Source organism: the organism of the source record quoted next, unplaced genomic scaffold (genome assembly GCF_019419815.1).
Source record: "Pyrus x bretschneideri cultivar Hongxiangsu unplaced genomic scaffold, Pyrus_bretschneideri_v1 Contig7, whole genome shotgun sequence".
Classification (NCBI taxonomy): Eukaryota; Viridiplantae; Streptophyta; class Magnoliopsida; order Rosales; family Rosaceae; genus Pyrus; species Pyrus x bretschneideri.
In genome coordinates this window covers 4,356,324-4,499,097 of record NW_025999809.1, presented here as the reverse complement: position 1 = coordinate 4,499,097, position 142,774 = coordinate 4,356,324, and the positions used below count along the sequence as shown (strand labels likewise).

Sequence of the window (142,774 nt, the reverse complement as noted above, 5' to 3'; positions counted from 1 at the left end):
CCTAACAAAAACAAGACGCTCAATAAAACACATCGATAAAAAATAGAAAAGGACAATCAACAAAACACATACGCACTAAATTATAAAATTAAAAATAATGCTAAGGTTACTCTTTATCAATTTGTTTGTGATGGTTAGTCTCTTGATTATGCAATGTTAGTGTGAATGAATTTCACATTGCATAACTAATTTGTAATCATGTCATTTTTGCTAATTATTTCAGTCATCATTAAAAATAACTTTAACAATTAATTAGATACGTATGTATTATTATCAATAATTTCACTTTAAAGAGCAGTAAAACACGTACAACAATGAAAATCAAATGCCCATAAGCACCATGCAGTACCGACCTATAACAAGTCAAAGCTATATACTCTTTTTTAGAATTTATGCATAAACGACTGTCGTTAACACAATGTAAAATCGCTTCAAACTGATAAAGAAATGCCAAATTCCAGTTAAAAAGTTCACAATTAATCATGCATGTATGAACCACTCTCACTAGCACAGCTTGAACGAGAGAACAGTAAAACATATGCCACTATCAAAATTTGATGAGTGAAAACTGTAGCAATATATAATTTGAATTATACAGGGAATAATAAAAAAGAGCATATATTATAAACCAATAGCATTTCACGTAAAATTGAAGAAATGGCAACTAGAGACGGAGTCTTAACTCGCTGAGAGAGATGTTTGAACTTTGAACAGAGAAGAAGCAGAGACTTTCACACAGAGAGAATGGTCAAACATGACGGGTAGCGTCCGTCAATGGTTGATAAAACCCTCTAGAAATATTTCCTTTCTCTTTCTACACCCTCATCCTCTCTCTCTGTCTCTCAAATAATTCCTCTCTCTCTTGGTGCTTCGTTGAAGGGTTTCGGGGAGGAGCTTTTGGGGTTGCCATATTCGTGGAGGGTTTTGGTCCAGGAGTTCTACCCTGACATTAATTTCCTGGGGTTTTTCTAAATCTGGTGGACAGAGAAATGGCAGTAAGTTCCCAATCTTTTTGGTTTTTTGTGCTTTATTTTTTTGAATTCCAGAAAAATATGAGCTTTATCTGATTTTTTATTCTAATTTTGGAAAATTTCTACTATGTAGGGAATTGGAATGGAAAAATATGAATTGGGATTGAAAGTTTACTAATTTAATTTCTGATGAGCAATAACGTTTGATTTGAAAGCTTGTTGAAATGTAAAGTTGCATACTTTATGTGATATTGATCTGGGTTCTGTTATTGGGGAGTTTAGGGTGCTTAATCAGAGTGCTTTTTATCATTCCTATTAATCTACATTTCAGCTTGTGTATATGATATATGTTCGATAATTACATCGAACAAGAAAGAAGAATTCTTGCATTTTTTTTGCTGATATGGTTGAATTAACATTGAAAAGAATTGTGCTTGGGTGAACTGGAGTCCTAGATTTTGTTATTTTGCGTAATAGTTGTACTGAGTTTGTGTTGCCGAGTTCTTGTTTGGGGGTCACGAAGCAGAAGATTGTAATGGGGATGAGCGGTCTAGTGTAGTCCAGTTGATGTTGCACTATGCTTAAACAATGATGCACACGGCTCCGATGTTTTGATTCTTGGAAGTTGAAACTTCTGATGTTTTATGGTATCTTTATTGAAATTTTTAGTGCTAGGAGGTAATTGAAAACTTGTGTGTGTTATATGTTTGATAACATGTTCTTGGATAAAATTTTTCTCGCCTTACTTCTTGTTTGCATAATCGCATTTGAAATTCTCTGGCTTCTGAGTCTTCATTGTTTATTATGTGGGTAGAGAAATTCATTTGTTTCGATGAATTTTATAGTGTTGAGTTACAACATGACTAGGTTGGATAAGCTATCCTTCATTTGTTGCGTTTAAAGAGAATTGAAACTATTGGCTTGATCTTGGTTGTGCCAAGATAGTCTATAATACCATTGAATTTAAAGGAATTCGGGTTTGATGTTGCTTTGGGTTGATGTAATTTTTGTTAGAAACTAGAAAGGCATATTTATGCAGTCTAAACCAAACAATCTTGTGGCAGTTGGACAATCGTAGAGGTGGTATATTTGTACGTGTCATTTGGTATATCATTTGGCATATGTTCATTTGAATAATTTCCATGGGCAGTTAATCGTCCAGCCATTTCCTGCCCTCGCTTTTTTAGGATGCTTATGATAGAAATAGAAGCATGTTCAGGGAAGATGTCCAAAGCATGCCTTCAAGAAAATGCATAACTGTCTCACCTGACAAAAGAGTGGTCACCATCTGTTACCTCATTCTTTGAATGCAAGCAAAGCTTGTTGAAGAAGTATCTCTTTTGCGTTGCTCTGAGAAGGTTTAGGGAGTTGCAATAGATTTTGAATGTCCTTTTCTTCCCTGATCTGTTCTAACTGTGCGTATTTGAAAGTTTGTTGTAATGTAGTTAAGCAAGGTCAAGTTGTGGTCACATAGAACAGCCTGTCATGCTTGTCCAATTCATGTTTGAAATTTTGGTCCTCGTTTCTGTTCAATGGTTCCGTCTGCTTACTTTAACTTACCCATTCAATGACCCTGTTTATAGAAGAGGTCTTATATAAATCATATAATGCTACTTGATGTACTGAAATGTATTGATTGATGGAAATAGTAGGCACTAGCATGACAATATTTTCTTATTGTGGCAGCAACGTTCACATGTACCAAAGTTTGGCAATTGGGAAAGCCAAGAAAGTGTTCCTTACACTGCCTATTTTGATAAGGCCCGTAAGGGTCGAACTGGTGTTGGGGGAAAGATGATTAATCCAAATGACCCCGAAGAGAATCCAGACATCCTCTCTGACACATCTGCATCATCTCCTCCAAAAGTTAGACCGGAACAGGAAAAACCAATACATGAACGGAGAAGAAGCAGGGAGGATAATGACCTAAGATTTGCCAACTCCCCAGCCCAGCGCAGAACTTCTGGTGAATCAGCACATCAACCTAACAGAGGCCGTGGGGTTAGTTCTGGTGAAACCCATCGAAGACCTGCACGACCAAGTGGTGGGTCTGAGAACAGCGTTGAACGTTCACCTCTCCATCGCAATGCAAGGGTCTCAGGAAGAGATTCACCCTCCTGGGAAGGAAAGGCGCCAAATGAAAGTAGCCATGGCACTCCTGCAAGATCCCGCCTCAAACCTCGCGATGAAAGCGTAAATTTTCTTCCTCATATCCATATAAACTTGTCAAGCTGTTGTGTGTTTTTCCATAGTTATTCGTAATTACAGTAAAAAGTTATGGTCCCAAAAACTTGTTTTGACTGATGATCAAGCATCATTCGAAAAAGTTTTGCTGCGGTAAGAACCCATTGTTTTTGAAATGATTGTTCCTGTAGTTAACTTTTTATACTGATGCAATATCTTTGTCAAGTCTTGGTCTTGAGTATGTTTTCTGTTTTTATGTGGCAGCCTGAGAAAGGTGCTGCTGTTCCCAAATTTGGCGAGTGGGATGAGAACGACCCGGCATCAGCTGATGGTTTCACTCATATATTCAACAAAGTGCGGGAGGAGAGGGCGGGAAAAGTACCAGGGACTCCTTCTCAGCCGTCTTACCAAGATGCAAGGAAGCAGGGTTCCAATGACAGGGCCAAGGTATGTCACTAGTCACCATTTTACTCACATTTTCATACATACACTGGTTTTTATGTCTCATTTCGTTTTCTTTTTCGGACTGAAATTTTGCAGAGTTGCTGCTTTCCATGGGGCAGAAAATGAGATTGAATCGTATCTCCGAATTTGTGGGGTGAATTATAAGGTGTTTGGACCTGTAAATATCTTAAGGGCTCTGAGTACCTTCTAGAAAGTGCATCCATTTTTAGCTATCAGAGCTTGTGTGTTATTTTTGTATTAATAAAGATTTAATCTTTTTGGGGTTTTGGTCATCTGTTTTAGGTGTGTTATTGTGCGATTGAATTACCAATTGAACTTTAGTATATATGCCTGGAAAAGACCAGATTCTTTGATTCTATTTCAATATATACCATCCAGCAATATTTGTCTTGCTTTCTTGGGATGCATTCTCTTGTGGACATATGTATGCTGCGTTTTATTGCGAAATGATTGATTATAGGCTTTGCTGCAGATCACCATTTAAAAAACACCTCTACCAAAATTTTAATCAAATCATTTTAGTTTTTTTTTTTTTTTTTTTTTGCGCCCAAGCGTGAATGTGAGATCTCGCACTCAAAAAGGTAACACTAATCTCCGGTGAAGCTTCTTAAAGGCTAAACACATTTCAATCCACTCTTTTGACGACAGTTAAATTATATACGTTTTTTCAGAACTCCCAACAAAAAATATAACTTTCATATCATAAAATGCTTCTATTTTTTTTTAATGTAAAACAAATCTATTCTATTAAGAGAACCCTCATTGTCAACTTTTTGTCCTATTTTTTCTTATTTTACCCTCACTTTTGAAAAATATATACTCTCTACTAATCATAAATAGTTTAAGCGTGCAACTAACATTCGATTTTGAATTAAGTAATTATTATGCAAACATGATTTTAAAGATAGAGAATGATAAAGAGAGCCGAAAAGCCAAAAGATAACATCTAAATAAAAAAGATGTTATGATTACATTATTGAATTTGTAGAGAGCAAAAACCTCGCATGTGCCGTGGGGCACAGGCATGATTGTTTCCAACTAATTTCTTTTTATTACATAATAATTTGCATTAGAGTCCGAGCCGCCGACAAGAAAAAAGACAAAACAGTCAATACTCAATCCTGACCGTTCAATCAGACAACCACCATGAGGGCGCTCGCATGCAATCCTCGCGCCACAGACCAAACCAGAAAACCCAATCGAGCGCCAAAATTTCGCCGCGCGTTTCAAACTTCAAATTTCGCTGAAAAAGTTACGTTAAAGAAACTCAGACGAAAATGTTAGATTACATTTTTCATTTTTGAAAATTGAAACCTGAAAAGCTCTCTCTCTCTCTCTCTCTCTCTCTCTCGATTTCGGATTGGCAGTCCGCCGTAGCTGAATCGAATACAGGGAACCGATTGCTGTGTTCGAAACCGTACAAATCTCAGGTATTTCACTTCGATTTACAACTTCCATTTCTTTCCACGCAGAAAACCCCTTTCATTTTTCACTTCTATTTCTAGATTTACACATTCCTACGCCCCCTCCAATCTTTGAACCCAATTGAGAAATTGTATTAAAATAGCTGAAATTAGGGTTTCGCTGAATTGGGATTTATAAGAAAGCTTCGATTTTTGCTTTGAAATATTGATAATCTCTATGCCCAATTGAGATTAAACTCTTCAAACTCATGGTGAGAGAGACAACTGTGGAGTCCTTCTACCGGAGGCTCCGTGAGTCCGCAACGGCGTCGTCTCAATCTCCTCTTCTGATATTTCCATCGACTTCAGATGTGGACTCGCTCTGCGCCCTCAAAATCATCTTCCATGTCCTCGAATCCGATTCGGTTCGATACGCTTGCTACCCTGTTTCTTCGTTTCAGGAGATTCACAAGTACGCAGGGCCGGATCTGTGTTCTTCGTCGGAAAACCCGGTTTCGATACTTTTGATCAATTGGGGCTGCCACCGGGACCTGAAGAAGCTCCTCAATTTGTCTCCCAAGGCTCGTGTTTTCGTGGTTGACAGCCACCGTCCGATTCATTTGCATAATCTGAGCGACCAGAATGATCGTGTGGTTGTGCTTTATACTTTGGATGATGAGGGGCAGGCTGATTTGGCGTATGACATTGAGGATGTGTCCGCTTTGGCGAATGCGAGTGATTTGAATAGTGATGATGAGTTTGATCCCGAATCGGATAGCGACAGTGATGGTGATGACAGCCAGAGTGGGGAGGAAGAAGAAGAAAATGGTGACGGGTCGAGAAAGCGAAGAAGGGTGGATCGGGAGAGCGACCCAGTTAAGCTTTTCCGGGACCTGAAGAGGAAATATTATCATTTGGGTACTTTTCATGGTAAGCCTTCAGGGTGTTTGATGTATGATTTATCACATTCTTTGAGGAAGAACACAAATGAGTTGCTTTGGTTGGCTTGCGTTTCGTTAACGGATCAGTTTTTGCACGAGAGGTTAACGGATGAGAGGTACCAAGCTGCGGTGATGGAGCTTGAGCAGTACATTAACAGTTCCGGGAATTTGGAGGCAGTGACTAATGTGACTCTCAAAGACGGCACGAAGATTCGCGTGCCCCAGGCTTCTAGAATTACATACGAAGATGAGCCTAGGCTAATGTTGTTGCAGGAGTGGAATTTATTTGATTCGATGCTTTGTTCTTCGTACATTGCTACTAAATTGAAGACGTGGAGTGACAATGGGATAAAGAAGCTCAAGCTTCTTCTTGCAAGGATGGGATTTTCGCTTGTGGATTGCCAGCAAAAATATAGGTACATGGATACGGAAGTGAAACAGCTGATGAAAGAGGAGTTTGAACGGTTTTTACCCGAATATGGACTCACTGATTTCTACTACAGGAGCTTTTTGCGGCTCCATGGTTACAGATCAAGGGTATCTGCAGCAGATGTGGTGTATGGAGTTACAGCACTGCTTGAATCGTATGTGACATCAGATGGTTCTTGTGCTTCCAAAGAGTTTGGGATGGCTTATGATGCATTGTCAATGAACAATCTCGATAAGCTGAAAGGAGGAATGCAACAAGCAATAAAGATCCAGAGGGCAATTCTAAGGCAAGGAAGCATGGCAATAACCAAGAGAGGCTGCATAAGAAGTGGAAGGAAATTTCGGTGGGTGAAACTCGAAGACTCGTTGGATGCAAAATTATTGGGGTACCCTCAGGCATTGACAAAATTCTGCTATTTCCTGATGGACGGTCTGAGAGAGAAGGGAGCTCGAATGAAGCCTCTGGTTTGTGCTTGCTTGGCACAAGAGCCTAAAAAGGTGTTGATAGTTGGCGTTTGTGGGAAGCCTAGACTTGGAGCGGTTCAAGGAAATGCGTTTGGAATCGCATTCAGAAATGCAGCTCAGGAGATCGGTGCAGAGTTCTTCCATGAGTTGTTTGAGTCGTCGTGGATTGTTCTGGAGGCGGCTAAGATGAATCGCTTCATGGTGAGGCTGACAGAAGCTGTGATGTAGAACTTTGTAAGGAAAATCGCCTAACTCAATACACTTTTAGCTACTTTTTCATTCTTTGAGCAAAAATTTGGGTCATGTTTTAGGTGAATGATATTTAGTATGCTTTTAGTTGATCTGTATCAAGAGATGTGTAATTTGCTTTTTTTTTTTCCGCTTTTCTTGAATAAATCTTCTTGATTTACTGTTGTTGTAACAATGTTCTTTTTTTTTTTTTTTTTTTTTTTCCATATATAAACTGAACTTGATTTTTTTCCTGTAAGTAATCAATTTCTTGGGCGCCTGTTCTCAACTTGTAACCTATATGAGCTCGAGGTTTCCTTTGAAACCCTACAACTTCTTCATATGGTTCATACCTAATTTTATTGGCAGGGATTATAGGGTAGTCGTACAACCCAGGGTATATCACACGAAGTGAGAGATACTAATAGGCGATATATCCTTGGTTATGTGTTATAATTTTCGTAGCAACGCTCGCCTTTGTATAATTGTCAAAATGAATGATAACTCTTAAATTGTAAAAGTTCGACTTTTTATTATATTTTCAATTGCATCCAATTTGGTCCATCCAACTTGAAACCGTCACAATCTGTCAATGCCCATTAATTACTTGGACAAATTTTCCGTTGTAGGCTAAGTCTGTTGACGAGTAGTCGTACAGTCTCATATAAATTCAAAATCTCATTCTCATGAAGTATAACAAATTAAATTCTCTTTTTCAAGCATACGTAAGTTTAGAGCACTTCCAGTGTAGGAGCCCTTCCCCCTGGCTATTCACTATTTAATTCACCTCATGAACAGTAATTACCGTTAATAAACAGTAATCATCTTTTGTATCTCCACCGTTGCACTTGAATAACCCCGGTAATTGGTAATAAAATATTAATATTTTATTTATTTATAAAATAATTTTATTTGCAATCCAATCCCAATTGGCAGCTCCTCTCTCGTCCCTCCCTCCCTCTATCTCATTCACTTTCCCAAATCCAATCCCAATTCGTTTTCTCAAGAATACAAAGAGGAGATTTTCTCTGCAAATTTGTGTGAGCTTTGAGAGGATGAAGGCTATGGAGGAAGTTGTGGAGGAAAAAGAAGTTAAGCCTTTGACCGCCGAGCAATTGGAGTTGTACGAGTCGCAGTCCGAGTCCGAGTCCAAATCCGACGACAGCGTAGACGAAGAAGAGGAGGACGCCGACGAGGACGACGACGCGGATGAGGGCGAAGAGGACGACGATGACGAAGAAGAGGACGACGACGTCAGCCCACGTCAGACAGCCCTCGGGCGCTCGGGCTAGCAGGAATCCACCGGCCTGGAGCTCGGGCCTGCTCGGGCTCGCTCGCCAGCCAACGCTGGACTTCCTCCCTTTGGCAATCAGACACTGTTCCGCAGCCTGTCCCTCGAGCAGTTGCTCCCGCTGGAGCTGCTCTTAGATACCCTTTTAGAAATACATTTAAATAATAAAAAACACTATTAGATCACATCAAGTACTTCTTTTAGTGTTTTAAAAAAAAAAGAAGCTAAAAGTACTTTAGAGTGGAAAAAACACCTGCAATACTTTTTGAATTGTGTGCTTTCTTCAAGAAGTGCAAATGTTTTTTTTTTTAAGAAGAATTTGCATTTTTCTAAATAATTATAATGTACTCTTTAGAATGGCTTCTACTTAACATAAAAGTTTTCTAAAAATGTATTTCCAAATGGATCCTTGGTTAATTAGCTAAGATGTTTGAAAAAAAAGAAGAAGATAAAAGTACTTTTGAGTTGAAAAAACACCTGAAGTGTTTTATGGATTATATGCTTCCTTTAAGAACCATTGCAAGTGTTTTTTTTTTTTTTTTAGAAGAATTTGCATTTTTCTAAATGATTATAATGTACTCTAAATAGAATGGCTTCTACTTAGCATAAAAGTTTTCTAAAAATGTATTCCAAATTGGTCCTTGGTTAATTAGCTAAGATAGCATGCACACCTGATTGCACGAAAATTCGAATGACCAACCCCATAGATTAAAAGTCACGTGCGAGCCACAAGAGGCCACAGTGGTTAGTTATGTAGGGGGAGAGAATTTTTTTTTTTTTTTTTGAACAAGCGATATTATCTACATTAAGAGACTGGGAGTGTAGGTTAAGTTTCACAATGAATGAACTATAATAATATAGTTCAAATTCCATTTTGGTAAGAATCAAACATAAGACGTCTTATTTACAAGTGAGTAAGGGGAAGAGGTTATTTCATCATTTGAATATTTATCGAAAAGTAAATTACTTGGCATATGTTTTGACAGATATTTACAATAACCTAATAAGCAACGTTTTGTGAAGACACGATATGAAATAGAGCTCATTCATTCACTACAATGGGTTTTATTTCAAGGTGGAAAGGATTTTTCAGCAGCGGAACAATTTCTATGCACAAATAGGATAAATTGGCCAGTTAAGGGCAATGTACAGCGCTCATTCAAATTTAAATTTCGTCTTTGTAAGTTATAATAATTTAGAATGCATATTGTCATGTAAAAATAACAGTTAAAGAACAATGGCCTAAAACATAAACGAGAGAGAGAGAGAGAGAGAGAGAGAGAGAGAGAGAGAGAGAGAGAGAGCGCAGTGATACTCGAAGCACATTTATTTAAAAACTAAGACCATTGCATATAAATTGAGATAATAACTCAAAGGCTAAAGTTCTTAGGCTCATGATTATTTCTATAGTTAATACGGCCTCAGTTCAGTTGAGCCTTTCAAAGCCTGATGTGATCGGGTGTGTGACTATGGATAGCCACTACCGCCAGCTCCACCATCGCCTTTAGGATTATATCCTTTCCCGCCATCATCATATTTTGGATTGCCTCCTTTCCTACCATAATCATAATTAGGGCTGTCTCTTTTCCCACCTTGATCATCTTTAGAACGATCTTCCTTTCCATCTCGATCATCTTTAAAACGATCTCCTCTTCCATGATCATACCCTCCATACCCTCCCTTACCCCCATATCCTCCATACCCTCCCTTACCCCCAAATCCTCCATACCCCCAATAACCCCCTTTAGGCCCTCCATATCCACCGTATCCATCGTCTCCTCCATAACCTCCTTTAGGCCCTCTATATCCACCGTCTCCATTGTATCCGCCATAACCTCCTTTCCCTCCATATCCACCGTCTCCATCATATCCTCCGTAACCTCCTTTCCCTCCATATCCACCGTATCCGCCATAACCTCCTTTCCCTCCACATCCACCGTCTCCATCGTATCCATCATAACCTCCTTTCCCCCCGTATCCACCATATCCCCCATAATTTTTGGCATCATAGACCTCCTTTTTCTTTTCCTTCTCACTACTACTGGTCACTTCTTTAGAACCCACCCCTTCAGAACCCACAAGAAACCCTACAAAGACAATGAAAACAAGCAACACCCTTGTTTCCTCCACAGTTATTTTCATGGCTCTCTCTCTCTCTCTCTCTACTAGCTAGGGTTGTGATGAGAAGTTTGCATAGAGCTCACCCCTATTAATAGTGGCATTCTGCGAGAGGGAGTGAGAGAGTGAGAGTGTGAGAGCATATTTTTATTAATTCGTGTACTCAGTTTTTGGAATGGCATTGAGTAGCGTCTGCATGGAGATTTTGGTCGTTATGGAATGAGTTACTTGAGTGGGAGTGGGACTGTTAGAAGAATATCAAGTTTGGTGAGGGTTTCTATTGTTGGTATGAAATTAGGTTGATCTGTTGGTAATGGTTAGGAACAAATGGTAACATCATTGATAAGCTTTAATGGCCATGAAAATTTCTGAAGCAGTATTTAAGTTTGATGTTTGATGGTTTGAAATTGATACAACTCTAACTATATTAAAAAGAGGAGTAGCATTTTGTGCATTTGAAATTTGAATTCCTGAGCATTTGGAATGAGTCTTTGGGAATGGACTTTCCATCAATATTTCTACGGATTGGGACAATTGGGTATAAGATAATGTACTATGTCATGTTTGGTTTGCTTCAACATTTGAGATTTAATTTCTAATCATTTTGTGTTAGTTCCTAATTGCTATGTTGTCGATATTTGATTTTAGATGAGTTTAAAAATTGAGATTTGATTTATGATCACTTTATTTCCAACTTATATCAAATGTCATCATCTTTTATCACTATGTCATTGATATTTAATCTTTATGTCATCCATGTTTCATTTTGATCCCTCAGAAAAATTGAGATTTCACTTATGGTCTTTGCCATTTTCCAATGTATCTTTCAAAACAAGTAATGGTGATTGTGGGCCGTTGGATTTTTATCCAACAGCTACAAATAGGGGGCCCTTTAAAGTTATAATAATTATAGCCGTTGGATGAAAATCCAACGGCCCACAGTTCTTGGTCAGGAGGATCCTCTCCTTGGGCTTAGGAAAGGATCCAAATCCTCCCCCCCACCACCCACTCCCTATCCTCTCTCTCTCTCTCGCCTCTCTCTTTTCTCTCTCCCTGCAACCTGCATTCCTAAAATCCCAAAATCCAGAAACCCTTCCCACCTGTCCCCCCCAACCTTCCTCCACCACCCACCCTCTCTTTTTCCTCTCGCTCTCTCGCCTCTCTCTTTTCTTTCTTTGGGCAACATGCATTCCCAAAATCCCAAAACCCATTACAAATCTCAAAACCCAAAATCTCATCAAACCTCCCAAATCTGGAGAAGGCGGTCCTGTTCAACTTCGACTTCACCCTTCCTATCCAGATGGTGCAAGGATTAGAGAGAGATGAAGTGTCTCTGATTTCGTGCTAGGGATTAGAGAGAGAGAGAAGAGTTTCTCTGGGGGTGGGCTCGGGTGGGGAGAATGGGTGTGTTTGATTTGGGAGAGGGCTTGGGTGGGGAAGACGAATTGATTTTTTTTTTTTTTTTTTTGTACATGAAGAGGAGCTGTGGGTGAAGCCATCGTCGGCCTCCTTAGGATCAAAGAGGGTGCGTGGTGGAGGAAGGTTGGGGTGGGGGACGGGTGGGAAGGGTTTCTGGGTTTTGAGATTTTAGGGATGCAGGTTGCAGGGAGAGAGAGGTGAGAGAGAGAGAGAGAGAGAGTGTGTGTGTGTGTGTGTGTGGGTGGTGGGGGGTGGGGACGGGTGAGAAGGATTTTATATAAAAATAATAATTTATTTTTAATTTTTAATATTTAATTATTAAAAATATATTTAATTATATTTTAATCCAGTGGGATTAGTGAGTGGCCCCCGTCTCTAGCCACGTCAGCACTCAACAGATAAATTAACAGAAAAAATGACGGATGTATGACTTTGTCACAAATTTGTAAGATGAGGTATGATATTGTCACTTTTAAAAGATGAGGTATGAAAGTATCGTCAGACCAATAGTTGAGATAGTTTTTTGTCATTTACCCTTGAAAAAAAGAATAAGCTAAAAGTACTTCAGAATTGAAAAAACACCTGAAGTACTTTTTGGATTGTGTGCTTCCTTCAAGAAGAACTTCAAATGTTTTTTTTAAGAAGAATTTGCATTTTTCTAAATAATTATAATGTACTCTAAATAGAATGGCTTCTACTTAGCATAAAAGTTTTCTAAAAATGTATTTCCAAATGGGCCCTTGGTTAATTAGCTAAGATGTTTGGAAAAAGAAGAAGATAAAAGTACTTCTGAGTTGAAAAAAACACCTGAAGTGTTTTATGGATTGTATTGTCACACCCTGGGCCCGAAAATATTAATTTCGGGAAATGATAATGGTGACGGCCCAAAAACTTTGCTTTATTTCGCATAATTTTAAATCACGATTCTTTATTTAAATTCCTTATCTCCCTCTCAATAAACATAAACATAAACATAATTAATTTATAAGGCATGTGCCTAGGCTTTCTATTAAGTCAAAATTTACTTCTAATAACTCAACGTCTTAACAGAAATTAATTCTTGATTGTTTAATCTTACTTGTTTTATGGCTGCATCTAACATCTCGTTAGACTGCCTACGTACCCTAAACAGGGATCAAGTCATTCGTAGTTCACAATTCATTATTTACCAATTTCCAAACATATTCTAGTAACCACCATATTCGACACTAACCTTCATAATCCAATTCATATTAAATGGTTACCCATTATAGATTAAGAATATCGAAATTTACATGAAAAATGGCAACGTCGGCTCCCTGGCCGTGCACCACCGCACCTGCTGCTGCCAATGGCAACCAGCCGCCCCGGCTCGCCGGAAGATTCAATTATTTCTAAAAATTCTCAAAACTTACAGAATGAAGATCTCAAAGAGTAGAGTAAGCTTTATACTTGTGGCGAAGTCCAATTTGGCCTGGAAAGGCTCCAATTTCTCTCGAACTCACCGGAAACCCTAGAAATGGGTGTTCTTGATTCGACTCCAAACAAGCTTCGTCGTCCCAACCATTTCTTGGGCTTTGTTCCTGGGGTTAAGGGAAGTCTATTAGCAGTGCTGGTTGACATGATAACATTCAGAAATGATGGAATTTTCCGTTGTACTCCTCGCGAACTCGTGGTGGGTTATCTCGAAATTAAACCATTTAACTCGGTTTTTTTGATGAAATTGGGAGAGGATTGGATGCTAGGTCAATTTCAGGTGGTGTGTGGCTTCTAATCACCTGAGAAATCGCCTGAAAATGGCGTTGGAGATCATCAATTCCGCCAGATCGAGCCGCGGGTCATGGGATGACCTGGTTTAGTTGGTGAATTCCCTTTGTTCCTCTCCTTTCTCTCCTTTCCCTTGGCCCTCCTTGGTCCGTCCTCTTCTTCCCATTTTCCCCTCCTTTTCTTTTCCAACCGACTTCCTCCCTCCTTTTTTGTTAGCCACTCCCGTGGCATATTTCCACCACAACAACCCAAAATCTAGAATTTTCCAAATCATGGTTAAATGACTATTTTGCCCTTACTTTCGTTCGCTTCCATTTTATTCGTTATAATTTCGTTTGACGAACGGTTTTCGCCTGCACACTCATAGAATTGAATTCTATCAAATTGTGCTAAGAAATACGAAAAGATGTATGAGAATAAAATACGTCCTCGTATATCTACATTATACCACTAGGGCATTTTTTCCTTTTCCCGCGTATTGATAAAATTTACAACGTAAATTATTTTTCAGAAATAAAACTTTAAAATTCCCAATTCTATTTTCATAACCATAAATCGATTTATTTTCAATTTTCTCCACATATTCAGAACTATATTATCTAATTCATATCTTTAAAATTTTCAGGGTATTACATGTATGCTTCCTTTAAGAACCACTGCAAGTGTTTTTTTTAAGAAGAATTTGCATTTTTCTAAATAATTATAATGTACTCTAAATAGAATGGCTTCTACTTGGCATAAAAGTTTTCTAAAAATGCATTTCCAAATTGGTCCTTGGTTAATTAACTAAGATAGCATGCACACCCGATTGCACGAATATTCAAATGACGAACCCCATAGATTAAAAGTCACGTGCGAGCCACAAGAGGCCACAGTGGTTAGTTATGTAGGGGGAGAGATTTTTTTTTTTTTTTTTTTGAACAAGCGATATTATCTACATTAAAAGGGTGAGAGTGTGGGTTAAACCTCACAATGAGTGAGCCATAATAATGTAGTTCAAAATCCCTTTTGCCAAGAATCAAACATAAAATGTCTCATTTATAAGTGAGTAAGGGGTAGAGGTTATTTCATCATTTGAATATTTATTGAAAAGTAAATTAATTGGCATATGTTTTGACAGATATTTACAATAACCTAATAAGTAACGTTTTGTGAAGACAATATACGAAATAGAGCTCATTCATTCACTATAATGGCTTTTATTTCAAGGTGGAGAGGATTTTTGGACCAGCAGCGGAACAATTTCTATGCACATATAGGATAAATTGGCCGGTTAAGGGCAATGTACGCGCTCATTCAAATTCAAATTTCGTCTTTGCAAGTTATAATAATTTAGAATGCATATCGTCATGTAAAAATAACAGTTAAAGAACAATGGCCTAAAACATAAACAAAATAGAGAGAGAGAGAGAGCAGTGATACTTGAAGCACATTTATTTAAAAACTAAGACCATTACATATAAATTGAGTTAACAACTCAAAGGCTAAAGTTCTTGGGCTCATGATTATTTCTATAGTTAATACGGCCTCAGTTCAGTTGAGCCTTTCAAAGCCTGGTGTGGTCGGGTGTGTGACTATGGATAGCCATTACCGCCAGCTCCACCATCGCCTTTAGGCATATATCCTTTCCCACCATCATCATATTTTGGGTCGCCTCCTTTCCTACCATAATCATACTTAGGGCTGTCTCTTTTCCCACCGTGATCATCTTCAGAACGGTCTCCCTTTCCATCTCGATCATCTTTAAAACGATCTCCTCTTCCTTGATCATATCCCCCATACCCTCCAAACCCTCCCTTACCCCCATATGCTCCATACCCTCTCTTACCCCCATATCCTCCATACCCCCAATAACCTCCTTTAGGCCCTCCATATCCACCGTATCCATCGTCTCCTCCATAACCTCCTTTAGGCCCTCTATATCCACCATCTCCGTCGTATCCGCCATAACCTCCTTTCCCTCCGTATCCCCCGTCTCCATCATATCCGCCGTAACCTCCTTTCCCTCCATATCCACCGTATCCGCCATAACCTCCTTTCCCTCCGTATCCCCCGTCTCCACCGTATCCACCATAACCTCCTTTCCCTCCGTATCCCCCGTCTCCACCGTATCCGCCATAACCTCCTTTCCCTCCATATCCACCGTATCCGCCATAACCTCCTTTCCCTCCATAACCTCCTTTCCCTCCATATCCACCGTATCCCCCAAAATTTTTGGCATCATAGACCTCCTTTTTCTTTTCCTTCTCACTACTACTGGTCACTCCTTCAGAACCCACAAGAAACCCTACAAAGACAATGAAAACAAGCGACACCCTTGTTTCCTCCATAGTTATTTTCATGGCTCTCTCTCTCTCTCTCTCTCTCTTTCTACTAGCTAGGGTTGTGCTGAGAAGTTTGCATAGAGCTCATCCCTATTAATAGTGGCATTCTGCGAGAGGGAGTGAGAGTGTGAGAGCATCTTTTTATTAATTTGTGTACTCAGTTTTTGGAATGGTATTGAGTAGCGTCTGCATGGAGATTTTGGTCGTTATGGAATGAGTTACTTGAGTGGGAGTGGGACTGTTAGAAGAATATCAAGTTTGGTGAGGGTTTCTATTGTTGGTATGAAATCAGGTTGATCTGTTGGTAATAGGTAGGAACAAATGGTAACATAATTGATAAGCTTTAATGGCCATGAAAATTTCTGAAGCGGTATTTAAGTTTGATGTTTCATGGTTTGAAATTGATACTACTTTAACTATATTAAGAAGAGGAGTAGCATTTTGTGCATTTGAAATTTGAATTCCTAAGCATTTGGAATGAGTCTTTGGCAATGGACTTTCCATCAATATTTCTACAGATTGGGACCATTGGGTATAAGATGATATGCTATTTCATGTTTGGTTTGTGTATCTTTCATATTTCATTTTGATAAGTTCAACATTTGAGATTTAATTTCTAATCATTTTGTGTCAGTTACTAATCGCTATGTCGTCGATATTTGATTTTAGATGAGTTCATCGATTGAGATTTGATTGATGATCACTTTATTTCTAACCAATATCAGATATCATCATCTTTTCTCGCTATGTCATTGATATTTAATCTTTATGTCATCCATGTTTCATTTGATCCCTCAAAAGAATTGAGATTTGACTTATGCTCTTTGCCATTTTCCAATGAATCTTTCAAAACAAGTAATAGTAAGTGATGAGGGTCATTTTAGCCATATACATAATTAACTTTCCGAATAATGCACTTGTCAAACATGAAAGTAGAGTTTCATACCAATTCTCAAGTTCCTAATCTGCGAACCAAACGGGCAACTGGATGGGTTAACCCAAATGGCAATGAGGAAGAGTAGGTCAAAGATTTTTTGGCTGAAACGATGGGTCTATGAGTTATTCAAATCCCTTCAATGTAACAGGTGAAAAAATGAATTCAATTGTACGTCATAATTTCGATTAGTTTGCTTTTGGTCGTAGATTTCCAGTTAAGTTTTCATTTTTCTTAGGATTTTTTATAGGGAACTTTTATTAGTAATCGAAAAGAAAGTCATCGTATATGCATTGAAATAAAAGTATATATGAGAAGATGCACTCAAAAGAGAGAAAAATGACTTTCTTGAAGTCCCAATAACATCTTCCCTTTAGTATTGAACTTGTCAATTCACTGAAGTTATTGGCCAAAGATGAAAACCGAAACAAAACCTCTCATACAAGGGACAGAAATATAGGGAGACAGAAACAAAAATCAACCCTAAAACCGGCGAAACCAAGAGATAAGATCATTTCCTCATCTTGCAGGTTTTTCTCTCCAGATGGTTCTCCCGGGTTTATTTTGGAACCGTCGCCTGCTAATCTTAGTAGATGCAAATACTGACGGTAGTCCTTATCATCTTCTGTTGCAGCAGGGGATCAGTTTGTTCCGTTACCAGAAAGAGCTGGAGCATCGTCTAAAGGTTCAACGTTAGTAAGGGAATCGACTATATGTCATCTGTTGACACTCCCCCCTGTAATCTAAGGTGATTGTTTGCAGTTCATGGCTATCGATGAGTTCTTGAGGCATGTTCTGAAAAAGACATTATTAACATATATACCAACCTATAGAACCCATCCGACGTAAGAGAGCTCTCCTCGGCTGCGAAATTGAATTAAGCATACCGAGAATACTGAATAAATATGAGAACTTAAAATGAATTGAAGAAACACTAACCACAAGTGTGCAGGATCTTCCAGTTTGGCAATTTTCCTCAAGATACTGTTGTTAGGCTCTGGAAATGCTAATCTATCGATGTCAAGAGAAGAAACCAATGAGAAGATTGGCCAAGAGGGATAACCTTAGCGCATATATATATATACACACACAGACACGATGAAGTCATATGCAAAAAGAAAAAAAAAAAGGGTCTTTACCTCAGTTGTCGTCGAGCAAAAATGAAGTGCTCTTCCGGTCTTCCATAAACATCATCGGTGACTTTCTGAAGTCGCCTAGTGTCTTGGTTCATCATCACCCACTTGCTGAAACCATGCATCACATATGTGATAGGAGAGTTTCTCGGTGACTTTCTCCCAAATCTTTTAGAGTTTTTTTTAGAGGTGGGCACAGGTTGGGCTGGGCCCAAATTTAAAGGAACTAGACTGGACTCGTTAAAAAATGCAACGGGATGGGACAGGCCGGGTATATGAATTTTGAGATTGAAACTGAACCTAACCCGATCTGTTTGAAACGGACTGATTCAGGCCAGGATCCACAGGTCCAATTACATTTTTTTTTAAGAACAAATCACAAAGGGTGAATACATCTTTCACAACCGACCACCAAAAAAAAAAAAAAGAACACATGTTTCTTAAATTCCCATCTTTCCCTACCAATATCAACAAATAAGAGCTTACAAAGATGAGTTTACATTCAAATCCAATTAGTGTACATTCAAATCCAATTTGCATGAAACCTTCCACTAATCAACCAAACACAACCTAATTAAAATTAACCAAGTTTGAAGCAGAACATTCAAATATATACAAGCCTGAAACTATCATAGGACATACATATATTCAAATATACATAAATTAAGAACCCAGAAACAGAAGATTCAAATATGATATTCAATTTTGTGTTCAACCTTTTACCATTTTCCAGCCAAGATACTGCTAAATCTAGAGGATTAGTACCTTTTGAAAAAGCTCATTCGACCTACTGTGGAAATGTGTTTCCTAAGCAAGGTTTTCTTTGACTAACTTTAGTTTCATATAAGCACCCACCTTTTGCATAAAGAACTCCATCAAGAATTTGTTGACTGGAAGATAACCAAATTTGGAAATTTGGAAGTTAGGAATAGACGATGTCTTTCCAGATGCAGCTAATACAGTGACAGCAGCTGCAGCAATAGCAACCATACCTGCACTAACAGCTGAACCACCGGTGGTGAATCGGTGAAGGTCTGGGGTGATGAAGGTGAATCGGTGATAGTCTGAGTTCGGTGACGTCGTTGAGGAGAGATAGGAAATTAAGAAACAGGATAGGAGTCGGAAAAGATGAGTCGGCGACGGTGATGGGGTGGTGATGGTCGCGACAACAGTGATGGGTGACGATGGTGGTGAATCGGTGGTGGTCTGCGTTCGATGATGTTGGCAAGGAGAGATAGGAGTGCAAAAAGATGAGTTGACTAGGAAAGGAGGCTACGTCACTCGGAGAAACAAATCTCATCCATTCATTCCATTTTAGAAACGGGCCAGCCCAGGGCCCTGTGCTTCCATAGATTTGGACTCGCCTCACCCCGTAAATACCACCGCTCCATCCTGCCCTGCCCCATTTCTTCTCTAAAAAAATTAGACCCGGCCCGTACTAGCTCATAATCACGATTACCTGCCCCGACCTGCAGTTCCTAGACCCCTTTGCCCACCCCTAGTTTTTCTAGTATATATAAATAAGGCACCCTAAGCTCTCTCTACATAATCCCCCATCACTACACCCTTCACCTTGCCATAAATTATCTTCTTTTTTTGTTTTTGTTTTTATTTTTATTTTTGTTCCATATGTAACTAAGTTATTTTCGAAGGTTTATGATGAAGCCACGACATGAATATTTGCGAAGTAGTTTGTTAATTTTCATCCGATTTTATGCCATATATATATATTCTTAATCTTAGTGCGTATTTTATTCTAGATTCAGATTTCTTATGATTGATCACCTTTAGGAATTTTGCGTCTAGATATTTAGATATGTTTATGAGGATGACCAATCAATTCAGTTTATTGGAATTAAGATTAAGAAGATTAGGCAATCTAATGAGGATGACCAATATCAAGCTAATCCTGCTTGGTTGACATGATTCTTCTACGCTTAATGAGTTTTTATGTGTTTAATTGTATGTCTCACCAATAGGATATAATTATCCTATAAAGGTACAAAAGTTGATGTCTGACCACGAATTAATTCATACCTTAGAAAGAATAACCTTTTAACATTGGCAAGGTAATTGGATAGTAGTTGGTTCTAGAAAAAGTAAGTAAGATTGTTATTGGTGAATTCATAACCTTAGGTCTTCTTGTGTCGTGTTTATTTTAATTAATTAATCTTTTATTTTTCTTGTTAATTTTAGTCTTGATCAATTACTTAATTACTCAATTCAATCTATCATTTCTTTGTTTAATCAACTCAAGTGTAATTAATCGGTTAAATTGGTATTAAAGTAATTCTTGTGGAATCGACCTCATATATATAATTGATTCCGTGTGCTTGTGAGTTTAATTTGATTTAAATTATTTTATTATTTAGGTTAGTTTAAATACATATCAATATACCTTTAAAATATCTCTAAATAGGTTCACATAACTTTAAAATTGCTAGAACAATCTGACAAAAATGAATCACAATTGCAGAAAACATTCAACAACTTCTTCAATGCGATCTTCAAAATGGATGATCGCCTTATCGATAAAGAGAGTAAAAAATGCAAAAGAAATATGAGCAAAGATTGCTGTGGTGACAGTCACATGACCTAAACTGCAATGTCATCATGCCCAAGTGGCATTAGTGAAAAACTGAAAGTGGGGTTCCTTTCAAAGTACCAAATAATAACTTTACAGCTCAAAAACCTGCAGCATGCACATGCTTACTGGTTCTTAGATGTCAGAATGGTTTTTTTTTTTTTTTTTTTTTTTTATTTTATTTTCTTTTAAATTTTTTTACTATTATTAGAGAAAAATGAACAGTTACGAAACTTTTTCTACCAGACTCAGAACGAAATATCAATGAGAATAAGAAAGTTGATTCAGTGCAATAACATGTTTCTCCAACGTAAATTCCAATGTTGCATGAAAAAGAATAGTACTTTCCATAGTATCAGATTTTCGTAAAGTGTCTTAATTAAAAGAGCTCAGAATAACAAAATTCAGAAATAATATGCACCTTGTTGCTCTTCCAACGACTTAACCAGTGGCACAGTCGTTGAGTATCCAATCATGTCTTAGTGCCAATTTTTCTTTCTTTTTGGTAGTATTGTGGAGCAAAAAATAATTCTAACAATTATGGAGCTGTCACATGAATATTTTGTCAAAGAACACAAGAATGTCCTCATTAAATTGACAAGGTTCGCATTTAATCCACGCACATTTTGACCACTCTGAAGACATGAGCGAGTACGACGTCATCAAGCTCTCCTGCCCATAGCTAGAAGAAAAGTCAAAGATAGTAAAGATAATAATTTGGTAATTAAGTCTATATTTAATACTCTCTTAATTAAGATAAACTCAAACAGGTAAGGAATTTCAATCATATCCAATCAGGATATTTCCAAGATAATCCTAGGATATTATCTCATAATTAATTTCTTTGGGATTAGTCTATCCTCAATCATCCTAGTATTCTAGGGATGACTCACCTAGGTCACTCGGATGACATCGTGTATAGGGCAAAACCCTAGCTCCATAAATACCTCATCTCCATCATTTTCTTGTAAGGCATCGAAGATCTATTGGCTAAACCTCTTCGCTCCCACCTCGTGAGAGCTTGTGGCTTTGGCCTTGGTCGAATGTGTTTATTTGTTTTGTAGATATAATTTCGTCAAAACTAAAAACAACGAAATTTTGCTACCACAACTATGTTTCTATTTCAACGACGTCACTCTTGTACCACATACCCGCATTTTAAGTTTCACTTTCCATATTAGAAATCAAATCTCAAACAAAGAACACCCATTTGTAGATTTTAATATGCATACGGGCAGTAACCATATGAGATGCATTTTCCTCATGGTGGTGGTGGTCGAAAATCCAATCTGTCGAAAACCCAGCAACTTGAGCTTGGTTACATCCTACCTCCTGGCATCACAAATGTTCACGGAAAACGAAAATATAACAAAGATCACAAGCTTATGGTTGTGGTTTTGTAGGGTTTTATATTGTTGTCAGTTTCTTATAGGCAATACTTCCTTATAAAAATCATAACAAAGATCACAAGCTTATGACTTAATATGCACACATACTACTCGTTTACTCTCTATTTTTCTCCCGTACCAGTGCTTCTCTCTCAAAAATTGGTCCTTGGATCCGAAGCTTGTGTCCCTTCAATTCTCTTTTGAACACTACTCGACATATCAATCTCATCCAACATTGACCGAAATAAAGATACAAAAAAAAAAAATAATATTCATCACATACACTCAAGCATATGAAGAGTTAATTAGTAATGAGCTGCTAATCCGTTTTCAGATTTTCGTTCGCTCAACTACTATGCTTGCCAACTAATGGTTAATTATTATGTTGATTAACAAGCGAACAGGGTTATATTACTTTAGATTAATTTAACTATAAGTGGGGGGCTTATCTGTATTGCACTTTTTATAAAAATTTAATTGTTTTTAATCAAAGACGTGTACGGTGACGAGATAGATGCGAACTGATCAAATCGATATCACATGTTCGTTTCAGTATGCATGGATTTTGTAAAGAGAGTTTTAACGAAAATCCTTACAGTATTGTTTACTTTAACTAAAAAATTATATTTTTATACTAAAAAGTCAATTATGGTATTATTTACTTTACCTTTTATTTTGTCCTTATCATTAAAACTCAAAGTTTTCAAACCACTAGCTATAAATTATAATTCTGTGAAGATGCAGCAGAACGTACTAAAATGTGTTTCGCATTAATCTGACTGTTAGATGGAAAACGCTAGGTAAGAAATAAGGAGAGACGACATTATTGTGGGACACAATCATTAAATTGTTCTCTACCTTAGGAATCACTAAGGACATTATTGGAAAGTAATCATCTCCGAATCCATTTCTCTTAATTCATCAAATTAGAAAATCTGTACCGTTGAAATTTGATCCAACAACTACAAACAGGGGCTCACTTTAAAAGTTATAATAACTTCAACCGTTGGATCAAATTTCAACAACATGAATTTTCTGATTTGGTGGATTAGAAGGAAGAGATCTGGAGAGCATCATTTTCCAACATTATCTACCGTAAAAACAAAAAATAAAAGGTAAAGAAAAAGTACAAAAGTCAAATTGGGTGGATTTTTCTATCTGTTAGGCCATTTTCAACTGACCCGGCCAAATGACCATAGGGCTAAAAATAGCTTGAAATGACAAGAAAATCGTTTCCAACCGAGGGTTAGGCCAAATGGCTTGTGGGCCCCACCAGCCAAAACCACCAAATCAGGCCAGCAGGCTGGCCATTTCCAGCCAGCCCCGATGAGCCCAGGCCACCTTTTTATTTTTTATTTTAGGACGAATATTTTTTTTAAAATATTTCTAATTTTTTTCATACACCATTTCTCATATACTTTTCACTATTCCATATTATCTTACCTTATTTTATTTTAATTATCCACATTCTATTCTCTTCCAATAATCTTTCCTTTAATTTTTTCAATAATTTTCAAATAGCCACCTCTTTCAATAATCTTCCAATATGCCCGAAAATCTTATTTTAATATGGTGGTTTAATTTAATTAACTATATTAATTCAATAAAAATAATAAATTATGTTTGACCTATGGCCCTTTGGCCCCCTCGGTTGGAGATGATTTTTTGTCAAATGGCTATGTTTGGCCTATAACCATTTGATCCCCCTTCGGTTGGAGATGGTATAAAATATGGTATGCCATTGTTCATTAAAATATAATTTCTTGCAGGACTATGGGGCTAAACATAGCCCTTTGGCCCTTATTCGGTTGAAGATGGCCTTAGGTTTTTCACAGCAGGTCGAAAAAATGAGTGTGTGTACACTATACTTGATCAATCCCGAAACTACCAAGTACCGATCAATTTCACACCTTCAAGGACCCACTGAGGGGTTCATACTGAGACACTCATACCGAAGCACAAGAGTTTCCCTCTAACCAAGAGGCCAATCACAGCACGTCATACGTTAACGTCAGAATAAAACTCATAGAGTTCTACGTTGACCACAGACGAAAGTTGGAGACTCTCCTCACCTACAAAAGAAGACCATTCTCCTAAAATTAATCCGGAATGTCATTATTGTACTTAAACTAGTCATTAGAGCATCCCCAATGAGGGCTCTATCCTCAATGAGCCGGAAAATGGGGTTAGATCCACCACTAGGGCTAGCAACTTTCTTTCTTGGGTAGCCTAAAATTGGGCTATGTATAGCTCCAAAAAATAGTGGGTCCTACAAAAAAAGTAGTAATCTATGTGAGCAAAATTCTATCACTCTCTCTCCACTTCCGAATACACTTATACTCTCCTTTTATTCTTTTTTTTTTTAATTCTTTTTTCTTACTTATTTTTCTTGCAATTTGGCTAATTAATGATTGTTTTAAATTCCATAAGAATTAAAATTTCAAATTGATTTATCGTTCATGAGTATTGGTGGGTGAAATTTTCAAATAATTTTTTTTCAAAATTATATGATACTAATTTCTGTGACAACCCATCCCTAATTTTACGATTTTATTAATTTTAAAAGAGTGAATTGACGACAATGCCCTAGAGGCAAGGATTTTGACTTCCGTTGACCGTATTTTCATGACGCATACAAGTTACTATTTTGTCATATTCTCGAAGTACTCGACAGTACGAACGTATAGGCGCAATCAGAATAGAAATTGGAGTTACGGTTAAAATTTTACAAAACATCGAATACCGAAGGTAAATTAGTAATTTCATGTTTAGGGATATTTTGTATTGTTTGTGAGATATGTGGGGCCCACGCCCCATTCCTTCACCACTCCCGTAACTCCCTATCTCTCGGGACACCTATCCTTCATTTTCAAATCTCCCCATATCATTTCCTCCACTAGATGGCTGCCACATCATTTTCTGCCTCTAGCTTTCTCTCTTTCTCTCTTTTCTTCTCATTCTCTCCTTTTTGCCGTGTCATTTCTCTCTCGTATTTCCCTCATCCTTTCTCCCTTTTTCCTCCGTTTTACAGAGACTAGCAAACCCAGCTGCTTCGGCGAGACCCCTTGTCACAGTGCCACCACTCACCACGACAGCGAGATGACACCCTCACCGTGTCTCATTCTCTGCCACTTGCTCCACCTCTCTCACCTCTTCTCGCCCATCTCTGCAAGTGCAGAGAAACTACATCACCATCATCCATGCCATTTTGACGAGTGCATCACTGTGAACTTGGACCTGTCGTGACCATTAACCAAGGATCAACACCATCGAGCATGGAATCTCCACTACACGGTGGCCATTACCACTATTCATCATCTTCTCTGATGAGTTCTCGTCGATTCTGACCAAGGGTTGATGTTGAAATAACTTGGTAGAAGAAAATTGTATAGTTTTTTTAGCAAAGGTTCGTGACAAATTGACCATCTTTAGGCCATTTTTCTGGCCAGCATCATCCATAACTTGGCTCCACTTTGGTATGTTTTTGTTCCCTACATTTCTAACTTCAAAATGGCTTTTGAATCATCAAGTTTGGTTAAGTATAAAACTAGAAATTTGCTCTGAAAGTTAGGATGAAATCCTGTAGTTTTTCCAGCAAGGATCCGTGGCCATTTGGCCGTTTTCAATCCAATTTCCTAATCAAAGTCGACCACGACTCGGCCTAACTTTGGTATGAATTTGTTCCTCCCGTGCTAAGCGTCATTTCCATATAAATTATGTTGTTTTTGGTGGAGAATCAAGCTTGAAATAAGCTCCTAAATTTGGGGGAAAAACACGAAAAATTCTGTAAAACTCACGATGAAGGCGTGTGAGTTGCCACTCTCTCTCGCGTGTGCAGCGCGTGGCTACCAGTGTAGCCACTTATGGTGGCACGTGGAGGAACTCGAGGTCCCTCTTTAGATTTCTTGACGTGCTGTACGCGAATCGGCTGTCCGTTTTCCGAAATTCAATTGTTTTAAAATAGTTTCGTTATTAGCCATACTTTGTATGAAAACGCATTTATACGTTAGTACGTTACGTATTTAGATAAATGGTTTCATTTCTAAGCGAAACGCATCGCAATGACTCTCGATGCTACGAGGTGGGTTCGACTTGACAACATGATTTATGAGTGGGTTTTTTCTTTGATATATATATATATATATATATCAGTATAGTTTCCATATATACACATCTAATAATGAATTTCCTATATGAATGCCGTAGTTAAATTAATATTTATCGAAAATGACGTAACAAAGAGAATTAGGAAATCATTATGAATCTTACGGGATGCCTTAGCTAAATTTACGGATATGAATAATATTATGATGACCAGAATTATCGAATCATTATGGCATGACTACATTTATGTCATTTGCTCATTGTTTACTGTACCGATGTTAGTACTCACCCGGGCTAGGGTCAGGCTTTCACGTGTATGTGCACATTGCACCGTACGCTCACTTTGGATCCATTGTATGTGCCAGCCTTATCGTAAGGGTTGTAATAGGCAACTTTGACTCGTATGTGCTGCGCATAGCGCCAGTCTTCACGTGATTGTAGTACTAGAGCGTATACCATTGTTACACTTAATCATGTTCATGTCAGAATACCTCTACATGAACTCATGTGTCAACATGTGTCAATGAGCACTTGATATGAGATGTTTGCTTATGCGAGATTATGTTGATTACAGACGTCATGCATTTATTTATGAAATATTGTGCCGTATTTAATTCTTGAGTTATTGCAGGTTACAGTAAATACTTTCTTACTATACGTGGTATGTATATTTTGGAAACTATACTTATTTTACGGCTAGGGGTTATTATGTTTTCGAAAAGGTTTTTACAAAACTTTATTTTTAGGCTCACTCACCCTTATTTTTCGTCTCTTTAGGTTTTTAGTAGCTAAGCTTTCGTATCAACGAGGATTTTTGGCAAATCTTGGTATTGGAGATTACCTTCAATGGTATAATTCGCATCCTACCTTATTGTACTTTACTTATGCTCTGACATCACATGTGAAATGGGTTTATTTCCGCTCACAGCACACTCTTAAAATTAGGCACTTTTAGGTTTAAATTTATTCACTTTTTCCACATCACTACACCTTATGGCTTCGTCATCCTCCTGGTGTCGGACAGCACAGCTCGATTCGGAGTCATAGTGGACACTCCGGGTTGGGGTGTGTCAATTTACCAATTGGTGCTAGGTAAATTCTTGTGTTGTACGTGAAAATCAAATTATTTCAGAGGGCAAACTGGGGATTTGCTTCTTTCAACGGATGAGATTGAGATAAGAAAATCTAATCTAATGAACGATTCATAAGTGATGAAATTTAACTTTGTCACAGTTTGAACTTTTTAGGTTGAAAGGTTCATAAAAAAAAAAAAAATTTAAGATATCATGTCCAAAAATTAACTTAAGAAAAGCTAACACAACAAAAAAATTATCGATTAATCTAATTACTACATATATATATATGTATATATAGCCCGAAAGAAATAGCCCCTCATTGGGAGATATTATTTAATAAAGCCCAAAGATTCCTCAGAGTTTTAAAATGGGCTATATCCATCACTTTTCTAGCCCTATATAGAGCCCTTCACTAGGAATGCTCTTAAAACCCACTAATGATGATTATGCTTGAACCTGTGTATTTGTGTAATACCTTCACTATTAATGAGAACTCCTCTACTCTATGGACATAGCCAAACTTAGGGTAAACCACGTACATCTTGTGTTTGCTTTCTTATCTTTATCTCTTTACACATCATCATTACTAAGTGACCGGAGCAACCAAATGAAGGTCATTAACTTGACACTTTACGTTGTTCCAAAATTTTCACTGATTTTGTGCATCAACTGTCACATCCCTGCCAGGGCCCCCGCCACATCCTGGGCTCAACTCCACCGTAGCACTATATTGTCCGTTTTGGGCCCCCGATCATGCCCTCATGGTTTTATTTCTGGGAACTCATGAGCAACTTCCCAATGGGTCACCCATCTTGGGATTGCTCCAGCCCAATCTCGCTTAACTTGTGAGTTCTTATGAAATCCGAAGCCAATGAGCTCCTAAAAGGCCTCGTGCTAGGTGGAGATGAGAATATACATATAAGGCTTACATGATCCTCACCCCTGGGCGATGTGGGATCTTACAATCCACCACCCTTAGGGGCCCGATGTCCTTGTCAGCACACATCCGGCCAGGGATTGGCTTTGATACCAAATTGTCACATCTCAGCCCGGGCCCCCACCACATCCCGGGCTCGACTCCACCGTAGCATGATATTATTCGCTTTGGGCCCTGACCACGCCCTCACGGTTTTGTTTATGGGAACTCACGAGCAACTTCCCAATGGGTCACCCATCTTGGGATTGCTTTAATCCAATCTCGCTTAACTTCAAAGTTCCTATGGAATCCGAAGCCAGTGAACTCCCAAAAGGTCTCGTGCTAAGTAGAGATGAGAATATACATATAAGGCTTACAGGATTCTCACCCTTGGGCGATGTGGGATCTTACATTAACAGAGAGTTATACTAATATATTAAGATTATATGTGAACTCAATATATTAAACTCATGAGTTTAATATATCAAACTCATGAATGTGATATATTTATAAAGTAGTAGGTTCTAAAGTATGACTCTCACAATTATTAGACTAGAACGTCACCTAATATAGCTTTCCATTTTTGTAAGATACAAATAAATGTTTAATCCCAAGGCCGGACCTTAGGGTAGCAGAAATAGGCGCCCGCCTAAGGCCCCCACTTTCCGGTGGGGGTGGGGGCTAACTTTTTTAAATATGTATAGATAAATTTTACAATTAAAATTCAATAAAAATATCAAAAAAATAAAATCATAGCAATTGAAAAATAAGTGGTTGAACAATTTGATTATGTAAACTTAATTAGTACATTTGTGTCTAAAAACACAAAAATTGTAATATTTAATTAATGTTTGCATATGCTACTTAGTACTATGGTCTAGCGGTATTCCTCTTCACTTGTAAGTGAGAGGTCATAGGTTCAATTCTCGCCAAAGGTGAATTTGAATAACATTATTGCTAGCCGATTGTGAGGCTAAGACCATTCCCCTCCCCCTTACTGTAGATAATATCATTTGTTAAAAAAAAAATTGATTAATGTTTGTATATGTTTCTTCTTTTGATATTAGTTTTAATGATATTTGATGTAGAAATAGATTTTTTTTTATTTAGCGATTTTTCTTACACATAACAATATACAGAAGATTGAGGGCCAGAGAACTCTAGGGCCCCACTTCGAAGGCTCGCCTACGGCCCCCAAATTCTTAGGATCGACCCTGTTTAATCCTTAATCCCAATCACCTATTATTATGAATTTTTTCTTCCATTACGAAAAGTTTATATTGGATTAATTTGGATAAGTTAATTTTAGACAAATCTTGAAATTTAAACTAATTTAATGGCTATCAGTTGGGGGTGGGCATTATCATTACTTTAGGGAGGTGAGCAACATGCATTAAAAAATAAATGCAAAAATTAAGTTTAATTAAATAATGATTATATTAAATACATGTAAGTATTGTAAATAATCCCTTGATGGGAAACCACGTAAATGTTAGGTTAAACCACAATATACTGGGCCTCAACCCAAAGGACTCTTGTTTTTAACCTTCTTCTTTAGGTCTAGAAGAAAGACTTATACGGCATGAATACACTGTTATAGTGTTGTCTCGTGTAATGAAATAAAGACGTATAAATTTTTTATCCTTATTTCACTGTTAGAAGACGTCTTGTAGTGATATGTTCGTGACACGTAAATTACTCAAATCCGAATTCTCATCGGATCCTCTTTGTAAGGATTATGGAAATCTATAAATCATATCTATTCATCGTATATCGTGCGATCAAAAATCATTTTAAATATTTTTATTTAAAATTAAATACAAACAGTACCTGACAAAAACTTATCGCACGATGTACGATGAATGAACACGATTTATAAATCTCCAGAATCCTCACCAAAAGGATTCGGAGAATATTCTATTGGAAATTACTCTGCTAGGTCTAAAGCGTTCATATGGTATGTGTGCTGACTTTGGCATGTGAATCATGTAAAAGAATCCGGATCCTCTTTATAAGGATTCTAGAGATCTGTGAATCATGTTCATTCATCGTATATCGTGTAGTCAGTTTTTATCAAATGTTATTTGTGTTCAATTTTAAATAATAAAATTTAAAATAATTTCTAACCACATAATGTAAAATGAAGGAACGAGATAGGTGGATCTCTGGATGCCATCTAAAATCACGCTTTCCCATGATGCAATATCTCGGCATTTTTTAATAACAATTGACTTTTCTCTCAATTATGTATATGTCTGTCTGTATACAGACAAAATCGCCCATAACACGTAAAACACAATTATTTAGCGAGTTACACGCTGCTAACTACTCGTTTGAGTGAAATGAACTCTACTTATTTTTCATGGTTTAATTGATCTAATGATAATAATTAGGGTTATGAGCAAAAATATAAAAGATTTTTTAATGTAATCAGAATAAAGGATACATGTCATATTATTATACAAGTGGAAAAACATTAAAAAAAAACAAACTTTTCTTTTACTTATATAATAACATACGACGTATTGATTCGTGTTCCAAACACATTAAAAAATTTAAAAAACTAACAAAAATGGATTGAAAATTTTGAGTTTTAATCAAAAGGATAAAAAAGTGTTGTAATCATGGCATTGTCAAAAAAGACTCAAACTTTTTAATTTTTTTTTTATTAATTAATTAGCATCACCCAACGACATACTGACTTCATCTAGAAACCCAAATCAAAATCTCTGAATTCTAGCACATTACAGCATGCCTAACCTACAATGACATAACTTCACACTTTTCCGGTGATAATATATAATACTGATCACACTCAGCCACAGAGCTTCCTTTAGAGCAAGGCAATTGGTTGCAAAAATGGAGGCAATGAACAAGTGGGAGGAGGAGACAGAGGAAGCAGCAGCTGAAGGCATGGCTCTGAGAAGAAAGCTGCCTCGCCAGCACAGCAACACAGCAAATCTCACCACCACTGTCTCCAACGGTGACTTTATCTTTTCTTCCTCTGAGAGTTCATTAGCTTCTACTGAAGCTGACGAGGCTGAGGAAGTTAAGGAAACCCCAAGAAATGGAACTTCCATCTCTCTTAAAAATGGAGGTAAGGAAAGTAAGAACACTTCTTGGTATTAAAGTTTTTTCTTTTTGCTATTGGGTTTTGTGATTTCAGATCTTTGTTTGATTTTTATCAGCTTTTGAATTGAACCCAGATCGGGTTTTTTGTTACTTCATTAGTTTGTGCATCAAGAACTACATTTAATTATGTATCATGATTAAAGTTCTGGTTTTTGGAGGTTTTTTTATTGCAGTTTCAGTAGTAATTACTTGTTGTTTTGTTTGTTTTACACCCCTTTTTTAATGTTTCATTAGCTGGGAAGAATCAGATGGGTTCAAGGTAATTGACTAATTAATTTACTAAGAGTAATTTTCAACTGGGACTTTAATCTAGCTGTTGGTGGACATGGAAATTCATGCCAAATAGGGTATGTATATCTGCATTATTGTGTTTGGCCAAGCTCAATGGTTTTGTGATGATATGTTTCAATTCTCTGCATTGTTTCAGGTACTGAATCCCCATACGAGATCTCTGGTTTCAACGGCGGACATGTCGATTTTTCTTTCAGGAAAAACCCTGGAGATGAAATACTGGATGTCAAGCTAACCTTTGATAAGAGTGCTGTTGGTGTTACTAATCGCGAAGATGGTGGTGATATAAAGATTGAGGAAGAGTTCAATGGTTTTGGTACTTTATCCTCCAAGAAGTCAGTTGGGCAGAAGGGTGAAGAGTTGAATGGTTTTGCTTCTATCAACAGTGGGACGAACGAAAATAGGAGAGTTAAGCTAAGAGAAATCAGTGAACAAGAAGCGTCTGAATTGTATCTAGAAGGGTATATCAGAAGCCGGCCGCGCATGATTTCTATTGTCCTAATTGCAATTCTTGCATCACAAAGGTTATCATTCGTGGTAGAGAGCCGGAAAATACACTACTTCCAGCTGCACCACCTCCTCCGCCAGTTGATCCAATTCGATGCACTTCGTGCTTCAGTTTCCTTATTCCTGCAGGTACTTTTGCATCCTTACTGTATTAACAACTTTTCTTTTTATTGCATTTGATGCTAGAACAGATTTGACAGAATTTAGGGCAAGGAATTCAATTGCCTATAACTATTGCCAGTAAATGAAAGAAGAATATCTTTGATGTGAAGGAATATAAAAATTGTAATATATCTAGAACATGGTATTGCTATTAAAATTCCAGAACCTGAATCTTTCCTCTTGTGATGTTTTTGTTTGCCAATTAGGCATTTTGTGGTGTGACATTTTCTGTTTTGAATCCTTGGCTGATAGTTTAACCATTCTTTCAATGTAACAGGCAGCTGGTTCTTTCCCAAATTGGTACATAAAGATGAGGACGATCATACAGAACGAGGTAAACTTCTCCTACTGGTGTTTTGATAAATTTAGGCGTACTTTGCATACACAAAACAGAGATGCTATTTTCTCCCACAGTTTTACACGATAAAACTTTTGAGCTGTCATTAAAATATGAATCAGCAGATTTCAAGTTTCTTGTTATCAAGTAGCCTAACCTCTTACTTGATTTGCTGATGCAGAAACCAATACTGGAAACAATGTTGAAGTTGGAGAGTTGGTTCCAATTCCATCACATGACTCGGCTGGAACACCACAAGATCAAAATATACAAACTGCACCAGTAAGTAAAGGTCCAGCGCCTAAAGATCCTGTTGGAGCTACTATACCTGCAATAGTTGAACCCTCAAAAGATAATATTCAGATCAGTGTTGGAGTCGAAGTTCCAGTTCCATCATACAGCTTGAATGAAACGCAATATGATAAAAGTCCCACAATGCCTGCTCAGCCAAATGGAGTTAGTGATGCTGCCTCGATGGATAAACCTGCAGTAACCGGTGAGTCTGTTGAAGCTAGTGTTGGAGTTGCTGCAACAACTAAACCCTCCAAAAATAATTTTGAGAGCAGTGTCGAAGTTGGCGAATCAGTTACTTCACATGAGTGGAATGGAACAGTACATAATAAAAAACCTTCAGTTCCTGTTCTGCCAATTGGAGTTGGTGTACTTGTGACCACCAAGCCCCCACCATCTGAAATAGATGTTGCAGCCATTCCGCGAGACCCCACACAAATTCAAGCAAATGATGCAGGTATGTACAAGACAGTGTCATACATGAGAAATTATTAACATGAAATCACTTTTAGAAAGTGGAAGTATCGAGTGCTATAGCAATGCAAAACCTTCTAATGCAAATTTACATGTGTTGATGCAGGGCCAACTACATCTGAGCTTCCTGAGAGTACGATGGTCGTTATTTGTCCAGAACCACCATTGATACCTGAAACAGGGGAAACAGGTGATACCAAAACGTTAGAAATCATCAAAAGCATTGTATACGGTGGTTTAACTGAAGCAATTACAAGCTTAGGCATCGTGACATCTGCAGCCAGTGCTGATACTGCAACACGTATGTTGCTTCTATTTTAGTTGATTTAATTTTGAACTGCCTGAGAGTCTTTATATACGAGCTAATTGGATCTAGTTTTTGTATCTTATTACATTTTCATTCCTGTAGTTGAAACTAACAGATTTAATTTTTCACTTGCGCCCCTTGATCATCATCATGTTTAGGTTTGTAACTATCTTCTTTTTGCAGTGAACATTCTAGCTTTGGCATTGGCAAACTTACTTGGCGGACTTTTCATCGTTGGTCATAATGTGAGTAAAAGACTCGGAGCTTCAGTTTAAAAATTCACTCACTCTTCCCCTCATTTGCACTGTATTTTGTTTCTTGATGTTTTCTGATCCGCAACAAATATTACAGCTGTGGGAACTGAAAGATGATCATTCAAAAGTCCCCTCCGGTCAGACAGATGAGCAAGTGGAGAGATACCAAAAAGTACTAGGGAAAAGAGAGAATTTCCCTCTTCATGCCTCTGTTGCTGTATTATCATTCATCGTTTTCGGGTTAATACCTCCTGTGGTTTATGGCTTCTCATTCCGCCAGAGCAACAACAGGGACCTAAAGGTTGCAGCAGTTGCAGTAGCTTCTTTTCTATGCATCATAGTTCTCGCAATTGGAAAGGCTTACATCCAGAGGCCACCAAAGTACATCAAAACTTTACTCTACTATTTTACTATTGCGATTGCGGTGGGAGGTGTTTCTTACTTAGCAGGTGACCTGATTAACAAACTCGTAGAGAAGCTTGGCTGGTTCTCCTCAACTGTATCCGGCTCTCTGCCGCTTCCTCAGATGAGTATAGCGAAGCCTGCACTGGAATCCTATTGATACAATGCGGCCTCAACAAGAGATTTTTTGTAGTTTTTCCTTGGAGCATTGTCCTAGCGCGGCAACAATTATCATCGGCATTTAGTTTTCTAAATAAATTGGTTGAATTTTTTCCCCCAGCTGTTCTTTAGCAATATTGCTTATAGCTTGGGGAGTCCTAATTTCTGATCAAAGCCAATGTACTGAATAAAATCGTTAACGTTACGCAGTTTCTTTCTGAGTTATGTATGCCATTGTCCAGGCTCATTCGCAATACTGATCATCTTGTTAATTCCCTTTCCGAGTTTGTGATCTGAGTCTCAACGTCAATCCCATGGCCGAAAATGGCAGAACTCGACCAAGTTCAATAATTATCCTTTTGTTATATGCAACTCGAACGCTGTCCATTCTCTAACCAGGCAGTTATCAGCAAAACGTGCCATTAAATTCACGATGGATTAAACATGGAGACAGTTTAACCTAGTAAAATTTCCCAGAACTAAACATCTATCTACCTGCCACTGGGAGTTTACTACCCTCAAAGAATAACTTTATAGATGATATGGAACCAGTAACACAAGACTCACTAGGAGCAAAATTACAACTTTGCTGAATTTTCTTATTCACCTGATATCTGTCTCTCTGCACATTCACAACAAATTTGTTACACTATACCATAGTGGAAATTAAATGGGCGTTTTAACTCAAAACACTATACGTTCTTCATGCTAATCATTTTCCGGTGGCACATTTGATATGAATCAACTCAGAAGTTCCATTTTGGGGAGGAATGAACAGCAATTTGCCGGGGTCTGACAGGCTGCTCTGAGTTCCGCTTCTTCATGATTGAGGAGACAGTTGGGCTGTAGTAGTCATTGCTCCTTTGAGAAGTTGCTGCTTGCGAATGCATCTTCCTTCCATGGATAAAGCTCCTCTGCTTTTCTAGCAACGCCCTGCGCTGCACTGGGTTACTTTGGGTGGCTCCCCATCTATTATAGTTCACACAACTCTGGCTCCTTCCCACTTGTTGAAACTTTCCATCTGCAGGAGTAGTATAATTTCGACTCTCAGCAGTTTCAGCAGAGTACATAGTCTCTCCCTCACTACTATACCCATTCTGCCTATCTGCAGCATCCACTGGTAATGAACTAGACTCAACCTCACTTTGGGCCCCATTAAAAGAACCCGTCGAGGCAATTTCAGCATTTGCATCAGGACTGGCTGGTCCTCTATCCTCAACTCTGTTTCCTTCTCTTACTGGGATATGCTCAGGAGGCTCCCTGACAAAATTCTCACCAGAATTCGGGAGTAACATTTTGGTTGACTGTGGTAGAACTGCTGGTTTTGCAACCCTTGGAGGAAAATTAATGTCCAAAAGCTGAACTGGGGAGCCTTCTCTTCTCCGAAGAGGGATAGCTGTTAACTTCGGTGATTCATAAATTTCCGGAGTAGGAATACCTTGTAAATGTGCAGCATGAGGATCACCTGTTAGGGCCTCTTCTTCAACAGTGTTTGCGGCAGCAGAGCAGCTTGATCCATGCTGGTCCCTAGGTTTTGAGATTGTATTTGATGAAGAAGTTGTTCCATCATTATCACCTTCAGTTGACTTAAAAACTTGCCGCTGTGTGAAGGAAGCACAAGAGTGTTCGCTTTTCTGGGCAGAAGACATTAACCGAATGAGCGGTAGCTTAGGCTTGTTAAGATCATCGAGACTGCCCTCCCAATGCTGATTTAACCAATCACAAATGATTGGAATGGGGATACCAAATTGCATCGGGTGATCCTTCTTCCATGACGAGGAGGATGATGAGGAAGTTGATGAGATTTGGTGTTTGGAGATGTTGCTAGTTTCATCGGATCACATATCATAAATGCAAGATTCCCTTGTGCGTCAAATCCGGCTGAACCCGGGCTCAATGTTACTCCATCAGTTGACAATTTTATGAGATTGTCTGTGGCAATCACTACCTTACCTTCGCCAACTGTCAAATCCTTCTTCTCCATGTAGCCTAGAAGGTAAACTACACTGCCGAGATCCAGGCTTGGTTTAGAGCAGGTCTTCAAGTGGTGGAGGTGGCCTTGGGCATTTGAATCTCCATCCACCGCATCCAGACCTACTATTGTGAGATCTAAAATGGAGCTGGTGATGAAAAATCTGCAATCCAATGAAAGAGTGAGAAAAGTTACTTCAAAAGCCTGATAATGTAAAGGCAACATGATGCGTTGGTGCTTTATGAGAACAATGTCACCAAGTCGTCCTTTCCCCATCAGTCTAAACTAGAGAACGGAACTTCTATTAGATCCAACGGAATTTGTATTCAATAACTATATCAACTACAATAAAATTAAAAAAATAAATAAATAAATAAATAAGAAACCGAATCATCACGGTCATGATCCTACGTACTCCAATTTTCAATTACATTTCCATTTCGTAATCATTTCCCATAGGAGGCAACCCACAAGATAGCTACCTAATTATAAACGTGTCTCACAATTAAGCCTTAGGAACCCAACTCAAAAGTAAAACAACAAAATTTTCATGACTCAGGGAGGACTTGCCAGATCAATTCTGGAGCAATTTCCATCTCCAAAATAAACGAACAAGCAGTTTCTTCCATTTTTCAGTCACTGGAATCTCTTATTGCCTAAAATTCTTGCCTTTTTAGCTCTATCATGCCATCCATCCACCATTACCTCCAGTTTTAGTTCATTTAACATACTGCATTATCGGTACTACCCCTGAACTCCCCAGTCTCCATCCCCTACATTAAAGACTTCCACCTTTAACTAATCTGAATGGTTACCAGGTACCACGGACGTGGGATTTGGGCAGTTGGTTAGGGCAGCGTACCCACCATGTTGCACTCAAGTTTGAATCCCTCTCTCTTAAATTAGAATATATCTTGTCAGTGAAAAAATGGTTACCAGCTGATACTCTTTCTCCTAACCACTAGTTTACTTGTAGACAATGAATGAGTATGACCCAATCAGATCCAACAACATAATCACCAGAAGTTGCATACAAAACACTCCAACTTCTTAGCAGCACCCATAACTCTTTTCACATTACAACTTTTGACCAAGTCAAATCTCACCAATGAAAACACAAATGTCACAACACAACCAAATATTCAATACAAAACTAATCAATTCCCCATCGATAGCAACAAAATGGGTCGAAACATCATACAATCAAACTGTTCAAAAATGTCAATTTCTATCGTTTGGGACCCACTAATACTCAGCCAAAAACTCAAGGCCAGGTCCTAATCACATGCCACTTTTTACTTCCCACAAACTCTTATTAATTTTTGTCCATGGATAGTCGTCAAATCATGCAATCTGATGGCCGGAAATTGAAAGAGTTCGAAAGAAGTAAAAATGGAAATGTGGACAGGTCTCATGTTTTCCACTATTTCAACAACAAACCACTAGTAAACACTAACCCCAGTATTTACTTTCAATTAAATTTCCACATAACCAAAGAAAATCAAAACTTTATTAAGAAATAAAAAAATTTAACCAAAGCTAGTATTGAGTCACCTTTGGGGAACGAGACTTGCAGCGACACCGTTTTGCAGCCGGATCTCGGAGCTCTCGGCGGCCGCCACAGACGGAAGGTTGACGTGGGTGGTCAATAGTAGACTACGGTGGATCAGGAATCCCGTACCGGAGATCCCATTTGCGGCGCCGGAAATTATGGCCATGGCCGGAGCCTTGCCGGAGAAAATGGCGGCCTTCATCTTCTCAGACTTGCTGACTCCTTTGCAGAAGCACCACGACTCCCTCAGACCACCCATTTCAACGGAGGGTCGACAAAGTTGGACGATTTAATCAAATGGGTTATCTTTATTCGATTGAAAAGCTTCAAAATTTGGATCTACGGCGAGCTAAAGTGGCATTTTTATACATGGGTCTGCATTGTTTGATGCCATGATTGTGAAGGAAAAGGAAAAGAGAGAGAGAAGGAGAAGGACAACACCGACGAGTTAAAGGGGGGAGTTTGGGTTAATACTGTGAGCTGGAAATTGGGCCAAAAGAAAATGGTTTGTCTGAGTCTGAGACTCTGAGCGAGGAGAAGGAGAGTTGAACGTGTGATTGTGAGTAGGAAAATAGTAAAGGGAGTGAAAAATGGAGTGGACCAATTTTTGGAGATTACAAGTGAAGTGATATTATGGAATTGGAATATTCATGTGAACATCATCAAGTCTCTTCTTTTATTATTATTATTATTAATTTTTGGATCATTAATTTTTTTTATTACTTATATACTCTGATTCAGTTATAGAACAAATGAAATATACGAATACATGATGACTTGTGTGTTGATATTAGCATTGTAACAAACGAAATATACGAATGTGTTGTTGATATATTATCGATAATATCAATGCTATGTTACACAAAGAATTAGTAATCACATACTAACAAAAAATCTCTATACAAGCGTTCCTTTTTGTAAACGTGCATCTACATTGTATTAATATTAGTTATTTATGACATATAAACATTTTGTAACTATTTGGTAGTAAAAAAGGGACGTTTGTTTCATACTGAGACTCTGCATTCTAACTTGCAAGAAAAGTTTATGAATTTTAATTAGTACTAATCAAACATTTATTTGGGTCGCTTTTTCTTTATGTAATTTTAAAATGATTTTGACATTATAAAAAAAGTAATATTTCATAGGAAGTTACAGTCAAAGTGAAGTGATGGGTTTCATCTGTGAGGTCACCACCCTGGGCCCATCTGATCATGTGAAGATGTCGCATTACATAATAATTAATCATATGATATATTATTTTGACGATGACTTATATTTTAATTCAAAACTGCTCGTCGTTAATGGATAGAACTTCATGTTTATGATCATAATCATTCATATTATAAATAATTCTATAAATATAGTTTTAGCAAAAATTAATTAAAATTAAGATCGTTTAGTCATCGAACTGTATAAAAACAGATGAACAAAATTAGTAAAAGCCATTACGTAACGTCTATGTATTTGCTAAAATAGATTGACTGAACAACTTTAGTTTTAATTCATTTTATGCAGAATGATTTATAATATGAACGGTTCTGATCATAAGCACAAACATTTGTAATTCAAACATGAAGAGTTTTGAATAAAAGGTCTTACTCATTCTTGCTTAAGTGATTTTTTGTTAGAAATGATTTCACTAGAAATTCAAACTGAATTTTATTGTACTACTAGACTAATGTTTAGTAGACATCTAGAAGGTTAAAAGGAAAAGAAAAAGGAGAAAGAAGAGCAACTTTGAACTTTATTCTTCATACAATGTGATGAATTTGGTGATGAATGCATGGCAAAAGAACAGAGAAAAACTACTTTGACCTTTATTCTTCTTGTAAATCACTAGTACCAACATCAAGCGCATGCAACGTGAAGCCCCACAGTCACAAAATCTGTTAGAAATGCTTTTACTAGAAATCCGTAGAAATTCTCCAGCTTTATATCCATTAAATTGACAAGTCAATTCCATATTTGACCCTTGATTTTCCGAATATTGAGTCGTCTGAAATATCGAAGAAAAATTGGACTTGCTGGGTTTAATTTCCGCTCGTCAAATATAAACGAGGAGGAAAAGAAAGGAAAATAGAAGTCAACTTCCAAACATTGTCCCACTCGACAAAAAACTTCTATATTTGTACTGAAGAACAAAAATAAACATTTCATCCCAGACACAAACAGACAGGAACTGATCAACGGTGAGATGTACACTTTCCAAAAGTTCTCTCTACTTCCCACAATTCAATGGCTTTTTCTTTGAAGCTATAAGTTAGAAACTCCCAAGGCGTTGTTCATTGCTTTAACCCAGTAAAACCTGGCAAGTTAAAAACTCTAATTTTCCGTAAGTCGGAAACAATAAGGTGTGTCATGAAGTCATCCACCATATCTCTGCAAGAACGAGCGGAGTTCAAAGGATTCTAAACTAAATTTGGTCTTTTCTTCGTATCCAAACACAGAAGAGGGAGTACTCCGAGTGCAGAATCAATCACAGCCACCCACATCGACCCCTTTCTGCTTTAAAAAATCCTTGGCCTCAGCTATGTCCTAATGGATATAACATCGGTTAGAAATAAGAGTTTAGAACATGTTTTAGTTCAAAGTTTTTTTTTTTCTAAAGACAAACATATATAAATGTAAAAGGTGAGAGGTGTGTAATAAATAGCACAGAGAGAAAGAGAGAGCGATTAACCAAAGTATCATTTAGCGAAGTAAACTGAGCAGAAAATAAATAGAAAATGTAATCTACCTGCTGCAACAGTACTGCTTCTTGAGGACAAGTCGGAAATTGCATGAGACCAACTCCGACCATTAGCAGGCCATAGCATCCTAGAGACACAATGAAATATATTGGTAGCTGGGAAGAGGATAAAACAGAGTATAGTAAGCATAATATAACATGAAAAGTATAAACAGTAACGTAAACCTGACCTGAAATAAACAGATAAAATAACTCACCAACCAAGTATGACTACGTGGGATAATAGACGTCTGTAAGAGACCAATCCACAAGGCAGAGATGGCCACCACCAATGTCAGAATTTTCACAATATGCTTCATTGATTTATATAAAATAGTTCCCACTCCTCTGCAAGTTACAAATAACATAAGTGAAAAGAAACAAAGGAAAATTAATGAAAAGGGAGCCAAGCCCTGTGATGTGCTTACTTGACATATTATAATGTCTTTCAAATTCATGCATGAAAACAACAAATTCATGACCAAGCACACAAGGCAATGCACATCTGCGAGTTGATTCGTAGGTGTAATGTATTAACGGTGAAACCATATGCTTTACATGAGCAATCAATTGAAGAGAAATTGGTAGCTACTTTAACCGTAAATGAAAATGCAGAGCAAAAGAAAAATATAACGTAAGCCATTCTATTTGATTTTTGCTACAGGCTGCCTCAAAAGAAGGACAAGAAAAAACGATGTTACATGAAAGCAACAAATCAAACAATAGTAACTTAAGAAAATAAACCACCGTGAGCAAAACTTAGATCATGCTGCATCTTCTAATTAGACCTCAGAGCAAACTACCTGATTCAATCATGCTCGTCCAGGTATTTTCTACTAGTAAATGCTCAAAAAACATAATTCCTTTAAACCTACGTCTTTACTTTTCCTTATCCAGTAGCCCTCCCCTCCCCCATCACCACACTCAGGAGATTTATCTACTACAACTAGTAGTCGATCCCATGACCTATTAGGTAGAAAAAGCAAAAAGTTCAAGGCAGAACGAGAATCGTTCAATAACTTCCTCACTCCCACTGAAGCACAAATTTAATTGAAAATCTGAAACAGTTCAATCTCTCCCATGTTCAACAGTCAAGCCAGAACGAGACGGGTGACGAAAACACATAAATTTATGCAGGGAAAACTAATGAAAATAAATTAAAAACTTTAAGTTTTAACGATAAGATCAAAATAAATGGTAAAATTAATAGTATCAATATTGATTTTTTAGTGTAAAAATATGATATTTCGTTAAAGTAAACAAGGGAGCTTTTCGTAAAAGTTCCCGTTTATGTATGCATATGGGCAGTAAAAATGTAAACTTTGAGCCATCAGAAGGGATAGATCATAGTTATCTTTTCACTGTTCCAGTCCATGTAAATGGTTATAACCTGGATCTCAAAGCCCTTGCGCAATTTCCCAACATCATCAGGCAACTTACTACAAATTCTATCAACAATCAAGAGCGGACCCTAAATCAAACATTTGTGTCAAGCCATGGATCATATGAGATCCCAAACAAAAAGCTAAGAGCATCTGCTGCACCAAAATCTGATAAATGATCCCTTTAGTCCCCCTACCCCCAAAAAAAAAAGTACAAATTCTCACTTCAGATTACAAAGTAATTGAACAGAAAAAGCTGACAAATATGTGAAAGAAAGAAATTTCGCATCAAAATTGACAGAAAATTGAAAGAAAGCAAGGATTTTTAGCAAAAAATTGAATTAATTCGAGATGGGCAGAAAGAATTACAGTGAATTTTGTGACAGAGACGAAGCAGAAGAGCGACTGAGACCAAGGTGTTCGTTTAGGGCAGGCGGGGAGCAGAGAAAATTGAGAGGGTAAACCCTAAAAGGACTCCAAAGGGGCATATTATGAGGATAACGAAAAATTGACATTTGGGGTGAAAGAAGTGAATAGGGAATACTTTGTCTTTATTTCTATTTTGGCCCCTGAACTTAATAAAATTCCACAGTTTGCCCCATAGACCGAACCCAATTGGGATTTGGGGTAATTATATCAGTTTCTTCTCCGATCCGCAATTTGTAAAAATTTCAATGGCGGCGGGCAGCACTGATGTGGAGGCGGGGTTCGCGAAGCTTCAAGGCGAAGACTTCGAGTACTACATGCAGACCTACTCCATAATCCTGGGCCGGAACTCCAAGAAATCGACGGTGGACGTCGACCTCTCCAGCCTCGGCGGCGGCATGAACATTTCGCGCCACCATGCCCGAATTTTCTACGACTTCACGCGGCGTCGATTCGCGCTCGAGGTCCTCGGCAAGAACGGCTGCCTCGTGGAGGGTGTGCTCCACCTACCCGGGAACCCGCCGGTCAAGCTGGACTCGCAGGATCTTCTTCAGATCGGAGATAAGGAGTTTTACTTTCTGTTGCCGGTGAGGAGCATTCTCGGTGGTCCTGTGGGTCCCAGGCATTACCCCGCCTCGGTGCCAGTGGTGCCGAGCTCCGTGGGCCCGGCTCATTACGGGTACCATTCGGGTTCGGGTGCTGGGCCGATTGGGAAGAAGGGGAGGGGGAGGGAGTTGTATGAGGAGGAGTATGATGACGAGGAGGATGTTGGTGGGGGCAGTGGGAGTGGGAAGAAGATGAGGAGAGAAGGGTATGAGGGTTTTGGGTATGGTGGCGGGTCGGGTTCTGGTTCAGGCAAGGCTGGAGCTTTGGGTTAGTTTTTTTTCCCTGTTCTAGCTTCTCTCTCTTACCTAGAAATTATTAAATGATGGACATTGATGTTGATATTGCAATTGGAAAATGAAAGTTGTGTTTTTTGAATTATGTGAATAATGGCATTGTCAAGTGTTTCGAATCACATATTTAGGTTTAGTGTTGAGTTCGAATTTCAGCTTGAATTTCGACGGATCTATCCGCCTTTCTGTAGAAAAGGATTACGAGGTGCATTTATTCTGTTTGTTTTACAGCTTTAGGAGATTGTTTTGAAAGCATTCAAATTGTTTTTCTTTGGGAACTGCACTAATCCTGAATACTATCCTGTATTATTGAGATTATTTGAACTTTTGTGGCACTACTGGTTTCATTGGTTCCTTATCAGAGTAGTTTTTGTCTTAATTATTTTTGGTTTTCGGGGAATGGATTGTGTGTAGTTGTGGTTGGATGTGGTTTATGTTAGATAATCAGCCAACTTATTTCTCTGATGATCAAGAACTGGTGTATTCCATTTCTTCAGAGGAATCAAGCCAAGCCATAGATTCAAAGACATTTCTTCAGCTCGATCTCCATCTGTGACCCATACATTCTATGGCGGCTTTTTTTATGTCAGTGTTAGCGTTGTCTTTCTAGGTTGCGCTATTGGTACTTCACCAGGAATAGGATTACGTGGGCATTAGTGATGGGGTTGATGTTTGCTGCTTAGGATGATACTGAAGATATTTCTTTCCTCCCTAATTTTGGCATGCGTTGACAATTGTTCTCTTATTCCTTTTAAGATGTTTAATTAGGAAACTCCCTGCAAATACATTTTAAATTATAAACTGAAACTATTGTTATGTTCTATCTATGCCATAATTTTGTCTTTGATTTCTGCAGAGAAGAAAGGAGATGGAAGGTCCAGGGTTGATCGAGACACTGACAATCAGCAACTTCTGCATTTGGAGGAAAAGGATGTTGTGTCATCTGTTGCTACTGTGCTCTCCGATCTTTGCGGTCCAGGAGAATGGATGCCTATGGAGAAACTTCATAATGAGGTTAGTATTGACATATTCTAATGAGCAAATTATTTGGTAATAACCTTTGACACTATCCTTAGTTATTGTCCAATCTTCAACTGCACTTTTGCTTGATTTTTGTTATTGTGCTCAGATCAAAAACAAAAATGTGGGTTCAACTTCAAAGCCATATGCTCCAACTTAAAAGCTCATAGAGCATTGTCTAATCCACTATTTAGTCTCATCTGTGATGGATGCTACAGTTATCTGTAGTCATCGGCAACATAGAAACACATCCCTAGTTATTCGTGTTCAGCATAATTTAGTTTCGCTTTGCATGATTATGCATATGTGTAGCTTATTCCAGTTTTATTTATTGTAGTTCTGTGATGTTGGAACCTTGGTTTTCTCTGCCTTACTCCGTATCATTTTTGTTCAGTTGGTGGAGCAGTATAGCAGCATCTGGCATCACACTCGAGTGAGGAGGTATCTCACTTCTGAGGAATGGCCTGGTCCAGAGTCAAAAGGGAAACCATGGTACGGCTTGCTTATGCTGCTAAGAAAATACCCCGAACACTTTGTCATCAACACAAGGTCCAAGGGCCGGGTAACACTGGAGTTTGTTTCTCTCGTCTCTCTGCTTTCATAAAATTATAAGACATGAGATGGACCTTCCTTGATGCTGATTGTTTACAATGTAGTTTATCAGGCAAGTGAGTTTCCGGTTGCCAAAATTTGTACAATTGTTGTGAGTTTCGAGCAGCAATATGAGCTTTTAGACCCCTGCTAGGTAAGAGATGTAAAACGATTAGCAATGATATGGGCTGTTTTGCAATGACATTTTCTGTACATGATTGGTAGCAACAATACTATTTATCCCTAGATAATTTTTTTTTTTTTTTTTCTTCCATTAATGAATGCCGAATGCAACATCAGCCATTCACTTTATATCATTTTGCTTTATATAACATCAACAAAATTGCTTCAATCTAGGGATACATTCATGCCAAGCTATAGCGAGTTACGTCTGTGTTAAACTTGGAGATGTAAGTCTTCTTTTGTTTCTTCACGGTGAAGTAAGACTAAGTTCATGAGCTTATTATCGTAGGTTGGAACAATTTGGTAGGATCCCCTTTCTTACCTCCCCGCGTCCCTTTTCCTGTGGTGATGGGGTGCAAAAACAGAAACAGAGGGATAGCGTTTCTCTCGCTTTTGGCCAAGAGGCCCCTCAGCGGGAGACCCAAAATGTTGCAATTTGTAAAGTGGTGTGGTATGTGGGTGTTCCGTTTCGGGGTCTGATTAAACAGAAGAAAATGGTGAGCCGAGTGATCATTAGTGGTTGGGAGGGGCCAGACGCAAACCTGCAAAAGTAAAATCTCACTGAAGTTCTGTATTTGCCAAAAGTTTCCTTTATTTGATGAGAAAACAAAGGAGCAGAAACATTGCCTTGGACAACAGAACTTGCATGGAAGAGATTCATCATTCTAGTCCAAAATGCATTACAATGCAATGTTTTAAAAGGTAAAAGTGTAGACGAGGTGTTTCATGGATAGCCTACCCTAAGCGAAAGCCTTTAAGCGTGAGACTGCCTAACAAGACCCACATAGTCTTAAAAGAGAAAAACAAGAATAATATGATGTTTTTTTTTAAGTAAAGAATAATAACGTTACAAAAAAATTAATAAAAACAAGCCAATCACATTTTTTAAGAAAAGAATATATAAGATGCTTTCATAGAAATATCTTATTTTCAGTTTTTGAGATATATAAAATAATATTAAAAATAAAAAGTCTAACATAAAGGAATATGGTCGAGCAACAAATATCAGCAAAAGTGGGTTAGTTTAAAAAGAAAAAGAAGTATAAACAAAATGAAAAGTCAACCAAAAAAAAAAAACACCACTCGAAACGGTGCCCTCTTTTTCATCTTCTTTGAAGTGCAGCTGGCTCTGCAACTAAAAAAAAAATTTAGACTTCGGCAACTTGAAAAAAGGAGCCCCAGTCGAACGCCTCAAGCATGCCTCGACCACATCTAGCCATCTAGGCGAGTTTAATCCTACTCCTGTTGGGTAGAGACGTTTTCATGGTCGCCCTGCCACCAAAGCCGCCTAGGCACGTTTTTTAAAACATTTTTACAATGTGTAAGTTTTCCTTCATATGCATCATAGTGGACCGGAACACAATTCATTAGTAATCTGTTCATTGTAAGTTGTTTGCCTTGGAAGCCAAGAGTTGCAAAAACATTACTGCTATCACTTTAGGGTAACGAATAGACGGCATCCATGGTAGAGAGTGCAAACACTTGGCCAAGAAATGTGAATGTTTGATTCCGAAAGTCAATAATCTCCTTTCCTATTTCTATCTTCTACATACAAGTAGAAATTGAAAATTCATCCCTAAAGCGGGAGATACAATGGCAAACACAAAGGCAACTAAAACTCAAGGAAGCATGCCCCGAAACCTTATTATTGACATATATGAAAGTTCAAGATACATGCCACAAAATTTTAGGACTCTTCTTTGGTTAGGTTACCAAGTGCTACCCTCTGTGCATGCAACTTTTGTTCACGAGCCTGTTTTGCAGCAAGGGCTTCCTCATCAAGTACTTTGATAGGAGACCAGTCAGGCATTTTCAGCCAACCGTCATTCTTCTGTGAACCGTCATTACTCCCAAGCATAGATTCCTTGTAGCTCTTTAACACAGGTCTTAGTCTAATTGTAGCATAATCCACAGTTGTCCCAACAACGGTAAAGATGATTGAGTAGCGGACAGCACCAATTTGACCACCTATAAACCAATGAACAAAACAGTTCAACCACATATGGCAAGAGGGATGATTTCAAAGTAGTATGAACAATAAGGCAGACAATTAACAAATATGCTAGCAACTACAAGTTCAGCAATGCAGCTTGTGAGTTGAGACGTTTGTGCTGATGATTCAGGAGGTTTGAGAGACTTAGTAGATTTGGGATTTTCAGATTTAAAGGATGCCCAACGCTTGGGAGGGGAAATCCGAGAGTAAAGCTACTGTGAGTATACTGTAATTGCTCGACATACAGCAAGCCCCGCCCAATAACTCAAGACCTTAAACGAACATGTCTCTCTCTCGATTATTGATGTCCTGCTTAAAGCTGGCAGTGGATGGATTCTCTACTTCTGGAAATAAGTCCAGAGTCCTGGTTAAGCAATATCCGAGCTTCATTCAAATCAGAAAATTTCCAGTTCTTCTAAGCAGACTACATAACTTATAGCTCTGCAATTGAGCTCGCATCAGTAAACCGAACTCATGAAATCTTCCAAGCCAAAGTAAATCCTAATAGCCAAAACATATTACGTGCTCCCAGATTAGCCCAGGTTAGACATATAGACCCCCAACCCACTACAAATGAATGACACAAGTCCAAGCCACGAGCCGAGAGGTCGAAAGGCATTGGAAATTTCAGCTATTACCCATGACATTGCTTCGATCACAAACAATAAAAGTGTACACAATCTGATTACACCAAAGTCATTCTTCCTCAAACATACAGAAGATACAGATTGAAGGAATCTCACCCTGAAGACGCCCGAGAATGGCACCAGTACCAAACCCAGCAATTGCAGAGTTCACCAGATCATCAGGTCCAGTTTTTCGAGTTACTCCCACATATTCACGAGCCCCTGCCAAATCCAAACAAACCCATTACATTTCCGCCACTGCCTCTCCATCCAGCTTCCCTCTCAGACATTTTAACAAACACGAACCAATAAAACCAAATGGGTACATAAATCAGAAGCCAGAGAACAAAATTTCAGAACAAAGCAATGAAATTTACCGCAGTAACAAGCGGTAACTATGGCGAAATTGGCAGCATAGGTAGCGCAACTGGTCGGGAGACCCATGACTTTTCGATGCTTGGAGACCAACCCAGCTCCTCCGCCGAGAATCCCAGCTAGGAGAGTGGGGAAGACGATGCGCTCCTTCCAAGACGACGGCGGTGGCTCTGCTTCTACTGCTTTGGGATCGTCGGAAGCCATGATTGTAATGAAATCCGTGAAATTTGCTTTTGTTCTTGTTCGTGCTTCGCCTGAGCTCTCTTCAGCCTTCAACGCGAGAATTTCGGAGTCGTTCTGTTACGGGAGGCGGTGTTTCGGTGCAAATCTTTGTTGCGCCTCATTCGGATCGGGTTGTAGGTCGGGTATTCGGATGGTAACCATATCTTAAACTGGACTCGGGATGTCTAATTCTTCTTCATATTTGGGGCTTTTTTTATGAAAAAGAAGAAAGCTTTTCTTAAAATAATTGTTATTAGCACTTCAAATTTTTCATTCTATATTCTAAATTTTTTATTTATATGAAAAAAATACACTTGTGTGAGAAGTATAAAATAAGATTTTTAGAGTGCCAATAATACTTCTCCTTCTTAAATGGAGAAGAGAATTTAGGAAATTGATTCAAGTGCTCATGCATTTCTTATTATTATTATTATTTTTTTTATTATAAATGGTTTTTGAAATTGATCTCATTCCTCATTTTAGTTCTTGAATTAAAAATCGATCAATGTTATTTCTGAAATTTGGTACCATAAATAAATGCTGTCCCTATGTCGCATTCTGTTAATTTTTCAGTAACTTTGATGATGTATCACCCATGAAACCCATACGACCAGTGATATGGTGCCACGTAGAACAGTTTTAAAAAAAAATTGATCTAAGATTTAAAAACTCATTAATAAAACTAAAAAAAAAGTAAGATAAATGAACGCAACGCCTCCATCTCAAATCGGATTGCCGAAAATTAAAATCAAAATCAATTTGCGAAAAAGGAAATCCCAAAATGAAATCAAAACACGTATTAGGGATTCATAGGAAAGAGAGGGAGAGTTTGTGAGTCATCTCCCCCACCCCAAGCCCAACCGAACCTCTCCCGTAACCTCGCTGCTAGACTCTGGTGCTTTGGAGAAGAACCTGAAATTAAATTTGAAGAGGTTATGGAGATGATAGTTGGAGATGAGGGAGGTGACTTGGTTAGTTTTTTCATCTATGCTTTAAAAACCCAGAAAATGAGAGTCTCTTCTAGATTTGAGGAAGTTTTCTTTTCTGTCGGTATTATGAACTTTTGAAGGAGCTGGGTTGGTCGTGTGTTTTTTTTTTTTTTTTTTTTTTTTTTTGAGTTTTGTTAATGATTTTAAATCTTCTCTCTTTTTAGAAAAGTTTAGTCCATGCGGCACCACACTATTGGTTGTATGGATCCCAGGTCTGACATGTCATCAAAGTAACAGAAAAATCAACGGAATGCAACGGTAGGGACGACATTGATTTGTGATACTAAATTTCAGAGACGACGTTAATCGATTTTCAATTTCAAGAATTAAAGTGAGGAGTGAGATCAATTTAAAAAACTATTTGTGATAAAAACCTTTTTTTTTTTCTTTTCATATTTTGATAGGGTGTAAATAACAACTCCTATAGTAGGATCGTAATATTGGCCATAGCACCAGATTCGAGGGTCAAGAATGTGTTTTCCGATCAACACTCATTTGTTCGAAGCAAGGGATTACCAAAATTCGCTCAATTAAAAATATGTGATAATAGTTTAAACAAGGAGTTAGATATGTATATCAATTGCCTCACTTTTAACTATGTGGTATTCAAGCTATTTAGTACTACGATCTGGTGGTATTCTTCTTCATTTGTAAGTGAGAGGTCTTTCGTTCGATTCTCACCAAAGGCGAAGTTGACCTACATTATTATGACAAGTCCATTATAAGGTTTAGCCTACTCTCACATCTCTTTTGTGTAGATACTATCGTTTGTTAAAAAAAAAGAAAAAAAAAAAAAAAGAACTATGTGATATTCAAAACATTACGCTCAAACAAAAATAGAGGTGAATTAACCTATTTTGTTGCCATTCTTAATGAGGCTGACAAAGTAGAACTTACATACATGAATTATTGTGATAAAGTTACGCACGAAAGAAGTCCATGCATTGGTGTTCAAAAAAAAAAAAAAAAAGAAGTCCATGCATTGCATCATAAAGTAGTTTTGGCTTTAATAATATTCCATGTACTAGTATTATCTTAAAGTCATCATAGTAGGTTCATTATATTGGGAATCTTTATAGGTTCTTTGTCATCTTACAATTTAACGTTAATTCTATTGCCAACATTATAAAACAATGTGCGAAAAATATGAGTTGACAGAAAGTCTATAGAAATTTTCACTATTGAGAGAGTTTTAAGCCTAGATTTGTTGGGGAAATTTTTTATTGTTAAAGTAAAAGTAAGATTTTATTCTCTTCCATTCTATTAACTCGAGGATTACGTAGGAATCAACAAGGAATAGATTTCCTTTTTTTTTTATTGGTTATTCTCATCTGTGAGAATCAAGAAGAATTAAGGGCTTATAGTGTTCTAGAGTTTGTTCGCTTTTTCCTATATTATCCTCTGCATCACCTAATATGGAAGCGATTTCCACACACTTCTTTTTCTTACGTACTCCATTGTTTATTCCTAACCTTTTGAATTGTTTAAATTAAGAAAGTACCGAATAACGAAAATAAATAAGGGTGCATGTAAGGAAAAAAAGAAAAAGAAGTGGACGAAAATCAATTCCCTTCCTAATAAAAAGGAGGTTCAAGAAGCATTAGTTCTTATTTATGTTTTCACCAATGTGAAGTACCAAAACAAATTTTGTTCAACTTAGAGCCACTGTTATTTGATAGCAGTATCTCATTCAAACTTGGCATATGATCACATTCATCAGCTAATGAAAAATTATAAATAGGTTACGGAGAATACATCTTGGAGCTGAAGTTTCCCATGCATTAATAAGTTTAAAAGGTTTTAATTTCCACTGCAAATCATCGCTTCGAAGCAGTTTATCTGATCGAAGCGATTAGCGACTAAGACGCTCCTAATATGGAACTAATGATTATTGGGGGCGTTTACCTTATTAAACGACCATGAAATTCACAATTTGCCCTAATATGGACCTTTATACACCAAAAAATGGGAGGTCTGTCAGCTGAGCACTTAACTGTTAGAAAGCAGGAAATTAAGCATTGCCCTTGAACGTTTGTGTTCAAGAGTCCAACATGTCTTGCTCTGCACCTTCTGAAGCTGAAAGGCCATTCACTTCTTCTTTGTCATCCTCCCAGTCGCCGTCTTCCAATTGAGGACTCTCGGACCTCTTCTCTGACTCTACCCCTTGCCTTCTCCTCCTGTGTTCTGAAATATTTCACGAAAGCAAACAATTAAAGACCGGGGGCATGTAAAGTCTGGGATAATGTGAGGCAAGAGAAGAGGAAACTTACTTTTATTAGTAATTGCATGACGAGTCATGACCAAGAATTCATCCCACTTGAATTTCTTGAGTTCTTGCTTCTCCCCCTCAGAAAGCTCGAAATTTGGTTCCCTCCCACACATGAAAGCAGCCCTGAACACAAATAACAAAACTAACAAAGTTTATGGCTATAATTTATTGCATTTGACACACATAGGTTACCACCCATTTTCCCATTTGGCTTATCAAGTTTCATGTTTTTGAACTTCGGGGAATTGACATGAACTACTATATCATGTTGGTAATGCAGACACAACAGACCTTCAGATTTTCAAAAATAAAAAACCAGAAGTAACATAAAAAAGGACACAGGTAACCACTAAACTAGTTGTAATATACATTTAGGACGGCATGTCCTATCTGATGCCCCTGTCTGAAGAACGTGAACGGAAAAAAAACCAGTGTAGCAACAGTAAAACTAAGATTGTTTTATTTGAAGGTGTATCTAACACCACGATGACTAACCGCTAAAAAGAGAAGGCATTTGGTAGTCGGTAGACAAAAGAAGACTGCAATGGTTTATGATTTTCATAATTAAGCACAATTGAAAGATCTTGTACATGCTGATTTTTCCTTAAAGTGCTCACCCAATATATATTGTTCGTAGTGAAAAAAAATGTGACTGTACCTGTCATACAAATGAGCAGCCTCTTCTTGGGAACCAACAGTGCCTAAGTGGATTTGTTTCTTGTCAACTTTAATTGCTGCCTGCCACTTCATATTCTTAAAATAGACACCTCTCATTAGACATGGTTCCTGGTTTTGAGCATGCTTTCTGCGATGTCGCTTTCTGCGTTTGATTGTTGGCCCTGCAAATAGCATGTTATGTTTTAGAAACGATCAACCTGTGGCACTGGCATAACCTCTCAAGTTAATTGTACTGGATAAACGTATACTTTATCTTTAATACTTCCATTATCAAGATTCAAGACTCAAGAATACGTGTGCAGGAGGTAAATATACAGAATAACTGCAAAATCAAGAATATGCTCTGTGCCAAAATACTTATATAGGCAAACATAGCAAAAGTTGAAAATAACTGCAAACTCACAAACTCGCATCTTCTCAAGACTACCACTAAGTTCTCATAATGTAAAGACAGAAAATAAAAGTTTCAAAAGGACGACTTTGCAAATTTGTACGTCCAATAGTCCAAGACATCCAGCATTCTAATCTATAATATATAATTAGAAATGACAGAAAATTTAATTTAAACAACAGACCTGCCACATCGTGCTGCTCTTTGGATAAGCTAGAACCAGATGCAGTTAAGGATCGAGGTTTTGCTTTCACAATGGTATTCTGGTAATAAGTAAAGCATCAGATAGAATGAAACCAAGAAGCTGAGAAATGATTGAAATGAATCCAGAGCTAGTGAATATCCAAAATAGAGCTTTCGATTTCCTATTTATGGTATAGATTTTTTCTTTTTTGGCTGAACGAAATCATTATATAAGTATTTTACAAGAAAACGCTTTTAGCCTTCTTGATCAAGCAACTACGAACTAAGAGCAAACTTGATCACAAAACCAGGTCTAGGGGCACCAACATCTCAAAGGGTTTACTGCTTACAGAAATCCTATTCTTACATTGAAAGAGATATTGTTATTGTGAAAACGGTATTCAGGTTTTATATGGTGATCATTCCATCTTACCATTTTTCTCTAGGTACCCTGCCAAGCTTACTTTACGTGAAAAACCAATATTACATCATCGAGACATCCAGCCGATGGATTTTTGTCCTAAGTATATAAATGGAATTTTTCTCTTACCATATTTACATATAGGTTAACAAAAAAACATAGTAATCCTGCCTGACAGGTGTCCTAAACAAGCTAATAAAACCTTCAAAGAAAACGGTAATAAATTTAATGTATGTAATTTAATGATTGACCGATCAATAATCTTTTCTTACCCCATCTGGTTGATTTGCACCATTTGAAGGCATGGGATGCACACTGACAGGATTTGTACGGGTGAAATTTTGAGGAGTGGTTCCATTGTTGACAACCCTAGGAAGTGGATCTAGAACAGGAGGTATCTCTGCAGAGACAAAATTCAGTGAATAATTCATTTAAGCATTAAAAAAAAACTATTGAAGTAGATTCTTAGTCATCAACTGAAAATTTATCTCAAAGCGGTGACAGATTACGACACAACTTAAAATCAAAGAGGATTAGCAGCGGATTGCTAAGAGTAGAACAATGCATACTATTCAATAAAAGCAATCAATCATATGTTGTATAGCACATTTCCACTAATTATTACCACAGCATAGTCCCAATCCCAGTAGTCTGCGCCTTCGTAAGCTCACCATGGTTGATTTCAACTTGATTATTGAAGCACAACACTCACTTGGCAGCCTTTTTCATGCATCCCCTGTTCCTTGGACAAATCAAGTAGACCAATTATAATTAAAAGTAAATTAATATTACAATTTCAAACGGGGTACGACTTAACAATTAAAATGTCAACAAAAGGATTATATCTGTTACATTGCACAAACACCACATATACATGTGAGAACAAGTAAATGAAAACACAATGGCAGTAACAGCATTGAAGGGCAAAGAATTTCAGAACAGAATATTTAACAGACACCATCGAAATTTCTTAAGCTATGTGACTGAAGATTAAGGCACTTCTGAAGAAACTGCTACAATACCATTTATAAGTTATAAAGGATAAAAACCACCAAGTCATTATACGATCTAAGATTATATTTTTCCGATTTCTATTCGCTGCAACAGAAAATTATTCCAACAAAGCCATAAGGAACTCATAACTCTAACCATAACAGGTACACATGAACTTCCCCTGATATTTACTTAAACACCTTGTGTAACTTTGATAAAATTGAGCACCGAGCAGAGAAACAGTGCTGTTGTTGCTTGTACACCCGAAAACAGTCTCGAGTCGGATTAGAACACATCGAAATCAATAGAGGCAAGCAAAGTTCATCCATTACATGACTACAACATCTCTCTTTCAGGCATCCTTTTGTTCAGAATTGCAGTAATTGGTGCAAGGTGACAACAACAGACTCAGTCCTATTTAAGTTGCAAACAGAAAACCAAATCATCCATCATGCAGGACGAATTAAAATCGAAAGAAAACCAAGAAAATCACCAAAAAATGGATAGAAATTCCCAATGTCTGATCTTTGAAAGCTAAGTCAACACACCAACCTACCACCTTTCATGAAAATTTCATCACCAAAAAAACAAAACCCAAAAACCAAAATTCAAAAACAAACACAAAACATACGCTCACACACCAAAATCAGGAACAACCCAAAAACCCCAAACGAAAAAAATAGCCTCCTTTGGCTCCAAGCTCATCAACCCAACACGCCCATGACCATTAACTCAGTCAAGAAGCCATGAAAACACAACCCATTAGGCAAAAAGACGAAAGTGGCCATTGGGAATGAGAAAGGCAGCTCCTTTTTACCTGAGGAGGCAGAAGAGGTGGCGGTTCTTGGAGCTGTAAGAGAGGCAGCGGAGAATCAGAGGCAGCAGTAAATTTAATTAAATTCCCCCGATAAGGAAAAGAAAAAGGATTGGGGTTTTAAAGGAAGGGAAGGTGGTGAGCGAAGAAAGAGAGATTTTGTGTGTGTAATTGTGTATAATTGTATTTGTGTCTCATGCATCTACCGCCTTTTGTTTTTATATCCCCGATTTTTTTGTTTTTTTTAACACTTATTCATTACTATGGTAAATAGTCAGTTGTCCATTATTTTTGTTTTTTGATTGTTTTTAAGAGGAGAGGGTAGTGGTGAGACTGGTGGCCGTATTTAGGTGTAAGACTGAAGTAGTAGTAGTCGTAGCAATATTTGTGTATACTTTAATTTAGGGTCATAATTCCACTTTTGCCCCCTTTGACATTGATTGGTACGATGGTTGGGTACTTTGGTTGGTTAACAGTAATATTAGAGATGCTATGAGTTGACCATTATACCCATTAATAATTTCTGGTTTGGGGTCATGGGTTGATGAATCCCAATCAAGCTTACGCTTGTTGTGGTTATAAGCTGAAAAAGGGTTTTCTTCTACATTTTTTCTTCTTTTGGGTAATATTTGTTCTAAAAGTTGTTGAAACCTATGTAGTAGATAACAAAGTGAGAACTATATCATATGTATTTGGTTAATTAAGGTAAGGTAAGGCAAGGTAAGAATGGTGCTATCCACATATATTTTCTTACTTTTTTCACATTTCTCTCAGTTTTCAGACGTCGGACCAAATAAACTGTAGGTATGAGAGGATTACTGTCCGATCCACATGGACAAATGATTGATTTATGTATTTAAAATAATTTACGTGAAAGACTGTCTTTAACAGAATATATTATTTCTTGTTATGGAACTTGAAAAGGACATTATATGGACTGGATTAAAGGGGTTGGTCATCCTAAAATTAGAATTCATTTCTTGTCGCAAATATTCACCTGTAGCATATCATATCTCAATATATTGGCGTAATTTTTCTACCGCGTGTACATTTCCATATTCGATCTAAATAAGATAAAGAACATAAATTAACAAGAGTATGTAGTAGGTAAAAGGAGGTGTGTGGATAACATCACTCTTAAAATAAAAACCCTTAATATGAAGGGTAAAGCCTTCCTTTTAACTTTGACCAATAAACATATATTCTTTTTTGTCCTTTTGTATGACTCGGGGTTTTTCTTTCTTTGTCGAAACAATTAGGACATAACAAGGTGATATATAATCGACAATCATGTTATCCATTTCAAGTGACAACATAATGTTTACTAACATGAAATACAAATGAAAGAATTGAATTTCATCCCATTTTTAGGCGATCTCATTGTTTATTGACACGTTGAGGAATTAGAACAAAAATGGGGCCCACACGAAATCAAGAATCCGACGCTTAATTAATTGGATCATGAGAGTCCTGTATAGGGTTGGTATTGTGACTCATAACTTTATTGAATAACTTGTACATGTTTCTTGCTTTATTAGGAGTATTGTAAGACATGAATTAATACAGAAAATTGTGATCCCCAAATCCCAACCTCATTAGATCAATGTTGAAAAATATCTCAAGATCGAACCTCTTATGATTTGTGATGAAAAAGTTGAAAGACCCTATGTCACTGAGGTCACTTATCTAATACATTATGCCTTGTTTGTTGTTTAGGGCTGGATTGAATTGATTAACTCACTAAACACAATACATGTTGATGTAATAGATGGATGTTGACATTCAAATACTGTCCAAATTGACGATACAAGATGGATTCATTTTAATCCCATCAAAGTAGAGTGATAAGCTTTCTTTGTGATCACAAACACCAAACAAGTCCTTAGTATGGAGAATAGAAGGGGATCCACCCCAACAACAACCATATATTCTTAAAAAAGAGACGATGATTGGTGACGTTTGCAATCTTATGCCATTCATTTTTCTCTCATAAACCTTGCCCAAGAGCGTCGAAGTAAAAACTGAACAATAAAGGGTAATCCCGTCATCCCAACAGAAATTCCGAGTGCCGTGCTCAAGAGATAACGCAACAGTGCGAGGGGCAAAGGGGTAAATCAGTAATAAGGGAGAGCGAAGGGCGGACAAAGGTGGGGTTAGAAAATTACTGTTAGTGTTGGGTTGGTTGGCTGGCAGCTAGCGATGGCCACCGACGAAACGGTGATTGGGGGGGACGGCCTGCCAAATGAGAAGGTAGATAATGTCCTGCCAACCGCACCCCTAATTCCAAACTTCTACAAATCAAATTTTTTTAAGAACCAAAAAGTTATACTGTAAAATCTCTCTGAAGTCATAAAAAATTTCAATTCCAACTTGTACTAGTTATTATATTGCAATAAATTTTATATTGTAATAAGTTATTTTTCTTGATTTTGTCTGAAGAAAACACGTTTCAACATAGTTAAAATTGTCAATGAATATGAAGATATGAAAAAAAAAAATTTTTGATGCTCAAGGAATCCTATTTAGAAAATAAAACATTCATTAAGGATAAATAAGTCAATAAATAATGATTTATAACTAGAACTCCATTAAGTAATAACTTCCCTAAAATTATAACGGTATAATTTTTTTACTATATTTTATGCCTAATTATTGCCGTAATGTGTAATCAATGTGTTTAATCAAACCAACATATTGTTGCACACGACTGGGTCCTCCCTTGAACTTTGTAGCGATCATCAACATTATTAATGGAGGAAGGACTTACATGAAACATGAGCGTTAAAGTGGTACTATCTCGAATTAATTATGAGACAATTTTTAGAAAAAAAATAAAACACATCACGACAAGTGATAGATTTGGAACACCATCTCATGTAATCTCTAAAAGTGACATTACTGAGATAATTCGTGGAAGAGTTGATAAATGTATTTGGCATATTACAATTTCTTCCCATAATAATGCTCTTGGAGTCGGAGAAACAAAGTTTTCCGTTGAAGTTAGATAGAATACTAAAGAAAAATTTATACAGCATGTATGAGGACACCACCATGATATTTTGTGTCATGAATAGAGATGCGTAAATTTTATTTTCAAATTTCTTTATTTTATTAGCACGGAATACCACATAGTGGTATACTTGTATTATGTAAGTTGTGACTTGATTTAGCATGTACTTGACGTCCTTTTTAAGGCATTTTTAGAAGGTCAAAATGAAGCATTTGGGCCCAATATACCTAGTTGTCCTTTATTACTTCTTTGAGGTATTTCATCAAACATCGTGCTCCAATATTAACATGCTCATTAATAACTTTATATTTGAGCATGTGCAATTGCATAGACCAACTCTATGGTGACTCCGTTAGTGATTCCGACCAACTTTCACTAAATAACCAACTAGGGACTCGATTACACATGTTAGTCAACTACTTATTAGTCTCAAATTAAAAGGATTAAGATAAAAATTAGGCCAAACTACACTAATTCAAATGTTGCACACAATGTACTAAAAAAATATGAATGAGGATCCTCTTCGGATCCTTTTTGTAAGGATCTCGGGAATCCTCGAATCGTATCTGTTCATTGTACATCGTAAGGTCAGAAATTATTTTAAATATTTTTATTTAAAATTAAATATGAATATCACCTGACGAAAACTGATCACGAAAATCCTTAAAATCCTTACAAAAAGTATTCAAAGAGAATCCTCATTCAAAAAATATCGGTTGAGTCACTCTAGTAGTTGAGCATTTTCTACTTTACATTGTTCATAGATGCCCTGGTGGCGAATTTTGGTCCTTTGCGTTATGTGGCCCACTCTATCTCGGACGCATGAAATCACATGCCACATATAACATGATAGCCACATATTGGCCGTCCGATAGCATGGCTGCGTATTAGAGTCTAGTAAAATCATATGCATGTTTTCAGCAAACAAAACAAGATCTCCGATCGTCTGAATATTTCATGATGTGATGATCATAAAGGCAAGCTAGCATTGGAAAGTAGGTGTAGTCGGCACTTTACATACAAGGTTTTGATATGAAAAAGTAATAGATTGCATACACTCTTATGTACGTTTATTTTGTTAGGTAAGACATATCCAACAACATAAAAAACATAAACTGTTACAAGTACTAGCAAGATAATCAATTATTTGTGACAAATATTTACGTTCAAACTATAAGAAATTGACCACAATGTGTTTAGGATTGGTGTATATGAATTGGATCACTAGTTTTAATGTACGTGGAGCAAGAATGAACAACTTCCAAATCATGTTCCAAGTTGAAGTTAGAAGATGAACAATTTACTTAAGTGTATTTATGTGTGGAAAAAGGACTCTTAGTAGGGAAGTAATTTATACACTCTTTTTCACCTTTTGTACACTCCCTCTTATTTTGGTTCTTAATTTTTATTGTTATACGACTCAATTCCCACATTTGATATAGCTGGCTAACTTCGTTAATGCTTTTTATCGAGCATAATGATGCAAATTGGGTTTTAATGACTTCTAATGTGCAACGTTAAACAATTTTGCTTTCTCAATCTAAATAGTGTATTGTTGGAAGAAGTTGATCTGTATCATCTTGAATTTGTTGCTTTGTTGAATCCCATCGCTAAAAAGAAGAGAGTAGAACAAGTGAAAATGTGTGTGCATAAATAATTTCTCTTTAAGAAACACCTGCCAAGCAAGAAATTGGGCTTCTCTTTATTATCCAAAAGTAGTTGGGCTTTTCTCTTTATGTCAGATAATTGGTCCATTGATAATACAATGTTGATGCGGGTACCCGATTAACAAAGTCAGCCCACCAACTTTCACACTATAAAAAACCGCCATACCGCAGTCTAATCGAAGGTTGTAGAAGCCAAACGACTTAGAGAGGAAATTAGGGTTAGGGTTTTTTCAATCGTCAGTACCTAATCAGCTAAGCAGAGTAATCGCGACAATGATTTACGACGTCAACTCACCACTCTTCCGATCCTTCCTCAGCCAGAAGGGCGGCTCCTCCGATAAGAGGTTTCCCTTTTCCTCAATCTCTCTCTCTCTGTCTCTCTATGCTTTTCGGGTTTATCTTTATTGTTCCTTTCGTGAGAAATTGGGGTTTTTGTTTTGATTTTGGCATTCTTATTTTGTTGAAGTCAAATTGATGAAAAGACTACAATTTGTTGGGGTTTCAATCAACCCAAGGAATAAGAAATTTTGTTCAATTTCATGCATTCTGTTCCTTCTTCTGTGGGTGCTTCTTTTTAGCTATCCCAGCTGAGTTTGTGCTCGACTTTGTATGTCAATTGTGTGTTCTATAAAAAAAAATTTGTTTTTGTGTTATATCTGTGGATGGGGAGTTGATGCTTCATTCATGGGTTTTCCTTAGCAGTCTTGTTTCGTCGAACTTTAGCATCGGCTGGCATTACTAAACTCAATTTCACATTTGGGTTAATTATAACACTTGGTTTTATTCATAAAGTATACACATAATCTGTCGAGTGCAAGGTTTTGTGTATATAAGGAGCATTTACGCTACATGTGATGGTTACATGTCTAATGGGTTGCTAGTTGTTAAGGTGCAGCTCTCCTTTGTTCTTTTCGCTCATATAGTCGCCCAACATTACCTGTTGAGAGTCAAGTGTCAACTATGCCATTAGCTTTGACACAAACTTGTTCGTTAACTGCACTAGTGTATCTCATTTTACTTAATTGGAGCTGTCTTGAATAATCCCCTTTGGATACTATTAAACGTTTATTATGTTAATTTTTGGAAAGGTGTATTATCTAATAAGAAAGAAGGGGGTGGAAATTTCTTGATGAATGCTTCTGAAGGGTGTAACAGCTTTCAGTAACGTGCCTCCCATTTATATAGTTATTTTTTGTGTTCCTTCAGTTCTTGCTGTGCTCCTTGAAACTTTAATATGTAGAATTGCATACGCTATTATGCTCTGTCAGTTTTTTTCTATTCGGTGCACTACCTTTTACCATGTTTCTTTTTTCCTTTCCTGTTGTGGCAATGGGTTTGTTTTCTTGAGATGCGGCCTAACTATTGTTTTTATTTTGTTGGAACTACAGGAAGTTGGAAGAGCAGAAGCCCAAGGAGCATCGACCAAAGGCCAGTGAGAATAAGCCTGTTATGAATGAGTGACAACAGATTGACATGTTAAGCCATGGATTGGTTTAGGATCCTTTGTGTTGTTAAGTAGATGAGTACTATGTGTTTAAGACAAGCTTATCGCTATGCATTGGCTTTTCAGTAACTTTGTGAGCTACGATTTCCAGTTATAATTTACACTCGTTTGTTTAGAATTGATGTTTTCGAGCTTTATGTTGACTGCCTTGTCCTGCATTTGTGCTTTTGTTATCCTGGTTGAGAATGTGACTGGATTTAGAAAGGATGAAGGTCTTAACTACACCGGTTGTTGTGGTATCTGAAACCAATAACGTGATTAATTTGAAATACTGCCACAATGGTGTACACCATTGGTTTGAGAACATAAGTTTATAAGAATTGAATGGTCTATGGTTATTTTTTCCCTGATATACCTTGTTAATGTGCTTTGCTATAATTTGATTGATGCTTATACAATGTTCAACAATCACGATTAGAAATCTGTGGAGAGAAGCAAATGCTTTTCGTCACATGGATTCAATCTCCGTCATTTGAGATGCATACGGATCACCCAGACCCAGAGAGAGATGACCGGAAAACTCAGTAAAACAAGCTAGGAATGGGATTCCTGGACCGCCCGTTAAGAAAAATAAGAACAAAACAAGCCATCGAGTGGAGAAAGTTAGTACCTTTGCTATTGAGGAGGCAGAGTTAGGGAATGGGCATGTGATGAGCCTTGAGAATTTAGTATAGACCATCACTTGTATGAAAGTATCAGAAAGTTTTGTCACGTTGGATCTTGCGAGGCTACAATTGCGAATCAAACGTACGTACGGTTGTCACTTCAGAGCATAGTGACACAACACATATACTGATAACATACAAGAAGTTATCAAACAATCTCATATTAAATGCACATGCATTAGTTTCATAAAATCTTTATAAACACAAAACTAGTTCTGCCCATGCAGAACACTTCCGTAAAACCCAATTAATCCCAAAGAATCCAACCCATTGACATCCATACAGTCCGAATTATTAATGTATCCGTTAGCACCTTCATCTATCGTGCCCCGATCTTCCCCGTCTATCACCACGAGTCATGCTCTTTCTTTATTTATTTAGGGTCATTTGATAACCATTTCATTATTAGTGAAAATTGAAAACGGCAGTCAAATGGAGGCGTGAAAGCAAGATGCCAATGGAATGGTCAGCCGGACAGAGGCTGGGGTTGCTTCCTCCCCACCTTGTCCTTCCTTGTGTGTTGGAGATATAAAGCGAGTGCACTAGGAAAGAATGGGAACTGGGTCGATCTATTCTATGACGAAGCATCCAAAGCATAATTGCACACTCGCACGATCTTTGTTGAGAGATAGGAGCATTCAATGGAACCATTGAACGTAAATACTTTCAATTTTCAATTTTCAAAAATTGAAAACTGAAAAAAATAAAAAAAATAAAAAAAGAGTGAAAACTAAACCGAAAGTAAATACCAACCAACCAAAAAATCAAAACGAAATGGTTAAACGACCCTTATTAATTGAAAACTAAAAACTGAAAATAGTTCCGAAACAACCAAAAACTCAAAACGAAATGGTTAAACGCCCTTATTGTTAATCAAATTTTTTTGATCAAACGATAGATTTTGTTAGATTAGATGTTAGATTAGCCACCAACGAGGTTCGAACCTACGTCGTTATGCAAGGGTTGAACTCATTTTCACCACTGTGGTAAAGGACCACTTGCCTTATTGTTAATCACTTTGATTTCTCCCTTAATTGTATGAGTCGACCTTTCTTAGTCACATTGTCTCTGTATAAGCATTGGGTTTAGTCATATGTTTAGCTATTTGCGTTTGAAACGTCTTTCATGAAATCATGGGAAAGTTGATTTTTGTTTTCTCTGGACAAAGTCACAATCTAGCAATGGACCATTATATCGAAACTGATGTTACAGAAAGATTAATATACACAGTACAAGAAAACGGGGCTTCAGCGACGATGGCAAAGCGTCATTGAATACTACAAATTCGTCACATAATAGTTTATGTGACGAATTTCGGTCGTCACAAGGCTCATCACCTATGTGACGTCACCGATAATATATGTGACGAATTAGTGATTCGTCACCTATTCTTAGTATACATGATGCCCGATTCTTCACATATTTTCAAGCCCAAATATGTGATGAATAGGTATATCATCACATGCTCCTCTAAATTATTTATATTATATTTTAATCGATTTATTCTTTTACATTTTATCATTTTAGAAATTAAACTAGCATTTCAGCTTAATGTAATTCTGTAAATGGCAAGTACATACTATGAAACCCAATGAAAAAAAATTCTTATAATTCAAATATGGGTAGTTTTTACATTAACATGTCCACAATAACCTACAATACATCCCAATTGTAGCTTGAAAAAGATAATATCATAACTAAAAATATTGAATTGGAGTTGTCTGCTACAAAATAGGTATCATCAATAATAGGCAACGTAGAAGAAACTAGCCCTTTGAATAGGTTCAATCTTTAAAGCTCCAGCTACATCACCACTTTTCATTTTGTAATCCATTCCAGTAGACATATCAAGAACTGTTTCACTCAAACAAAACCGTTAGGTAACCCACATGTTGTTCAAACGCATAACTTAAAGAAAACATTATAGCAAGAAAAAAAGTGTTGATACACAAGATATATCCCTTCTACAGTACACTTGACCAAAAGGTATACATATTAACACCTATTTATGTTATTAAACCACTTTACCGGTATATATTTGTAACCAGTGGCGGATCCAGGATTTTAACATAGGATGGTTCTAATATAAAAGTTCCAGAAAAAAAAAATGAAAATAACATTGAAAAATAAATGGCAAACTACAACTTCGACAAAAAAAAAAAAAAAAAAAACACTGTAACACAGTTCAAGTAATATCAGAAAATCCTAACGAATGAACAATAAATATGTATGAACTAACACTAAAATAGATATGAAAAAATCCTAAGAAATTAACAATGAATAAGGCTGAACTTAGTTTAAAACTCATTAGTGTGTGATTGTTTGATTTTTTTTATCAAAAATCCTTACCAAAAACCATTATCAAAGACCTTTACATATATGTATTCACTGTTCAGCCTTTTGTTTTTAATTAGTGTTCTTAAAAAATAAAATAAAAAACTAAAACTAAAAATCCTAACAAATTAACAATAAATATGGATGAACTAACACTAAACTAGAAAACTTACAAAAATTCTGAAATTGCTGTTGATGGCCTTCGTTGACTTGGGTGGCGTGAGGAATAAGAGCGGCAGGCAATTAGGTATATTATATTTGATAAAGTTGAATTTGATATAAGATGTTTGGGTGGCGTGGGGAATAGAAAGCAGACTAATGAAAAGCCATGGCTTTTATTAAATTTCAAATTGTTTGATTTTTTAATAAAAGATGGTGAGTTGAGTGCTATCACGTGGGTTTTAAATTTTTTTTAATGACTTGGCTCAAAACGACATTGTTTTGGCCTCATTTAAAAAAAAAACCTTTCTTCTTCCTTCTTCATTTTTGCATAGTGCCTGCTGCTCTTCTCTACCACCGCCCAGACTTGGGCGGTCCTAGGAGGCTCTCATAGCCATTTATCCGAGCTTTCAGGTGGTCCCAAGACCACCATGGTCCTTTAGTAAATCCGCCCCTATTTGTAACAACACCTTGAAATACCCTGATTGACCCGGCAAAAGATAGAAATGGATTCACACAAGTTATTTGTTGGCCAAGCTAGTTGGACCTTTTTTTCCATATTAGTGGACCTAACCAAACACAAAGAAACCATTCTTGAAAAACAGTGAGACCCAAATATTCAAATTCCAAATGACGACTAATTTATATATAAAGCAAAGCAAATAGACATAGTAAGAAACAAGAATCCCAACTAAAATCTCAAACAAAAATCCATCACAACAAAAGAGAATACAACACGCACACAATTACTCATATGAGCTAACAAAAGGGTTAGAAGTCAAGCAACCAAGTACCAACCTGTAATTGAAAATTAATATAAAAAAATGAGTTAACCAAACATCCGAAATGATCCAAATGTAGATTCCCAAAAAACACAAGAAATAAAAATATTGAAGTATATTACAAAACTCTACTAATCTACACTAGTGAAGGGAGAAGGGTTTGAACTTGAGATGCAGTTGGTTGACTAAGAATGTCAGGGCAATCCATCACTCATTATTGCCTCTTTGTTTCTTTTTTCTTTCTCTTACATGAAGAAAGTTGAAGTTGCACTCCAAAACTAATTGAAAATAGACCAAACTTTTCTCATAAAACAAGATTTAACTTTCCAATGTTAGATAGCACCACACAACATTGATTTAACTTTCCAATGTTAGATAGCACCACACAACATTTTTCCCTTTCTAAATCACGACCTAAAAAAAACTTACCTCACATGCATTCTATCATGTCCTTTTTAAAAAAGAAAAAAATTACTATTATTAAGGAGTGAGGGAAGAATTCGAAACTATTACATTAATTGAGAGAAAGGGAGAGTTTCGAACCGAGACACATAAGTAGAAATTCAACACCCAATCCAATAGGAATTAATAATTTAGAATTGAGGTTAGGTATCGAATAGCGAGTTGAATTAAGTTAGGACAAGTCAGATTCAACCTACTAAAATTGAACCATATACCACTAGTATTGTAGGATAAGTGTTAGGTTATATGGTCATCTTTTCCGATGGACCCTTTGCCTATGAATTATTCTCAAATGTCACATTTCACCGTATATATTGTTATCTTTCTTTTTCATAGCACGTCAAAATTGATAATTAAAAAAATCTACCTTAACGGCCAAATTTGTGACACATGAACAATTATGCACAAAAAACAAGAAAAAAAAAAAGAAAAAAAATATACGAGACAAAAGGGACTGGACAAAATAAGAACACATATATATTAGGGAGACTTTAGATGCAGTCTTTGACTATCAATATTCTTTGATTGAAACCTTATTGGTTTTCAATTTTTGATCGAAGTCTCTGAAATGACATGGTTTTCAATTTTTGATCGAAGTCTTTGAAATGACATGGTTTTCAATTTTTGATTGAAGTCCCTGAAATTAATGTGATAATTTATTTCTTTGTATGTTACTATATTTTTTAAATAGAAAATTGAAATTTATAGTTGTTTATATTAATGAGATTTTAAATAAAAACCCATAATTTGTAGGATTAAAAATATTAAAATATAAAAAATTATTGTACCAAAACATGCGTACATTCTTCAAAACAACAAAAAAGGAAGAAGATATTAACCTTAATAACATAAGTAAATTTCTTCGATTAAACTTGACATGGATACTTTCTCAAATCAAAGAAAAAGAATGTACTCATACAAGTTTAAAAATGGATTAGAAAAAAATTAAATAGATTTTATATTAAAAAAAGGGTACATTTTACATATAACAAATTGATATATTTAAGAATGGGTACATTTTTAAGATAAAAAAATTTGAAAAATTACATGAATGGGTACATATAAGAAATTGAAAACATTTCTACAAAAAAAATAATGGTACAAACTTATTCTAATTTTTTATTTATTATGGAAATGTTTTGAATTGAAAATTAGTTAGGAGTTTAATAAAGGTGTGAGTATTTAAATCCTAAATCAATTATTAATTTTATTTTAAAAAATTATGTAACTGACATGGAAATTCATTATTACATTAATGCTAGGGATTTGGATCAAAATCTGAAAACTAATAAGGTTTCAATCAATAAACATTAGTAACTAGGGACTAGATACTAATTTTTCCTATATATTATTTATAAAAGAAAAGCAACTATCAGCTCAACCCCGTTATATTTATGTGGTCCCTTCAAATATAATATCCTCTCATGTCAAAGCTATGACTTTGTCATGCGTGTTTTACAAGGAAACTCGTAGGTAATAGAGAGACTTTTCAGTATGACCGGAACAGGGGATGGTACACCACATGTAACTATACAAATTGTGAGATATGTGTATTATTAAAATTTTCTATCACTTATATAAAAACACGTGATGTAACATTTGTATTCCAATCACAATAAAAAATTTCTCTTGGTAATAGATGGTGACGGAGCTAACAACATTTTTTTGCAGACCAAGATATGAAGCTTGAGTACCACTTTGGCTAGCTGTTTTTTGGCTATCTACTCTGATCGAGCCATTTTGGCTAGTTGTTTTTGGTTATCTACTCTCATCGAGATGCTTTGAGTCACTTTTTGTTAAGTATCTTGCCATATATATACCAGTAGACGTAGTTGACGATAGACGGATAGAGCATACACACGAATATGCTTTTGCGGTCAGTTGCTTCTGGCTTTTCAAATTCCAACTAACACAACTTTGTCTCCATTGGCACTGGCGATCCACATATGTATGGATTAAATAGTGATCTAAAAAAAAAACCGAATATAAAGCACAAGTTCCATCATTAGTAGATATCGATCAATTCTTGACTCTCGTATGAGTGATACAAGTATTACACAAGCTACATGAGGAGATAAGCATCCATGATGCGTAGTATGACAAGGTAGAACAACATAAAGATAAACATTACAGTTGAGAGCATTTATATCCTAATAGCTGATAATTCCACAATAGTCCCAATCTTAATCAACAGTCGATTATGCTTTAAATTTCAAAATTTGTCAGATGTTCTTAAGTTAATACTACTCAAGAACAAAGCACTTATTGCTCTGGATTCCAATAGAACCTCACATAATAAAATTACTTCTCCAGAAAACATAAATGATAGCTCTAGCAACTTAAACAATTATGTATGTTTTCATCCTACATGAAAAACAGAAGCATTCTACAAAATAATTTCATCCTGCAAGAAAAATAGAAGCATTCCAGAAAAATAATTTCATCCTACAATTCACAGTAAAAAGAAAAATATGGAAAAGTAAAAAGCAAATAGAAAAATTGATTAAAAATCCTCCATATATAATAATAAATCTAGTTAAAAATCCTCAATCATAGAATTAAACAGCTAGGCACAAATACATATAGATGTAGAAAAATCAAAACCAAAAGTTACCCAAATTAGAGGCTGCAAAGTGCGGATATGCAGGCAAAGGGCTGCTGGAGGCAAGTACCTGCAACTTCAAAACCAAATTTAGAAAAAAAATGATAGAAAAAACTTGAAAAGAAACTTCAATCCTATCAGATTGGGTTGAGCGTATGAAGGTGATCATACACTCTTAACATTCATCTAGAAAGTTCTGTACTTCCCATGTCCATCTGCTCATTGCTTTTTTTGGTCGCCACTAGTAGTGACAAAAATCGAAGGCAATGAAATAGTAGGAAATTAAAATTAAAGTTTCACATTCTGTGGATCTGGTTAAAACGGTACTGTTTCACCAATTATTCATTGATTTTCAAAAGAGAAAGGAAATTGATAACTGAGTGTCTAAGCTTGGCAACCAAATAACGGATTGAAGAAGAAAATCCAAAAGACAATTAAAGAAATGTAGGGAAACAAATAAGTACCTTGTTGTCGCTTGAAGAATTCGATAGAAAACCAAATCTCTCTTTCCCCAATTTGGGTCCTGTTATGTCACAGAGAGGAGAGAGTTAGAGAACGAGCAGCAGACGATACTGAGAGAGTGGCTGAGAAAGGAAGATGAAGGAGAGTGGTTGTCGCCGTCGCTGGCAACCACCAGTGGTTGGTCGTCGGAGTTGGGGTGAGAGAGTAAGCAAAGAGGAGTTGAAGATGGTCGGAATGGGTGAGAATAGAGAATTGAGTGAAATAGGTTTTACACTCTGGGGTTTTGATATTATTTCTTAGGTATATTTTTATTTTTAATTTTAATACTATATGTGACGAATGGCATAACATGGCCTTCTTTTTTGTTATGTGATGAATTTTAAAGATTCGTCACATATTAACATTTCATTCGGCGGTAAAATTTCCTGCCCAATAGTTTGTGGCGAATTCAAAAGTTTATGTCACGCAAAGTATTTTGGTGTCCAGTGAAAATTATTATGTGACGGTTTCTAAAAAAGCGTCACTTATTTTACCCAAATGTGATAAATTTTTGCGTGCCACAAAAAATTCCGTCACCTAATCCATGTTTTCTTGTAGTGACATGGAGTTCTACAAGAATTACAGATCATTGGAGGCGTATCCTATTTGAAATGGGATTGAGCAGCAGTCTGCAGATGTGTTTTAGACAAGGAAGAGGCAACAGACATTTGTTGGACGACCTGAGTTTATCAGCGTGGACTTAGAAAAAAAGCACATAACCTGAGTTTAACAACCTGGACGTGGACTTAGAAAAAAGCACAAGACCAAATACTTCGAAATTATCATGAAAGACACAGCCTAACCATCCTAATCTGGATTAAATGAAGAATTCAAAGAAAAGTATGAACTTAAAGTAGTGTGGGAAGATGAACGATAGAAGTTTTCTTTCGCGAGCAAAAATAAAGGTTTGTGGTGCATGTGTAGATACAAGTTGTCTTTTCATACACTTGAAAATGTAAACAAAGTAAATTTAAATAGCGAGGTGAACTTAGATGAGAGGTGGTGTTTAACTCTTTTTGAACTCAACACCTAATTAAGAAAGCTATTGCCTGTGACCAACCAAGAACATGAAAGTCATCATCGAGTTTTCTAATTGCATGGTATACTATAGTAAGATATATAATCTAGCCCATGTACCCCTGTTCATTTTTAAATCCTAGCTCTGTTGCTTTCAACACCTCATTCTCGTACTGGTATAGAAGTAATATTACTAGACTGATAATTAAAAAGCTTGGCTCTTTAGGAGTCAATCTTCAAGATACTTTGTGATTGTGACCGATTTGCGGAACTTCATGTTTATTATCTGAATCGTTCATATTATAAGTCACTCTATAAAGATTAGTTTTGCAAAAAATCAATTAAAAATATGTCGTTTAGTAATTCAACAATAGTAAATAGATAGACGGTTTATAATTCTTTTACTGATACCAACCATTTGTCTTTATATAGTTTGATGGCCAAATGATCTCATATTTTTTCAATTTTTTGGAGAGGTAATCTTTACGTATGATTCATAATATAAACGATTTCGATCATAAACATGAAGTTCTATGAATTGACTACGAGGTGTCTTGGGGAGAAGTTCTTCGATCAATCTTTAAGGAGCCAAGTATTTTTCTTGATAATTTGCTTGCCTAAGAACATTGATGATCGTAAGGCCTGAACTATATTTGAGTTTGAATCATGGAGCAAGCAGTTGTCCCATATATTAATAAGTTAGTGGGTCTCCTCGCCTAGAAGGAGACTAGTATATGGCACTGGTTCATTGTTCCGACAGCCTCCCATGCCAATAACACAAAAATATGTGAAAAAAATTAACACATGTTCTTGTATTATTGACACAGAACGCCGCATGAAATAGTACGAAAAAAAAAACTAGCACATGTCCTTATATTGCATGGGACCCCACGTAACAATGTATCCATTCCATACAAGTCCTTTAAATCATTCAAGAAGGAACCCAATCATCAACCTTCACATTATGTAATCTCTAAAATATGGTCTTCCTAACATTTTTCATTGACTTGATATTGGAAGGTTAATTTTAATTAATCCTCTTTAATTTTTGATTAATTACTCTCTATATTGACTTGTTATTGAGAGGTTAATATCAACTTGAAAAAAAACATTTAGTGCCTCAAAAATTTATTTAGCTCACAACTTCTACTCTTGTAAATACTATCTATTTATTTTTTATTTTTATTTTTAAATTTATGTGAGGCCTATCCTCATGTAAAATTATGACTCCGCCAATGTTTTGATTGATTTGCGGAACTTTGTGTTCTTTATCGGAATTGTTCATATTATAAGTCACTATGTAAAGCTCAATTATGCAAAAAATTAATTAAAATTGTATCGTTTAGTCATTCAACAATAGTACATAGATAGACGGTTCGTGATACTTTTAATGATACTGACCATTTGTTTTTATGTAGTTCGATGACCATATAATCTCATATTTTTTCAATTTTTTAGAAAGATGATCTTTACACAGTGATATATACTATAAATGATTTTGATTATAAGCATAAAGATTTATAAATTGGCTACAAGGTGTCTTGTGGAGGAGTCCTTCCTCAATCCTTAAGCAGCCAAGTCATTTTCTTGATAATTTTGCTTGCCTAAAAACATTAATGATCGTAAGGTTTTACTACATGAACTACATTTGAGTTTGAATCATGGAGCAAACAGGTTGTCCCATATATTAATTAGTAAGTGGGTCTCGTCGCCTAATATATATATATGGCATTGATTGATTTGTATATGGCATTGGTTTGTTGTTATCATGGCGTTCCGTGCTAATAACATAAAAACATGTGAAAAAAAACTAATACAAGTCCTTGTGCTATTGGTACAGGACGCCACGTGGAAGAGTACTTGTGACGTATAAGTCCTTCTCCTTGCTTGGTCAGTATAGTGTGAAAAAAAAAACTAACACATATATTGCACGAGATCCCATGTAACGATGTATCCATTCCATACAAGTCATTCTTTAATGCTTTAAAGAAGAAATCCAATCATCAACTGCTGCATCATGTAATCTCCAAATATAGTTTATAAACATGGTCTCCCTACCATTTTTTATTGAGTTGATATTGGAGTTTAATTTCTCTTAATCCTCTTTAATTTTTGATTAATTACTCTCAATATCGACTTGATATTGGAAGGTTAATTCAGCATGAAAACAAACATGTAGCGCTAAAATATTTATTTAGCTCACAACTTCTACTCTCTTATAACTATTTATTTTATTTTTTAAACATTTATGTGAGGCATATTCTCAAGTAAAATTTTGGCTCCGCCACGGTTTGTGACTAATTTGCAAAACTTTGTGCATGTTTATTATCAAAATCATTCATATTATAAGTCATTATGTAAAGATTAGTTCTGTAAAAAATCAATTAAAACCATTGTCATTTAGTCATTCATAATAGTAAATAGATAGAAAGTTCATAATACTTTTACTGATGCAGACCATTTGTTTTTATACAGTTCGATTACCAAATGATCACATATTTTTTAATTTTTTGCAAGGATAACCTTTAAATAATGACTTATAATATAAACGGTTTCGATTATCAGCATAAAGTTTCATGAATTAGCTACAAGGTGTCTTCAGGAGGAGTAGTGCTTCCTCAATCCTTAAGGAGCCAATTCTTTTTCTTGAAAATTTTGCTTGCTCAAAAACATTAATGATCGTAAGTTTTACTATCGGAACTATATTTGAGCTTGAATCATGGAGCAATATTTCTTGAAACAAACAAAAAGGTAACCAACTAAGCCCTCTCGGGGACTTGTTTAAGAATAAGAAAGAAGGTTAAATTATAAAAAACTACCTCAACTATGGGTCGAACGACAATCTAATACCTCATGTTTGAAAAAATGACAACGTCATACCTCATCTTACGAATTCGTTTCAATGTCATACCTCCGTTAGTTTTTTTTTGTTAAGTTTGACTGTTAAATTGTGAGCTGGCAGGCGTGGGACCCACATCCTTACCCAACTAAATTAAAAAATTAATTAAATACTAATAAATATATTACAACAAAAAAAATATATATATAGAAAATCATTTAAAAAATTATTAAGAAATTGTGGGACCCATCTTCATCCCCTACCTTTTCCCTCCCCCTCCCTTTTTTTCCTCTGCAATTCTCCCTCGCAGCCCCCGACAACAAAACCTAACCCTAATTCCCCAATTTCAAATAGAAAATTCCAATTCCCCCCAAACCCTAACCCTAAATTTCAAATCTCCATGCCAATTTCAAACAGAAACCCCATTCCCCCCTAAACCTTAACCCTAAATTTCAAATTGTTAGTCCCAATCACCCCCACAACAATGTCTACACCACCACTACTGTTGCCCACAACCTTCGCTAAGAAGCTCCAGCCACTGCTGTGGACCCAAGAAGAGATGGTGCAACTAAGGAGGGTCCAGCAGAACTCGAGTCAATGGGAAGATTTGATGGTGACCGTGGCAACCAGATGCAGCTACGACCTCGCTTCCCACATCGCATTTGTCACCGTCGACTGGTACATTCTCGGCCAGAGGTTAATAGGCATTCGGGTAGAACTGTTGGGCCCATCTTGTGCCGTCGGCGGGTTTTCAAAAAGGGAAGAAAGAGTGGCGACGACGGGAATGGTAGTGGGTGAATTGGGAGTTCCACGGACCAGGAGAGGAAGAGAGTTTTCTCGAGGACCAAGAAGAGACAATGATGGTGGGTTTTGTTGTTGGTGGCTGCGGGGAGAATTACTGAGGAAAAAAAGGGAGGGGTAGGGAAAAGGTAGGGGATGTGGGTGGGTCCCACAATTTGTTAATAAAATTTTAAAATGATTTTCTATATTTTTTTTTGTTGAAATATATTTATTAGTATTTAATTAATTATTTAATTTAGTTGGGTAAGGATGCGGGTCCTAGGCCTGTCAGCTCATAATTTAACGGTCAAACTTAACAGAGAAATTGAAGGAGGTATGACATTGAAATGAATTCGTAAGATGAGGGACATTGTCATTTTTCAAACATGAGATATGAGAATGTTGTTCGACCTATAGTTGAGGTAGTTTTTGTAATTTATCCAAGAAAGAAAAATCTTAATGTAAATACCATGGAATAAGGTTTGATCCTATTCATGGGGATTCCAAACAGGTTGTCCCATGTGTTAATTAATTAGTGGGCCGCCTTGCCTAAGAGAAGACTTGTATATGACACTGGTTCATTGTATGGTGGCGTCTCGTGCTAATAACATAAACGTATGTGGAAAAAACAAACACACATTCTTGTATTATTGGTACAGGATGCCAGGTGTACCCGTGCCATACAAGTCTTTCTCCTTGCGTGGTCAGTATAATATTGTGAAAAAAGGTAATACAAGAGAGACTAAATTTGTAGACAAAATATAGTAAATTAAATGACATGGAAGTTGATAATTGAATTATTACTTGAGTGTTGATAAACGTGTTCATTCTTATTGGTGACACATAATTTAGTTTGCAAATTTTGTCTACAAATTTAGTCTTCCTAACATTACTCGAAAAAAGAAAAAAAACCATCACATGGTCTTATAATGCACGAAACATCATGTAACGATGTATCTGTTTCATATAAGTCTTTCTCATTAGCTGGGCAATAGAGTACTCGACGTGTGAGAACATAAAAATGCATAGCAAATTTTTAGTAATTAAAACATTTTAAACATTTCGACCAAAAAAAACAAAAAACCATCTTAAACATTGACCACCAACTACATACCTTGCGTTCTTAATTTCTTAGAGGGTTATAAAGCGACTAGACTAACAAAATGGGTCCCTTTGCTTGATATTTTATCGTTTTTCGTAACTTAATTGAATCAAATGACCATTTTACTTGAGATGCACGCAGCAACTCCAAATGAACTAAACCACTACAAGTTGTTGTCAACGTAGACAGAGAGAAAAAAGATGGAGTTTATTAAGGTTGATGATGGAGATTATTACAATGAGCCGGTGAGTCCTACCGGGCAATGCCTCAACACCTCGGTGTTATCCATGTCAGTTCTTGGTGTTTTGGAATCTGAGGTTCCAATCGATGAATCAAAGATCATGTCATTCCTTCAGGATGTCTTCCTCCACATCAACCCACGCTTCTGCTCCATCATGGTACTCTCTCTCACTCAGTTTTGTTCATATGCTTTTATTGAAGACGTTGAAATTTAGTCATAAACATCTCGATTATCTTTTTTTTTTTTTGAATTTATTCTTATTAAGGGAGGGAGAAGGGAAGTTTTTCGAACTCGGGACGTATGAGTAGAAACACAAAATAAAGACATAGAGTCTTTACACCAAATAATTAATCAAATTGAATTAAAAGTCTGTTTGGATTGCTTATCTAAAAGACACTTCTAACATATGTATAAAGGAGGCAGATTCTCTGTCCTCCCACTTTCCGTGCCCTCCTGTTTGTGTGGTCACGGTTAAGTCATGTCAACATTTTATATTACTATTTATTTTTGTCTTATTATCTTTATAAAAAACAATATAAAATATTAACGTAACTTAACCGCGATCCCACAAAACAAGAGGGTACGGAAAATGGGAGGGCAGAGAATATGCCTCCATGTATAAATGCTTTTATTAGAAATGTACGGTCGAACTTTTATTAAAAATTTAAGTGCTTTGAAGTTCTTTTCGCCAAAAATAGTTATAATTGGTTTTGAATGTTAGAAAACACTTTTTCCTATCATGTAATGATTATAATTAGGAAACTAATTTAATATTAAATTTGAAAAATCCTCCGCAGGTTGACGTCGACGGAGAGAAACAATGGAAGAAGGTTGAGGTGAAGCCCACAGATCATGTTCACATCCCTATTTTTCCCTCTGAAGTATTGTCACCTGAGTCTTACGACCTTTATCTCGGTGACTACATATCAGAAGTTGTACTGGAAAAATACCCAGAAGACAAACCACTGTGGGAAGTTCACATGGTCAAATATCCAACTTCCACTGACGCTGGTAACCTAATATTCAAGCTTCACCATGCACTTGGCGATGGCTACTCCTTCATGAGTGCTCTTCTTTCTTGTCTGCAAAGAGCTGACGATCCTTCTCTTCCTCTAACTTTTCCGTCTCTACTTGTAAGTTAACACATCTTATTAAACGTTTTGAGATTAGGATGGTTTTGCACGACCTTATCATAACAATAATCAGTTATATGGGAGACTTGAGGATTTCCTTTGGAACTCAGAAGGGATTTATTGATCCTCAAAAGTTCAAGTCATGCTTGAAAAATGCGTTTGAGATGATACTAAACAAAATTCCTATGCACAAAAATTAAGAGGGGTTATATATATGTACGTGTGCACACAAAGAAGAAGGCGTCTCGTTTAATCGTCTGAACTGTGTGGTTAATGAAATAAAAACCAGAGAGTGTGCTATTCTAATATCGTTGTATAATATTAATACAATAAAATTCTCTATGTATGTAGGTTTGTTTTGAAATACGTACAACCCTAATGATAATTTAGTGGGGGATATGATCAAGTCATGTTTATAATCATCTCTTTTCTTTAGTAGGCTTGTTGTAATCCATATGGTATCAATTTATTATATATATGGTTTAAATTTTAATTGTTAAAATATTTCTTTTTATTATACGAATTATTTTACCCTAATAATTTCTTCCCTGCAATTTTTTTTGTTCACAAGTTAAATCTCAACCGTTCACACGCTTTTTTAGTTAAATATCAATAAGTGAAAAAAATAAATAAAATTAAAAAAAAAAATGTGCAAGTGAGCAAAACAAACTCTAAATTGGATGACGTGAAACATGTGTAGCTAGCTATTGAGCTTTGACAAGTAAACTAACTTGCTCTGAGAGCAGTTCCACCGGAGGTGGACTTGCCCAGCACCCAGTCCAAAACACAGCCTGGCACCCTGTCCAAAACCTCTAGCCCGCAAAACAGCCTAGCACCCAGCCCAAGCTAGGCAACAGCCCAGCCCATTTCGGACAGACCCAGAAGTCGGCCTATTGGGCTAGCGCGTGCACAACACTCGCGACTGGGCGCAAGTAGGAGACAAGGTTGCAGGCGGCGGGGCCCGCGTCTCAGGCCCACTTGCGTTCCAACAACTGAAGGCTACGTGGCCCTCCTCAGAGTCGTTAGATTTCCAACGGTAAAAAAAATTTAAATTTGACTTTTAAAATGGACCGTCCGATCACAGATCAACGGTCCACGTTTTTTTCACCAAAAATAAAATTAAAAAAAAAAAAAAGGCCCGCCCAACGGACAGAATTTTGGCCGTTGGCCACGTGGCAACTGGTTGGCTGTTGGATTTGATTATTTTTCAAATCCAACGGTCCAGATTAATTACAACATTAAAATTTATTAAAAATTAATTAAAAATTGTGAATTTTTTTTAAAAAATACAGAAAAATTTTAAAAAATTATTATTATTTTTTTTTTATAAATACCTAACCCTCATCTTCCACCTTACACCACATTTCAATATTTTCTACACTTTCTACATTTGAATATTTTGTACACTTTGAGAGAAAAAAATGACTTCGTGGAAGCTCATTGAAGATGTTACGTTGTGTGAATGTTGGGTTTACACTACTCATGACCCGATTACGGGTAATGAGATGGATAAGCGAGAAATGTGGAGTAAAATTACGAAATCGTTTTGCGATGTACATGGAAAAGATGCCAGATCTAGTCAAGGTCTTCAAGGTCGTTGGAAAAAACTCAACGCATCCTTTACTTGTTGGAAAAACGCCATCTCTCATGCTTCTGGTAATTTGCGTAGTGGGACAAGTTTAGCGGATCAGGTAACAATATTTTTATTTATTTATATGCATTCCACCCACATCAATATTTTAATTTATTTAATTTCTTATGTAATTTCTTATGTAATTTATATGCATTCCACGCCCATCAATATTTTAATTTATATATTTGTGTTACACCCATATTTTTTAATACTATCTTATCCCACATTTTTATAGACACTACAAGCACAAGCATTCTACAATGCAAAGAACCGTAACAAATCATTCAAGAAATGGGAATATTGGCAAATTGTCAAAGATTGCCCTAGATACAAAATTGTGGCAACCTGTCCAGAAGTTGTCATGCACGGTATGGGTCTACACAGTTCGCCAGAAGCAGACACAGCCGAACAAGAAGCCAGCACATTTGAAGACACAGAAGGGACGCCTGAAGAAGTGCCGGAGACCCAACTGACTCGTCAGTTCCTCAGGCCTCAAGGTAAAAAGGCATCAAAGAAAAAAGGTAGTTCTTCCAAAAATGACTACACTAAATATATGGAGGAACTTGCTTGCCAAGGTGAACTGAACATGGCATGGGAAAAGGCTAGAGATGAGGAAAAAGCTACTGCTATGGCAGCAATAATAGCAGCTACTGAGGCTCATGATGCGGCGGCTGAGAGACAAAGAGAAATAGTTAATCAAGAGCACGAGATGATTAGAGAAGCACTTCATCGAGAGAATGAGATGCTTAGAGAAGAAAGGATGGCTCAAGCAGATCGTGACACTATGAACAAGTCTCTAGTAGGACTGTCTCCGAATTCAAAATATTTTTGGACATCAGAAAAAAGAGATGTCGTGCGAAGGAGGCGTGCAAGAGATGCCGAAACAAGTCAAGGGGGTTCCAGCTACAGAAATCCTAGCAACCAAGATCCTAGCACCACATATCCTAACTCCACAGACTTTGTATAATTTCGTATTTATTTGTACTACTTTATTTAATTTGTTATGTAATTTCCTAACATTTTTAGAACTTTATTTAATTTCTTATTTATTTTTAGAACTTTATTTAATTTCTTATGTAATTTTTGTACTTTATTTAAATATTTGAATAAGATTACATAAACTCACCAAATAAACATTTAAAAAAAAAACACCAAATAAAATTACATAACCTCACCATATAAACTTAAAAAAAAAAAAAAACACACTAAATAAGATTACTTAAAAAACAATACATTTTATTCTTCAACCACAAGCCTTATTTTAATTATCTTCGCCTTTGTGCAATCCCCACTAGTGGTCAATCAAGTCATTCTGGCGGGTTATGTGCCAGTAAGGCTCTTGCAATGAAGTGTACCGCTGAACGATCAATTCATTGTAACGTCCATTCCGTTCCAACGGCTCGTGTTGCACGGGATCTTCGGTCCGGTCATGAGCATAGTAGATTTGTGTTCTTGAGTTGTTCATCGGATCCGGCTCGTATTCATCGACGTCATCATAATCATACTCGGCTTCAACAATCATGTTGTGGAGAATAATACACGTCATCATGATGGATCGAAGAGCCTCGACATCAAACATTCTAGCTGCAGCCCTGACAATCGCCCAACGAGTTTGCAGGATACCAAAACAACGCTCGACATCATTCCTACACCCTTCTTGACACTTTGCGAAGTGTTTCTCTTTTTCACTCTGCAGATGTGGCACTGTTTTGACAAATGTTGACCACCTTGGGTAAATACCATCTGCAAGGTAGTATGGTCCCTCGTATTTATTACCATTAACCCAATATGTGCATCTCGGGCCATTTCCTTGTAGCAGTTCGTTAAACACTGGAGATTGGGCAAGGACAATTAGGGCATTCTGAGCTCCTGGAACACCAAAAAAAGCATGCCAAATCCATGTATCAAAAGAAGCCACCGCTTCCAAAATGATGCTTTTGGCTCATTTTCTGTCGCCATAAGCTCCTTGCCACGCACTTGGACAGTTTTTCCATGTCCAGTGCATACAGTCGATGCTTCCAATCATACCAGGGAAGCTTCGCATCTCACCCTTCCTTAGAAGCCTTCGCATGTCCCTTGGCGTGGGTTTCCGAAGGTACTCATTGGTGTAGAGGGCTTCAATTGCAGAGCAAAACCGCATCAGGACTCCAGAACTGTTGTTTTTCCCATCCTTGCTATCTCATCCACTTAATTTGCAAATGCTCCATATGCAAGCATTCGCAAGGCAGCCGTAATTTTTTGCTCAGGAAGAAGACCTAGAACATGAAAAACATCATCTTTTTGCACAAAATATGGATCATGGTTGCAAACAGCACTCATGATTTTATCGAACAAACTTCATTGCATTCTAAAACGACGTCTAAAAACATGATCAGGGAAAACGCTGTTGGGAATAAAATAATCTTCCAAGAGATCTTTACCTCGTCTTTCCCTTCTTCTATCGATGTTTCCCGCACGTCTGGGTTTGGCTATCTGACCCACAGCTTCCATGATACGGCGGGAATGTGAGGCCCTCCGCCTTCTATGGTGATCATCCTCATCCTCCTCCATTGCGAAGGCCTCATCTCCACCTCCACATTGGTCAAGATTGACCAATTCTTCCTTTGTGCCAACAACCTTTTCTGCTGCTCTTGCAACTGTTTATACACTCTCCTTGAAGAAGACATTGTAAGAACTCAAGATTTGAAAACGATAAAGAAGAATTCTGAGCTAAAAAAAAGGATTGAGTTTAGTGTGAAGATGGATGTAGGGATGTAGGGTTTATATGAACAAAAAAAGAGAAGATGAGGTTCTAGACAATGCCACGTGGCACTACGTGATTGGTTGAAAATCTTATCGAAATCTTGGCTAAATTATTATAAACAGGAAGTGACACGTGGCGTGTCGGGATTGGTTGAAAATCTTATCAGAAATCTATCTACAAAATAGTACGTTCGGATAATGACACTTGGCGTGACAAGATTGGTTGAAAATCTTATCAAAATCTTGCCTAAATTATTGTAAACAGGAAGTGACACGTGGGTTGTCGGGATTGGTTGAAAATCTTAGCGGAAATCTATTCACAAAATAGTACGTTCGGATAATGACACGTGGCGTGATGAGATTGATTAAAAATCCTATCCGAAATTAAAATTATTTTTTTAATTTATTATTTTATAAAAAAATTATTTAATATTTTAAATGGACTGGGTGCCAGCGCATTTTGTAGGGGTGGATATCGTTTGTGCCAGCGCATTTTTAGACTGGATGCCAGCACATTTTTTTTGGGGTGGAGATGCTTTGGCCTATTACTGTTCATTAGGGTCTATTACTGTTCACTGAAGTGGATAAATGGGCTGGGTGCTAGCGCAAAGTCTTTAGGGGTGGAGTTGCTCTGATAGAGCGAAGAAAGTTGAGATTTCACCATAAAACCAATTGGTAATATGATGAGTAAACCAACTCTTTATAAGCACATGCCTCTCATTTTCTTAATGTGAGATTCATACTCTCAACAAAGATAGAGTCGTCTCAATGCAAATCGAGGCATACGACAACAATATCCAATGAGGCCTTCCCAATTATTTGGACACTTATTATAGTTTTTATCTTATAAATTAGCAAATAGAAACTCGTTGCTTTTTTTTTTTGTCTCTATTTTGTCGAGAATAAAATGAATGAAGAAATATCGAAGATATAAAATAAGAGTACGAAAGAAAAAATAGGCATGATTTGAAGTGAGGTTCAAGGATCACACCTTGCCTATTCTGATATGAGAAGTAAGAAGTAAAAAGGGGTGTGTGGATATCTTCTTCCATACACTCCTTGTTAATTTCTGTCATTTGATATTCTTCAATTCATCTGATCCGCCGATTGAAAATTAAAAGGATATATAAGAAGTAAAAAAAGGTGTGTGGATATCTCCCTCTATCTGCAAAATATGCATATGTATATGTATATATATATATATATACACACACTATATATCCATAACTTAACTACAGACCACTTTTATGACCCTTGGGATTGTATGATTCTTACCCATATTTCAAACATGTTTATCTTTTCTCCCCAACAGCTCGAATTCTGTCTCCGAATGCGCAAAATATATACCAATAATCTGTATCAGGATACTCATACTTCACATCCTCCTCTTAAGCAATGTTTCTTACCCATATCTCAAACATGTCCATCCCAAGCGATGAGGCGTCCTCCTCACGCAATATCCATATCCCCACCAATAATGGTAATCTTCAGCGTCTTTTAACTTGGTCTGGTAGATTTCCTTGAGGTACTCCTTCAACTTCTTGAGCTGTTTACTCCTTTCAGCCCTCTCGGCCTTCAACTCAGACAACGTATCAGCACGATCCTGCAAGGCACATTGACGGTCCTTTTTGCACTGATCAGTTTCATCCTTAGCCTCCTTCAGGGCTATCTTGTCTAGAACTGTTTGGTTAAGGGCCCATTCGATCTGGGTAGCATGCTCCGTATGCAGTGACTCCTGGTAATAATACGAAAAAGACGATTAGAGAGATCTAGAGGGAGAGCAGGCAGAGAGAAAAAGGGTAATTGTATTACTATAGGCATATATGTTATAGGATAATTGTATTACTATACGTTTATACGTTATAACAATTTTTTTTCCCATTTAACTTATTTATATATTGGCTAAGAGTCTTTTAACTTCCTCTTGAATCTGCCTTTTCTAGGGCAGCAGAGCCTCCGGCTGTCTCCGTGGTGACCTGTGGGTCTATGCTGCTCTTTTATGCCATGACTACTGTAATACCTTGAAAATTTAAATATATGAATATGCAGAAAAAAATCGAAAATAAATCGATTTATGGGTATGAAAAATTGAATTGAGAACTTTTAAAGTCATGTTTCAGGAAATTATTATAAATTATGATGTGAAATTTATCGTTAAGTTTAAAAGATTAACGTAATTATTTGAGGACATATTTTATCCTCATATATTTTATCGGATTTCTTGATATTTGGATAGAGGATGATCCTACGAGCGCGTAGGCGAAAACCGTTCGTGAGACGGAGTAATAACGAATAAGTTATTAACGATAGAAGTTTAGGGTAAAATGGTCATTTGACCAATATCTGGAAGGCTCCAGATTTGCTGGAGCAAGGATCTGAGAAGACACGTGTGTGGCTATGATGGAAAGGGAAGGAGAAAGGGAGAGACACGGATCAATGAGGTTGAGGGGAAAGGAGGGGAAGGAGAGAAGAGGGAAAATGAGGGAAAAAAGAGAATAAGAGAGATGAGGGAACCATACATTCCCTCAACCTGCCGACCCGACCCGACCATTGTTTCCGATTTCGGACACCGTTGATGATGGGAACAGTGCCAAAATAACCCTCCCTTCAACACCATTCGATCCCTTCACCAATTCCATTTCAAGTTCGACGGAAATATGCTTTAATTTGGTGAAACCTGCACTGGTGGGTTTGTGTCTGCGATCTCCCGTCTGTGAAACCACCACCGTCGACCACCACCCCCAGGAACATGTCTGAAGCCTTGGTTGGGGCAGCGGGGCACCGGAGGTGACGAATTGAGGACACCCAAATTCTAGGGTTCTGACGGAATTGGACTTCGACCCATGTATGAAAGTTGTTCCTCTCCTTTAACTCTACAACCCTGTACAATTTGGTAATTTTTAGAGTCCGTAGGAAATTGGGGTTTCCAATTGTCGGAAACCGCCACCCGTGGCGGCGCGTTGTCAGTGGGCCAACTTTGTCTTTTATGTAGATTTTGATATGTTAAATCCGTAATTGGTACCCAATTGATGTAATTCGATTGTGAAAGCTAATGTTGAATATTTCAGTTACTAGAATATTTTTGAAAATGGATAAAAGAATAAACTGTGAACTAAGAAAGGCTTGATCTCATTCAAGGGTACGTTGTCAGTCTAATGGGAGTTAGATGCAGCCTTAAAATAACCGAAATTAATCTTTCGTTGAAATTTGTTTAAGAAGAGGAATTGGGTGATTAATTTACAAAATTTACCTTATGTTTTTGGGAAATGAGTTGGGTTATAGAATTTGTGAGTAACTCATAATTGGATAATCAAGAATTAACCTTTTGTTAATAAGTTGATTTAATAGAAGAAATTTGGAGATTCAATTGGTAATTTAAACATAGGTTTTGGGTAATTAAAACATGATTATAGTTTTATGAGAAATTAAGGAATTTAAGCAAAGAATTGTGATTATTGGTAGTTAAATAAAAGTTTAGTTTGGGCCTATCACTGAGATTATTTCCCGAAAATAAATATTTTGGGACGAGGCATTACAACTATGGTGCACGATGTTCGTCTATGGTGCCAAGCGAGCTGCTCGCGGTGGTGCTTGGCTTATGTTGTCAGTTGAACTCAAGTTGGATTGTGCTTGTGCTTGTTTTCATCCCCCATGATGCGTACTCCTGTGCTTGGTAGGGAAACTCCTTGCGAGCTAGGCCGAGAATGGATGATTCGCCTAGAATGTTTGGAATGCTCATCGAAGTGTGGCTTCAGCCCTGAATGCACACTGGCTCGCTAATCGAGTCAGGAGTGAACACTCCTCTGTGTGCTAAGGTGGGATAATACGTTTTCCCAAGGGCCGAGACGAGAGTGTATACTACCATAACGCTCTGTTCATGGCTGGTTGAGTGGCTGCTTACTAGGACGACGCTATAAAGAATCACAATCATCTGCCCTTATTCTGCTTTTGGATACCTTGTCAGGGGCGCACTGTGTCTAGATGTGCTCCAGGAGCTAACTCAGCAAGGTCGTTTGCTGCTCGAGGATGTTTGTTATATCTGCATCCTCTTGGGAATTTGGGTGCAAAATTCGAGCCTGGACAGGCCAAACTTGTAGAAAAACGGGGTGAAAGTACCCTGGTTAAGTTACTGGTTTGGCTGAACCGATCTGGGATCGGTTTGGAGTGAGAGTCAGAAAGTGGGTAGGACACGCGGGCACGGAGTTAGGTTTGCTTGGCCCACTTGTTCATGGGCTGGAGTGCGTTGGGCTTTCGGGAGATGGGTCTACTGTGCTGCTTAGGCCTGGGCGTTCCAAGCTGCTTAGCTTACAACAACTGTTGCGTTGGTCTGGCCTCATGCCCTGGGCTTGTTATTCCTGCAAGGGCTGTTAGACAACGCATTGGATTGTCGTTTGGTGGCCTTGCAATGGCTGCTGGGCAGTGGCCATGGTGATGGTTGTGCTTCGTGGCAGTATGGCTTATATTGCCGCTGCATTAAGTCACAAGAAGTGACGACAACGGGCCATGTCTTGGTCAACATCCTTCGGTCCATATCCTTGAACGTAGGTTATTCCGTTCATGGTGGTTTCAGAATTTTCTACCATTATATCCTTTCTCCAGGGACTGATCAAGGAATATTTCTAAGGGAAATTCAATGACACACTGCATGTGAGAAATTCAACGTAACAAAAAATTCTGAAAGTGAATGCGAGAGCCTTTTTCGAGAATATTAAATATGGGTTCTCAATGAAAACACCAATTTGTGGTAGCAAAATTCCGCAGTCTTCAGTTTTGACAAAATAGTACCCACAAAACAAATAACACATTTGATCAAAGGCAAAGCCTCACGCGCCCACAAGGTTCTCGGGGGAGGGGGTATTTATAGGGAGGTGGTCAGCCACAGGGATAGGCTTTTGCCCTACACGTGGCGGCTTTCCATTGACTAGGGTGTGTCATTTGTAGGATGAAGAGTAATCTCAAAGATATTAATTATGAGATAATATCTTGGGATGTTGATGGAAATATCCTTGATTGATTAGGATAAAGATTCCTTATTTGCTTGAGTTGATCTTCAATCAGAAATGCATTAAAGATATGATTTTAATAATCAATCATATTTTTAATGCATTTGACTTTTCTCATTGCCATGGCCTGGATAGCTTGGCATTATCGTAGTTTGTTGATCTCGTAGTATGTTGCTCAAGCCTCTACAGATGGTAGGCTGTGCGTGAGAATATTTATGGGTTATGCCCAATTAATGAGGGCATTTTTGTCTTCTTCAAGAAAAAGTCCATGTGTCGTTTGTAGAATTTTTGGAATTACTTTTGGCTCTACACATTTTATTTTCAATGAAAATTAAAAAATAAAAAATAAAAAAAACAGATGGTAAATAAATACTTTCAGTTTTCAATTTAAAAAAAATAAAAACTAAAAAATAAAAAATAAAAAATAAAAACTTGATGTAGTTACCAAATAAGATTTTAGTTTTCAATTTTTTAACAAATATGAAAACTGAAAACTGAAAATGAAATGGTTAAACGTCCATATTATTAATCACTTTAATTTGGGTGACTTTGGATGCTGTCCTTATTTATCAATTATCTTTGACTGAAACCTTGTTGGTTTTCAATTTTTTATTGAAGTCCCTAAAATTAATGCAATAATGCATTTCTATGTGGGTTATTTAAATTAAAATTTGATATTTGTAGTTACTTATATTAGTGAGATTTTAAATAAAATTCAAGATTTGTGGGATTAAAAATATTAAAAAATAAATTATACTTATATAAAAAAGTATAATTTATCTTAATGACATGATTTGTCATTAAGATAAATTATATTTAAATAAAATCCATGATTTGTCATTACTTATATTATGACATTTTACATACAAGAAATTGGTAATTTTTATACGGTACATTTTACATATATTAAGTTTGTACCTTTTATACAAAAAAGTTGGTACGTTTTATATATGAAAAAAAGGGGTAAATTTTGTATAAAAAAATGGGTATATTTTATATAAAAAAAATTGATACATTTTAGATTGAAAAAATAAATAGGTCTTACATTAGAAAACGGGTACATTTTACATTAAAAATATGGTACTTACAAAAAAAATTGGTACATTTTACATATAACAAAGTGATACATTTTTAAAGACAAATGAGTACGCTATTAGTAAATTATTGGTGCAAATAAAAGGTTAAAAAAATGAGTACAAATAAAAGTTTGAAAAATATGTACAAAAAAATAAATTCATATTTATACAAACTATAATTGAAAAGAAAATCGGTACAATTTGAAAAAAAAAAGGGTTTCAAATTAAAATGGATACAAAGTAAAAATAAAAATATATGATACACAATTAAGCCATATATATATATATATATATATATTAAAATGTAACGTTTCTAACACTAAATAAATATATTTAGAAATAAAATTTAATTATCTTGACATGTAAAATATTTTATTATTGAAATAATTAATGACGTTTATTAAAACCGAGGGACCTTGATGAAAAATTGAAAAAGAATAAGGTTTCAATAAATGAAGTTGAAAAAAGAGGGATGAAAACCTAATTTCTCCCTATAATTATTATATACACTGAACTTATCGAAATTGATGTTACAGAAATATTATACGCATAGAATTCTACAAGGATTACATATCATAGGAGGCGTAATCCTATTTGAAATGGGATTGTGCATTTTTTTGGGTGAACTGTCCATTAGTTTCTAAATTATTACCTGAGTAAAAATTAGGTCTCTAAATTATTTTTGAAGCTACTATATTTATTTTCCGTCAATTTAAGTCACGTTACTTGCATTTAATAAACATTAGAGAGTATATTGGTAATTTTACATAAAGAAATAGTGCAAGGAGTTACCCTTGGGGGTAAATTAGACGTTAGATTCACAACCTATATGAAAAGTTAAGGGCTTATAGGCGAGAAAAAAAGGTATTACACTCTAAAGTGTGTCAAGTGACTTAAGTTGACGAAAAATTAGATAAAATAACTTTGAATATAAAAGTAGGGGTGAAAGTAGCAAATTTTAATGAATTTAGGGACTTATTTTACTGAAAAAATAATTCAGGGACCTAATTTTCACTAAAGAATAGTTTATAGACTAAATTGACACTTCACTCACTTCAGGATGTCTTCCTCCACATCAACCCACGCTTCCACTCCGTCGTGGTACTCTCTCTCTCACTCAATTTTGTTCATATGCTTTTATTTGAGATGTTGAAATTTAAACATCTCGATTATCAAACTTTTTTATTTTTATTATTATTATTATTATTAATGGAAGCTGAAATGAGACTTTTTCAAACGCAAGAGGTATGAATAAAAATCTAAAATAAGGACCGAGAGTCTTTACATAAAATAATTAGTCACATTAAATTAAAAGTCTATTTGCAACTGGTTATCTAAAAGACACTTTCTAACATATGTGTAAATGCTTTTATTAGAAATGTATAGTGGAATTTTTATTATAATTTTTAAGTGCTTTGAAATTCATTTTGTCAAAAATAGTTATAATTGCTTTTGAACATTAGAAAGCACTTTTTTCCCATCATGGTATGATTATAGTTAGGAAACTAATTAAATATTAATTTGAAAAATCCTCCGCAGGTTGACATTGACGGAGAGAAACAATGGAAGAAGGTTGAAGTGAAGTTCACAGATCATGTTCACGTCCCTATTTTTCTCTCTGGAGTGTTGTCATCTGAGTCTTACGACCTTTTCATATGCTCTCAGCCCGAGCCCGAGGCTCACTTTTTGATAATTAAATATATATATATATATATATAGTTCACAGATCATGTTCACGTCCCTATTTTTCTCTCTGGAGTGTTGTCATCTGAGTCTTACGACCTTTTCATATGCTCTCAGCCCGAGCCCGAGGCTCATTTTTTGATAATTAAATATATATATATATATATATATATTAATAAGTAATTAATTATCATATTTTAAAACTCAATTCTAAGGTTGAGCTCAGATTTGATTTTTTATGGTCTATCATTTCAATTACTTTTTAATAAGGATAAAGTTTTATAAAGTGAGAGATCCTTTTAGGAATGATCAATGTGGGATAATAAAATGTCTAGTAAAAAATTCCTAATAGCTGGATCTTACGATGGGTACGATATCGAATGTATGGTTGTCACTTCATAACATAATGAAACAACATATATACTGATAACATACATGAAGTAATCAAATGAGATCCTCTTTGGATCTTCTTTGTGAGGATCAGAGAATCATTTAATCGTAATCATTCATCGTAAATCGTGGGATCAGTTTTTATTAGGTACTATTTGTGTTCAATTTTAAATAAAAATTTTAAAATAATTAATGATTGCATGGTGTACGATAAATGAACAAAATTAAAAGATTCCTGAAATCCTCACCAAAAAAATCCAAAGAAAATCCTCGTTCGAAGTAATCAAATAATCTCATATTAAAGGCAGGTGCATCAGATTCTTAAAATCTTTATAAACACAAAAACTAGTTGTGCCCATACAGAACACTTTCGTAAAACCCAATAAATCCCAAATAATCCAATGGTCACATTTATATACATAGAGGTGTAATTATTAATGTATCCGATCTTCTCCGTCTATCACCCTAAATCATGCTCACTCTTTATTTATTTAGAGGTTGTTTGATAATTATTTCGTTTTCAATAAAAATTGAAAACTCAAAGTATTCACCATCAATTTTCAATTTTCAAGAAAATAAAAACTTAAATAAAAAATGAAAGTAATTACTAAACAATATTTCGATTTTCGTTTTCAATGACAACTGAAAATCATAAACCGAAAACTCAAAACGAAATCGTTAAACGACCCATATTGTTAATCACTTTGATTTCTCCCTTAGTTGTATGAGTTGGCTTTGCTAGTTGACCTTTCTTAATCACACTGTCTCTGTATAAGCATTGGTTTTAGTCATGTTTAGCTATTTGCATTTGAAACGTCTTTCTGAAATCATGGAAAAGTTGCTTTTTGTTTTCTCTTTCGAAAATAGCAATGGACCATTATATCTAATATTATATACACTGAACCTATGGAAATTGACGTTACAGAGAGATTATACATAGGAGGCGTATCCTATTTGAAATGGGATTGAGCAACCGATGTATTAAACGTTGGACGACCTGAGTTTCTCAGCGTTGATGAGAACTTGAAAAAAAAAAGCACCAGTCCAAATACCTCGAAATTATTATGAATGACACGACCTGACCATCCTAATCTAAATGAAGAGTTCGAAGAAAAGTAAGAACTTAAGTGGTATGCGACGATGAACGATGGAAGTTTCTTTTTTTGGTTTTAGGACAAAATAAGGATTTGTGGTCCATGTGTAGATGGAAATATCATCTTATGTTTTAAGTAATATGTCATCTTTTCATACGATGGTAAATTAAGATGAGAGGTGATGTAAAACTGTTTTTGAACTCGATGGTGCCTTTCATTTTCCAAATTCTAAAACACTGCCCACCCCTTTCCAACTTAAACTCAACACCTAATTAAGAAAGCAACTGGCTGTGAAAAAGCGAGAACATGAAAGCCACCATCGAGTTTTCTAATTGTTATACTAAAGTAAAATAATCTAGCACATGTACCCCTGTCCATTTTTAAATCCTAGCTCCGTCTCTTTCAACACCTAGTTCTCGTACTGGTATAGAAGTAATATTACTAGATTGATAACTGAGAAAAGCTTGGCTCGTTAGGAGTTCATCGTCAAGATACTTTGTGACCAGCAGCGGAGGCACTATAGGGCCAGCATAGGCCTAGGAGGCCAAGCCTACCCTCAATCTTTCAGCCTTTTCTAAATAATTTAGTATTATACTTTTTTTTGGTAACTTAGTATTACTTCTTTTAGTTTACACAAAACTCTTAAATTCTACTCACCATTAGTTAAGCAAGAGGACTGTTTTTCTTTTCAGTTCCAACAAGACTTATCGTTAAACTAAATTTAACATATTATTTTGTTCATTCGAGGAAACAAAATGCACTTGAAGTAACTTCTTGGCAACCCTCTCTCGAACAAAATGTATATCAACTTCAATGTGCTTCTTCCTTTGATGCATAGCTGGATTGTAAGCTAATGCTAAGTCAGAGAGACTGTCATAGAATAGAGTAGCTAAACAAGGCACGTCAACTCTGAGAAATAGCAGAAGTTGCTTGATCCAGTCAATCTCTGCAGTTGTGGAGGATATAGCTTCATATTCAACTTCAGTTGAAGATTTGGAGACTGTATTTTGTTTCTTGAAGGGCCAAGAGATGGGATTAAAGCCTAAGTAGACCACCAAACCTGTTGCAATCCTTCTGTCATTTGGATCCCCAACCCAGTCATCATCACTGAATGCATGTAAATCTAAATCTCCTTTGCTAAATTGAATACTATAGTCCATTGTACCCTTCAAATATCTGAGAATTCTCTTCATAGCTATAAAATGGGATTCCATGGGACAATACATAAACTGACATACCTGATGAACTGAGAAAGCAATATCAGGTCTTGTAAAAGTAAGATATTGCAAAGCACCCACCACACTTCTATAGAGTGCTGGATTATGAAAAGGTTTGCCATCATCTTTAAGTAACCTATTATAAGGTAAACATGGAGTGTGGCACGATTTGGAGAGAGCCATATCAGTCTTATTTAGCAAGTCTGTAACATACTTGGACTATAAAAGAAATAAACCAGTGGCATTGTGAGTGATTTGTATCCCTATATAATAGTGTAAGAGCCCCAAATCTTTAATATCAAATTCCTGAGCTAAAGACTGGATGACATCTGTAATAGTTGCAGTATCATTGCCTGTGATGATTATTTCATCTACATACAACAAGAGAATCACCACAGAAGTCCCAATATGCTTCACAAACAAGGAGGAATCAGAATAAGTAGTGAGAAATCCCAGAGTAGGTAAGAAATTAGTGAACCTCTCATTCGAGGCCCTTGGGGCTTGTTTTAAACCATATAGAGATTTGTGCAGCTTGCAGACATGAGAGGGTTGTTGAGAGTTCACAAACCCTGGGGGTTGAGACATGTAGACCTCTCCTTGTAAAATTCCATGAAGAAAGGCATTCTTCACATCAAGCTGCCTTAAAGCCCAACCAAACCTGTTGTAGACGTTAACAATGTATCGAGCTTAACAACTTGTGATCTTATGGTTGTAATTGTGACAAGTGTAAGCATCTTGTAATCCTTGTAATAGCTTAAGGAGTAAGCAACCTTGTTAGGTATATATACCCTTGATGTAATATGTTAAGGAAAAATAGTTAATGAAAAACTTTGTTTCTCTCTTTCTTTCTCTCTCTCTCACATTCGAACACTCTTTCTTTTTCTGCAAGGACATAGTTTTCCACCATTGCTATTACATTTACATGGTATCAAACTGAGACAATACATTCCAAAACTTGTCCTCCGAGATTTTGTTCACAACATACGAGTGACTCCAGTATATCCTCCAGTGATTCTACTCGAAGAATTGACAGTGATGAGTACAGGATTTGGAAGATGCATGATCTGGCGCTCAAGCAACTCATTACTACCACATTGTCTCCTTCTGCAATTTCTTATGCTATAAGTAGTACTAGTGTTCGAGATCTGTGGGTTCGTCTTAAAGAACAGTTCTCAATTGTCACTCGAGCCACAATCTTTCAAATGAAATCTAAGTTGCAGAACATTAAGAAAGGTACATATTCCATTTCTTTGTATTTGCAACGGATTAAAGAAGCCCATGATTACTTGGTTACGGCTGAGGTTCTATTTGATGATGATAATATTGTGATCTTGACTCTTAATGGTCTATCTCCTGAATATAATACACTGAGAACTATTATTAGGAGTAGGGAGAATGTTATTTCTATGAAGGATCTTCGCTCACAGTTGCTTGCTGAAGAAGCAATGATAACCAATGTTCCTATCACTCATTTCCTTTTTGCAATGGTAGCCAGTAATTCCTCAAATGAAAGTTCTTTTAAACCTGCTAATTCCTCAAAAGGACGTTCATATGGTTCTCCAGGAGGTTTTTATCAGTCTAAAGGTTCTGTCTATAAGTCCAGTTACAACAAAAACAAGGGTAAAGGCAATCATTACTATAATTCTCAGTCTCGATTTGGCAATGCAAAGTGTGGTAACTTCAGTAACAATACTTCTAGTATTTTTGGTGCCTCTCTACCAAGATCACAAGGGTTTTTCCAGACTCCATGTCAAATATATGGTAAATATGAACATCTACCTGTTACTTGCAGATTCAGAAATACTTAAAATCCTATCACATAAGGCTGTCAAATTTGTGGGAAAAGGAATCACAGTGCCCTATTTTGTCACTTTCGAAATGCAAACATTCAATCTCAGCAAGTATCAGCTATGCATGTTACTGCTCCGTCTCTTTCTCGTAGTGCTCATCCTTAACAGATGTGGCTTACTGATTATGGGGCAACATCTCATGTGACTGCAAATCTTCACAATTTATCACTGGCCTCTCCATTTCCTTCAAATGAAACAATTCAAACAGTTGATGGTGGTGCAGGTTTATCAATCTCCCATATTGGTTCCTCCATGCTCCATACACCTATTAAATCACTGAGACTTAATTTTGTTCTACATGTCCCTAGATTAACTCAGAATCTCTTATATGTGCATAGACTGTACTTGGATAATAATTGTTGGCTAATCTATGATGCTTTCTGTTTTTGGATCCAGGACAAAGCCACAAGGATGATTCTGTTCAAGGGACTTTGCAGTAATGGATTATATCCTATTCTTCTCCCAGCCTCAAATCATTCCTTCCAACCCAAAGTACAAGCTGTTTTTCTTGGACAACAAGCATCTTCTAGTCTATGGCATTGTAGATTAGGCCACCCATCCAATTCTATAGTTTCTACAATGTTGAGAAAGTGAAATGTTTTTGTTAAACCTGATGATAAGTCTGTGATGTGTTATGCATGTCTAGAGGGAAAATTTTGTAAATTGCCATTTGTTCCTTCTGCTTCTAAGTCACTGCATCCTTTTGATATGGTTCATATTGATGTATGGGGTCCTTCTCCATGTAATTTTGTAGAGGAGTTTAAATACTATGTGACATTCATTGATGAATGCACTAGATATTGTTGGATCTTTCCTATAATCAATAAAAGTGATGTTTGTTCAACCTTTATTGCCTTTTATAACTTTGTTTTGAATCACTTTGCCATTTCTGTTAAAACATTACAAAGTAATAAAGGAGGTGAATATATTAGCAAGCCATTTCAACAATTTCTTTTGAATAAGGGTATTAAACATCAACTTTCATGCCTATATACCCCTGAACAAAATGGTTTAGCTGAAAGGAAGCATAGACACATTGTTGAAACAATTATCACCCTCTTGCAAACTGCTTAATTGCCTCCTCAGTTCTGGTCTTTTTCTTGTCAAGCTGTTGTCTATTTCATAAACAAAATGCCATCTCCAGCACTGAATAACAAATCACCATTTGAGTTGTTATTCAACCATATTCCAGACACCAATCATCTCAGGATCTTTGGCTGTTCTTGTTTCCCATTGTTAAAACCTTATAATAGTACCAAGTTACAACCTCAAACCACAAAAGGTGTCTTTTTGGGCTATGCTTCCAAATATAAAGGCTACATATGCTATGAAGTGACTCAACAAAAAGTTTATATATCTAGGCAAGTCATCTTTGATGAAAGTGAGTTTCCTTATGTCATGTTTTCTTCCAAATACTTATCTCGGTTTTCTTCTCATTCCTATCAAATGTCTTCTTTTGCTCTCATGTCATCTGTTACACATGATAATTTGGTTGTTCCCATATCCACTACATCCACTAGGTCATCTACTATGTCTGTTCCTGTGTCACCTACTATACTACCACATTCACATGGCCCTATAAATCCAGTTTCTAAATCCATTACCACAACTTCAACATAATCTGTTCCTTTCACTTTCCCTGTGGCTATAAATTTGTCTTCTGGATCTAACTCTCATGCCAGCACTGAGATATCCTCTGAGTTTCAACCTGAGAGTTTAGAAGTTATTCTCTCTATCCCACCTATAAATTCACATGCTATGCAAACCAAATCCAAGAGTGGGATCTTCAAGCCCAAAGTATTTCTCTCAACATTTGCATACGAGAACTCAATTGATTTAACTCAGGCGGAACCATCAACATACAAGTCAGCTCTTAAATCCTCAGTGTGGTGTGCAACTATGGAAGAAGAACTCTCAGCCTTGCATTCTCAGGGCACTTGCTCTTTGGTTCCTCTTCCTGCAAATAAGAATTTGGTAGGGTGTAAGTAGGTCTTTAAAATGAAAAGAAATGCATATTGGACTATATCCAGGTATAAAGCTAGACTTGTTGAAAAAAGCTTCAACCAAGAAGAAGGGATTAACTATGGGGTGACTTTTAGTCCAGTTGTTAAACCTACAACTATTAGACTAATCTTGGCTTTAGCTACACAGTTTGGTTGGACTTTAAGGTAGCTTGATGTCAAGAATGCTTTTCTTCATGGAATTTTACAAGAAGAGGTATACACGTCTCAACCCTCAGGGTTTGTGAACTCTCAGCAACCATCTCATGTTTGCAAGCTACACAAATCTCTATATGGTTTAAAACAAGCCCCAAGGGCCTCGAATGAGAGGTTCACTAATTTCTTACCTACTCTGGGATTTCTCACTACTTATTCCGATTCCTTCTTGTTTGTGAAGCATATTAGGACTTCTGTGGTGATTCTCTTGTTGTATGTAGATGATATAATCATCACAGACAATGATACTACAAATATTACAGATGTCATCCAATCTTTAGCTCAGGAATTTGATATTAAAGATTTGAGGCCCTTACACTATTTTCTAAGGATACAAATCACTCACAATGCCACTAGTTTATTTCTCTCACAGTCCAAGTATGTTACAGACTTGCTAAATAAGACTGATATGGCCCTCTCCAAATCATGTCACACTCCATGTCTACCTTATAATAGGTTACTTAAAGATGATGGAAAACCTTTTCATAATCCAGCACTTTATAGAAGTGTGGTGGTTGCTTTGCAATATCTTACTTTTACAAGACCTGATGTTGCTTTCTCAATTCATCAGGTATGTTAGTTTATGCACTGTCCCATGGAATCCCATTTTATAGCTATGAAGATAATTTTTAGATATTTGAAGGGTACAATGGACTATGGTATTCAATTCAGCAAAGGAGATTTAGATTTACATGCATTCAGTGATGCTGACTGGGCTAGGGATTCAAATACAAAAAGTCTACAACAGGTTTGGTGGTCTACTTAGGCTCTAATCCCATATCTTGGTCCTCCATGAAACAAAATACAGTTTCCAAATCTTCAACTGAAGCTGAATATCGTGCTCTATCCTCCACAGCTGCAGAGATTGACTGGATCAAGCAACTTCTGCTATTTCTCGAAGTTTTTGTGCCTTGTCCAACTACTCAATTATGTGACAATCTCTCTGCCATAGCATTAGCTTACAATCTAGTTTGGCATCAAAGGATGAAGCACATTGAAGTTGATATACATTGTCTGAGAGAAGGTTGCCAAGAAGTTCCTCGAATGAACAATTTGTTGATATCTTTACCAAGGGTTGGTCTACTCCTTTGTTTCAGATACACTGTTCCAATCTCAAGCTGACTAAACCTCATCCTGCGATTGAGGGGGATGTTAACAGTGTATCAAGCTTAACATCTTGTGATCTTATGGTTGTAATTGTGACAAGTGTAAGCATCTTGTAAACCTTGTAATAGCTTAAGGAGTAAGCAACCTTGGAAGGTATATATACCTTTGATAACTGTCATTGTAATCTGTTAAGGAAAAATAGTTAATGAAAAACTTCCTCTCTCTCTCTCTCTCACACTCACACACTCTCTCTCTCTCTCTCTCTCTCTCTCCTTCGAGCACTCTTTCTTCTTCCGCAAGGATATAGTTTTCCACCATTGTTGTTACATTTACAAAGAGATCGAGGCTAGAATTTGATTCTATAACCTTAAGACAAGATTGCCCCTCACCGGTGCCTCAAGATTTACGCTGGCAAATGTCTCCTAGGATACAGTGATCTTTCTCTTTGCGGAAGTAGCACTCCAATCCACAAAGAACAGCGAACCAAAAATGTTTAAACTCTCTCTTTCTCAGACACTAAACTACTCTAATTTCTATTTGATTTCTGGATGCAAAACTATTTCTACAATGGCTGACTTACTAACTATTTATAGGCATTCACATGCCTTCTTTTAAAGGAGGCGTTTGTTTTTTAAAGGACAAAGGATGCATCCCTTTGTTCAACAGTTATAGCCCAACTACATGAAATGGTTGGAGAAAACCATTCATGTATTCAAGTGGTTCAAACAAAGGGGAACGAATGATACATCACATGTATCATGCCTTTAGTTTAACTCGTGTGTCCTTTTAGATAGACAGTTATACTCTTATTTTAAATTCAAACAAGAGTAACCGGTCTAATCCATCCCATAACAACTTTCATGACAACACAAAATTAAATCAAACCGTTGCGTAGACTACCCAAATTGGCAATCAAGACCGACTAAGTTTTTCCACTTTAATTTTCATTCACTTAAAATATTTAATATTTAAATATTAATAATAGCTAATATTCTAATATTAAATTTCTAACAAGTTTCACCTCTTCCTTCGAAAATAAATCTGATATCACCTTGAGCCGCCAAGATTTGCTTACCAGATCAAGAAGTTCTTGAACCTTCATATGTTCGCGAGGGAGTACTGGTGCCACTGATAACACTTCAAATGTATTCGGCGGTGGAAGCGACCGATTATGCCACACTTGTATAGCCTCTTCATTGTCCACATTCCACTTAGAACCTCCCTTAAGCACCTCACGCGCCTTCAGAATACTAATCCAACCATAGGAGCTATAGAATGGGTTGGTTGCATCCCGAAAAGATGACGTGGGATTGTGTATAGGTTTAAACAATTTAGCACCCAAGGAATCTGGTTGGTGGATTAAACACCACCCTTGTTTAACCAAGACTGCCAAATTAAAGCATACAAATCTCTGAACACATACCTCCCCTCCTCTTAGGTTTACATAATTTCTCCCTTGACCACCAGTGTATTTTTAGGGTATTCGGGTAATCGCAAAAAGTCTTCGGCAATAAGAAACCGTTCATTGCATAAGCAGGAAGATTTTGAGCAACCGCCTTGATGAGAAGTTCTCTTCCCGCACTAGTAACTTTCCCTCCCATCCACTAGGTCGTTTAATAACTCTTTCTTTGATGAACGAAAAGGTTTGTTTCTTGTTCCTGCCCACAAAAGTAGGAAGCAAATCAATAACTCTTAAAATTAAATCTAAATTCTGGTTTAGTTTCGTAGAAAAAAAAATATTCTTTCACATTGTCCAACCAAAGAATATACACTTTGAGCTTTTCCTCCTCTTTTTGAAAATTTCATATATTTTGTCCTCCAAACCAACCCACAACAATATTAATTAAGGTTTGTAAATCTCTCCGTTTTCTATAACTTTTTACTAATTTTAAAATTTCATATATGTCGTTCTCCAACTTTCCAATCCATTCTTCTCATTTTTTTTCCGTTGAAATTTTCTTAAATATTCTATATTGTGTTGGGGTGATACTACTTGAACTATGTTTTGATATCACATAATGTGACAGTTAATGTTTGGACTACTTCTTTAATCATTAAATAAGGAATCCAATCATCAACCGCCGCATCACGTAGTCTCCAAAATATGATCTAAAAACAAGGTCTCCCTAGCATTTTTCTTTGACTTGATATTGGAGAGTCAATTTCTCTTAATCTTCTTTAATTTTTTTATTAATTACTCTCTATATTGACTTGATATTGGAAGGTTAATTTCAACATATAAAAAAAAATTAGCACCTCAAAATTTAATTAGCTCACAACTCCAAGCATGTATTATACTCTCTTGTAAACGCTATCTATTTATTTTATTTTTTTTAACATTTATGTGAGGCATATCGTCACGTAAAATTCTGACTCCACTACTGTTTGTGATCGATTTGTGGAACTTCGTGTTTATTATCGGAACCATTCATATTATAGTCACTATGTAAAGATTAGTTCTGTAAAAAATCAATTAAAATTATATCGTTTAGTCATTCAACAATAGTAAATAGATGAACGGTTCATAATACCTTTATTGATACTGATCATTTATTTTTATACCGTTCGATGACCAAAATATCTCATATTTTTTCAATTTTTTGGAAAGATAATATTTACATAGTGATTTATACTATAAATGATTTCGATTACAAGCATGAAGTTTTATGAATTGGCTACAAAGTATCCTGAGGAGTTCTTCCTCAATCCTTAAGCAGCCAAGTCATTTTCTTGATAATTTTGCTTGCCTAAAAACATTAATGATCGTAAGGTTTTACTACGTGAACTATATTCGAGTTTGAATCATGGACCAAACGGGCTGTCCCATATATTATTTAGTTAGGGGGTCTCCTCGCCTAAGAGGAGACTTGTATATATATGGCAATGGTTGACTTGTTTATAGCATTGGTTCGTTGTTACCATGGCATTCTATGCATGCAATAACATAAAAATATGTGAAAAAAAACTCATATGCTCTTGTATTATTGGTACATGACGCCACGTGAGTACTTGTAACATACAAGTCCTTTTCCTCACTTGGTTAGTATAGTGTGGGAAAAAAAAAAAAAAAAAAACCTAACACATTTTCTTATATTGCACAGACCCCCACATAACAATGTATCCATTCCATACAAGTCCTTCTTTAATTATTTAAAGAAGGAATCCAATCATCATCCGCCGCATTATGTAATCTCCAAATATAGTATATAAATATGATCTCCCTACCATTTTTCATTGAGTTGATATTGAAAGGTTAATTTCTCTTGATCCTCTTGAATCTTGAATTACTCTCTATATCGACTTAATATTGGAAGGTTAATTCAACATGAAAAAGAAAAGAAAAAAAACATTTAGCGCCTAAAATATTTATTTACCTCACGACTTCTACTCTCTTGTAACTATTTATTTTATTTTTTAACATTTATATGAGGCATATCTTCACGTAAATTCTAGCTCTGCCACTGTTTGTGACCAAGTTGCAGAACTTCGTGTTTATTATAAAAACCGTTCATATTATAAGTCACTATGTACAGATCAGTTCTGTAAAAAATCAATTAAAATTATTGTCATTTAGTCATTCATAATAGTAAATAGATAGAAGGTTCATAATATTTTTACTAATGCAAATCATTTGTTCTTATACAGTTCGATGTCCAAATGATCACATATTTTTTTAATTTTTTGTAAAGATAATCTTTACATAGTGAACTATAATATAAACGGTTTTGATTACAAACATAGAGTTATATGAATTGGCTATGACGTGTCTTGAGGAGAGTAGTACTTCCTCAGTCCTTAAGGAGCCAATGCTTTTACTTGAAAATTTCGCTTGCCTGAATACATTAATGATCGTAAGGTATATGGGAACTATATTTGAGTTTGAATCATGGAGCAAAAAGGTTGTCCCATATATTGCAAACAGGTTGTCCCATATATTAATTAGTTAGTGGGTCGTCTCGCCTAAGGGAAGACTTATATATGGCACTGGTTGATTGTTATGGTGACGTCTCGTGCTAATAACATATAAGTATGAAAAAAAAAAATAAACACACATCCTTATATTGTTAGTACAAAACTTCACGTGTACCTGTGTTATACAAGTCATTCTCCTCGTGATCAATATAATAATGTTAAAAAAAAATTATAGCTTGTTCTTGTATTGCACAAAACACCACGTGTCGTAACAATGTATCTATTCCATATAAGTCTTTCTCATCGCCTAGGCAACGTGTCTGAGCAAGGATAAAAATGCATAGCAAATTTTTAGTAATTAAAACATTTTAAACATTGACCACCTACTATTTCGCGTTCTTAATTTCTTAGAGGGTTATGAAGCGACTAGACTAACAATGGTTCCCTCAATATTGTCGTTTTTCATAATTGAATCAAATGACCATTTTACTCACATTCTTGCGTAAGAGATGGCCTATAAATTAAGATGCATGCAGCAACCCCAAATGAACTAAACCACTACAATTTGTTGTTAAAGTGGACAGAGAGAGAAAAAAGATGGAGTTTATTAAGGTTGATGATGGAGATTATTACAATGAGCCGGTGAGTCCTACTGGCCAATGCCTCAACACCTCGGTGTTATCCATGTCAGTTCTTGGTGTTTTAGAATCTGAGGTTCCAATCGATGAATCAAGGATCATGTCATTCCTTCAGGATGTCTTCCTCCACATCAACCCACGCTTCTGCTCCATCATGGTACTCTCTCTCTCTCTCTCTCTCTCTCTCTCTCTCTCTCTCTCTCAATTTTGTTCATATGCTTTTATTTGAGATGTTGAAAGTTAGTCATAAACATTTCAATTATCAAATTTTTTTTTTCTTTTAACTTTATACTTGTTAACAAAGAGAGAAGACACACTTTTTGAACTCGAGACGTATGAGTAGAAACTCAAGATAGAGACTTAGAGTCTTTACCCTAAATAATTAGTCAAATTGAATTAAAGATCTATTTGTAAATGCTTATCTAAAAGACACTTCTAACATATGTATAAATGCTTTTATTAGAAATGTACGGTCGAACTTTTATTAAAAATTTAAGTGCTTTGAAGTTCTTTTTGCAAAAAATTGTTATAATTGCTTTTGAACGTTAGAAAACGCTTTTTCCTATCATGGTAATGATTATAATTAGGAAATTAATTTAATATTAAATTTGAAAAATCCTCCGCAGGTTGACGTCGACGGAGAGAAACAATGGAAGAAGGTTGAGGTCAAGCTCACGGATCATGTTCACGTCCCTATTTTTCCCTCTGGAGTATTGTCACCTGAGCCTTACGACCTTTATCTCGGTGACTACATATCAAAAGTAGTACTGGAAAAATACCCAGAAGACAAACCACTGTGGGAAGTTCACATAGTCAAATATCCAACTTCCACTGCCGCTGGTAACCTAATATTCAAGCTTCACCATGCACTTGGCGATGGCTACTCCTTCATGAGTGCTCTTCTTTCTTGTCTGCAAAGAGCTGACGATCCTTCTCGCCCTCTAACTTTTCCGTCGCGCCAAGGTTCCGAGAGAAAGGGACGTGACGATTATTATAAGAGTGCTTTGAGGTGGGTGTCTCAGAATTTGGCCTCAGCTTTTTATGCCGTGAAGGATTTGGGTTGGAACGCTTTCGTTGAAGATGATCGAACACCGATAAGATCTGGGAATTCTGGAGTTGAGTTTCTGCCAATGGATATATCAAGCTTGATATTCTCCCTTGATGAAATCAAACTAATCAAGAACAAGCTCAACGTGGTAAGATACTATATATGATTATAATTAGCTAGGTCGCTATATTTTTTTGTTCATATATATCATTTTGTGTGATCGAAATTTTTTCTTTTCTTGTTGTGGCAGACGATAAATGATGTGATATGTGGAATAGTGCTCTTTGCTACTAGACTGTACATGCAAGAGATGATTAATAATAACCAAAAATCAAGCAGCGCAGCAAGCTGCCGAGCGCTGGTGTTGGTCAATACTAGGATCACTCATGGTGATTACAAGCCGGTGAAGCGGATGATCGGACCCAATTCTGAGATGCCGTGGGGGAACCGAATTGCTTTCATGCCGATTTCCATGCCCAAGTTAACTGAAATCTTGAACCCGCTGGACTTCGTCTTCGAAGCACAAAAACGTATTAAGAGGAAGAGGAGTTCTTTTTCCGTTTCTTTCTATAACAAGCTATTTGAAATTGTGAGCAAGCTTAGAGGCCATGAGGTGGGTAATCATCTCTCAATACACTTTCAGTACGAGGACGGCCCATGTTGTTATATGGTTTCATTAATTCACGTGTTATAATATGCGTAGACATATTGTATTTATGGTCGATGTTGCAAACAATATCAACCATATATATAGTATAATTAAAGTAATCCTCCTTGAAATGGTATTGATGTTGCAGGCAGCATCAAGATACATGCACAACAGACTGATGAAGTCGAGCCTCATGATATCAAATATGATAGGGCCTGTCGAGAAAGCAGCTTTGGCTGATCATCCAATCAAGGGTGTATACTTTATGGTTTTAGGTATACCTCAGGTATGTCGTTAAGTATATATTTATAGTACATTGATGTGTCCGATTTTGAGCATATATAATTAATTCATGTCAAGTTAGTTAGAGCAGTGTGCTCCTCTCAGTAAGTTAACGCATCTTATTAAATGTTTCGAGATTTCAATGGTTTTGCAGGACATTATCATAACAATAGTCAGTTATATGGGAGACTTGAGGATTTCCTTTGGAACTCAGAAGGGCTTTATTGATCCTCAAAAGTTCAAGTCATGCTTGAAAAATGCGTTTGAGATGATACTAGAAGTCACAGACAAAATTCCTATAGAGACGAAGGCATCTCTTTAATCGTCTGAACTGTGTGCTTAATGGAATAAAAACCAGAGAGTTGTGCTATTCTAATATGGTTGTATAATAATAATACAATAAAATTTTATATATGTAGTTTTGTTTTGAAATACGTACAATCCTAATGATAATTTAGTGGGGGAATATGATCAAGTCATGTTTATGATCATCTCTTTTCTTTTGTAGGCTTGTTGTAATCCATATGGTATCAATTTAATATATATATATATATGGTTTAAATTTTAATTGCTAATTTTATTACACGAATTATTTTTACCCTAAACTTCAATTTGGAAATTCTTGCCTGCAAATTTTCTTTTCACAAATTAAATCTCGCCCGTTCACACGTTCATTTAGTTAAATCTCAACAAGTGAAAAAAAATAATAATTAGTTAGCTAAATATCAATCGTTCATTCGTGAAGACAAAAGTGCAAGTGAGTAAAACTATCTAAATTGGGTGGCGTGAAACCTGTGTAGTTAGCTTTTGAGATTTGACACGTAAACTAACCTACTCTAATAGAGCAAAGAAAGTTGAGATTCCACCATAAAACCAATTGGCAATATGATGAATAACCCAACTCTTTATAAACACATGCAGTGTCTCTCATTTTTTTAATGTGAGATTTATACTCTTAACAAAGATAGAGTCGTCTCAATGCAAACTGAGGCATACGACAAAAATATACAATCATACCTTCCTAATTCTCTAGACACTTAATATAGTTTTCACCTAATAAGCTAGTGAAATTAGAAAACTTTTCAATCCAATCTACTAACTATTTCCACAATCGTAAGAATTAGAGGCACATTAGATTAGATTTAGGAGGATAATAGAAACCTTTTGTTTTTTTTTCCCCCTTTATTGTGCTGAGAATATGATGAAGGGATAAATTTTAAAGATACAAAATAAGAGTATGAAAAAAAAATGAGGCATGATTCAAAGTGAGCTAGGTTCAAGGTACACTCCTTGTCGCTTTCCTACTTTGCTATGAGATTTGCTTTTTTGACAGCATAAGTTTTGTTGATTGGCATCCCACACCACCATTGGTAGGTTTGATTATCCATTACCAATTCGTTGGGGAAAATATGCATATGATTATCCATAGCTAAACTACAAACCAGTTTTATGACCTTTGGGATTGTATGATACTTACTCAAATTTCAACATGTTTTATCTTTCTCCCCAACAGCGGCTCGAATTCTGGCTCCGAATGCGCAAAATATACACCAATAATCTGTATCAGGGTACTCATACATCACATCCTCCTCTTAAGCACTGATTCTTACCCATATCTCAAACATGTCTGTGGAGCAAAAAATAATCACAAGGCGACACGTGGATTTTTGGGTAAATGAAGAAAATTACCCTCAAGGCACACCGAGATTCCTACACGCGAGCAATGGGCAATCATCCCTCAACCAAGTCAAAAGTGCGCAAAATAGGTAATAATTCAAAACCTATTTCATCCATCCTCATAAAATCCTTTCCGGGTTCCACAAGTAGTTCAAAGTCTCAGGCAGTTTGCCAAACAAGACTTTGCAGGCTGAGGATTATTTCAGTTGTCCAACAATCCCTGAGAATTCCAAATTCTAGTTCAAATAGGAAACCTTTTATTTTCTGTTTTATCATTTAATTATGTTTCCTAGAAGGGAGGTCGAAGTAAAACCAAAGGACGGCAAACAAGGCGGAATGTGGGTGAGCAGAAGAAATAGAGAGACCCTTTTTTTTGGGTGATGCCATTCAAAGACATTTTTTGATTTCCCATATATTTTGTCATTGAATTATTTTTAATTTAATCGATCAAATGGACGAGAATTGAGAGATGTGTGAAAGACAAGAGGTATATGGATAGTGCTACCATTTTTTCTATGTTCCACCTCATTTTCATTTCATTTTTTCTCCATTTTCAATTTGTATGGCATTGCATGGAATGGTTTTTTGCACATGGTATTTAAACGGCTAGATTTCGATGTCAAAACCAAGTAAAGAACATATATATGAAACAAGTTCACTATCACATAAGACATGACAATGCATTATTAGATTGAGATGTCACGGTGGCGGTGAGCTCATTTCATGTAAGTTTCTCTTCAATCATGTGATGCGTCATATACATCAGTGCATTGTAGAATTTTCACTTTTGGAGATTGTCTTGTTGAAGATGATTTTTTTTTTTTTGACAAATGATAATGTTAGTGGATTAAATTGTTAAATATTAGAGGGAGGAGGATCGGTGGACTTGAACCCACATCAGAGTGCAAAAATCTTATTGCATTTTGCCATTGTAGTAAGGCGTCATCCACTTGTTGAAGATGATCTTGGTCAAGCAAAAGAGAGAAAAATAAAAATGTATTATCCATTACTTAGGGTTTAAGTCTTAATCATTTCTCATTACACCCAAAATTTTATTCGAAAAATAATGAGAAATAATTTATTTTTACTAGTGATTCGTTAGAGGATCAACGGACAAAATTAAAAAGTGGAATACAAAAGTTGTTCCCTATTTAAGTGATGAAATGCTACAACATCATTAAGATTAAAAAAAGTTATACTTAGGTCCTCACTAGCAAAAGTGCCCGCGCGATGCTGCGGGTTTTAAAATTGTATAAAATATGTAGAAAGTTATAATGTGTACATATACTATTTACATACATATGAAATCTATTTACAACCCTAAAAAAAGGTTTCAACTTCGACATAACAAAAACAGTTTGCACAAATCTTAGCAAGAATTCACTAACATATATGAAGGGATCCCCTACAAATGAATAGTTTGCACAACCCAAGATAATATAGCAAGAAATAAAGAATGAAAAACCTTTTCTTCGGTAAAAATGAAAGTAGTAATACTGTAATAGTAACATCAGTTCTAGACATATTTTAAGTGTCGAATATAGGAGCATACTTATTAGCTATTGGATTATATCTCGTCAATAACAAACAGCCAATTTCCGCACCATTTTTCTATAGCTTCATAGTTGGCATGGTCTGAGCTAATAAGAAATCTCTCCACTTCTTTGAGATAGTTTCGAGTAATCTGTGGTTCCCATGAGACACCTTTGCCCAACATCTCAATGCTAAATCATCAGGAAATCCAGAAATAAGACATTGGTGCAAAAATTCTCTATATTCCAAAAGATTGTTAAATAAAATCAACCAAATACTCGAGACCAAAAAAGAGAAAAACTACATGCGTATAGAGCTATAGATAAGATAGAGGTCAGTTCTTCGCGAAACCAACATTGCATTTTACCAAAAAAAAAATAAAAATAAAAAAATAAAACCCAACAAAATAAAAGATGAGTATATGCAGTGGCAGTCATATAAGAGTTCATTCATCAGCTGAAATTTGTTACTTCAGATTGGCCCATTCATCATTTCTATAAAATTTATATTATGGCATTCCCACTTAGCAAAACTAACATGTTAGCATTAATAAACTGAAAAGCTATATCACTGTAACCCGAGTCAACTTATCCAATCAGAAAAGTAGCGTAATATCTTTAGTAGAACATAACCTGGTCTATCCAGCAAGTTTTGTGCGAAACTCATTGAAATTCCTTATCATTGAGGTAAACTTGGATCTCATTTTCTGCACATTGATGAAGCCGTTCCAACCCAGACTCAACTTCACCTGCAGAAACACAAATTAATTAGGACAAAGCAACACGATGCATTGTCTCTCTTCAAGCTTGAGCAAATGACATACCTTGCAAGTACTCAGAACTTGGCATGTTCATGCTCCGGCAAATAATATCAATTAGCATATGTCCATGTTAGTACTCGCCCATATTCAACTATTTGAAAATAAAGAAAATTTAATAAGAAAAAGCAATAGACTCTTGGTAGAAAAGTGTCGTCATTTGTGGTGTACCTGTAGTCAGGCCTCTGTAATAAACTTCAACTGTGACTCAGGTTGGCACTACATATCGCTCTGCTTCTCAAGCTACAATAACAACATCGATGGTATACATAACTCAAAAAAATGAAAAATAGTAGAAACTGAAGGAGAAAATTGTACATATAGAAAATACATTGCACTAAGCATAAACCCAGGAACACAAACCACACAATTGACATTCACATTCATCAGCTATACCAAAATCACTAACCAAGAAAGACATGACAGTAAAATGTTTTACTTACGTGCATAGTGCCTCTGCAAGTCTGCAAGTGCTTTTCACCGGGACTGCAGTGCAGTGAAGGGAAAGGAAAAAAAAATTACTCTAACCTGAATTATTTTATAAATACCATAGATTGTCATGAAGAACATGTATTTTGAAATTATAGACATGATTTATACCCCAAAAAGTAGATAATAGAAACTGCTAAAGCATCAATTGAAAAAATAAAAAGAAGATTCTTGCACATCGAGCCTATGATAAATGTCAATTAATTGACATTAAGTCAAAGAAAGCATCTGCTAAAGCATAATTAACCCAACCTACTTTAATCCATGAAATCAATTCAGTTATCCCTTCCTATTCTGATAACTGTCCAAACCATGAATGAGATACAATTGGATCATCATCCAAGAACCGATACAGGTGGTTCCCATCCTCAAATAGAATTTTCCTGGTGCAACATAAAAGCACTGTTGAAAACAACGGAAGAATACATGTCAACAATGGCATAATATATGTGAAGCAAGTTGGTTTGACATGAAAACAAAAATTGTAATTGTCCACATATTTCACGCCTTCATTGTATAAGAAAAATGTCAGTCCAACCACTTGTAGATCAAATGTAATTTTGATTGAGTATTATTCTTTCCACCCAGAATTTCCTAACAATAAAACAAAGTGAATGAGAATATAAAGACACTTCCAAGGCAAACTTCAAAGGCTCACTGAAGAACATTATGCAAAATAGAGTTTGCATGCAAACTTTCTCCAAATTCAATAGCCTGCATCGTAACAGAAATCGAAAGGTAAAAGGGAAGAGTTAATAAGAATAAGATTAGCTAGCAATCTCTTTTGCATATACAGTAGATACAACATACTTGATGAAATCATTTCTTGCATATGAAATACAACATCGTCATTTAACTGCATACACAGAGAACAAACACGCAGACAGAGAGATGAATGTGCAAAATGAGAGAAAAGAAAACTAAACCAAGATTGGTATACAAAAGAGCATTAGATCTATAACCTGGAAAACAAAAAGAAAAAAAAAAAGCCATACAAAAAACCCCAAAAAAAAAAAAAAAAAATTACGGACCTTAAGACAGAGAACAAACAGGCAGACAGAGAGATCAATGTGCAAAATGAGAGAAAAGAAAACTAATAAGGGAAATAAATATCTCTGATGATTCCCCCAAAATCTGACCTAACACACTAAAAAATTCGAAAATAATCCACAACAAAAAGGCAGATCTAAGCTGATAGAAAAAAAAAAAAATTTTAAAAGCACTTATCTTTCGAAATCCAGGCATGCAGCGGTAGATCCGGATAATCCGTATCCCCACTTCTGAAATCCATGACTCATACCTTTCCCCTTCGCTCTCTTTCCATCGTCATCTCTCTCTCTCTCTCTCTCTCTCTCTTTCTTTCTTCCGCTCTCTGTCAGAGTCTCCATCCCCCCGAAACCCTCATTGAAGGACAGCAAATGAAACCCACTTTCCCACATCTGAAATCCATCAGCCATGCCTCTCCCCTGCGCTGTCTTCCCCTCGGCATCTCTCTCTCTCTCTCTCTCTCTGTCTCTCCGTTTCTTCCGCTCTCTGTGAGAGCTTCATTTCCCCGAAACTATCAGTGAAGGACAGCAAATGCAACCCTTACACGGCAACCCCTTAATTCACTCAAAACCGAGAGGACAAAATTGCCCTTCCAACCTAGTCCACATATAATGGGTTTCTTGCAAATAAGGTGAAATGAAGGGGTAATTCGTCCAAAACCCTCCGGACAAAATCACCCTTATCAGTTCAAATAATATCCTTCAAACCCAGCCCAATTCTCATGGTTTTTTTGTAAATAAGATGAAATCAAGAGGCAAACAATTGACTGTGGCCCAATGAACAGTCAATTGCTCCTCAGTTTTAGAATAGATAACTAGCAGGACTGCCCGCGCTTTGCTGCGGGTTTTCAAATCATGAATAATATTCATAGAAAATTTAACTGAAAATGCTACAGCGATATAATCGCATTCTTAAATGTAACAATTTAGAGAACGCATGTTTTATATGAGTAACGCTCACAAAACCACACATTTACACAATTATCTCCAAATGAAAGAAAAAGCAAGAGATATGTGAATTGATCCATAAAATATGTAGTTTAATTTACATCGCTACTCATTAAGTCGACATCAAATAGAAGCTTCACATCACAATAATTAACCACAATCCTCTGTTTTTGTAAGTGCAAAATGAAAAACGGAATCAAATATTAAACCCAATATCTTCACAGCACAATGTTCAACCCAAAATCTTCACATTAGCTCAAGAACTATATTGTTTCCAGAGCTTTCCAATTTCCCAGCACGGAACAACAAACATAAAAGCATTAAAATAGTTCTAAATTAAAACAATAGGATGAACTACAAAACGATAGAGGAAAGATTAAGAGCTTACCCTCACAAAATCAAAGCTCACCAAAATGCTTACCCTAACCAGAGAATCGTAGAGAATAAATCTGCATCAACATGTAAATCATAGAAAAAAAAATTAAAATTTATAAATAGCATCATTTCACTACTAATTTGAATAAATCCAGAAACAATACATTGGAATAATCTTTTAGGTCTTCCAATATTAATAGGTTAGAAATTCAGAAGATAAAACACCACAATTCATTAAATTCAAAGTTGAACAATTCATTAAATTCAGAGCTTACCCACTGTAACATCAAATGATAGAAGCAAGACTTGTGTTAAAAGTCATGTGATGTGTATATTTAAAGACACCAAGATTTTACATGCCCAAGAAAGGGAATCACTCCATTAAAAAGAGAGGAACTACTGATACTACAGGTACATTAACCAGACCACTAATTTTAAATGACAGCATATGCTCGAGTAAGCGAAAGACTAAAAGACAAAAAGAAGAGGGTTATATACCCGTTTCAATGTCATTGTCAGGGGCCTCTTAAACCTGGTTCCAAAATGAGGATAGTCCAACACTCTCGTAGTGACTAATGCTTATTGTGACCTTCACTCAGTTTGTGAATTAGAAACTTGAAATACACCAAAAATTATATTAATAGCCATTCCCCTAATTTTAACTACTAACAGCGTAAAGAATTGGAAATTACAATTAAGACCAATGTTTTCCCCCTTTTTTTTCATTGCCATAAAAGGCAGAAAAACAAAGGCTTCTAAAACTCAAACCAACCGTCTCATTTCTTCCCAAAAATAAACATATTTTAATCCAACATTCATAAATGCATGGTCAAACAGGGGAGAAAATTATGTTAATTTGGGCTTCAAATTTACAAACATAACTGTTTACAATAAGCATATATAACATGATTTGGTCTGCAGTGCTTTCACCAATAGTTATAAAAAACAAAGATTCTAAAGATATGCATGCAATAGAATGACTATTACCTCCAAGTAAGCAATTGCATGGTTGCAGTCTAAGTTGCACACATCATGTTCAATCTGATAGCTTCAGTATAGCACTTGACAACATTATTTCAGGCTTTTCCTTAAATGAAGTATTTCCCTGGGAAAAGATTAGCAAACATAGAAATTGAAACAATACACATAAGTACATTGGTATCCCAGTTCTTTGCTAATAGAAAATGAAATTAAGGGGATGGAGAGACCTAATTTCAACTTTTTGAAGGAGAACACCACACTTCATTCATATCAAAGAACATCATGATTCCAATTTCAATTTTGAACATAATAAATCACATAGCATTCATATATTACTTCAACTTCTTTCAAATTTACTTTTGTATTTAAAGATTGTATATTTTAATGAGTCTAAATTGACTATATATAAATTATACCTTTTTATATTTAAATAATAATGTACATTGTATAATTACAGTTATAGTCCATGAATACAATTAGAGGCCTTTGAATTTCTTTGCAAGAGAAGATTTACACGGAAAAGCAACTGCAAATATACAGAAGGAGGGAATTTGAGTTTTGTAGTCCATCTACTCAGCAATTTCTTAATATAGATACAACTGAGCAGTGGGAGAGCTTTAGCTAATACTATTCAATTCCACAGGTAATTATAAAAAAATAATCACATAATTTCTCACAATAAAAATCAATGTGACTAAAAACAAATGATATGTATCAACTTTGATGATTTCCCTTATTTTCCCTCTCCTTCCCAGCAACCAAACAGGGGCAAAAATTACCGAAAACTGAAAAGATTGAAGTACCTGAGCAAGTTGGAATGCCTGGGTTGCCATATACACTTGGTGTAAAAAAAATAAGGGTGGGCATTTTTAGAGCACCTAAACCCTTCATCCACAAACGTATGTAAAAAATCATACAAAATAATATTTTGAATGCATTAATCCGTAGAAACAAATAAGCTAAAATCAAACTTCTCTATCAGAAAGTAAAGACACGATCCAAAAATCCATTAACATAAAAAAGATGTCAATGTCCATTAGCAGCAAGTTTCTCACCTGGAAGACAAATCTCTTTTTCATTCCTTGAACTGATAGAAGACCTTTCATACGATATATGTCCTCACTTCGTTTCAACAACAGTGTACCAAGCCATATGTTAGCCTAAAAAAATAAAAACGAAATCAGTAGTCTTTGTCAGGTTTTCTTTCATACATGCCTGGACAAAGACTCTGGATGCAACTGGCCCTCAAATGTGTACTTGTCTCATTCAAAGGCAACGGGTCCACATGGAAGACACAAAAGAAATTATCAAATATATTGCAAAATACGACAAAACATAGATCCTACCTTTTCAAGTTCTAAGTTCCTTTCACAAACTATGCTGACAGAAGAAACATCAGGATCATGAACATGATCATGGGTGTGGTGATCCTCATGATGGTCTGCACATCAGTTTCAAATGTGTGAATATCAGTTCATAAATCAAATCACAATTATAGTGGAAGATCAGAACTCTTAAAGCAAATCAAAATATTATCCAATCAAAAACCAAACTAAAGCAAATCACATACGCAACAGAAGCCGAACACAAATCCCACATTTCACAACCAAATCATCATATTAGTTCGAAACATTAAATTCTAAGAACTAAAAATAATAATAACAGTACCTTAAACTGAATCTTGAGGTGAGAACCTCTTGCTTTGCAACCTGCAACAAACCATAGAAATTAAAACCCACGAATCCACAATCAGATAAAAACAATTTTCCAAGAAAAACAAAACGAAGATTGGTATACAAAGGAGCATTAGATCTATAACCTGGAAAACAAAAAGAAAAAAAAAAGCCATACAAAAAACCCAAAAAAAAAAAAAAAAAAAAAGAACCGACCTTAAGACAGAGAACAAACAGGCAGACAGAGAGATGAATGTGCAAAATGAGAGAAAAGCAAACTAATAAGGGAAATTAATATCTCTGATGATTCCCCCAAAATCTGACCTTACACACTAAAAAATTCGAAAATAATCCACTTATTTTTCAAAATCACTTATCTTTCTAAGCTGATAGAAAAAAAAAAAAAATTTAAAAAGCACTTATCTTTCGAAATCTAGGCATGCAGCGGTAGATCCGGATAACCCGTATGGTTTTCTCTGACCATCCCCACTCTCCCACTTCTGAAATCCATGACTCATACCTCTCCCCTTCGCTCTCTTTCCATCGTCATCTCTCTCTCTCTCTCTCTTTCTTCCGCTCTCTGTCAGAGTCTCCATCCCCCCGAAACCCTCATTCAAGGACAGCAAATGAAACTGTACACAACAACCCTCGAATTCAGTCAAAACCGAGAAGACAAAACCCACTTTCCCAGTTTTGAAATCCATCATCCATACCTCTCCCCTGCGCTGTCTTCCCATCGGCATCTCTCTCTCTTTCTCTCTCTCTCTCTCTCTCTGTTTCTTCCGCTCTCGGCATCTCTCTCTCTCTCTCTCTCTGTTTCTTCCGCTCTCTGTCAGAGCCTCAATTCCCCGAAACCATCAATGAAGGGCAGCAAATGCAACCCTACACGGCAACCCCAAAATTTAGCCAAAACCGACAGGACAAAATTGCCCTTCCAACCTAGTCCACATATAATGGGTTTCTTGCAAATAAGGTGAAATAAAGGGGTAATTCGTCCTAAACCCTCCGGACAAAATTACCCTTCTTCAAATAAATACCCTTCAAACCCAGCCCAAATCTCATGGTTTTATTGTAAATAAGATGAAATCAAGAGGCAAACAATTGACTGTAGCCGAATGAACAGTCAATTGCTCCTCAGTTTTAGAATAGATAATGTGCGCTTCCAATTTCCTCTCTTGGACCCCAAGCAACCAACATCAAAGATTCAACCGCTAATTGCTATTATTTGGGCTCTGGCCCCTCTTTCTGTTCCTCTTGTAGGCCCTTCCAACGAGAAAATCTTAGGTCCGAGGAACAGACCAGGTGGCCATACGGGCCCACGCACACAAAATCATCCCTACTTTATATCTCCTGAATTTTTCTTGTTCATCCGGTCTCATTGTGTTCCACTATCCTCTTACAGAATACGGAGGGGTCCACCATCAATGGTGGCCACACCCAAGACCTTCTGCTTTGCAATAGAAATATTCTTTTTCTTTCTTTTATTAACGTTTTACATTTTCGAGTACTCTCTTTTTGTGCATTCAGGAAGGAAAATTCTACAATGCATTAGTATATGTGATATATTGGTGAGTTGAATATGTCATGACTGAATTTAATGTCTCATTCTAATTGTTGAAAGTTAGGTGCATACATGCCTTTATCAGTGTATTGGACGACTAAATTTGCATGATTGAATTTTAATAATCTCAATCTAACTGTCTAAATACTAGTGCATATCATTGAAGGCATTGAAGGGATGTAGGGCGAAGAAAATAGAGCCAGTATTATATATATATATTTTTTTTTCTTGTGGATTTGTTCCCTTTTCATTTCATTTTTCCCTTTCCAATTTAGGACGTGTTTGTAAATGCTTTTATAAATGATAATATATTTTTTATGACAATCAAAAGTGTTTCTAGCTATGTTTCTTACAACTTAAAATGTTTTTGGGTCGTAAAATTGCTTCATAAAGAAACACGTGGTGTGTGCTAGTCCAGAAAACACTTTGAAGTGCTTTTTTCATGAAGCACTTGGATTTTAATAAAATAAATAAATGTTTAAATTAAAAGCATTTATAAGCACAAATGCTTCTTACGAAAGGAATCTCAAACGAGTTACAAGGCATTTTTACTCAAGTCTTGAATCAGATAAAGGATGTGTTTTCTTTCCTCTCTCTTTTCCTAACCGACTAAACTCCACTCCTTCACCCTCCAATGCATCGTCGGAGCCCTCTCCATCCCCATCCCGGCCTTCAGCTTCCTCCGTAATCTTTCCTGGAGACCATTCCAACATATGGAGGATTACCGCTAGCATTTACTTGACTTCCAAGATTCATTCAGTTACCACCAGCATAATCTTGTCTTCAACTATGATGTTGCTGGAGCGAAGAGCTAGTGGATGACTTAGCTTCGGAAGGTGGAGCTTTTTCTCTAGCCCCAAAAGCTTTGCGACAACTACTGCATCGGAGGCACTGGATTCAATTGCCAGAATAATTCGATTGCTAGAATAATATAACTAGTACTTGATTCCTTCATCGATAATATGTACTTAAATATTAGTTGTATACCAGTGCTGATCCCCACTAACTTCTTATCACAAAAGGGATTTCTAGGAGAGGCCAACAAAAGAAACTTCAGCTACTTCTCAAGCACTTTCATCAGTGCCGGAATCTGTTCCAGAAGCTACATTTTCTTCTCCAAGAAAGCAACCTTGTCCGTCTCAGCTTTGAGCGCATTGGCCATATCCTCAGATTCCACCTTGGCAGCATCACGTTCAGCACTTAGCAGCTTGTTATCCTCCTTTAGCTTATTCACCAGGGCATGCAAACTACAGAAGAAGGCGGAGGGGTTTGTGCTGTGAAATGATGAGCTGGTGGGTGGCACGTAGAGGGGAAGGGGAGAGAAGTAAAGGGTAATGTTTGGGCTGTGGAACGAGCTGGTGAGTGGGCATGCTAAGGGCGGAGGGAGAGAGATAGAAAGAATACTTTCTGTATATTTGTTTTCTTAATGAGAAAGAAATTACAACTGAGTATATATACACTTTGCTAAATAAACTTGGTGACTAATGACCACTAGATTAGCATCTAATAACAGGAATTAGTTACAACCAAATTACAGCTGTTAAAGCATAAAAATATCTAATGATGAGGTGTCCCTTTACCCTCCCTCAAGCTAAACGGAGGATCTCCGAGAGAAAGCTTGGACTGCAGTAGCTTGAATCTGGCCTTGGACAGTGCCTTGGTATGAATGTCTGCAATCTGATGATGGGTATTGATATGAAGGACCTGAATCAAATTTGCTAAAACAAGTTCTCTAATGTAATGATAGTCAATTTCCACATGCTTTGTGCGAGCATGGAAGACGGGATTAGAAGCCAAAGAAATAGCAGAACATTATCACACCAGAGTTTAGGAACCTGCCGAAGAGGAAAAAGGACATCTTGTAAAATTTTACAGATCCAGGTCAACTCTGCAGCTGTGTGAGCAAGGGATCTATATTCAGCCTCTGTGGACGATCTAGCAACTGTGGGTTGCTTCTTTGCGCTCCAACTAATCAGATTGGGACCAAGATACACACAATAACCACTGGTTGATCGTCTGTCAAAGGTGCATCCAGCCCAATCAGCATCCGAATAGGCTGTAAGATGTAAGGGACCTTGCTTGAACCACAGACCTTGAGTAATAGAACCCTTAAGAAATCTCAAGATTCTTTTTACTGCTTGAAGGTGAGGTTCTCTCGGACAATGGAGAAATTGGCACACTTGGTTTACAGCAAAAGAGATATCGGGTCGTGTCCAAGTAAGATACTGAAGTGCACCTACAATGGATCTGTACTCCTTGGGATTGGGTAGTAAAGGACCAGTGTGATCCAATTTAACTGATCCAAGAGGAGTAGAACATGGTTTGCAGCCATCCATATTTGTTTTAACAAGTAAATCAAGAGCATACTTGCCTTGAGACAATAATAAGCCAGCTGTGGTTCTGTGAACTTCTAACCCGAGGAAAAAAATGAAGAGGACCCAAATCCTTGACAGGAAATAAACTGCTCAATTTGTGAATGAAAGCTTGACAGTGAGAAGCATTGGGACCAGTCACGAGAATGTCATCGACAGTGAGAAGCATTGGTAAATTAGTATAATATTTGTATGTAGGTAATTACATGATTCAAAATGCAAGTTTATTAGTATAATATTTTATAAGTAGGTAAATTAATTTGTATGTAGGTAATTACATAATTCAAACAATATTATTTTTTCCGTACAAGATTGTCTTTCTCTTTTAAATTTGGTAAATTAATTTATATATGTTGCTAATATTTATGATACAAGAAAGGTAAAATATCCATATGGATTTAATTGCTCATCATAATTAGGATGAGTAATAACATTTATTGACCAAATTAGGATTCTATGGCATAAGTTGTAATTGTATTGTAATAGTTGGTCATATATTTGTCTACATGGTAGGCTATTTGAAATTTGGATTTTATTTGAATGTTTAAATTTAGATGGGTTTTTATTTGGAAAATAGGAGTTTTAAGGGTCTATATCTAAAGAACCCGCTTAATTTTAAAGTGAGATAGTTTTTGGTGAAAAAAAAAAAAGGCAATACCAAAGGTATCGTTTGGTATGCAGACGGGACGGGACAGAACGGAATGGGACAGGACGGGACAGGACAGGATAGAACGGAACGGAGCGAGAGCAAAGATGCGCTCGGATGGAAACAAGGAGGAAGAAGAAGGAGACAGAGAGGTTATAATTTTGTGTTCCACGGATGTGGAACGAGTCGTTCCAGGGGGGTGAGGCGGAACAAAAATTCACCCAAAACTCGTCCCGTGGAACAGCTCGTTCCACCCGTTTTAGGCGCACCAAACGTGGGACGGAACGCCTTGTCCAACTCTGTTCCGTCCCGTCCCACGTACCAAACGGTACCAAACTGCACCTTAAAATCCTTATTTTTCTTTTAGCCCATTGGTGTGGGATAGCTAACAGCTTAATCAAACAAAACATTAATTATTAATTAATTGCCAAGAACTGAATATTATATACCTTGGAGGCAATTAACGTCCAGATGTTATGGTGGATGCTGTGGAGGCGAACCACGAGAGCTTCCTCCTCCGCAGAAAAGGGCACTCCTTTCATAGAAGTGTGGGTCCAGGTGGTTCTTCCACCGACTCCAACAGCTGGTTCTGTCGCGGACTCGCGGTCAAACCCCTCCGCCCTCATCCGTGCCGCGTGCGAGGGCCAGTTTTCAGGGCCGTGTTCAGTGACGTGGGGAGCCTCGTCCTCACGCTGTGTCCATGCCATCCGTCTTTTCCTCTCTTTCGACTTCATGGCAGCGGAGGAACTGCAGCAAGCAATACCAAAAATATATGACCAAATATTATACTCAAATTGATTTCATACATTATGGCAGAAAACAGGAGGAAGCAAAACAAAATGAACACAAAATTGCCCACGACTAGAAATTCAGTAAACAAAAATTGTAGTGTTAATTATACAAGTGACATTGGGGAAGGGGAATCGAAATCGGGACTCTGAGTGCAGGATTGAAATGCTTTTGACCATATTTTGCGTGTACCTGAGCCTGGGGAGGAGGCAGAGAAGGTGGGTTGTGGAAATGGAGAGTGAGAGTTTGGTAAAAACCCTGGAAAAAGCGGAGGGTTTTGGGGATTTTAAAGAAGGGAAGTATTTCTGCAACAGAAAAAAGTTTTGGGCTGGTTTTATTTTTGGGAACTCTGGCCCTTCTGTTCTTGTTTTGGGCTCTGGCCCCTCTCTATTCCTCTTGTAGGCCTTTCAGTTTTTTTTATTGGTAAAGTACAAAAAACTACCTCAATTATTAGTCTCACGACACTTTCATACCTCATCTTTTTAAAATAACAATGTTATACCTTATCTTACGAATTTGTGCCAATATCATACCTCTGTCAGTTTTTCTGTTAGTTTCTCAGTTAAATGCTGACGTGCCTTGATTCGGGACTCACTTTCTATTAAAAAATTATTAAAAACTAAAAAAAAATCATTTAATATTTTTAAAATATTAAAATAATAAAGAAAAGTTAAAAAATAAAAAATAAAAATAAAAAAAAACCAAACAAAACTTCCCCTTAGCGCCCTCCCTTCTCCCCCATCTTCATCTCCCTTCCACCTCTTCTTCCTACATGCTGCAACCTAGAAAAAAGAAAAACAAAACAAAACAAAATTTTGTCCCTTCTCCCCTGCGCCCTCTCTCTTCTCCCCCATCTTCATCTCCCTTCCTCTTCTTCCTACATGCTGCAACCCAAAAAATAAAAAATAAAAAAAAATAAAAAAACAAACAAACATAACAAAACAAAACAAAACTTTGTCCCTTCCCCCTTCTCCTCCATCTTCATCTCCTTTCCTCTTCTTCCTACCTGCTGCAACCCAGGAAAAAGAAAGAAAAAAAAAATACACAAAACTTTGTTCCTTCCCCCCCCCCCCCGGGGCCCTCTTTCTTCTCCTCCATCTTCATCTTCTTTCCTCTTCTTCCCCTTATCTGCTGTAACCCAGAAAAAAAAAAAAAAAAAACAATTGTCTTCCCCCGCACCCACCCTCTTCCCTCCGCTACACACCCCACTCCTTAAATCCACACCCATTCCCCCCATTTTCTCCACGCCCAGGTTCTCCATCCGCGGAATCGGCCTAGCGAATGGGATCTGGGTTTTTTTTTTTTTTTTCTTCTTCTTCTTCTTCCTCTTCCTTCTTCTTCTTTCTGGGTTGCAGGGGTTGGATTTGTTTTAGGAGGGGGGGAGGGGGGGCGACGAACTGGGTTGGGGTTTTTTTTTTTTTTTTTCCTTCTTCTTCTTCTCCTCCTCCTTCCTTCTTCTTCTTCTTCTTCTTCTTCTTCCTCCTTCTTCTCCTTCTTCTCCTTCTTCTTCGAGGGGGGTTGGGGGTTGATGGGTTTTCAAAAGTAAAAATATTAAATGATTTTTTTTTTTTTAGTTTTTTTAATATTCTATTAATTTTTTAATAGAAAGTGGGGTTTGGATCAAGCCACGTTAGTATTTAACTGACAAATTAATGGCAGGCTAACGGAAGGTATAACATTGGCACAAATTCATAAGATGAGGTATGACATTGTCAATTTTAAAAGATGAGGTATGAAAGTGTTGTGACATCAATAGTTGCGGTATTTTTTTTGTACTTTACCCTTTTTTAAAAAAAAAAGTAAATTTATGAACGTCTGAATTTGCATGATTGAATTTTAATAGTCTTAATCTAACTGTCTAAACAATAGCGCATCTCATTAAACAAAGGGAGTTTTAACGAAAAGCCTACCATATTGTTCACTTTAACAAAAAACCACATTTTTACACTAAAAAGTCAATCATGGTATTATTCACTTTGCCCTTTATTTTATCCTTATCATTAAAACTCAAAGTTTTCAAGTTATTTTCATTAGTTTTCCTTTAAACAAATAGACGGTGAGGGAAAATAGAACGACAATTGATAAAGGAACCTCAAACAAACCTTAAAGCATTTTTACTTAAGTCTTTATATCGGATAATGGAACCTCAAGTTGTTTTTTTTTTTTTTATTATATTTTTGGGGGGGGGGGGGGTGTGGGGGGGGGGGGGGGGGGGGTGGGTGTGGAAGTTGGGAGGAGTTTAACAAAGCAATCCCTTCAAAACACCCTAACATAGTAAAACCTCTTGAATTTTAAAACTTCATGGGTTTCACAAACCAGTAGAGATTCACAAACACTTCAATTTTAGTCGACCCTCGTTGTATTCTTGTAGGACATAAATACATCCACAAACCAAAATATGATCCTACTCTCGTACAAACAAAGTCGTAATTAGTAATTGATTTTCATTATTTATACTGTGGTTGGTATATCTGTGCCGATCAGAGATCTCATGTACAATAAGGGCAAGAAAACCTTCCAAGTCTGCAAAGGATGTGTTTTCTTTCCTCTACCTTTTGCTAGCTGACTAATTAAACCCCATTCCTTCTTCCTCCCATGCATCGTCGGAGCCCTCTCCTGCCACATCTCGCTTTTCAGGCTCGGAGACCACACCTGCATATGGGGATTACCGCTAGCAGTTACTTGACTTCCAAGATTCATCGAGTTATCAGTAGTAGCATTCTGTCTTGAACTCTGATGTTGCTGGAGACTGATTACAAAAGGAAACTAATTACAATCAATTCAAATCCTACTCCTACCTAGAATATTTACAATTTAAATCTCAAGTCAACATTAGCAGCTGGAGGTGGAGCCTTTTCTAAAGCCCAAAAACCATTGCGACAATTCCTGCATAGGAGATTACGATTTATATAAACCCTAAGACACTCACCTCCTCTCGCGCGCCCTAACCTTCTCCTGAGGCAAGGTCTCCTTCTCCATCCGCCTCCTCTCGCGTGCCCTAACCTTTTCCCGAGGCAAGGTCTCCTTCTCCATCCACCTCCTTTCGCGCGCCCTAGTCTTCTCCCAAGGTAAGGTCTCCTTCTCCATCCACCTCCGGTCGTGCCCCTTAGCCTTCTCCCGAGGCAAGTTCTCCTTCTCCATCCACCTCCTCTCGTGCACCTTAGCCTTCTGCCTCATCTGATGACGATCTGTCAACATGTCATTCATCTTCGACTTATATTCTCTGACCCGAAACTTCTGCCTTGTGCTTGGCAGCACTCTTCTCAAAGTTATTAATTACTTCCTCCAGCTCTGCAACGCGTGTTCTGGCTTCGATGCGCTCCTTGAGGACCCGAAATTATAAAAAAACATTACAGCATTATTCAAAACAACACAAAATGGTAATTAAAAGCAATGAAAGTTCGAGCACAATCGCTTACACCAAGAGTGTGGTAGGCTACATTATGCTGCAGAACACCATCATCATATGGCTGCGTAATCCTTGTATGAGCGGGGCCAAGTTGGCCTAGGAACAATCTCTCTCCAACACCAGGCTTTCTCAACATAGCGATAATCTCGGGAGATGCACCTGTATCATCAACCATATTCTGAAGAAGTACGAACTTCAATAGTTATTTTACACATTAACAAACCTTCAAAGAAAATAACGTCAAAAGAACTAAAACTCAAACAGCCCATCTGATGCATGCGGTATTCTAATCTGTACTGGTTTTGTGAAAAACATGTTCATTTAAGCAACATCAATAGCATGCAATTAACAATTAAAGGCGGAATCATGCTTGTATGCACTTAAAACAAAACATTTACCCATGAAATTCAAAGCCTAGTAGATAGGTGAATCAAGACTCAACTCAAAATAAAGTGAGTTGAGAAATCAATACCTTTGTAGATTCCTCTTTGCATAAGCAAAGGCTAATCACCCAAAGAGAGGGCCTTCATTCCTTGCATCTTGGATCCATGGATTTGGATGGATGAAAAGGTTTCTCCAAGTTCCCAAAATTGAGAACCTCTAAGTCTCCACACCAAGGTATATTGAAGAAGAAATGAGTGACCTAGAGGAAGTAAGATTGCTAGATTTTCCCCTCTAGATTGGCCAAAATTTTAGAGAGAAAGGAGAGCTTGTGTTCTCATCCTTTCCCCCAAAAATAACCCTTAGTAAATTTTAGGCTATAAAGTCCTTTATATAGTCCCTTCAAATAAGTGACCTAATGGACCAAAAGCCCTATTCTTTTACACATGGCTAGCCTATAGGTTTATTGGGCTTTCAAGCCCTTTGTTTTATTCAAGTTGTCATACAACTTGAGTTAATGGGCTTGACATTCAAATCCCATTGGGCCTTGCGGCCCAAAACTAACCCGAGGTCTTTAACGAACTTATTCGTTTGATTAATTAACATATTAATTAATCCTAGCCTTAGATAAATAATTAAACCATTTAATTATTCTTACTCATCTCCGTTGAATCTTCAAACTCTACCTTACACGGTGTACGATCCATTAGGTTCCTTTTAGCGAGGCAGTGGGCGATTCAAACTCTTTCAAATCGATTGTGAATTGAAACTTACTTTCAATTCTCCCGTTAGTGATAATACACTTTTAGGGCTTCCACAAACCATGAGTGACACCTAGCAGCATATCATGGTTACCCAAGCTAATCAGAAGAGGTGGAGAACCTATTCAGTTTAGGATTACAAATGCAATACGGTCTTTCTCTAATACAATACTCTTGACCACATTGTTTGGTTTGATAGTTTATTCATGTCTACTATCCAATGTGAATCTTGTGCTTATATGATTACCTTGAATGTGATCTGGAACGCATTCCAACATTTCATTCATACTCTGGCCAGAGATTCCAAATCATATCATAGAGTATTCTCCCTCAAACAGTTTGAAGGTTAGAGATCCCTTGTTGCGCATTCACTTGCCTCCATGGCTAAGTGGCTTAACCCCGACGATGCCGTGGACACCCTGATAGAGTGACTTTGACATAATCAAAGATTAAGGACCTAACCACAAGACAACTGTGATGCCTCAGGTCAAAAGACTAATTTGCATTATCCCAACCATGAGTTCTCATGTGACATGAATATGAGAACTCTTCGTTGATCGTGTTCAGTGAACTCATTCTCTATTGAGCACCTACGTACTTGTCTTGATGTCACACACACCAATGACTCGAGACTAGTCACTCTCCCTGAGAGAAGACATAGCACGTACTGATCTTGACGGACTGTCAATGCCCAATTGACAATCCTATGATCAGGAACGTTTAGGATGTGTCAACGAAAGAATGGTCTCATGAATCTAACTTATTTAGATCGCATTCTTCCAATCACATATTCCTTGGACTTATCGTTTAAGCATATAACATTTATATGAGACGGCTCAAACAATAATGTTTGCCTTTTAAACTACATTAGTTTGAAATGTCCGTAAAGTATCATCATATGATTGGTTTTAGGGCACATTTCCAACAATCTCCCACTTGCACTAGAGCCAATCAGCTTAGTCATCATTGATGATACCTCTTCTGTAATTCATTTCATAAATGGCTGAGTAGTAGGCCTAAACAATGGATATCTATATGTTATCCATAGAAGCAACCTTGAGAATAACGACGTCACCATTATACATGATTCTCAATCATGTGGTTCAGTCTCTCATTTGAGTTCGGACCTTGATGAGACCTTGATTCCCTGGCTTGAGCTATCGCCCCATTAGTGTCATACACTTTCTGGTTGGAACCGAATGAAGAGTTCATGAATGAACTTTCCCATCCAAACAACAATGTTGTAAGCTTCTATATGGCAATATATTTTGCATACATGATGGAACACATTAAAGTCATTTACTTTTAACGTTTCCACCCAAATATCTCTTTAGTCATAATAAAGAGATATCTCATTATCACTTCATTCATAATGAAGAGATATTCTATGATGGATTAGATTCATAATCTAATACATTTACGCTTCCATTACGTTACTCTAATTCTTCCTCATTCTTGAGGAATCCATCCTTAATATTTCTTAAATACCTAAGGATTCACTTGACAGTTGCCATGGTTCTGATCCTGGGCTTGCACTGATATCATCTTGTACCGTTCTAGGTACGACTTATATCAATGTTTTCATACAATATGAAATACATAAATCACCTTTCTGCGTATGCATAAAGGATTCTATTTACGCATTATTTCTTTGGGAGTCAAAGGGTACATTCCCTTTGAGAAGAACAACTTCCTAGTCTCACTATAATTGTCATTCTAATTGAAGTTTATCATCATATGAGAAACTTTCTAGCATCTCATTGTCTATTTTAGGGATTGATATAATCCAATTATATCTTGAAATCTATCATTATAGATTTCCATCCCATGTATATAGACTATGTCTCCCATATACATTCTATCATTATAGAATGTTTAAAGTCATAATTTTAACGATGAAGAATTCCTTTCATTTTCAAAATTAATATATATCATGTATATATATTCAAATTTAGGAATATGATTAACTCCCACTAATCTTTTGTAAACCTAGTAAACAAAAGATTCATTTACATCTTTATGAGAAATCAAACAATTGATCTTTTCTCATAAGACGCTTATAGCTCCCACTAGCTTGCTAAGATCCATGATGGATGGATCTTCTTACAACTAACATGTCTTAGAAGTATATATCATATATATATATATGGGTAATTGATAATGTCCAACGAACTAAATCTTATTTATGTTCATTCTTCTCCTAATGGAGAAATACATTATCTTAGGATGCTACTTTCCTTGATATTTTTCAAGGAAATTAATCTAAAGTGTTACTTTTTCCTTGGATCAAATCTAAGGAGGTAAATACTTTAGACGTCTTACTCATCTACTTACATTTCTTGAATTCTTTGAAACCTTTTGCAAAGTATTCGGACTTGTGTTTATTCAAAATAAACTATAATCCAACCGAGAGTGATCTTCGGTGAATGTCATACAACATGAGTAGTATTATGTTGTGGACAAGTGCCACTAACATCTAAGTGAATTAACCTCAACAACTTTGTGATTCTTTCTTCTTTCCAAAAGAATAAAGATTCGAACATTTCGCCTCTATGCAATTTTTAACAAGAAGGTCTTGGATCCGGATCTAACGATCCAAAGCATCCATCTATGACCAACTCGTAACTTATGTTTTAGAGGTATCACAACTCAGTTGGGATTAGTCACTACCTTGCAACCTTTTGGGTTTTAAGCATCATCGTATTCTAAACAGTTAAACTACCACATCATCTCTACTATAAAGACAACCAATTAAATTACAATAATCTAATTTATTGATTAATAAAGAACAATGTTTTTGTCAAACAAAACATTTATCCATCTCTACTATAGTGACGGATTTAAGTTCCTTAAAATTGGAATGTAAAGACAATCTTTAGTATTTTCCAATTTCTTTGGTAGTTCATATGAGGAAGTAAGTACAATCCGCTTTCGCAGAGATCTATATTTTATTCACTTTCCGAATGTGAAGTACTTTCTCTTCTCTCATTTAATCTTCTACTTCTTATTAGCACACTTTTACAACAATTGTAAAACATAGTTACTAATACGGAATCAAGCATTCAAGTAGAAGAACCAACTGTTGTGAACTTTTCAAGAACATTTTACAACATCTTCGAAAGGTGTGTTCTTGACACTTGCAAGACATTTCTTGCAAATACCCCTTCCAATGTCCATCCTTTCATAAAGAAAGTTTGTTCCCTTGGAGTTATTTTGCCTTCTTCATTTGACTTCCCTTTTGACTACAATAGTCATGGTCCCTAAACTCCCACTATCTCTCTTGAAACTTATTTCAAATGTGTTATACATATCAAACGATTTGGAGAGTGTGCGGTTATTGTTCACTATATAGTTTACAATAAACTTAGTGAACCATTAGGATAGGGACACAAAGGTGAAGTCCTTGCCTAGTTTCCGTCTCGTTAAGTGGTTTAACACTTCAACACTCAATGATTCAAAATCATCATAAGTCCATATAAATGGACTATTTTTGTCAACCAACCATTATGTTCTAAACATAACAACAAACTCTCAAGAGTTGTTCAAGGCAACTCTCATTTCTTCATACAACTATTTGTAAGTGAAGAATCATGGCACATAAAGTGTCCATGCCCTTGTGCTTACTTCTCAAGTTCCTTGTTCGTGTAACAAAGAGACAAGCACTAAAGTTTGTGTTGATTAAGGGTTGTTCAAAGCAACTCTTATTTCTTCATACAACAATTTGTATTTGAAGAATTATGACATTAAAAGTGTTGTCCTTCTCATGTTAGACTTATCTAACATATTCTTCCAATGATACTTTATCAATAGGAAGATTGTGAGGATGAGACTACTTAGTTACATCTACAAGCCATTAAAGACAATCTATGGGATTGTAGAACTAAGTCCGGAAATTAAAGCGTTTGGTTTTTCTTTGTCAAGTTTTGGATAGCGTTTGCAAATATATTGGTAAACAAATACATAACGAATATAAATTGATTGATTTTAAGCTATTTGATTCGGGTCTTTAAATCAATTAGCACCACCCACTATTTTTGGCAAATTCCATATCCCTCATCGGAATTCGAGAGTTTTGGAAGAAACTCTTAGTAGGGTATGGGAGGCTCACTATTACCAAGCCCACCTCACGATGATACGATATTGGCTAGCATTAATAATAATGAGAGAGTACGCTTACTCATTTGCATCTCATGCAAGTACCCATCTTATTTGGCCTCTAGAGAATGTTGCCTCACAATGATATGATATCGGCGCCATTGCACTTAGTTAAGTTATTCCCACCATGCTTAGTTCATGAAGGGGTTCAAGAATAACCTCACAATGATATGATATTGGCCATCCTCGTTGCCTACACTCACCTCATCATATGCGTATAGACTCCTCCTGAGTGTAAGCATGCACTTTGTACTCCCCCATGATAGGGTGAAGCCGGTGTACAAGTCACAAACGATTGGAGCCTACCACGGTGGAAGGCCACGAAGAGATATTCAAAGCATCTCTCGCTTATCAACTTAATATTGATTTGTTGAGGGTTTTAGGTCTCATCACATATAAACATACATTTTAATCCAATTAAAACATTTTGGTCCTATTACAACTATTGGTCCATTTGATTGATTTAGTTGTATATAATACTCCCACTAAGCTTTTAAAACGGTTTTTAAAGCAAGAGTATATGATACTACTAACATAAGGTTTGCATTCATTGATGGACTATATAGTTGCCTTAGGGCCTTAGGATGACTATGAACCTTTGATTCGATTCAAACACGAGCCTAGTGTTGAATCTCGGTCTAGGGATGGTGATTGATTTTAGTTACGCGTTTAATCACATTAAGGCGTGTTGTCTTATTGGGCGTTGGACCCAACTACTCCAATTTCATGCATATCGAATAAAACAAGAAAGGAGTACTTCAAAGTAAATAAGAGCTTATGCTCTTTTACAACAATTGATCAAATCAAATTACTTTAAAGTAAAGAAGAGCTTATGCTCTTTTACAACAATTGATCATATCAAATTACAACCAAAATTTAATCTACACATTCCCATGGTTCAAACAAATTTGAAACGGCCTTTCACATAGCTCAATTATCGTAGGCTAAGGTTCATAATCACCCTTTCTTTAATTAATTAACGCTTTAACTAATTAAACTTGAATGCAACATTTTCATTTGGTTTTTGTATCCATAGAATTGATTTAAATGGAGCTAAATGAAATGAAAATCCAATTCTCATTTAAAGAAACAAAACAATTTTGTTCTCTACCTAATTTGGGCCAAAATGCTATGACCTCAACTTATTTGGGCCATAGTGCAATTAACCTCAACTTTTGGGCTATTTTGCAAAAACTTACACTTTTGGGGTCACTTTGTAAAAACACAAAAGTCCACTACTTCATGTAATTACAACTAGAACCCAAAATTTTCCACAAAAAATAAAACTTCATTAAAGGAGCAAAACAATTTGTCCTTTTAGTGATTTTGGACCTTTACGTAAAAACGTAAACTTTTGGGTCAAAATGCAAATACACAAAAGTATCAAAACTTTATATAATTGCATGAAAGCCCCACAAGGACCCTAATTGATTAGGGTGGCTGATTTTGAAGCAAAGTAATAAAAAAAAAATTTCAAAGTTTTTGTAAGTGGAGTGTGTGTAATGGAATAAATCATTACACACCAACCCACTAAAATTTCTTTAATTTTTCAAAATAAATATCTAATATATTTAAACATAAGAAATATTTCAAAACAAAAACTTTATGAAATAAATCAAAACTTTGAATCAAAACACCAAACCTTTTGTTCTTGGCAAGAACATATCAAGAACAATGAAGAACATTCATGAAAACCCATAAGAGCTCCATGAACATTCTTCACCCAAAAACATACCAAAACCACTCAAACTTAAGGGAAATAACATACAACCATACTAGGGTACATAGGGGTTCCAAAAGTCACTTTAAAACAATTTTAACAAGTCAAACAAGAACCCAAAATTCCACCCTTTGGATTTGGCCGAATTTCCCAAAAAACATGGCACCAAATTTTAGCTCCAAAATTCATGCTCATATGAACTACATCTACAACATTTGAGATGGCAAATTTTCTAACAAAATTTACATTCAAAGAAGCAAGAATAAAGCTTGTAACAATTACAACATTCAAATCATAAACTATGAACTACAAAACACAAAAGGATTCACCAACTACTAGACTTAGGCTCTTGATACCACTTGAAGGAAAATTTGTGAAAAACATGTTCATTTAAGCAACATCAATAGCATGCAATTAACAATTAAAGGCGGAATCATGCTTGTATGCACTTAAAACAAAACATTTACCCATGAAATTCAAAGCCTAGTAGATAGGTGAATCAAGACTCAACTCAAAATAAAGTGAGTTGAGAAATCAATACCTTTGTAGATTCCTCTTTGCATAAGCAAAGGCTAATCACCCAAAGAGAGGGCCTTCATTCCTTGCATCTTGGATCCATGGATTTGGATGGATGAAAAGGTTTCTCCAAGTTCCCAAAATTGAGAACCTCTAAGTCTCCACACCAAGGTATATTGAAGAAGAAATGAGTGACCTAGAGGAAGTAAGATTGCTAGATTTTCCCCTCTAGATTGGCCAAAATTTTAGAGAGAAAGGAGAGCTTGTGTTCTCATCCTTTCCCCCAAAAATAACCCTTAGTAAATTTTAGGCTATAAAGTCCTTTATATAGTCCCTTCAAATAAGTGACCTAATGGACCAAAAGCCCTATTCTTTTACACATGGCTAGCCTATAGGTTTATTGGGCTTTCAAGCCCTTTGTTTTATTCAAGTTGTCATACAACTTGAGTTAATGGGCTTGACATTCAAATCCCATTGGGCCTTGCGGCCCAAAACTAACCCGAGGTCTTTAACGAACTTATTCGTTTGATTAATTAACATATTAATTAATCCTAGCCTTAGATAAATAATTAAACCATTTAATTATTCTTACTCATCTCCGTTGAATCTTCAAACTCTACCTTACACGGTGTACGATCCATTAGGTTCCTTTTAGCGAGGCAGTGGGCGATTCAAACTCTTTCAAATCGATTGTGAATTGAAACTTACTTTCAATTCTCCCGTTAGTGATAATACACTTTTAGGGCTTCCACAAACCATGAGTGACACCTAGCAGCATATCATGGTTACCCAAGCTAATCAGAAGAGGTGGAGAACCTATTCAGTTTAGGATTACAAATGCAATACGGTCTTTCTCTAATACAATACTCTTGACCACATTGTTTGGTTTGATAGTTTATTCATGTCTACTATCCAATGTGAATCTTGTGCTTATATGATTACCTTGAATGTGATCTGGAACGCATTCCAACATTTCATTCATACTCTGGCCAGAGATTCCAAATCATATCATAGAGTATTCTCCCTCAAACAGTTTGAAGGTTAGAGATCCCTTGTTGCGCATTCACTTGCCTCCATGGCTAAGTGGCTTAACCCCGACGATGCCGTGGACACCCTGATAGAGTGACTTTGACATAATCAAAGATTAAGGACCTAACCACAAGACAACTGTGATGCCTCAGGTCAAAAGACTAATTTGCATTATCCCAACCATGAGTTCTCATGTGACATGAATATGAGAACTCTTCGTTGATCGTGTTCAGTGAACTCATTCTCTATTGAGCACCTACGTACTTGTCTTGATGTCACACACACCAATGACTCGAGACTAGTCACTCTCCCTGAGAGAAGACATAGCACGTACTGATCTTGACGGACTGTCAATGCCCAATTGACAATCCTATGATCAGGAACGTTTAGGATGTGTCAACGAAAGAATGGTCTCATGAATCTAACTTATTTAGATCGCATTCTTCCAATCACATATTCCTTGGACTTATCGTTTAAGCATATAACATTTATATGAGACGGCTCAAACAATAATGTTTGCCTTTTAAACTACATTAGTTTGAAATGTCCGTAAAGTATCATCATATGATTGGTTTTAGGGCACATTTCCAACAAAAACAACACAAAATGGTAATTAAAAGCAATGAAAGTTCGAGCACAATCGCTTACACCAAGAGTGTGGTAGGCTACATTATGCTGCAGAACACCATCATCATATGGCTGCGTAATCCTTGTATGAGCGGGGCCAAGTTGGCCTAGGAACAATCTCTCTCCAACACCAGGCTTTCTCAACATAGCGATAATCTCGGGAGATGCACCTGTATCATCAACCATATTCTGAAGAAGTACGAACTTCAATAGTTATTTTACACATTAACAAACCTTCAAAGAAAATAACGTCAAAAGAACTAAAACTCAAACAGCCCATCTGATGCATGCGGTATTCTAATCTGTACTGGTTTCAGTAATCCATTCCTTACCCCCTCTGTCGTCCCAAAAACCCAAAACTGGAGCTAAAACATAACTTCTTTCTGCAAAAACCAACAATTTTGTGAACAATGTATCACCTAGGGATAAGCAAAAACCCTTTGGATCTATTCTTAAGTCACTAAAACTGAGGATTTATCTCAAAGCACTCACTGACAGCTGAAGATTACACAACCAAAAAAGCAATCAGTCATTAACTTGTGATTTGTGAAGCACATTTCGACTTTTTTTTTACCAAAAAAAAAAAACAGAAAGAAAAGAAGGGAAGGGAAGATTAAAGATTTTAACAAAAGCTTCTGCAGATAGTTACCGAAATTAAAACCCTTGTGTGCGTTTGACTAAATCGACTTGAGAAACAATGGTTTGATGCTTGTACAATCTGAAACTGGTCCTAACGCTAGTGCACATTGTGGCCTCATTAAAACGGAGATTTCAACCCGATCGAGAGAAAACAGAATTAGAATACAAAGAAATCAAGAAAGGCCAACGAAATTCATCCATAACAAAGATATCAAGAATTTCTGTAAATGGTGCATTGCGACAACAATCTTGGTAATGTTGAAGTTGCAATACAAAAGAAAATGAAGAAGAATCACGGAACATCTGAATAAGAGCAATTTTTTTATGGAAAGTTTAAGTAAAATATATAGTATTAAACATGGAATCTACAGAAATCAAGAGGAAAATCAGCAACTTTGAGCTCATAAACCCAAAAACGACCAAAACCAAGAACTCAGAAAACCAGTTAGGACTAAGAGTAAGAGCAAATCCAAGTAAAAGATAAATATAATGAAAGAGAACCAATTAGAAAGAGAAATTGTACCTGACGAGGCAGAGAAGGTGGTGGTGGACGGCTGTGGGAAGGCGGAGAGAAGGCCGGGATCCAGAGCTAGTGAGCTTGGGGTTTAAGGAAGCGTAATGTGGGTGAGCAGACTAAATAGAAATAGATTACTTATTTATGTCTCTGCCTCCTTTTTCATTTCATTTTTCTTCTTACTTTCCAATTTGTGCGGCATTGTTTTAACGGTTAGATTGAGATGTCAAAAGCAGTCATGTGAATTAAACCGTCAAATGCATCAGTGTATCTCATACATTAAGCATCCAACATTTTTGTTTTGGATATTTTCTTGCTGAAGATGATCTTGGTCTGGCAAAAGCGAGTAAAATAAATTAAATTGAATATCTTTAAGTCTTTCATGTGTCGAACAAATAGTCAATATCGTTATCAAATAATCTTATATAACTATTCATTTATTTTATAAATATAGATTATTAAAGGATCCGTGTTTTAATTATTTATTTTGTAATGGTAATCTTAAAATGATGATGAAGAAAAGGAACAACAATTACGATTAGGATTTATATGGTAAAATTACGTTAATACCAAATGAATGGAATAACATAGCACACCCGAGTGAATGCAAGTCCTACCCGAGTGAATGGAATAACATAGCACCACTCGATCTCCGCCGGCAGCTGCTTAGGCAATAGCTCCTCATCAACAGCTACTTCTCCAGCACTCTCATCAGTGCCAGAATCTGTTCCAGAAGCTCATACATTTTATTCTCCAAGAAAGCAACCTTGTCCTTCTCAGCTTTGAGCGCATTGGCCATATCCTTAGATTCCGCCTTGGCAGCATCACGTTCAGCATTCAGCAGCTTGTTATCCTGCTTTAGCTTATTCACCAGGACGTGCAAGCTATCTTACTCCAGAGTGAGAGGGATGGAAGAAGGCCGCCAGGTTTTCGCAATCAAATGAGCTGATGGGTAGTATAGAAAGTGTTTGTTTTCATTGAATGAAATGAAATGTTACATTGGGGGTATTTATCTATATCTACATAACATTCTAAAACCCCAAAACTGCCCCTCTCGACAACACAAAAATTGCCTTTTGTTTATAAGAGATCGAAATTTAAAAAGCCTATTATGAGGACAGTATGGTAAAAAAACCAGAGCTTTTTGGTTTGAGAAAGTGCACAGAAAGTGCACGTCCCTAAATTTCCTCCAGTGTTCGCAACAACACGATGCGCTTACATGGACAAAAAAAACCGCCTTTCTTCTATCAAGGATGGGTACAGAACTTACGTCGGGTGTGTGTCTCGGAAACTCGACTACATGGTACTGATATCTGTTTGATTTGGATTAATTCTTGACTTCCAGGTTTGCTTTGGATTGTTGTTTCGGTTCTCCCAATCGTGCAGTTGGAGCACTCCGCTTTCAAAATTAGTGGTGGTTCCAATCACCGACTTTTTTTTTTTTTTTTTTTTTTGCCCTTTCTTTCATTGGATCAAACAGTTTAACGTTCACAGATGGTGGAAGGTATGTCTTTGTTTCTTGCAGTTGCAGATTTATAAAGAAGGATGAGAACGTGCATACGGTGCCTGCTAATCGTCTTTATATGATGCAAGTTAACATGTAGACTTTATGTTATGTTAACTTATATGATGCAAGTCAACATAACATTGTGTAAAAAATAATTTTGGTGCGTGCTAATCGTCTTTGTAAAATTTAGTTTAGTAGTTTGATCTATTTGTCCCCTTTCTCCTTTGTACAGAATATCTAATAAAAGTTAGTTGAAGCTGCATCATCTCTTATCACGTAATACAATGGAGAAGCTACAAGTGATGCATTTTACATTGGATATGAGGCATCAACAGCATTAAGATACGAGGCATCAACAGATTAATGCTGGATAGAGGACATGGAGGTATGGGTAATATGGTTTGAACTTTCTATTGTTTAGATTTTGGTACAAAAGCAAATTTAAACAGCTCCACATGGCAACAAAATGCGAAGTAAGGGGGTTTTACATTTGATTGAGCTTGTGAATTCACTCTAATTAGATAGATATGAATATTTTTTCTTCCTTTTTGCCAATGTATGTACATTTTAATTACTACATCTATACTCATTCAAACACACTGCATACTAATAGTATACTCATTCATACACTCCTTTGCAGCTATGGAAAGAAGTATTAATGTTGTGGCGCGGCATTAAATTGATAAAGTAGTTCAGGTGGAATGGAAAAGTGTAAGATACATGTCAAGAAAAATACTAGACATTATACTCTGAAGCCACAAACCCTATCAACTCCATCTTTTATCTTGCTGCTTATTGCGTGGGTGCAGTTGGTTTCCTCCCTCCATTTTGGTATTGACTTCATTTTTCTCTGCAAATATATGTAGTTGATTTTGGGTGAGAATGACTCTCTTTTGTTTAACATTGTGTAATTGTAGTAAGAAATTACTCTTTCATTTTCTGCTTTCATTAGATTTCATCATCAAAATCATTCAGCTTTCCTAGATCAATTTGACATCATCACAGTTATGCTCTTAGATTTTATTTATTTTATTTATTATTTTATTTTTTTGGATACATTGCATTATATGTTGTTTATAAACTAAAAGTTTCAATGTGTGAAGGTTTGGGCATATGCCAAAGAGGGCATCATGGCTTGGACTTATGCTTCAAGAAGACTCATGACTCATCTGTAGTCGAAAAATCATAGTTCATATTTTAATTGATTTCCTTTTCCATAATTTCAAATGAACTTGATCTCACATATATTGAGTTTTGTATTTTCTAATTGTAATGCATAAAGTTGTGGCAGATGTCCATATAATGGAAATTGTGAATTAGGTAGGTAAATGGGTTTGGAAAATAAGAAAGATCACATAAAACCTATAGCCACTTACAAAAGAAATGGGAGCGGGACCCCAAATATCACAGTGTATAAGAGCTAAGCTAGTAGAGACAGTACTAGTATTGGAAGTAAATGGCAGTTTATGATTCTTGCCAAGTGCACAATCAGGACAGAAAAATGAACTAGATTGCCTATCATTGCATACAATCTTATTTGTATTTAAAACTTTTTGAGAATGGCTAAAGAATGGTGACCAATTGTGCCAGAGCTGCAAAGATGTTTTGGTGGTAACAAAAGTTGAGGGTGAGCCATAGAAAGGATAAAATCCATGACTAACAAGCCCTCGAAAAAGCATCCTCTCGGAGGAACGATCCTTTATTTTGGATCCATCATAATCAAGTGTTAATTTGCAATGATATCCTTTAAAAATTGATAGGCAGAAAGGAGATTGAACTTCATTTTAGGAACATGAAGTACATGATTCAAACGAAATATGGCAGTAAGAGTATGAATGACAGAGTTACCAATATGATGGATGGGCATACCTTGTCCATCACCAATGTAGACCTTGTCTTGACCATTGTAAGGAATTGGAGATTGAATAGCTAAGATATCATTTGTTATGTGTGAAGTAGCACTGAGTCCATGAGCCATGTAGGAGGAGAAGACTTAGGAGCTGTATGCACACAAATAGCATGCAGTTTTGCAGGTGGAATCCTTCCAGCAAAAGCATGATTCATTCTTTCAAAGCAATCAATGGCTTCATGTTCTTACGAGTGACAAATCTGACATGGAACTTGCCATCCAGAGTTATTATGATTGTAATTTCTTGAGTTCCCTCTGTAATTACCAGAATTGTTGTAGTTACCTCGATAGTTATTGCCACGAGAGTTGTTGCCACCGAAGTTACTACCACTATAATTTCCTTTCCCATGATTATTGCCATGACAATTTCCGGAGTTGAAATGTCCTGATTGTGCTGCATAAGCTTGTGGCATAGAAAGCAATGGAGACTAAGAATTCTGGTATTCAGTGGCAAAAGCCTGAAATAGCTCAATAACAGAGGAAATTGGAGCCTTTTTCTTTCGATTCATGAACATTTCCTTGTTCAATAATAGGCCATGAAGTTCAACTAGTGTTGTTCATAAAATACGAAGCATTATAGAATCAATAAAGGACTCATAATCATCAGAGGGACCATTGAGAGTTACAGCAATGAGATCATTATCAGATACAGGCGTTGTGTAGAATGAAGATGTGATCGAAGTTAATGTATGTGAGCAGCCGAAATTCCACCAAATCTTTGCAAAGTTCTCGAGCAGAGGTCACACCAACAGTGAATGGAATCAAATCTTCGGAAAATGTAGAATTAAGCCAGATAAGGTGTTTTGATCCTTTTCATACTAGAGATCGAATTCTGGATTAGGAACTTCAATGTTGCGGTTGCGGCTAGAAGCATCATGAAGAAATTGCGGTGGACAAGTCTCGATACCATCAACTATTCCGACCAACTTGTAGTGATGAAAAATTGGGGTAAATAATGCCTTCCAAAAAATATAATTGTCTCTCTTAAGCTTCGTAGGAACCATACAGCTGATATTTGGAACTGTAATCGAAGAAATCGAAGGAGCAGAAGAAATCAAAGTGAAATTAGGGTTCATTTAAAAAGAATTAGGGACGATGATTTCTGGTTTCAGATGTGAAGAACTAGAAGAAGTCATTGAATCAAGATTGAAGATCACGTCGTCGCGAGAAAAAATTTCACAATTTTACAGAGATCACAAGAAGATCAAGAAATTCAAAAATCGTAGGAAGTGTATGATCAAAGCTGCGAAACGAAGAGGGATGATACATATGGAATGTGTTTGTTTTCATTGAATGAAATGAAATGTTACATCGGGCTATTTATACATTTCTTAATAAATGATTAGCTGTCTAATCAAATGTAACTAATTAATATTAAACTACAATTAGTTACAACTCTGTTAATAACAAACTAGTTACACTTGTGAGCTGTTATAAAGCTGACTATGCAGCTAACATGGATTGGCAGTGATGATTGTGCTACTGATCTGTGTCTTTAGGTGGCACAGGGAGAGAAGTGGTAAGATTCGGATTTCATTTCACTCGTACAATTTCATCCCTTAGGACATAACTTGTTTCTCTCGTACGATTTCATTTCACTTAAGATGATACGAATGATCTCCTCTCTACTTAAGACAATATTAAAACCAATTGAGATATAGCTAAGATGATGCAAAAATAGTGTCAATGATATGAAAATCATTCTCACATAAGAACGACATTCTAACTTACGATTCTCTACTACGATTTCATGTCATTCTCTCTAACAAACGCCACCTAAAGCGCTACACATTTTTCGTTTTAAATACTATACTTTTTTGACATTTAGTCAGTAGTCAAACATGCGAAAGAATAGATCTGCCAAATGACTGTCGGTGCCCTTTTATTCATGATTCAGCTAGGAGAGTGACAAGAGACAATTAGATGGGTCCCATAGAGAGGTGAAAAAGCCAGGGACCAGGATGCAAACGCATGGTCATGTACTTGAGTGACAATGATGGGACCTCCCATGTGCACCTAATTGGGACCTCTCATAAGCTAATAGAGAGGATCTTCCTGATCCATTATCGTGGATTATTAAATTTTTATCCAACGGTTACAATTATTATAATTTTAAAAGGATTTCCGATTTGTAACCGTTAGATAAAAATCTAACGGTCCACAATGATGGATCAGAAGGATTCTCTCTATTATCTCTAGAGATGATCCAAATCTCACCTAATTGAATGAGAATACTTTATGGGTCTTCTTTATAAGGACTTTAAAGATCTTTAAATTTTGTTTGTTCATTATACATTTTATGGTCAGTTTACATCACACGACATTATATTCTGAATGCAAAACGCTATATTAACAATGTACTTGTAACATATCATTGATTTCCTTTACTAGATGTTAATTTTGCTACACCATTTTTTCATGATCTTTTATTTGCAATGTAGGCCTCTTCATTGACTTCTTCAGTGACTTGGTTTCAAAGAAAGAAAAAAAAAAGTTGGAGATGATAGGTGGTGCGATTTGTGAAGTGGGAAGTCGTACATAATACATAGGATACTAGTTATGCTGTACAATGATTAATTAGCCTTAATTTGTTAATACATTCGACCGTTTGATAGCTAATCGATGTCCCCAGGGAGCGCGGAGTTGCTAATAAAATGAGTATGTTTACACGCCTTGAAGTGGGAGAATCTCCCTTTTTTTAATTTTTTTTTATCCATAAGGTCAAAGCGGAGTTCAAACGGATTAGTACGCGTATTTTAGCTTCCACTGAAGATATTCTTAGTAGGTTAATTTAGCCCTGGACCATTCGATCTATTTCATCCATTCATGATCTTAACTGAACATGCTATGTTAGGCCATCTCTGGGCTCCAGATGGCCAGAGGGTCGAAAATAACTCAAAAGCCGTCTCTAACTGAGGGTTAGGCTAGAGGGCTGTAGAATCTGAGAGGGCCTCATAGAATCGGAGAGGGCTAGAGGGCTGGAGGGCTGGCTGAGGGCCCCACAGAATCAAAGAGGGCTAGAGGGCTGGAGGGCTGGCTGAGGGCCCCACAGAATCAAAGAGGGCTAGAGGGCTGGAGGGCTGGCTGCATGTAGCCAGCCAAGCAGCCCGAGGCTGGCCAGAAAATAGAGCATTCTTGTCGGTTATAACCAACAGGAATATATTTATATTAAAAATTAAATGTATTCCTGTCGGTTATAACCGACATGATTGCTTAAAAAAAAAATTTTGAATACAACGGCTAGTCAGCTAGCCGTTGTATTCAAAACAAATTTTTCTTTTTTTTTTGGTTTTTTGAGCCAATTTTTTTTTTTAATTCTTAAAAATTCTAATTTTTTTCCCCTATAAATACCTAAATCATTCATTAAATTTAATGTGACATCCCACATCGCCCAGGGGAGTGATCCTTATATGTATATCCCATCCCTACCTAGCACGAGGCATTTTGAGAGCTCACTGGTTTCGGGTTCCATTGGAACTCTGAAGTTAAGCGAGTAGCCCGCGAGAGCATTCCCAAGATGGGTGACCCATCGGGAAGTTCTCGTGTGAGTTCCCAGAAACAAAACCGTGAGGGCGTGGTGGGGGCCCAAAGCGGACAATATCGTGCTACGGTGGTGGAGCGGGCCCGGGAAGTGGTCCGCCCCAGGCCGGGATGTGACATTTAAGTTCTAATTTTTTTGGTTTTTTGGGCCAGTTATCGTTGTAGTTTTTTAATTTAAGTTATTGGATTTGAATTTAAGTTGTTGTAGTTTTTAAATTTAAATAATAAATTATGTTTGGCCCTCGGTTGGAGACAGTTTTTCGTGACAGGGCTAAAACAAGCCCTATGGGCCTTTGGCCCTCGATTGGAGATGGAGGTAAATATGGTCATATACTGTTCATTAAAATATTAATATCTTAGAGAATCTTGGAGGACAAAATGGCTAAAACGAGTCATCTGACCAGCCATCGGTTGGAAATGGCCTTACTGCTCCATGTTTAAGATGAGATCCACCAGGTTTTCATTGCCAAAATTATTAGTGGACCTCCATAACTTAAAGGAGTAGCTATAGTAGCTAGGTAAATTTCTACAAAACTCAAATGCTATCCGACATTCCGGAGGATACTTGCCTCCACCCTTTGAATGAGTGCATGTTCTTGTTCACTATTAATTCGTTTTCATCGTACAAAAGTCATAAGCGTATTCGTAAATTTTCTTAATCATTACCTAAATATTATCTGTAATAAAAAAATTCAATCAAGTTGGAAATTCTTAAGTCGTCAATATGCATAAAAAAAATTGAGCAGTATTACCAAAACTATTAATTTGCTCGATAAATATGAATACCTAAACAATATTTAATAAGAAAATACGTTAATCATAACCGAGTAAACGATGAGGTGAATATACCCATGGGGTAAACACAAGTGTAGTCCATTCCAACAACTACTATGCATGTGCGAATGATTAGTATTAAACTTTCATTGATGGGATCTCATTAATGTATTAAGAAGAAAGGGTTGGTTAGTCAAACCTTATTAAAAATGGCATACATAATTCGGTGGTTGTGGATGGGAAATAAAAGCAAGAAAGTTTCCAAACATGTTCTTTTTTCTTTACTACTTTTGATTAACCTAAAGTTACTTTTTAATTGGTTATTTGTTAATGCTAGTTGCTACATAGGGGCGATTCAGCTAAGATTTGGAGGGATTTTAAATTTAATAGATTGTAAATTTATGGATTTTGATGAAGTTTAATTCATTTGTAAAGATTACATGTAAAATTTAGATTCAATTCTCGAAATCTCTAGGAGAGAAGTGAGATTTGTAAATGTTCAAATATACTTTTTTTTTTTTTTCAAACGCTTAAAATATACTATGAAATCTTCTCAATTATCTCAAATTCCTCAACTTTTTAAAATTCTTTAAAATAAATTCTTAATTGAATACACTTGAAATATTAAACTTTTTTAAAAATCTTAATTGAATACACGAGATTTATAATAAACTATCTTAAAATCATGATTAAATACACATAGAAATTAAAAAAAAATTACTTAAAATATTGATTAAATACTCCTAAATTTGTTTAAAAAATTAAGATCCCTCAAAATTTCAACTTAATGTGTCCCTCACTTTCATATCCTTAGCCCAACTCTAACCCTTGGAGTAAGTTCTAAAGTTCTAAATTTTCCCTTCTATTCCCCCTCCCAAATTTCATTCCAACCCTTGTTCTAAAATTAGATTAAGTGCTAGAACTCAAAACAAACCCAAATATCAGCCAAGATTTAGCCCAAAGTGAGTGGTGGAGCCCAGTTGTGCGCATGGACGCACTAGAAAAAGGTAGGCCGAAAGCCCACCAACGCACACAACATGCCACAAGCATTTTTTAGCGTTTAAAGCCCAACATAGGGGGGCTAGGGCCCACTGTCAGAGCAGCTGTCAGCCACCATCATGAGCCCAATGGCTCTATTTTTAATCTTACAGCTAGTTTCATTGGACCATTGGTTGATCCAACGGTCCATATTCAAATTATTTTTATAAAAAAATCCATTGAATCCAACGACTGAGATCGAATATAATCAAATCTAATACTTCTACAAAAGGGGATATTACTGGTGGTGTAAAACCGAGAAGAAACACCAATTACTGTCGGATTTTTGGTAAAAATCCGACATTAAATCGTGCAATGTTGGATAGACAAACCGACACCAATACTACCGTCACCAAAAGGGTAATGACATCGCTTAACCCCCTTAATTCGCCACCAAGAAGCAAAGTAATATAAAATAAAAAAGAGCAACAACGTCAATTAAAAGTGACATCTAAACTTACGTCAGTTAGAAGCGACATTGAATTCTAACATGATGGCGGTTCTAACCGACATCAAGCAACAATTAAAGAATTAAAATATCAAACCTGCTGTCGTCCATAAGCGACACCAAATATATTAATAATATAAAAAAATCTATGTCAGTTTTTGATTAATAATAATTAAAAAAATTGTATAAAAATAATTCCCACCATATCCAAATGAAAAAATAAACAATTTTAAGCAAACTTCATATTAAAAATAAAATTTCTACCAACTTTTTATTGAATTTAAAATTAACTACCATTCTTAAAAATGTACAACCCATACAAATTTTTTTCGAACTCTTGCAAAAGATTTTGAACCGGTTGTGTGGTTCATAGTTTTCAACTTCCGGTTATGCTTATTTTTTTCGGCAATCTCCTGAAAAATAAAAGAATTTATTAGACAAATTTCAAGGTATAATAAAAGAAATCACGAAACGTTTACCTTTGTTTTTTCTTTATTCCAGTATGCTACTATCAGAATATTTCTTTAATCTCTAACTCTTTGCCGCTGCATGTTTCCAAAACGCACTAGAATTATCACTAATGCATTTTCCAGATGAATCAAATGAACAAGGTTGTTCTTTCCAATTCGGAATTGAGGGTCCGTGTCTCCGTTGAGTTGATCTTTATAAATACAGAAAAACAATTAAAAACCAAGAAGCAAAAATAAATTTTCATTTTAAGCATAAAACTAGTTAGAATACAAAACAAAAACTAAAATTAATAATCATAATAATTTAAAAATGAACCACCTTCGAGCTCTTCCTCTTCAAATTGGAGTTCCTCAGAATGTTGATCTTCAAATGGGGAAGGAGAAGAGGAAAAACTGAAAAGGGGAAGAAAGGGATGCACAGATGAAATGGGGAAGGAGAAGAAGAAAGATTGAAATTGGGGGAGAAATGAAAGCATGGATGAAATGGGAAAGAGAGGGGTTTAAATATGGGTACTTAGTTTGCGTCGGTTTAAACCGATATTGATTGACTGATGTCGAATTAAAAGTACATGGTGTCGAATTAAATGCACATAGCGTCGGTTAAAACCGACGCAAACTTGACACACATTCTAACACTCTTTATTGAAAATACGGCGTCGATTTAAATTAAAGTTGGTGTCGGTCTTAACCGACACCAACTTCTGACACACTTTTTGAAATTCACATAGCGTCGGTTTAATGAAACTCGCATCGAATTAAAAGATGATAGTGTCGGTTAAAACCGACACTAAATCTCTCCATCCATTTCCTCGTGCAAAATAAGTGGGAAATTTCCCACTGAATATTTCAAATTAACTCAAAGAAAAAAAATAACCAGCTCTTTGTTTTTGTATTATCTCATATAACATTTTAAGATTTTAATAAATAAAATTTAACTTGAATAAAATGTAATAGAAAACAGAAATATAATTCATTATAAAATATCATCACATACTAATTGAAACATAGTTTAATTAATACTTAAAATTCATAAAATAATTAATATATTTATTCCAAGTCATCATCTGTCAGGTCGTCGTCGGTATTGGCATAATTAAGTTATTAACGAACTCAGTAGGCAACAGTAATGATTCATGAAAAGGAGTCTCTTCCACGCCAACCCTTGTATGGAAATTTTCATTATCAAGAATCATCCAAAATATTAATTTTATAATTTTATAACCCTAAAAAATACTATAATAATTATTTATATTAATTTAACTATTTTATACCCCTAAAAACTATAATTATATATATATATATATATTAAATTAAATTGTAAAAATTGGTGACCATTGGATTGGCTTATATATACATACCATTCAAATTCTTAAGTGTTATACGTACAAAATAAATAAATTTAAATTTACTTAATAAATATATATATACACCATTGAACTTGATGGGATACGAACTCTACGAAACTAATTTCAAAGATTGAACTATCAAACTTGTTTGTATATGCCTCGAGATCACATCAACAAAAAATTGCAATAAACAAACATTCAGAGATCAAGTAACGGGACAAAACTTTTCGACAGTTATAAAACGAAAAATCACGATTTAACGATTATTTTAACTCTAATTTTGATTATTTTTTATAGCTACACTTCTTGATCCTGTATGAATACAATGAGTGAATTCGATCTTCAATTTAAAATATTTACATCAGTGGATACCACAAAATCTTATGTTATACTTAATGAAAGTATAAATAAACTCTAAGTGTTAGTGAATCTATCGTTTTGATTGGATACGCATCCTACGAAACTAATTTCAAAGATCCAAATTTCAAACTTGTTTGTATATGCTTCAAGATCGCATATGCCAAAAAAAAAAAAAACAAACATTCAAAGATCAAGTAACGGGACAAAACTTTTCGACGGTTATAAACGAAAAAATCACGATTTA

General features: G+C 36.4%; 14 protein-coding genes, 2 long non-coding RNA genes, 1 other non-coding gene and 1 pseudogene across 30 annotated transcripts; 7 read left to right on the top strand and 11 right to left on the bottom strand.

Moving 5' to 3' along the window:
* The first annotated feature begins 655 nt into the window (after positions 1–655).
* On the top strand, positions 656–4,013 carry LOC103960013 (RPM1-interacting protein 4-like). The gene is made up of 4 exons (XM_009372400.2): positions 656–995; positions 2,658–3,164; positions 3,420–3,602; positions 3,696–4,013. The coding sequence occupies exons 1-4, from the start codon at positions 990–992 to the stop codon at positions 3,723–3,725; spliced, it is 726 nt and encodes a 241-aa protein (XP_009370675.2). The 5' UTR covers positions 656–989; the 3' UTR covers positions 3,726–4,013.
* Positions 4,014–4,809: 796 nt separating this feature from the next.
* LOC103960014 (cell division control protein 45 homolog) lies at positions 4,810–7,267 on the top strand. The gene has a single exon (XM_048573709.1). The coding sequence runs from the start codon at positions 5,293–5,295 to the stop codon at positions 7,084–7,086; it is 1,794 nt and encodes a 597-aa protein (XP_048429666.1). The 5' UTR covers positions 4,810–5,292; the 3' UTR covers positions 7,087–7,267.
* A 2,577-nt stretch (positions 7,268–9,844) lies between these two features.
* Positions 9,845–10,519, bottom strand: LOC103960034 (glycine-rich cell wall structural protein-like). The gene has a single exon (XM_009372415.3). It carries the CDS (start codon positions 10,517–10,519, stop codon positions 9,845–9,847), a length of 675 nt encoding a protein of 224 aa, XP_009370690.3.
* A 4,715-nt stretch (positions 10,520–15,234) lies between these two features.
* Positions 15,235–15,990, bottom strand: LOC125472540 (glycine-rich cell wall structural protein-like). Its single transcript, XM_048574177.1, has one exon. The coding sequence runs from the start codon at positions 15,988–15,990 to the stop codon at positions 15,235–15,237; it is 756 nt and encodes a 251-aa protein (XP_048430134.1).
* Positions 15,991–17,258: 1,268 nt separating this feature from the next.
* Positions 17,259–19,300, bottom strand: LOC103927686 (oleoyl-acyl carrier protein thioesterase, chloroplastic-like). Of its 3 annotated transcripts, none has more exons than XR_007254240.1 (4): positions 18,907–19,300; positions 18,058–18,162; positions 17,858–17,929; positions 17,259–17,782 (listed from the first exon to the last, which is right to left on the bottom strand). XR_007254240.1 is itself a non-coding variant. In XM_018642680.2 (4 exons), the coding sequence occupies exons 1-4, from the start codon at positions 18,831–18,833 to the stop codon at positions 17,746–17,748; spliced, it is 231 nt and encodes a 76-aa protein (XP_018498196.2). In that variant the 5' UTR covers positions 18,834–19,300; the 3' UTR covers positions 17,259–17,745. The 3 variants fall into 3 exon arrangements, 1 of the variants encoding a protein (XP_018498196.2); XR_007254241.1 differs by having other exon boundaries at positions 19,044–19,300; XM_018642680.2 differs by having other exon boundaries at positions 18,817–19,300.
* An 11,524-nt stretch (positions 19,301–30,824) lies between these two features.
* LOC103927684 (membrane protein of ER body-like protein) lies at positions 30,825–34,710 on the top strand. Its single transcript, XM_009336628.3, is given in 8 exon segments — positions 30,825–31,216; positions 31,679–31,996; positions 31,999–32,178; positions 32,489–32,545; positions 32,730–33,296; positions 33,420–33,614; positions 33,804–33,865; positions 33,972–34,710. Coding segments are annotated over 8 exon segments (2,082 nt in total). The 5' UTR covers positions 30,825–30,978; the 3' UTR covers positions 34,437–34,710.
* Positions 34,711–35,002: 292 nt separating this feature from the next.
* On the bottom strand, positions 35,003–38,589 carry LOC103927683. Its single transcript, XR_007254371.1, has 2 exons — positions 37,962–38,589; positions 35,003–36,570 (listed from the first exon to the last, which is right to left on the bottom strand). It is a non-coding gene; the product is annotated as an uncharacterized LOC103927683 (transcript).
* Positions 38,590–40,068: 1,479 nt separating this feature from the next.
* On the bottom strand, positions 40,069–42,600 carry LOC103927681 (dolichol-phosphate mannose synthase subunit 3). Its single transcript, XM_009336625.3, has 4 exons — positions 42,442–42,600; positions 40,909–41,038; positions 40,700–40,807; positions 40,069–40,497 (listed from the first exon to the last, which is right to left on the bottom strand). The coding sequence occupies exons 1-4, from the start codon at positions 42,585–42,587 to the stop codon at positions 40,435–40,437; spliced, it is 447 nt and encodes a 148-aa protein (XP_009334900.2). The 5' UTR covers positions 42,588–42,600; the 3' UTR covers positions 40,069–40,434.
* A 69-nt stretch (positions 42,601–42,669) lies between these two features.
* On the top strand, positions 42,670–45,256 carry LOC103927680 (FHA domain-containing protein FHA2). Its single transcript, XM_009336624.3, has 3 exons — positions 42,670–43,371; positions 44,251–44,408; positions 44,809–45,256. The coding sequence occupies exons 1-3, from the start codon at positions 42,747–42,749 to the stop codon at positions 45,016–45,018; spliced, it is 993 nt and encodes a 330-aa protein (XP_009334899.2). The 5' UTR covers positions 42,670–42,746; the 3' UTR covers positions 45,019–45,256.
* A 1,414-nt stretch (positions 45,257–46,670) lies between these two features.
* On the bottom strand, positions 46,671–48,574 carry LOC103927679. The gene is made up of 3 exons (XM_009336623.3): positions 48,185–48,574; positions 47,925–48,029; positions 46,671–47,156 (listed from the first exon to the last, which is right to left on the bottom strand). The coding sequence occupies exons 1-3, from the start codon at positions 48,384–48,386 to the stop codon at positions 46,876–46,878; spliced, it is 588 nt and encodes a 195-aa protein (XP_009334898.2). The 5' UTR covers positions 48,387–48,574; the 3' UTR covers positions 46,671–46,875.
* Positions 48,575–51,151: 2,577 nt separating this feature from the next.
* On the bottom strand, positions 51,152–55,325 carry LOC103927678 (ethylene-responsive transcription factor-like protein At4g13040). Of its 3 annotated transcripts, XM_048574031.1 has the most exons (8): positions 55,146–55,325; positions 54,529–54,742; positions 53,961–54,071; positions 53,608–53,735; positions 52,916–52,994; positions 52,321–52,501; positions 51,664–51,785; positions 51,152–51,577 (listed from the first exon to the last, which is right to left on the bottom strand). In XM_048574031.1, the coding sequence occupies exons 3-8, from the start codon at positions 54,007–54,009 to the stop codon at positions 51,432–51,434; spliced, it is 705 nt and encodes a 234-aa protein (XP_048429988.1). In that variant the 5' UTR covers positions 54,010–54,071; positions 54,529–54,742; positions 55,146–55,325; the 3' UTR covers positions 51,152–51,431. The 3 variants fall into 3 exon arrangements, with proteins under 3 accessions (XP_048429988.1, XP_048429989.1, XP_009334895.2); XM_048574032.1 differs by lacking the exon at positions 54,529–54,742 and having other exon boundaries at positions 53,961–54,077; XM_009336620.3 differs by lacking the exon at positions 54,529–54,742 and having other exon boundaries at positions 55,146–55,324.
* A 4,661-nt stretch (positions 55,326–59,986) lies between these two features.
* Positions 59,987–61,441, top strand: LOC103961412 (wound-induced basic protein). Its single transcript, XM_009373956.3, has 2 exons — positions 59,987–60,163; positions 61,208–61,441. The coding sequence occupies exons 1-2, from the start codon at positions 60,093–60,095 to the stop codon at positions 61,278–61,280; spliced, it is 144 nt and encodes a 47-aa protein (XP_009372231.1). The 5' UTR covers positions 59,987–60,092; the 3' UTR covers positions 61,281–61,441.
* Positions 61,442–74,736: 13,295 nt separating this feature from the next.
* On the top strand, positions 74,737–75,949 carry LOC103927716 (wax ester synthase/diacylglycerol acyltransferase 11-like). Its single transcript, XM_048574176.1, has 2 exons — positions 74,737–74,964; positions 75,605–75,949. Exons 1-2 carry the CDS (start codon positions 74,767–74,769, stop codon positions 75,947–75,949), a joined length of 543 nt encoding a protein of 180 aa, XP_048430133.1. The 5' UTR covers positions 74,737–74,766.
* Positions 75,950–78,220: 2,271 nt separating this feature from the next.
* On the bottom strand, positions 78,221–79,793 carry LOC125472539 (annotated as a pseudogene).
* A 20,484-nt stretch (positions 79,794–100,277) lies between these two features.
* LOC103927676 (wax ester synthase/diacylglycerol acyltransferase 11) lies at positions 100,278–102,982 on the top strand. The gene is made up of 5 exons (XM_009336618.3): positions 100,278–100,658; positions 101,128–101,697; positions 101,800–102,162; positions 102,347–102,484; positions 102,635–102,982. The coding sequence occupies exons 1-5, from the start codon at positions 100,461–100,463 to the stop codon at positions 102,800–102,802; spliced, it is 1,437 nt and encodes a 478-aa protein (XP_009334893.2). The 5' UTR covers positions 100,278–100,460; the 3' UTR covers positions 102,803–102,982.
* Positions 102,983–105,607: 2,625 nt separating this feature from the next.
* LOC125472378 lies at positions 105,608–108,412 on the bottom strand. 3 transcript variants are annotated; one of them, XR_007254317.1, is made up of 5 exons: positions 106,951–108,412; positions 106,679–106,750; positions 106,514–106,601; positions 106,323–106,438; positions 105,608–105,881 (listed from the first exon to the last, which is right to left on the bottom strand). It is a non-coding gene; the product is annotated as an uncharacterized LOC125472378 (long non-coding RNA). The 3 variants fall into 3 exon arrangements; XR_007254318.1 differs by having other exon boundaries at positions 105,608–106,438; positions 106,951–106,993; positions 107,253–108,412; XR_007254316.1 differs by having other exon boundaries at positions 105,608–106,438.
* Positions 108,413–108,513: 101 nt separating this feature from the next.
* LOC103928698 lies at positions 108,514–113,010 on the bottom strand. 8 transcript variants are annotated; one of them, XR_007254311.1, is made up of 7 exons: positions 112,015–113,010; positions 111,693–111,787; positions 111,402–111,506; positions 111,150–111,231; positions 109,864–110,470; positions 109,379–109,439; positions 109,079–109,270 (listed from the first exon to the last, which is right to left on the bottom strand). It is a non-coding gene; the product is annotated as an uncharacterized LOC103928698 (long non-coding RNA). The 8 variants fall into 8 exon arrangements; XR_007254308.1 differs by having other exon boundaries at positions 110,353–110,470; positions 112,015–112,982; XR_007254312.1 differs by lacking the exons at positions 109,079–109,270; positions 111,150–111,231 and adding an exon at positions 108,514–108,880.
* A 6,570-nt stretch (positions 113,011–119,580) lies between these two features.
* LOC125472360 lies at positions 119,581–120,460 on the bottom strand. Its single transcript, XM_048573673.1, has 2 exons — positions 120,317–120,460; positions 119,581–120,136 (listed from the first exon to the last, which is right to left on the bottom strand). Exons 1-2 carry the CDS (start codon positions 120,418–120,420, stop codon positions 119,839–119,841), a joined length of 402 nt encoding a protein of 133 aa, XP_048429630.1. The 5' UTR covers positions 120,421–120,460; the 3' UTR covers positions 119,581–119,838.
* Positions 120,461–142,774: the final 22,314 nt, after the last annotated feature.

Bases quoted from the DNA above. Each gene is read 5' to 3' on its own strand.
- LOC103927680 (XM_009336624.3), top strand. From the start codon at position 42,747: ATGGCGGCGGGCAGCACTGATGTGGAGGCGGGGTTCGCGAAGCTTCAA. The intron at 43,372-44,250 runs GTTAGTTTTTTT...TGATTTCTGCAG, and splicing joins AGGCAAGGCTGGAGCTTTGG to AGAAGAAAGGAGATGGAAGG. The intron at 44,409-44,808 runs GTTAGTATTGAC...ATTTTTGTTCAG, and splicing joins TGGAGAAACTTCATAATGAG to TTGGTGGAGCAGTATAGCAG.
- LOC103960034 (XM_009372415.3), bottom strand. From the start codon at position 10,519: ATGAAAATAACTGTGGAGGAAACAAGGGTGTTGCTTGTTTTCATTGTC.
- LOC103927681 (XM_009336625.3), bottom strand. From the start codon at position 42,587: ATGTCAATTTTTCGTTATCCTCATAATATGCCCCTTTGGAGTCCTTTT. The intron at 40,808-40,908 runs GTGAGTTATTTT...TCCTCTTCCCAG, and splicing joins CACGTAGTCATACTTGGTTG to CTACCAATATATTTCATTGT. The intron at 40,498-40,699 runs GTAGATTACATT...TATATCCATTAG, and splicing joins AAGCAGTACTGTTGCAGCAG to GACATAGCTGAGGCCAAGGA.
- LOC103960013 (XM_009372400.2), top strand. The intron at 3,165-3,419 runs GTAAATTTTCTT...TTTATGTGGCAG, and splicing joins TCAAACCTCGCGATGAAAGC to CCTGAGAAAGGTGCTGCTGT. The intron at 3,603-3,695 runs GTATGTCACTAG...GAAATTTTGCAG, and splicing joins GTTCCAATGACAGGGCCAAG to AGTTGCTGCTTTCCATGGGG.
- LOC103960014 (XM_048573709.1), top strand. From the start codon at position 5,293: ATGGTGAGAGAGACAACTGTGGAGTCCTTCTACCGGAGGCTCCGTGAG.
- LOC103927679 (XM_009336623.3), bottom strand. From the start codon at position 48,386: ATGGCTTCCGACGATCCCAAAGCAGTAGAAGCAGAGCCACCGCCGTCG. The intron at 48,030-48,184 runs GTAAATTTCATT...TGGATTTGGCAG, and splicing joins AGTTACCGCTTGTTACTGCG to GGGCTCGTGAATATGTGGGA. The intron at 47,157-47,924 runs GTGAGATTCCTT...ATTGGTTTATAG, and splicing joins CATTCTCGGGCGTCTTCAGG to GTGGTCAAATTGGTGCTGTC.
- LOC103927686 (XM_018642680.2), bottom strand. The intron at 17,930-18,057 runs GTAAAGACCCTT...TGACATCGATAG, and splicing joins TTTGCTCGACGACAACTGAG to ATTAGCATTTCCAGAGCCTA. The intron at 17,783-17,857 runs GTTAGTGTTTCT...TCAATTTCGCAG, and splicing joins GAAGATCCTGCACACTTGTG to CCGAGGAGAGCTCTCTTACG.
- LOC103961412 (XM_009373956.3), top strand. From the start codon at position 60,093: ATGATTTACGACGTCAACTCACCACTCTTCCGATCCTTCCTCAGCCAG. The intron at 60,164-61,207 runs GTTTCCCTTTTC...TTGGAACTACAG, and splicing joins GGCGGCTCCTCCGATAAGAG to GAAGTTGGAAGAGCAGAAGC.
- LOC125472540 (XM_048574177.1), bottom strand. From the start codon at position 15,990: ATGGAGGAAACAAGGGTGTCGCTTGTTTTCATTGTCTTTGTAGGGTTT.
- LOC103927678 (XM_048574031.1), bottom strand. From the start codon at position 54,009: ATGGTGAGCTTACGAAGGCGCAGACTACTGGGATTGGGACTATGCTGT. The intron at 52,502-52,915 runs GTCTGTTGTTTA...TGCTATTTGCAG, and splicing joins AGAGCAGCACGATGTGGCAG to GGCCAACAATCAAACGCAGA. The intron at 51,578-51,663 runs GTAAGTTTCCTC...GAAATATTTCAG, and splicing joins TCATGCAATTACTAATAAAA to AACACAGGAGGAGAAGGCAA.
- LOC125472360 (XM_048573673.1), bottom strand. From the start codon at position 120,420: ATGGAGAAGGAGACCTTGCCTCGGGAAAAGGTTAGGGCACGCGAGAGG. The intron at 120,137-120,316 runs GTGAGTGTCTTA...TTTTGTAATCAG, and splicing joins GTTAGGGCGCGCGAGAGGAG to TCTCCAGCAACATCAGAGTT.
- LOC103927716 (XM_048574176.1), top strand. From the start codon at position 74,767: ATGGAGTTTATTAAGGTTGATGATGGAGATTATTACAATGAGCCGGTG. The intron at 74,965-75,604 runs GTACTCTCTCTC...AATCCTCCGCAG, and splicing joins CACGCTTCTGCTCCATCATG to GTTGACGTCGACGGAGAGAA.
- LOC103927676 (XM_009336618.3), top strand. From the start codon at position 100,461: ATGGAGTTTATTAAGGTTGATGATGGAGATTATTACAATGAGCCGGTG. The intron at 101,698-101,799 runs GTAAGATACTAT...TTGTTGTGGCAG, and splicing joins TCAAGAACAAGCTCAACGTG to ACGATAAATGATGTGATATG. The intron at 102,485-102,634 runs GTATGTCGTTAA...ATGGTTTTGCAG, and splicing joins TGGTTTTAGGTATACCTCAG to GACATTATCATAACAATAGT.